This window comes from Oncorhynchus clarkii, chromosome 26 (genome assembly GCF_045791955.1).
Source record: "Oncorhynchus clarkii lewisi isolate Uvic-CL-2024 chromosome 26, UVic_Ocla_1.0, whole genome shotgun sequence".
NCBI lineage: Eukaryota > Metazoa > Chordata > Actinopteri > Salmoniformes > Salmonidae > Oncorhynchus > Oncorhynchus clarkii.
The window spans coordinates 16,406,116-16,511,221 of NC_092172.1; the positions used below are offsets into that span (position 1 = coordinate 16,406,116).

Genomic DNA, 105,106 nt, shown 5'->3' on the forward strand with positions numbered 1-105,106 from the left:
AGTATCATCTGAGACACAAGCAGGATAGAACTGTTGGCTAGACCTTGTGAGCCACAATCAGCGGTACTTATGAAGTACAACCTGGTAATATGGGAGAGCAGACAATCATAAGACATGTCAAACACCATAGAGCAGGTTTGGGCTTATATGTCTGATCGTGTCTGTGCAAGCCATCCATTAGAAGGCAATGTTTTGACACCAATTCTTATAAAGAGGGATCTATGAAGATGAACGGCTGGCCTGTTGAAGACATCCATCAACATTTGTAACACATGTCTGTGCATGTTTAGAAAAGAGAGACAGAGGAAGAGAGCGAGCGAGAGGAGGGGGTGGGGTTGAAGATGGAGAGAAGTTGTTCTTGAACTATAGATAGTATCACACACACATGGATTGCCAGTCAACAACATCCTCTATTGCAGTTTCATTTAAATTGTGGTTCACTTCCATATTCCTTATTTCAGGCAGTCTCAATTGCATCATCTTGGCAGAGCTCTACTTTAAGCTGTGATTCTTAACCACCGGCTGCATGCCTGCTTTCCAAGGGCCCCTTATCTTATCAGCTTCTCTCTTCTCCAGGGTGGTGTCTGTTCCCTCAATACCAACCTATTAACCATCAAAAGGGAGTCTTATCTATGCAAATGCAGCAAGCCCTGGAGGAACAAACCCTGCTAGCACAGCACATGTGACACCACACCAACACCTGAGTACAGTCACAGCGGTGATTCATTCACAGCCATGGGGTCATCTGTCGACAGTGTTTCACAAGCTCCTTGTTAAATATTAGCCCTGCATATCCAGGAAGCCCACCGGCGGATCCCAGCATAATGGCAAACTGTAAAATGGTTCATAGCCTTACATCAGAGCCTGTTCTCGTTGCCTTATCGGGCACATGAGTCTCCTGGCAGATTGCATCCAGGAAATGTGGCCATAAGAAAATGTGTGTGTATGTGTGTGTACCCAGTTGGGAATGTATTTGACAAGCTACAATATTGAACCAACACTCATTTCAGTGTAGAATGTGTTGTTATTCCTTCCTATGTGTAGGTGAACAAGTTAAACTGAGTTAATAGTATGCATTTCAATAGATATTACATGTCATAATGAAGCCATAAAAGTGTTATCTGACAGCATGGGAACACAAGTGCGCGTGTGAAAACGTAACATCTGAAATTCTCGTGCCTCTCCGCTGGCAAATTATACCAAGACTAATCATTGAATCTGTGTGCATCTTTGCAAAGGATCACTGCATGTGGTGAGGGGAGAAGACAGTGCTCAACACGGCTGAACTGTTTACCCCAAAACAGACATCGCAGGTTTCTGTCCCCACCCCTCTATCCACACACGGCCTTCAAACTCTTTTATGACTGGGTGTGGCCTCAGAGCAATAGGAGTGGGGGTGGAATAAGGGAGGACAGAAACCTCACAGCAAGGATTTTAGTGGGGAGGGCAATCCCATAATTCAGGGACAATTGATGGAACCAAACAGATATGCCTAATATAATTGTAATTGTATCAACAAAAATCTATTGGTATTTGAGCAGTGGACATCATTATCCTGTTAGATTCTATTTAGCCCTAATTTGTAATAAATATGTATTTGTTCACAGATCATTGTTTTTAACAATGACATCTTACAAGTTTAAAATATAAACTTTAACAGGACACTTTTTTAAATGACACGTTTCTCATTCAGTGTTAATTACATAGGTCTTACCCCAGATATGGATTTGCGTTCTACAGTACCATTTGTCACTACAGAAGCATCCAGGGATAGCTGCCTGCTGCCTGGTGTGGCAGGGCTTTGAACTGGAGCCTTCTGGAGCCTCTGCTCCAGGGGAGGCCTGGGGTGCTGCTGGTTGAGGAGGATGGGGAGATGTTGGGGGGAGAGGTGAACCGGCTGCCCTGCCCTCCGACCTCTCCTAATCAGACGACCCTGGGGGGCCAGGTGCAGATCGTCACTGGCTTTCTGCTCTGAAGGTGCACTGATTGGCTTTATTAGAAGATAGGAGAGGGGTAAGCAAGGAGCTGAGGACCATTCTCTCTGGTGGAAAAAGCCCACATCATTTCAATCAAACTATTTAGAGAAATTGGTATTACCCAAGGTGGCTCTGGGTTAATTCGATTAATATGGTCACTTACACTTCATTTGAAATCAATTTATCTTGCATAAAGTCAAATGTTTTTCTGAAAATGAAATACCAGAACGATTCCTCAACACCTGAAGGTTAAATTATTATAACAAAACAGTATATCATAGTGTGTGGCCATTTTGGTGTTGACATTGGCCAAAATTTAACATGCGTTGGAGTTTGTTTGGGAACTATAGACATTCAAGTGCATCACGCAAACAAACCAAATGTGTTAGCAGATGCCATCTTGTGGTCACTTAGAAACAGTGCTTTGTGAACATACTAAGGAGCATTGAGCGAGCTGTGTATATCGACTACTACAGTATGAACATGCCATAGTAGAGCCAGAGCTCAGTCAATGACTTACACATCATTGCAAAATGTTTTCTCTCTATGGTCTAACTGCATATGACCTTAAAACGTAAAACACTGTACACAGCCCCCACCTCAAATTAACTTTCCATGACCAATCATTGTGCTATATTGAACAATGATAAATTGAAGACAATTGAAAACAATGAAGTGTGAGGATGTCATTTTTTAAAGTTGGAAAATATATTTATCTGTGTATATAAATTAACTTTCAATAGTAATTGACCGCAAAAAAAGTGCCTTGACAAAAGGCCAAATTGTGACAAAGGGCCAAACTTGAATTACTGCATACTCCACCAGTGAATTCAGCAGGCAGACTGAATTACAGACAGTGGATAACAGGGTACACCTGGGCGTCTTACAAGGAGGGGCAATTTCAGTCCTTGTGCATTCTTACCCTCTGTTTGTATGTATGTATGTCAGTTCAGTCTGCCCATCCATCCGTTCTCTCTCTCTCTCTCTCTCTCTCTGCAGACACTTAGCCGGTTTCGCTAGTCTCCAGGCAACAGCTGAGGTTTTGATGTCTAAATGTTTGTGCACTAAATGTCTCTTTAATTCAATTCTGTAATGCAGTGTTTGAAGATACGGATCAATGCCTGCTGCCTTTGATGGTCATCCTGGTACTCAGAGGCATGTCATTGTACCAATCCTGCACTACAGAGAACAACAAGGACCCCATCACATGATGCAGCCAACGTGGCCATGCAGATCCTTTCATTGTTGTCTCATCATAGAGGACTATGTGCTATTTCTGAATCACATCACATGAAGGATAAGTGTGCAACCATGTGGAGAACATTTTCTTCTTTGAGTACAACTCCTAAGGTACTGGAAGACCATTATACAGTAAGCATGAATCCTACCAACCCTACCCTGCACAGCCTGCATTAAGAGAAGAATAGACCAGGCACTATCTTTATTCACAGATCTTATCTCTTCATAATTACATAATTACTAGGCTGCCCTGGGGCGGCAGGGTAGCCTAGTGGTTAGAGTGTTGGACTAGTAACCAAAAGGTTGCAAGTTTAAATCCCCGGGCTGACAAGGTACAAATCTGTCATTCTGCCCCTGAACAGGCAGTTAACCCACTGTTCCTAGGCTGTCATTGAAAATAAGAATTTGTTCTTAACTGACTTGCCTAGTAAAATAAAATTGTTTTCTGCCAGATCAATACAAATAGCAAGGGAGAGAGTGGATGAGTTAATCAATTGTCTGTTTTGTAGTAACCTGACACAATGTAAATAGAATGAAGAACAGCTACAGCTATAGAGTTGTCTTTGAATTTGATTACCCCCCACAAAGGATAGGAACTTCTTGAAGAGGTAACGGGTAATCATTAAATAAGACACCTACATCCTGGTCAAAACATTGTTCATTGAAATAGTGTTTTTCTTTCACAGCATCGCATGTAAAACAGATAGATTAATCTAAACCGAGGAAAGATTATGGCATAACCGATTTCTAAAATGTGATTAAAACCAGATGGGAGTGCAGATTGTATGAGGCAGAGGGTTTTTACAGTATCACACAAAAGTATGTTTCATGTCCTACCATTTAAAAAAATAATATAACTTTAGTGTTGCACATCTCTTTAGCAACAAACAGGAATGATGTGTCTCTAAACGAGATATGTATTGCTGCATATTTGCCAATCCCTTGACCTGATTTAATTACAGAAAACCCCAAAACTCTTACCACACATAAATCAATATTTTCAATCTATAAGGAAAACACTGATTGCACACAGGGAAAATGGCGTAAGCAATCTTCAGCAAGAAATGTAACAAACCATCTATACAAAAGGAGTACAAGGTAAAGCCTTTACAACCATATACTACATAGAAAAAAGGAACTTCAATGAAGGACCAATTCAGTCTTTCAGATCATAATCCTTGGTGCCAATCAATAGATGCCAACATAAAGTGCCAACCCTGTAATAACTATGAACCACTTATCAATCGTATTACTCACTTCTTGCCTCACCTTTTGTGTGTGTGTGTCTGTGTGTGTTTTCTCAGCATCGTACACTACGGAGGCAAGAGAGTATCATGTCTGTTAGTCATGCGTAGAGGCTTATTTGATATAATGAATGGAGGGAGGGATGTAGAAGATGCGATGGGAGGGTAATTACTTTAATGGCTGCAAAAGCTTCTGTTCAAAACACCTTTGCGCACGATGGCTGATTATGGATGGTCATTTCAGCTTTCTGATGAAAACGCAGAGCTCTTAGTCCCTGGGCTTGACTGATAATAGCATGACCAGAAATGTGTCAGAACAATGAAGTACTGAAATACATTGTCACATCCTCCCCTGAAGGTCCAAGCCTTCAGTTCTGGGCTTCAATTCATGGAAATAGCGGTACTTGTTAAACGCACCACAAAAAGCAAGATGAAGACAACAGACTTAACAGAGGTTATACAGTATGATGTATAGAAAGATAGCAACTCAGTTCACAAGAGATATGACCAAGAGTAAAAACAGAAATATCAAGAAAACAAAGAACTGAGCTATGAGTATTTTCGACTTTATTCGAAGACTCAAACAAGATAACTCACTCATTTCTCCTCTCACTCATTTCTGTGCTCAATTAAGTCAGTTGACATGACACACTAAAAGCATCTTAACTAATCTTAAGTGTCTGTAAATTGAAATAAATTAATTCCAACTCCTAAAAAGAAGCAATTAAATAAAAGAAACATGCTATATAGTTCAAATCAGGCACAAAGAAATTCCACTGAAACTTCTATTGTAACCTTGTCATGCATTATGTGCTGTGCTTCACTGTACAGTAGTGTTGTTACTCAAAGGAAAAATGTGACCTTCCTATTTGCAGCTAAGCACTTAGCAAAACCATTCAGTCTGTGTGTGGTTAGCAAATTCATTCATGAATTGCATGTAGAGTACCTCTACTTCTTGGGAATACTGTAAGCTAAGTTCTCGTTGTAAAGCAGCCACTTTAACCAACATCCACAGTCCAATACAGTATTATTTGTCTATGAAATGGTACAATGCCAGGTGTAACAAAAGTTGAGTAAAATCAATCTATGTTAAAACCACCAAATCCTGATGGTATTTTAATGTAAACATGATTTATTGAACCTTTATTTAACTAGGCAAGTCAGTTAAGAACAAATTCTTATTAACACTGGCCAATCCTGGACGCCGCTGGGCCAATTGTGCGCCGCCCTACGGGACTCCCAATCACGGCTGGTTGTGATACAGCCTGGATTCAAACCAGGGTGTCTGTAGTGACGACTCTAGCCCTGAGATGCAGTGCCTTAGACCGCTGTGCCATTCAGCGGTCAGCATTTTACTGTGCTCTTCTATATTTCACTTGATGATATGGCACGGTAACAATACAGAGCATACAGGTTTCCATGGGAAGGAATACCACACGTTTGTTACAGCACATGGCCCATAATCAAACCCGCACTCAGACCACAACATAGAAAGAAATTATTACGACCTTCAAATTAAAGAACACAACGGAATCAATTTTGGTCAAACTCCCACACTATATTCTCAGCACTACTAGCTAGTTCTGTTGAATATAGTGTTTTATCGTTTGAATTCATACTCCGCTCTTGACATTTAAAAAAAAGAAACTGTACTGTAGTTGTAGTAAACACTGCACTGGAATATTACTTTGCAAACCTTTTTTTATGAATAGATTATAAACAAATAGTCAAAATTAGCCATACATCATGCTTTGCATAAGTAGAAAATATTTTAAAGAATCTAACAGCTTCAAATCATGTATCTAAAATACTTTCTTTGGTAAATGATGAGCCAAAATGCCACTACAGGTAGACTATATTTAAAGTACAATGACCAGTATTAAAATATATAAAAGTAGACAAAGCAAACAAAGGTAAACATATGCAGCGTGGCAGTATAGAAATGAATAGTGTGCGCTGTATGTGGTCCCACTGCTTTAAGCACAACAACCAAAAACCTTCTGAGTCAATTCAAAACTTCTGATTTCTTTCAAACGATGGAAGTCAATACTTTGATAAGCACAAACTCAGCTGTCATACATTCAGTACATCAATATTCTGATCCTTGAATACAAGTAGACTTCAAACGGTGTCGGCCCGGAATGACATGGGCAAGAACAATTCAACATGGCAATGACTCAACAATACGACGGCATAATCAATAACTCATTAAGTTAACCTTCAATAATACTGAAATATATCTGTCTTTTCATATCCAAACACTTTACAACATACTGTGCTGTACTTGTGTTTTAGTGAGCCTTCAGCAGGACAAAGCTAACACAGGTGTGCTCTCCCTATTAGCTGCATCGTGTTTGCCCTGAAATATACATCTAAACAGGGCATTTGCTTGATTGATACATCGATATAACTGAATGAACAGTGAAGTACCAGTCGTTATTCCACATTTCTGTATTTGGTGAAGAGGTTGTAGAGTACCCTCAGAGTAGACTTCAGGTCACAGTTCACAATATCTGCCAAAAGATCAGAAAAACCAAAAGGCAGACTTTAGTCTGAGAAACATTTACAAGAAAAACATCTAAATGACCCAGATTTAGAGCTGCGATGTACACGCTGTATGACACCTTCTTCAAACATCTCCTGTAATTGGAACCAGCTCCTGTTGCTAGCTACTGCATACGTAAGACACACCACCTATAAGATCTACATTAGCCCATTACATCCAGTGAGGCAAAACTGGCCTCATTCATCTATGCTATGAGGAAAGATGCATTATAAAAACAGATGTTGCCTGAGCCCCATGCCTCAATGAAGCTGTTATGATTGCAGTGAGCTTTAAGTAGGCCTATTGCTATAATTTGGCATGCAACCACCTTTAAATCAAAGCTAAAGGGGAACACTTAATGTTACAGCCCAATGCAGTCATCATGGGCCACTCACTGGTGCTTGACCGTACCATTAAAACTATTACAGGCCTCAGTTCAATTAACACAACGGTCACATGGTTATACCCAGGGGATAAAAGTAATCCCACATCAAATAGGGTGGCAGGTAGCCTAGCGGTTAAAAGCGTTGGGGCAGTAACTGAAAGGTTGCTGGTTCGAATCCCTAAGCTGATTAGGTGAAAAATCTTTTGATTTGCAATTGAGCAAAGCAGTGCCTGTAATTTGCTTTGGATAAGAGTGTCTGCTGAATGACTAAAATGGAAATATATGCACTCTCTCTCTGTTGTTATGATTAGAAGGCATGCTCTGACTATATATAGTGTTGAGTGAATACTGCTCCAAGGGAAAAACCTTGACACATTTTGTTTTTGTTTAATCCCGAAAGACAAAATGTTGAAATTCTGCTGTCACATAACTTTCTTTCAGAAACAATGTACGTGTACAAAATGAAGGCACTCACCCTCTGCCCGTGGCTTGGGTTTCTCCAGGCCTCCATCTTGCATCAGCTCAAAGGAGAAAGCCACATTGTGCACCTATATGGGAAAAGAGATCCAGCATCAGCCATGCCAGTCCAGTAAGCAGCTCACTGTAAACTATTTGTAAGAGATGAAAATGTCCGATTTACAATGTAGCCCACCTTTTGGTCAAAATGCTCTGGCGTTAGGAAGAAGTTGAAGAGAGGAACAAAGTAGCCCTCAAGCAGTCCCATCAGCAACACCAGGTACACACCATCAGCAAACTGCATGACAGGTAGAACAACATACTAATAATGACCATGTTCATCATCAAATCATAAGCAGGTATATTAATTAAATGGGAAACAAACCTGTGTGTCCAATTCAGACACCTCCAGGTTCAACTTGTTCAAGTGCTTGTTCACAAAGGTGATCAGAGTCTGCAAAAAGGGCAGGTATTCAGTCAATTTAAATGTTACACAAACAACGAATAACTTCTATTTTTCGAAATTAGGATGGAGACTTGCCTTTTTCACCACATTCAGCTTGTCTGGTGCATGGTCAAACAAAGTGTCAAACGCATCTCGTTCTGAAATTGAATAGAGGTTAAATGATTACAATAACAGAATGTTCATTTTAGTAATAAAACAGTAGTAATGTAATGGCAAACTAACTAAAATGAATGCATGGTAATATGACCCGTTTTATTTTATTAGAACAAAGTGAAAATGCTTACCATGTCTTCCTGATAGAGCCCTGCAAGAGAAGAGAACAAAGTATTTCAGCACTGGTATCGTACTGTGTAATCACAGCACTGTAGAAAGACATTAGACGAAACAGACAAGTTCAAATGAGAAGAAAAAATAAACTAGGACTTTGTTTAAACTGGAAAAAAGATGAACTGAATGCAGATGGTCTAATCAAGATGGCCAGGCAGAAAGACAAAGAGATTTGCGTTGTGGTTCTATCCCAGGAGCGGTCCGATCAAACGCTGTGTGGTGGGCCTTCCTGGTGGACATGTGCCCGGGAGGCAGTGGCTTGTCTTCACGGTCCAATCTTCCCCAGCAGAGACCTGCTTCAGCAGCTGCTGCCCCTCGCAGGACAACAGCCCAGGGCCCCCTCCCTCTTATCTCCAGACCTGATTTGCACCCGTTGGACCACTATTAATCAGCTGCAGCGCCATAAAGTAGTGGTGTGGCTGGCAGGAGCAGAACCCCCGAACCCCCCCACACACACACTAAATGTTCCCATCAGCATGGGGCTCCAACTGTCCATATCGGCCCCCCAAGGGGTTCCGCATTGTCTTTCTGCTTTAACGCGAGGCCAAGAGAGGCCGTTCCATTCCCCTAATCAGTCCCTCAATTGTTCCAACATCTTCAATGCCCAGTGGACTTATTTGCTGACTGATTTGTGAACAGATATTTACAGACATGTGATTTGCCCTATAATCACCTTGTTTTGAATGACCTTTCCAAGGCAGAGTACATGATTGCGTTCGGTTTTCGTCCCTCATACTTATACCTCCATTAATTAACATAATCTTCACGGCCAAGTTTCTAAGGCCTTCTTTCCTTAAACATTGGCATTCATTTTTCTTGCCTGCCTCTATAAACAAGTTTCAGACATTTTTTCTTCATACCCTGGAGGGTCTGATAAAGGCCTTGTGGAAGACAGGACATGTTGGGTAGTTTCATCCAGACATCTGTACATAGTTAGTTAAAAGGGATGACAGTGAAGACATACTCCGTGTTCCCTGTGATCTCTTCCTGAACCTGGCGAGACTGCAGGATCCCCTCCCGTTTCTGTGGGGAAAAACAGACAATTATGACATTTGACAGAAATGTTAGTTTTTTCAGGATTTCCCTTTTCATAGTACAAAATGTATCAGGAAAGGACTATACCTGTACAACCACAACTTGAATGGACACATGATCAGGTAGGCGGATGGGGGCGCGGCAGTGCTGAGACAGCGCCACCAATAAATGGAGAATGGCCACGATGCTTTTAGCATGGACAGCTAGGGGAGAACATAGGAAGGGAAAGAGGGAAGGAATGAGAGGAATGTTTTAGTACATCCACCGGCATTGTCATTTAACAGATTATGCACACACTGGTGCACTGGAGCAGGCTTAAGATAAGAAGAAATGCCATTTATTTTCACAATTATCAAGATAGGTTAAACAAAGGTCAAAAACAAAACAATGAATTCAGTGTCCTGTACAAACTGAACTTGTGTCTTTGGGGAAGAAGTAATGTGACTGTTAGAAAACTGTTACGACCAATTCCAATCTTGTTGTCTGTAATGTCAAAGCGATTCAAGTGACTGATACAACGAGCTGCAATTGACAACTTCTTGAAAGATAGAATTCCAAAATAAATGTGAAATATGATAATTTACCACAAAAAAATATTACATTTACTATTTAGAGAACCTGTATGGGAGGATATGAGTGAAAAACAAAGGGACTAGCTGTCCTTTGATCACAGTCAAAAACAATCCTATTGATTTCCTCAAGGGCTTTTAGATAATCTACAAAGGATAAAAAGAACATTTAACTGTAATTTAAGAGAATTAGAGGGTTACAATTCACCAAAGAATAATAAACCAATGTGAAAAGAAACATGGCTTCAGCATACCCTTAAAAAAATCTAATTGAAAAAGGAAACAAGACTGAGTACCGTGACCTCCCACCACTTGAGACAGGGATTACTTCTATGGTCATAATGTCAGAGGGACAGCACGGTGCAGATTAGTCCAATGTGAACATTCTCTGTGCCTCTCTGTCACCCAACAAAATGACCAAACAAGCACGGTAAAAAATAACATTATCTTATTACATCACCTTTACGCACACCAATGGCATAATAATAATTGTGATCAACACATTCCAAAAAAACATGAACAAATTCATAGAATAGCAGGAATTCAAATGAAACAGCGCTCTGTGAAACATGTCACCTACAGTCAATGGTCCATTTGATGTTTCTGATTGAGACCTTCAGAGTGTCGTTGATCTTCTCCAGAACTGTCTGCAACTTCTGCTTCTGGGCTATCTCAGACTGGGTCACCTCAGCCACATTCAGCCGCTCACCCTCCAGCTTCTCTGTAACACAAAAAGAAATAAACATGTTTTATTGTCAAATACAACGAGAGCACAGGGAGGACCATCAAATCCAATTGGAATCCGACAAATTCCAGAGAATAATGTGCTGCATTGCAAGCATAGAAGGAGGGATTTGTACCAAATAGTTTCTGCAGAACCTGCCCATCGTAGAGGTCTTCAGCCAGGTCTTTGACAATGATTCTCTCCCCCACCAGCACATCATTGATCCAGTCTATGAGTACCTGCATACAAAACATTATATGGAATTTAACAGGCACATACAAACTGTACATTCACAAGGCCCATAATATCGCTTTTCAATGCTTTGATTGTGACATACGGCAGTCATTTTATATCTCACACCTTCATCAGTTCTTGCAGTTTGGGGTCATTTCTGGAGTTAGGGTCAACCATGGTGCGGACCTCATTCTCCTCTAGAACCACACACACGTTTAGAATATAGACAATGAGAGAGAGAGTACAAGAGAGTGAGAAAGTGAGAGAGTATGTGTGTGTGTGTGTGTGTGTGTGTGTGTGTGTGTGTGTGTGTGTGTGTGTGTGTGTGTGTGTGTGTGCGCGTGTGTGTGTGTGTGTATGTGTGTGCATGCGATACACTACAGGAGTGGAGATGGAGGCCTTACCCAGCATGGTGTCCTCTGGGTCCAGCTCAAAGGGGATGGGGCTGAGCGGCAGGTTGATGGCATTCATCCCCTCCTCCTGGAGCTCAGACACTGCAGAAGCAGAGAAGTGGAGACCTTTAGTGGCCTGACTCAATGTGTGACAGGCTAATTATTATACAACTGTCCTGACACCTCCATTGAGTTAATAGTCGTGAAAAAATATGTCCACCCAATTTAGGGCTCTTTTCTTCAGGTTAAGCTCTGCTCTTCATGCCAGGTTGTTAGTATTATGGCACATTGATCTTACCAGAAAGAGTTGGCTCACAACGCATGTCTCTAATTATAACCTAGTCTTTGGTCACGTTCGGGTTAGCCAGGAGAGAGAGAGCTCAGTCTAGCTTTGATTAATAAGATGAAGTGCCTCATTGTAGCCAGTGATAATACTACATGGGAGACTCCCAGAACGAGCCAATCACAATATTACAGTAAATTGGAGGAGATGTGAGAGAGTGATTGTCTATTCACTAAGCAGTCAAGGTCAGTTGCTCTGATAGCTCAGACCATGCCCTCTTTGAAAAAACCCTTTCTCTCTGAGACACATCGCCCCACACAGGACAAGGCCATCCTCTCCATCCAGTTGCTAGGCGTTCATAGATCTAGGCTCGGTCTCACGCTGCTGTCCTGAGCATCCGCCGCCTTCCCTGATCATTTCACTTACCTCGCCTGGCATCGTGCAAATTGGCACATGTGGGGAATTCACACAGGTGATGTGACAACCTGACCACTGTCTGGCCATGGTGCCAGCCCTGCTAGTTCCTGTCCGGACCAGTTGATATTTCAGTAAGATCACTATAGCACTGATGCAGAGCTGCATAACATAACGTGATAAAGGCCTGCAGAACAAACTACGCTAGGTTTTTTTTCAGTTTCCTCCCAAACAGAGAAAGTGCCCCCTGGAGATGTCAACATCCTGTTAGTAATCAACACCAAGATCTCCCTCTGCTGTTCAACCTAACCCACAGAGACAGAGATCACCTTCCTCCTTCCTCGCACTAAAAGAGCTGCATCCATTTGGTTCTTCAACAGATTGTTGAACCAACGCAAAAGCATCATCTGGATAATGTAAACCTCTCTGTCTGTCTCTTTCTCTCTGATCTGAAAGGACTGCTCCTCAGTTCACAGGCAGAGACACAACATGGTTTACAATAACGCTCTTATGATTGAAATACTGTATGTTTCTGGCATGGCATCGAAGAGGCCCTCCATGGAACAGACCCCTACAGGACCAGGTTGGACGGTATTTGTTCAGGATTTTGGTGAATGGGGCCCAGCTGCAGACTCACTTTTACATGCCCCTCAGGAGTATATATAAGGCATGTCTGTATCAAAAGGTACGCTTCAAATGTAATGAATGAAAATGGGTCAAAGTGTCTTCCAAGAAACAATATAAACAATAATAGTGCTTCAGACATTTAATCATACTTGATGCTTGCTCATTGGGGCGGCAGGGTAGCCTAGTGGTTAGAGCTGGACTAGTAACCGAAAGGTTGCAAGTTCGAATCCCCGACCTGACAAGGTACAAATCTGCCCCTGAACAGGCAGTTAACCCACTGTTCCTAGGCCGTCATTGAAAATAAGAATTTGTTCTTAACTGACTTGCCTAGTAAAATAAAGGTAAAATAAATAAAAATTACCAAAAAGAATAAACGAAAACTCAAGTGCTTGTCTAATTAATACTTAATAATTGAAGGTACGATTTAAATCAAATGTGAAACTATGAAAGCCTTAGCGGTCTGTGGTTGTGCTGGAGAGAGAATGGGATTTTTTCCTCATTCCTTGATGAACACATCTGTAATAGAATATCAGCAGTCTCTTATCCTTACATGGCAGTAGCTCAGCCATGGGTACTGTAAACACAGACACACTGCCTTCTCCCGCTATGGATTGGACAGACACAACGTAATACAACTCAAACAGATGCTGTCCCCCCTCACCAAAAACAAAATCATCCAAATTGTTATCACAGTTATTTGATGAAAGATGCAGACATCAAACATGAAGAGGGTATTTCAGTCACCATTCCCGTTGACGTATAACCAAATGACGTCATGGAAATAGACACACCTAGCAATTACCAGCGGGCCTATACTATTACCGCATTCAAAACAACTGGGAACTCGGATATCTCCGATTTCACTCTTCAGTGCTTTCAAGACAACTGCGAACTCCGGAAAAAACGAGCTCCAACTGAGAATGTTTTTTTTAACGGTCATCCAACTCGAATTCAAAGTCGGGAACTCGTGCATCTTTCTAGAGCCCCGACTTTCCGACATGAAGATCACAGACGTCATGATTTTTTTCTCCGAGTTCCCATTTATCTTGAAAGCAGCATATAGCAAAGTTTCTTAGCTTGTTTTCAAGCAAAAACTGTCATTAATCCATTCAACAAATTGTTTAATTCTAAGAAAAAAAACGTTGGAATGTGGCTATTTATAGCATAATGTAGCCTACTGTTCAACAGGAATCGTATTTTAGTTCTAATCCTTTTTTAGCTTTCGTTATGTCAATTGTTTTATATAGATGCCTTAATAATAATCAAAATATAGCCCAATGCACGAACCTTCTTTTGCCTTTTTTCTTCTGGCCAAAGTTCCCCCAAGTTTTCCGAGGAAAGAGTCATCTTTTTTTCTTGAAGGTGGTGATTTTGGAGTCGGGGATTTGGGAGAAGAAGGTGATTTCTGTGGCGAAGAAGCCATTTCCAGTTTATTACTGGGTATTCAAGCTATTGAGACTGTTGTAGCCTATCATATAAATACAACTTTCTGCTTGTCAAAGTTTACGGAATAGCCAACGACGGAACCGGAATTCCAAGTATTTGCGCAGCCATCTGACGTCTCACTGTTATTTGATTCCCGTACCCGTCCCTGTCCCACCCACTTTTCCTGGGATATGGGAAAAATAAGGTAGCCAATGTCCAGCTATTGGGAATAAGTATAGTAAAGCAAGAGCCGATAATGTAAAATAATCAGAGGGGTTTCGATTCTAGTCATAGGAAAATTAAGTCCAGCGAAATTATCAAACATATTTTTCCTTTGTTTTTCTGCTACCCAGATGTATTTACTTCCAGCAATATAATTATCCATCAGTTTTCTTTTACTTATGCTAAACATGCGTTTTCATGGGGCTAGAACAAGGCCAATATAGAAAATAACACCAATGATATACAGCACACTTGTTCTGCAGTCCTAACAAGGAGTGTAACAAACTTGTTCAAGGATCCCCCCCTCCCATCCTTAGTAAGACAAGGTAGCTGACTCAATCAGTGTTGAGCCAGATCAATACATGATTGCTTATTTAACACAGACAGGATCACTCAAATGACTTCCTTGCATTGTTGCCTCATTCTGCTAATGTTCTGGTGAACTTGGTCTAGCTAGCACAGCTGACCAGGCAAGTGGTGAGAGCTGTTAGCAAATCAATGACATTCAAGCCTCTACTTGACAACACAGGCCTATTGCTGACACATTATTTACCTCCTACATTTTGGGATGTAATCAAATATGCAGATGATAATAAATACATTTTTGTGTGTTGTTTTTACAATAATAGTAACATACTCTTGCTGTCTAGTTTTAGGAAAAATGTTGGGTTAACAAAAGGCCTATTCACAGTGCAGCCCTTTTGCCATCTCTTTTTATACAATTATGTGAACAACGCCATGTAAACAAAATGCACAATGGCTCTGGACTTGCCCTGGGCTGTCATTAGAGGAGACAGTACTGTTGGACTATCTGTGGCATGGCCCTGGTGCAGACAGTGAGGAGCCCCTCTGGTCAGGACGTCTGGGGCCACTTCACCCAAGAGCTCTACCATTGAGTTTGACCCATCTGACCAAGCTTACAAATGCATTTCTCACTAGACTGACGTTCTGTTATTTGACAAGAGATGGACAGCTATGCTCATAGCAGCTTGTTTTAAGGCAGGCTTTAAGAATGACATAATCAAATTGACTGATATTAGCACCCAACTGATATGACTAAGAGCATGCTTACCAACTTATAGGTTTGTCTTCTGCCATCAGGAGTCATACAGCCAAAGGAATAGAGTCCTACATACAGTATTTCACCTGAAACATGGTTTATAATTAACACATGTAGATATTACTCTTCTGAGATACATTTACTGTAACAATGTGGGGTTTTTGCCGATGGGAACATTTGTCTTGTTCCATTTAAGGGAATGATTTGGAAAGTGCTAAGATAATGAAATTGTGCTTTTTTAAATGTATCCTCTCCGCAGCTTTCTATTTTCATTGCCGCTTACAGCTTCTGTAATTTCACTGCAATTTCAGCCTCAGATTGCTATTCTTTTTTTAAATGCTAATCATTGTTATTATATAACCTGTATGAATGATAAGGGCATTTACATGAAAATATGAAATGCTCCCAGAGTCAATTCACAGTCACATTGCAGTCCACGGGGATGAGCAGAGCGGACAGGCAGATACAACAATGAACAGTGACCTCTGCAGTGGATTCAATTTTACACCAGCATTCTACCAATGCCACTTGCTCTGCCATACTCAGTTCTGTGAAAGACAGTGAGGGGTAAGAGCAGGGCCACTTCACATATGTTTTGTGTGACTGAAACCTCATATCGGTCTTTGCTCTACTGTTAGAGATACATTTCTGAAATCTCATTCAACATGTCCCTGCAGCTTCTGTTGTGTTGATCACATGCAGAGGTGTCGAATGTAACTTGAGACTAGACACAATTAATGAGAAAGATCTGTGATAGGGCTTGTGTGATTATTTGTCAGTGCATGTGTTCCCCCATGGCCGTGTCAGCACTTAGATTTTCCCATGTGCTGGAGGATCCTGCTGTGGGGTGAGGCATGAGGAGCATGTTAGAGAGGAGTGGAAGCGCTGAGCCCACAGCCCTCCTCCTTACACCTCCACATCCCCTCGACCTCAGCATCCGGCCTCCTCTGTGCCTCCTAAACTCCCAACTGTGGTCATCTCCACAGACACAAAGAATAACAAAGAACACAACTCTAAAATGCTCCCTTTCCTCTCACTGGAGTCCCCCCTCTCTATCCACCATCCAGGGCCATGCACCCTGTCACCCTACACCACGGACTACTGTCTCATCTGAGACGTTAGGTCATGAGTGCGGCTCGCAGGTGGATTCCCAGAATACGCTGATCATAACGTACTGAATTAACAACATGCATCTTGACTGATGCACTGCTGTTATTTCAGAACAGGGCCCAGGTTAAGGACTGTCAAGTTCACAGGCAGAGGGATCCTCAGATGCAGCAGTGACACACACAAACACATGTGCACACGTCAAAACAGACTTGAGTTATCACTGTGATAGTTGACTTGCCCTTCATAACTGGTCTCAGCTAACCCCATCTCCTACCAATTCCATCCCCAGGCATTAAATGCTGTGTCCATGACACACAAGTAATCCAATGCCAAAGAGATCTGCACGGTGCAGTTTGGTTGGGCTAAATGCTTTTAAATGGCATCTCTGTTTTCTTTAATTGCGTAAGCAAGGAGTGTGTGCCGAGTCTAAATGACTTTGCATGATTTTTTCTCAGCTGGTAATTTAATTTAATATCACTAGCCAGTTAATAAGCAGATAACCCTTATGTACTATGTAGCGTCTGGTACCTCCACTTGCCTAGGCATGTTCCATGTTAAATAACTGACGTCAAGAGGTGAGGTTATACAAAATCTATATAATAAATTAATAGAAGCGGTTATCACAACTGATAGCTAGCTATTCAGCAGGTTCCTAAAATAGAACCTGAAGTCTTTAATTTCCTTCAACTGATAGATTTTTTTAGAATCTGTGTCAGTAATGGTCACATGTTGGATCTGACAGGTTGGCACTCGGTCACATTGTTTGTCAGACTGAGATGTGACCGAAGGTTGTGGTATTCAGAGCACCTTAACCTTTCCATTAGGAAGATATGCAGTCTGTCCTGGCCTGTTTGTCACCAAGCTGCCTTATCTTGCAATAGAGAGGTGAGCCATATAATGGGAGCCAAACACTGGGGATCAAACAGACCCTCCCTTGAGCAATACGATTATTCAGGAAAGATTTCATCCTGTTGTAAATTACATTAAGCATGGAGCAGCCAGTGTGGTCTGATAGGAGAGATATCAAATCAGCCGCCGTGCATATTGGGAGATCAACATAAACCTGCCGGAAGCTGATGGATTAACTGGTTCAGTGAGCTGAACAAGTGAGAAAGTTGGAAAGAAAGTGTTTCTGATTCTATTGGTATGCTGTAGGCCTTGGTTCTTTTAAACATGTTTATGCTGGCCAATGCCTGAACCCACATATTAGACAATTACATAGAGGCATTTTTGGGTCATTTCCTTGATCCCTTGATATGAGCCTCTTTCTAAACAACAGTGCTCTCTAGTGGTTACCTGTTCCAATGACATGTTAGAGGACATGAAATATAATCATTACACTGTTATGAGCTGTGGAAGATGGTAGTTGCCAACCCGTTAATGACTCATAAAAGTGATCCGTTAATAACTTAGAGAACCTCATTTGACTCATTTAGTTTATTTTCCCAGATTTGAGATCACAACAGTTACCGTGAGAACTTGAGTCCAGAGGAGCTGCATAGCAATGGGTGATGACAGAGCAGGAAGGAAGGGGCAAGAGGTACAACAGGAAAAGGAAAAGGTGGAGACAAGAGAGGAAGACCCTCACAGGACAGAGAGGCAGACATACAGTATAGTGGCAGAGGAGAGACAGTGGGTGAAAGTGAGAGACACAGGCAAACATACCTACATGCACATGCAGGCACTATATATTCATGTCTCATCACTCCTTCTCCTGGGACAGTGACATAGATCAGGGATCAGATTGAGGGTGAAGGTGTGAGTCAGAGTAGAAAGTGGAGCCATAAAACACCGTTATTGAAAACAATGATTCGGCCAGTGGGTGGCATCAGAGGCTCAACGTTAATCTAATCCGGGTCAGATAGGAAAAACAGTTCTCAGTCCCTTAACCAGCTGCATATTACTATAAGGCAGTGATTTACAAAGTACGGCTGCTGAATAGAAAATATGTCAAGGCGGTCAACTCTAATTGACTGTCAATAGAGTGTGCCACTTCAGATGAGTGCATTTTCCCTTTGCAAGTAATTGTTCTGTAATTTTCTTGCATAAAACAGTTTTATGCACATTTACCCTTGACTTGATAGCTCCAATGGAAGGACAAATGGTTGGCATTTCTCATTTGACAATCTCGAATCAATGCTTTGGGTTGAATGCTCTGAAGGAAGCAGATTAATCAAATAAAATATCTACTTCAATACAACACCAAAGAGACACATACCTGTGTCTCATGATTTATCTCACTGAAATACATTGCTTTTACCAACCTTCATTATTATGTAGTCAAGAAAGTTGCTTTTAAACACTTGGCCTTCTGTAGACCTTTAAATGTTTTTAGTGATCACATTTCCTCAGCTTCTCCTTGATCTCGGCTGTACTGGACAAGGAAGTGAGGGACAATCTGCTGACCCCAGTAGCTTTAATTGCATTGTCCTTTCACACTGTGTGATGCAAATTTTCTGAACAAAATGTCCAGGCCCATCCAGCCCCGGTCTAGCAGATGTGCCAGGTTTGGTTTGGAACACCTCCCTCAAATGTTTGTATGAGAGGCTCTGAGAACATTTTTACAAGCAGCATCATCAGGGCTTGCAAAAGTGTTTGGCTGAGTTTTTTGTGTGGTTTCCATGGTGATGGGTTGAAGGGACAAGTGGATGATACTATAAAAAAAGAGTGCTTCAATAGTCTGTACCTCTGCTGTGATTACATTAGATCAAGCTTTCCCTTTAAAAGCAAAGCTAATGAAAGGTATTGGATCCTGATGGTAATACAGCCTGAGAGACATGCTTTGGCAGCTAGTGTAATACATTGATTATATGATGTTTCCCATGAAATAATTGTAATTCCAAAGTAGATGCTTTAAAAAAAAAAGGTATTCTAGGGGTGTGGGGTGGCATGTAGCGTAGAGGTTAGAGCGTTGGTCCAGTAAGTGAAAGTCTCTGGTTCGTATACCCTAGCCAACAAGGTGAAAAGTCTGTCGATTTTTCCTCTTGAGCAAGGGACTTAACCCTAATTTGCTCCAGGGGTGTCGTACTGCTATGACTAACCCTGTAACACAACACATTTCACTGCACCTATACTGTGAACTGTATGTGACAACAAAACATCTTAACCAGGTATGATGAGAGATGATTTCATGGCTGTTGAATAAGACACAAGGCACTGATGGTGTACATTTCCTCAGCTGTGAGAACCATGAACCATATCTGGCAGGACTACAGTGGATTGGCTGGGGGGAGTGTTGTATGGTTTGACATGTTCCCTGTGACCTCATCACCAAAGAATCCTTTCTGGCTCTCACGGATCCAGAAAGAGTTCCAGGAACCCATCCAGGAACATGTACGTCTGGCCTGGGGCCTTATCAGCACTGAGACAGGGACAGAGGAACTTAACCCATATATTTTAATTTAGGAGACTAGACATGGTAAGTAGACTAAATATAGGAGACATGCTCTTTAAGAGGAGTTCATGTTTAGGGTTTACTTTGAATACTGAGCCTGTATACTATGTGATGCTGAATGGCTTGATTTAAACGTGTTACCCCTATTTGTATGTCCCATATCAAACCATGGGGAGAACAATATTATGAAAAAATGACAGTAAACTGGATCAAGATGACAAATAACTCCATTCATTTATTTACATTTGTTGCTTTAGGTCATACATAAAGCAACACAGAATCTCCATGAGAAAAGCAGGCTGCATTAGAAGTCCCATAATACATTATTCAATGCATTAATGTAAGACAACATGAGTTGTGAACCTGTTGGGATATGAATTCCCTTTGTTTGTGTGGGTCAAGAGAAAGTTCTCCTGGGTGACAGCTTCTGGAAGAGAGAAAGAAAGATGGCAAAATATGGGAGAAAGAGTGGCATGACAGAAAGCCGCCAACGCGAGCACACTTGCGTGTTTGTGAAGCTCAGCCTTTCGATAGTAGGATCATAATAGTTTGTAGATTAGACATTTTTGTGAGAAGAACCGTTTTCAGGAACTGCCATTGTCTCACAAACACTGCTCTAGTTCAGCCTCCGTTAAGTACATTGGCGAATGGTTGGTATCGCCGGGTGCAGACGAAACAGAAAAATACAATGCTTAAATACTGCTGTCTGTAGCTCAAACACAGGGGTTAGAAGCATTTTTTATTTGTGTGTGGAAGTGCTGACAGTAACTTGGACTAATCTGACCAGACATTCACTCCAAAACATTATTCACATAACCATGTGACCATGCAGGTGATCACCTTCAGAATGGCATGTCTCCTAACCAATCAGGAGGCTCATCATCAGAAAGTTGAAAACAGACTTCAAGCGAACACGAGAAGAAATTAAAGGAAGGAAATATAGGTTAGAATACAGAGAGAAATCAGAGGAAGGATCAAATCCAGTTAAAATGTATTGAAACTTTGTAATTGTTAGATAGTCAAAGAAAAGGCATTGAGAAAACATGAGATTGTGCTACTCAGCAACACACAGTAGCACTGTACAGTGTACTGCATGAATTATGTAACTTCTGGTTCAGGAAAGCACATACACACCACAGCATTCAAACATAGCCTGAGTTATCATGTCAGATTCTGTCCTCCTGAACAATTCCTTTCAGCAATATTCGTAACATTATGAAAAACATATTTAAGTGAAATAGACTTGTACAAAATAACAAAAATGAAGAAAAACTTCTATTACAAACATACATCAACTCTTTAGAAGATTGTCCCATATTCCACCTCATCATACAGTAAATTGAATTTGGCCTTGCATCTGTTTCACCAACAGGTGGCAGCAATGAGTAAGCATTAAACAGTCCATGAACTGGAGTCGTAAACCAAAGCCCATGGCCATGAAAGCTCTTCCCCTTTTTAAGTACAACGGACAATGCACAAAAATACTGGAGGCACTGGGCCATAAAATAAAGCAATACAAGTTATCATAATGTGTAGCGAAAGTACACTACGGTCATGGTATCATAGGAGATCTTACAATAACTATTAAATGTAAACTTGTGTCAAACAATATTGAAATTGAAAAAAAGATGATAAAACCTTGTCGAGCACAGATCCACGTTGGCCCCCGACCCAGACCCCGACCCTGACCTGTGAGTTCAGCAGGGTTTAGTAAACGTGCAGCGTCAGCACTAGTCATTATCCAAGCCCTGGATAACCATTAGGCAGCCATAAACCCCCACACCATTCATCAGGCACCGGCCACAGGTAAAGGCAGCTCCCCAAGTTAAAGTGCTTCAAGTCAGTCTTTTCATTTAGATTACTTCTTCCGCGCAAAAACTCTGTCATAACCTGAGTTAATCCATGTAAAAACTGGCTCAATTTCGACAGCCAGTTGTTGAAAGAATCAACTCTAGAGCAATATAGATTGGATGATTTCAGCAGTCATATCAACCACATACCGGAAATGATTTAGACCACCATGAAACCATGTACAGCACATTACCACTCATCATAAAGAAAAATATAATGTTCATGAAAAACTACCACACGTATCACAAACCAAGATACTGCGTGGGAAATGTTATTTGTTCTTTGGTTGGTGTAGGACTAGATCTAATGCACTGACAGCTACATATTCTGTGAGAAAATATTAGCAAGGTGCATGGTAAAATGGTAGCTTGCCGTCATATGACTTGGCACAAATGCAAGATACACTAGTTAATGTTCAGCCAAGCTTCAGACCCTATTGCACGAGGGTTAGGGATAGGGTTAGGATTAGGATTCCCTCCCTGGTGGGCCTCTACATGAGCCTGTGGCCCAGGTGTTCCTCCAGCCACAGCAGTAGGGGCTGGATGGACTGGGAGACAGGCCCGGTTTCAGAGTACATCTGCAGCAGCACCTCCTGGAGCATGAACAGCAGGGGCACTCCCAGGCTCAGCAGCTCATACAGGAAGACATAGTCCTGCACATTGGCCCTAAAGTGGAGGCCCACAGCCTGGGCCGTACCATGCACCCAGCGAGACAGGAGGCGGGAGGAGTCACACACAGCCCGGGTCACACTCAGGGGCCAGCTCAGGCTCTTCCTCAGGCGGGAGCTGAAGGTACCTGGTGACTGGCCCTGCAGGCCTTCTGTTGGGTCACCGTTGGGGGTCTGTGTCTCTGATCCCTCCTGAACCCCGGCTCCATTCTGACCCTGAGGGAGAGACCCATTGAGTCACAAAGATGTCCCACAAATTAACATCAAAATGACAATGGCAAGTGGATGATTGAATGATCCAGAACAATTACCAGATGTGAATTGAATGTCCTCCGATGGTTCATTCCATTTTTACGTTGTGTGAAGTGCAGCTTGCAGTACAACTTGCCTAATTGAACATGATCAAAAGAGGATTTAGAAAAATGGGCACATAAACAGTTAATTATCTCTACCTGGCACAGCCAGAAGAGGACTGGCCACACCTCAGAGCCTGGTTCCTCTCTAGGTTTCTTCCTAGGCTCCTGCCTTTCTAGGGAGTTTTTCCTAGCCACCATGCCGCTACATCTGCATTGCTTGCTCTTTGGGGTTTTAGGTTTGGTATCTGAATATGACTTTGTCACTACTGCTGATTTGATTGATTGATTGGCTGATTTATTGATTGACAGTAAGCGAACATCTAAACCTTAGTGTTGGGAAACGCATACCCTGCTCAGAGTCGAAGGCATGGCCTCCCTGGCGTAGGGCGGCGCCACAGGTGTCACAGCGAAAGCATTCCCTGTGGAAATAAAGTCCCTCAGCACTGATCCTCTCCACCACATACACGCGCTTCTGACAGGAGTGACACTTGTCACCAGACCCGGGGAACTCCCTCCGCAAGGAACCCTGGGAAACAGAACAGACAGACAGTGCTACAATCATTGTCAGCACAGCAAATGAAGATAATGAGGGAGTGATGCACTTGTGTCACATTCCACAACTTTGACCATAAAAGGCCTTATGGCTGAGTTTGGCCTTTGATTCACAAAGCATAATAAGTCATAGAGTCCTGCAAAGAATAATCATCCCAATCCTTATTTTACACAATATCTCTTCATCTGACTCAGAGCCAGGGCCTGGGACATAGTCTATGTTCTTCACCTAGATAAGGGCTGTTGTTCAAGGCTGGTACAGCCTGAGTGGCTGCATGCTCAGTCAGACATGCTTACTGGAGACAGAGGCGGAGAGGCTGGGGGTGAACAGGGGGAGGAGGCTTTAGGCCTGTGGTCAGTCTCATAGAGGGTGACCAGCGTCTCAGCCCTGGCTGCTATGGCCAGAGACTCCTTCCCCACCTTCCGCTGACACGCAGAAAAGAGGAAACGACTGGAGGAAGGAAAGATGGATAGATGGAAAGATGATTTGACTACTTTGTTCTCTGACTAAGGCCGCTGTTGGGGAAAATAGTCAAGTTCTTTCATCAAAATAAGAGTCTCAGCTCAAAAATATGGCCACGGAAGAGGAGGGAAGCGGTGAGGATTTTCAGGAATGTTTTCTCATTATGGTTAACTAGTGAGCCTGTCTGGATGCTTCAGATTGTACTCTAGACTGACTGCAAGGCGCTGACTCAAACTGATCAGAAATCTGGGAACAGGGAGGGGCAGTCTAACTCACAAAGTGCAACACCACAAAAATATATTCAACCTTAGCATAAGAGGCCCCAGAGTAGCTAAAAAACACCCCACATGCAAGACTTTTGTGTCTACATGTGTCCTTTGTAATGTAGAGGGTAGTACAAGTTACTTTAGCAGGCATGTGGCGCTGGGGGCAAAATGCCTGTTTGACATTATTAAAAACAGCTTTGGTTGGAGCATTGCAGTACGTTGTTGTTGGGATACATATGTGGAGCCACTGATGTGACACTGAAACAGCAACATGGCTGTGATGTTAATAACTACAACTGTAAGTTACAGGCAAATTAGATTAGAAGTTAAATATCTACTTCTAAAATATGTATAATTATCCAGATTACATCATGTTTAAAATCAAACAGACAGCACTTCATTTTGGGTTTCTCTAAGAGGCAGCAGGCTCTGCATATAGAAATGATGTGGCCATAAATAGTGCTATGGTTTGGAGTCACACAAGAGGAACTCACCACATGTGACTCATTCAAGGGATCTCTTTGCATTTCTTTCATACAAAGCTGCATATCTAGTGCCCCAGATTGACTGGTCTTTGGTTTTCCATGAAGAATGAAGGAATTAGAGGCAACAGAGAAGAAAACTTAGTCGAACAGTTCAGTGACAGATAAGGGATAGATGAGTGCATCAAAATAACAGTATAATGTTTGCTCTGACATTAGGGGATATGGGTTTCGTCATGACAGACAGATGGTGAGAAATGGATGTGCTTGTTTTCACCTTGAGTTGGAGTAGAATGGATGAGTATGAAGACACGGTTTGAGGGAGTGAGAAGGTAGGAAAGGGTGATTTCTAGACAAAGGAGGGAAGTGAATTTAGGACTGGGAGCAGGGGGGATGGGAGGAGAGGGAATGGTCTGTTCAGCAGATCCAGGCTAGGGTGGGAATGGGAAACAGAGGAATGGAAAGTCAAAGAGGGAGAGGATTGTTAAAAGAGAGACTTTGAAAATCAGATAGGTTAAATGATAGTTGGCATTCTAAGTTTGATGGGCTACAGTACCTGGTATTCCATGGCACTCTACCATCCTATTGACCAAGCCCCAACCTGATTAGTTTCAATTCAAGAACACTACATTCCATTTTGACGTCAACTCAGTTATAGTGCTATATATTAAAGATGTGCAATATCTCTGCATGATGAATATTGAATGACCACAAAGGTTTTAGCATGACACACAACGATAGGGACACAGTAAGCATTTCACTGTAAGCGCATGTGACAAATACAATTTGATTTGATTGGATTTGACATGCTGAAACACAGACATGGATGTGGTTATTTGTACTTGATGTTGAAGTTGACAGGAAGAGGAGGAAGAGGAGGATGGAGAATAGGTATGGAGGGGGCGGGGTGTAGAAAGGGTGATTTCTGGACAAAGAGATGAAGAGATTTTAGGACGTGGAGCAGGGAGGGTGTGAGGTGAGGGACTCTGTCCAGCAGATCCAGACTAGTGTGGGAATGGGAAAGTCAAAGAGAGGAAAAGATATTATGAGCATCAGATGGAGGTTAAATTAGAGTTTGCATGCTTAGTGGGTTGGGCCTCAAGCCTAAAACGCCTGGTGTTCCATCACACTGCATTCCATTGAAATGGAAACTCAAGAGTGATATAGATAAAACATGTATTTCTTCATGATAAATGTTAAATGATCACAAAGGTTGTAGCATGACACACAGTGATAGGGACACATACAAGACAGTGAGACAGACATGGATGTGGTTATTTTTTACCTGAGGTTGGGGCAGACAGGATGAGGATGAGGAATAGGGATGAGGAGGTGAGAAGGCAGAAATTGTGATATCTGGGTAAAGGTATAATGAGGTGACCTCTGTACTGGGGTTAGGGAGGATGGGATGAGGGAATGGCCTGTTTGTCAGAATCAGGCCAGGTGAGGAATGGGACAGGGGAGATTTGCAAATGAAGAGAGGGAGAGGATTGTTAAAGGAGAGCTTTGAGTGTTAGTAATTTGATAGAAGTTACAATGAGAACTGGCGTGCACAGGGGGATAGGCTTTAAGCAAAGGTATTCCGTGGCACTATCAAATCATAGTATTAACTAAACCCCAACCTGCTGAGCCTCAACACAACAGCTTATCCTGGTTCCCACTGAGATGGAAACTCATTTAAAGAAGGTGAGCAGTATCTTTTTTGATGATAAAATACCATGGAAATACCTTTTCCTGTAATGGAAATTGCAGTATGATGACTACTCTAGCACTAAACACCTTGCTTGATAACTATCCTGTGAGTAGTAAAGCTGCAGCCTCTTCCAGTGAGGCACAGAGAACCCTGTGCTACCTTTCAACAGGGCTGAGCACACCGAGTAAGTGAATTACCAGTGTTGTTCATACATATCACAGACAGAGCTGAGAGAGGAGGCTACCTAGTTTTCAGCCTGAGCTCTCTTCTGCAGGTCTGTCTCAGTGGAAATATAAAATCACCTAATGGAACAAGAAGAAACTATTTATTGGAATGATTCCTGCTTGAACAACGAATTGCCTGATGTGTTTTCACAGGGCGTTACATTGTTTTAAAAAAGCCTTGTTGAAACCCTTGGCGTAAACAGTAATTTATTGACTGACAGTGAAGGTGATTTAAATTTCAGATGTAGGATCTTAATTTGATCACTATTTTGTTGCTGACAATTTTCCTGCACAGCAGGAAATGCAAACTTGAGGCGTATTCAAGGTTTAAAAAGATTTCTAAGGTTTGTAATTTCCACTTTAAAATGTCTGACTTTCTTTGCCCTAACGGAAAATGATAAATGTTGAATGATCACAAATGTTTTAGCATAACATACAGGGATACCTACAAAAACAACACCTACAAAAAATGTCCATTAATTATAAGTCACATAATAATTCAAATTTCCCGTTGCTGCAGGATTATTTTCCTGTTTTAACGAATTGGCTCAAATTAAGATCCGACATCTGTATAACAGAACACTGTGTCCTACAATAACCTAAAATCACCTGCGCTAGCTGTGTTCTGTTGCTACAGGCTCTGAGCAGCTAATGAAAACATTGCCATAAAAGTCATGCTTCTGGAGATGATGGATGTTGAATTTCAACATAGGGAGGGTTTATTGAACTCTGTGCAGCAGCAGTGATGCCAAACAAGACCGAGCGTGCAACACAACAAACACACTGAGGGACGGGAGAAGTTGTGGTCAGAGTTCAGGGGTCAGATAGTCACCTGGGACGTAGAGGCCACATCCTCCGAGAACAGTACTCTCAAGTGGACAGCTTTCTCCTTGATACTTTTATTGTGAAACGCTCTAGCATTCTGGGTCTGAGCTTTCTTCTGCAGGACACATACCATGAGACACAGAGACAAAGAACAGGCATCAGCAGGAGAAAGCTGCACCCGCAACATAGTACCACATACTCCCTGTCTGATGAATGTGTCTGAATAGTAATTATTAACACCCAAATCAGAGTTATAATGTACGGACAAATAAAAGTATGAAATGTATGCACTCACTATTGCAAATTGCTCTGGATAAGAGCGTCTGCCGAATGACTAAAATGTCAAAGGTAATGATCAAGCAAGATAAGTGGACTTTGGTCCTACTTTCCCACTGAAGGAGCTAGATGGCACATTGTTTACTGGGCGGTGGAGAACAATAGTGTTGCTGTGTGGAGTAGAGTGGCAGTTTTTACAACACTAATTTGACACACCAGCAGAGATTACTCCACTCTTATACATGTGCTCCTGGAACAACAGACTGAGATCCAGACCGAGACAGACAGACACACAGGACTGGCACAGAACGAGGCCACAAGGGCAGCCCACTGGCTAAACTTGCCAGTCAGCAGCCTCTGTACCTCTTTGTCTCTGCCAGGGCTATGGGTCTGCTCTTGCTATTGTGGTCAGTGTGGATGATTCGGTGTTGACTTCACCAGCTGACTATGTTCCATACAATGCTAAATGTATAATCAGGATGATTATCTCAACATTCATATCCAGCCTTTTCCTAAAAATAATATCTTATATGATCACACAGTAGGAGGCAATAACAATAGAAAAAGACAGAGCAGACAAAGAGAAATGGACAGATGGAGAGGAGAGGATAATATGTCACATTGGTGATCTTTTCCTCCACCTCCTGAAGGCGTTGGAGCATTCTAGACATGGCTAGGACCGCTGAGTGGCAGGAGGAAGAGTAGCCAGGGTACTCTATGCTCTCTGGCTTTTTAGGAAGCGTCTGGGGTTGTGTCTGAGTACGTGTCTGATCAGCCTGTCTGACCTTCCTGAGGGTGTGTTTTGGGCTGGGTGGGGGTTGGAGCTTGGGTTGGAGCTGGAACTGGGGTTGGGGCTGGTGCTGAGACTGAAGCTGGGCTTGGAGCTGGGGCGAGAGCATGGGTTTGGGAGGAGGCTGGGGTGGTAGCCGAACGATGCACTTAGCTGCATATTTGGCACAGGTTGCAGACTGAAACTGGAAACACACAGCACATGTGAGCTGCAGTTCTATGGCTCTCTGTCAACTCAGGGTGAGCTTGATGAAAAAACAATTGCAGCAAACAGGCCCCAGTAGTTTATCAGCTGGAGAGAATAGAAGGGAGATTTATGCCCCATGCTTTCCTTTATCATGTGAATCTACTTCACTGGGGGTATTTTTCATTTCCAACCCACAGGGAGCATTTAACACTCTCACTCTAGGTAGGTGATGACTGGTTTGTGAGTGAGTGTATACCAAAACTGAGTGACAGTGTGTGTTCTGCAGAGTGAATTAGCGTGGCTATGTGTGTGTATTACAGTATGTTGACCAGGCCTGCTCCAGTCCTCTACCTGTGTCTTGGGGGAGGGTTGGGTGGGGTCTGCTGCCTGAGGTTGGTGAAGCGTGGGGTCTCAGTCATGTCTATGGAGCGTGGCCGAGGGGCCCTCCCAGAATCACAATCACACTGAGACTGATGGGGTTTGTCAGCCAGAAACAAAGCCAAGGAAAAAGGTTAGTAGAAAGACAGAAAAGGAAGAAAAGAGGGAAAGTTAATTGCAAGATAAGTATCTCACCAAACAGTTAAGAACATATTCTTATTTACTATGACGGCCTACACCGGCCAAACCCGGACGACGCTGGGCCAATTGTGCACCACCCAATGGGACTCCCATTCAAGGCCGGTTGTGATACAGCCTGGAATCAAACCAGGGTGTCTGTAGTGACGCCTCTAGCACTAAGCGCCTTAGAACTCTGCGCCACTCGGGAGCCCCAAGACTTTATAACCAACTCTTAATCAGAAAACGAACAGTACACAACCAAGCCTGGCTCTTTCCCTTGGAACACAAATGATCACCTCTGTCCTATAGCACACTGTGGTATGAGGCATCTGAGAACAAACATACCAGGTACTATACCATACTATAGTACTGTATAAGCTATGGAGGACACTGTCCAACACTGACAGTGTCCTGAGGATGGGGAATGGGGGACATATCTTGGTGGTTCTGACCTGTCTCCGGAGGGTGAAGCTGGGGTTGCTCTCCTCAAACTTGGACAGGAGCTGGCTGGCCATGGAGCGGACCTTGTTCTCCTTAACCCCCCTCTCCTCACCCACACAGGATGCACTCTGACTGGAGAAGTTGGTTGCCTGTCATGAGAAATAGTGACTTGAGTTATCAGGGCCAAAATAAATGGTATTTTGCTGTATTTGACTCGTGCACTTAGAATGTCCTTACGAAATTGTAGTTTGATGGTAATAACTACCTCTTCCAAATAACTGCAGACTTTTCGTCTCCTTTTGTACGTTGGGTCCGTATCTTCTAGCTTCTTCTCATCCTGAAAGAAAACAACCAAGCCATAGTATATGACTAAATATTTCAGACTTCACTCAAAGGTAAAAATATTCAACATGAAAGTGAACTATTAAAATAGAGCCCATCTCAAAAGTCCACTTATTCAAATGAAATTACTTTTGAAATGATAACACAGGGAGGCTGAGAGGCTCTCAAGTTGCAGTCGTTATCAATGAAGACAGGCACCTGGAGAGAGGAGTGTGATTACCTTCGGTACCCTTTTTCTTGGTACCAGAACTTTGGTCATACTTCTGACTGCCTTGGAAGGATAGTCTTCACTGTTTTCGTCGGCCCCTCTAGAATCTGCAATGAAACACGAGTACATTAAAAGGTATGATATTTTCCACAGAGCTCAGCCATGAATGTCAAATAAAAGCAATGGCCAATGTGTTTTTACATTACGTCTAAAAGAAACCTAATATTACTGTGTCGGAAAGAACCGGATGGGGCAAGACCATCTGCTTTAATGAGAAATGCCACCTAATAAACAAAGGTCTTTTTCGTGGAAACCAATACTGAAAACACTTCACTACAGATCATAAGAATGTATACAATTATTGCTAAATAGCACATCATCATTCCGTGGGCAACCAGCTTTGCTGTGGATAGAGGCATATCATGTGACCTCTTCGAGACCATAAAGCTAGTACAACTGATGTCCCTGTGGCAATAATATGCTCTCTTCACCTTAGGCATCTCAGACCAGAAAATATCTGGAGTAAGGTGTAGTGTTTTCTCTCCAGGCATCCTAGACCCATACAATATCTGTAAGGTAGCCTGTACTGTGCTGGGCAGATGTGCATTCCTCTCATGCCAGACAACATGACTGATAGGGTTGTGCAACGCAGACCTCCTTTAAAAGGAAGCCAGATGAAATCTCATACCCTCTTTTACACCAGCTCTCTAGAAAGACATAGAGCAGGGGTCAGCCCAGAAAAAAGGTTAAAGAAGAGACAGCTTGATATGTAAAAAAAAATGGCCCTGGTGAAAACAATACATTGAGAGGCTGGGCTTTTAATACAGTGGACACAGTGGAAGGGCCAGTGACAGTGACGAGATGTTCAAGCATCAAGTTTCAGGTTTTTTATTAGTAGTATGATCAGGATACACACGGCATGCACTGTTCAACGAAATGCTTACTGCAGGTTCCTTCTGGACAATGCAACAACAATAAGAAAGAATAAAACATGACAATACGAACATCAAGTAAATGGCTCAGTAGAATAGGATAAGTATAATACAGGAAGGCACAATTTATAGTTCAATATTTACACACGTTATGGGGAAGGGGGGATTGGTGGGCTAGAATTTAAATTGTGCAGTATTTAGCAATAATAGCAAGAATCTGGTGGCAGCCGTTGTGATGTGGTGTAGCATGAATGTGTGTGAGTGGATGTATCTACGGGGGTGCCAGTGCAGAGCAGTAGGACTACATGCCTCTCCACCCTGTCTGCTCCTCAAGTGTTCAGAGCCAAACGCTTCTGCTGCATTTAAAAATAACTCTGACATGGGAAGGAGACTTTAAAAAAAGGCCTAATGATATAAAGGGCTGCTACTTCAATCAGACTACATAAAAAACTATGGGATATTGTGTGTGTGTGTGTGTGTGCAGGATTGAGATCTGAAGTCTGGGGCTTCAGGACACACGTGTCTGCGGGGGGATGGGGTGAGGGGTGTGAGGCGTACCTGAGATGGGCAGGGGGGTGCCGCGGAACAGCTCGTAGAACTTGGAGAGGTAGGTGACCATTCCGGTCTTGTCTGGTTCCTGACCAGCAGCCATCTCCTTTCCAGTGGCGAAGGGCCGGATGCCAAACTCCCGCTCAGCCAGGTCACATGCCAGCTGGAGGTTGTTAGCCGAATCCTCCTCATTCAGCGAATCAAACTCTCTGAGGGAAACCGATTGAAATGATATCACGCGATGTTGTTGTAATGTTGTGTGGGTAACTAGGTGAAGGCTTCATAAGACTAAGCTGGCGTCAACATAGAAGTTATGAAACAGTTCTAGTCGAGCAGTGTAGCCCTCACTTCACCACAAAGATGACGTCAGAAATAACAAACTGCCCTAGATACTGAGTGTAACATGTAATACATAGTTATGCTTTCCAAACTCCCTTTCACATACTATAGGGTTTCTCTAAAAGCGGTTGTGTCTGTGTGATCTTTTTCGTCACACCTATCAGTAACAGAGAGAGTGAGAGAACAGCCATCAGGAAAAAGGCTCTTCGATGAAGGCCAAATTTCATTTGCACCCACCACTTACATTTACTCTCACACAAAGACGGGCTGTGAGGGAGGGACAGGGGCTTGTGTGTAGAGAGTACACCAGGATATACATTGACATACTTAGATGCCTGGTATACTTTACATTAGACACTCACAGAAGGAGACAATATTACAGCGTGGGTGTAAGATGTTTTGCTATTACTGGTGTCTTGATGTAAATGTTAGCCTAATCAGGAAATTCCCCATTACACAATAGAGACATTTTATGAGGAGCCAGTCTATCGACTTACAATGACGAAGTGCTACATGCCAGGGTGTGACAAGAAGAAGTCTCACACATGGTTTATGAGGAGAAAAGAGTGAGTGCTGAGCTCATTTACAGTTACTGTAAAGTACATGAGGCCAGTCTTACTGTGGTAGTTTACAGGCTAGTTGTGTGTTGCAGTACGTACATGAGGTGGGATCTGAACCGGTGGATGAGGGCACAGAGAGCCAGGCCGCTCTGCCACGAGGTGGTCAGGTCTGTCACGTTCACGTTCCTGTAGCCCTCGGTCTGTTTCTGACACCACGTCAGCAGCCTGCCCGGCCTGATCTCCGACTCTACACACACAGACAGGAAAAAGGTGTCCAGTAGGGAGAAAATGGCATGAAAGAGGGAGGCACTACCTAAGCTGGTCCAATAAGAAGAACATAGATTTTTGTTTTCCATTGCCCTATTTTCCATTTGTGTGACTGTCCTCGTCTATCAGTGTATCAGTGTTTTGTCACTTGTCATGTGTTGTGTTTTTGTGGACACCAGGAAGAGTAGCTGATGCTTCTGCGAAAGCTAATGGGGATCCAAATAAATAAAATACTAAACACAACCCAGCTAACATCCACCCACCCACTCACCTGGCAACACAACCACAGAGCTAACAGGAAGTGAGATCATAGATGTGGGACAGTGACAGCAGGTGAAGTTAATGAGAGGTAAGACTGATAAGAGGTAAGTTAGAATAGGGGCTGAAGTATGCATATGACTCTGTCAGGACATGTTGAACCTGTCTGTCATTGTGTAATAGGACCAATGGTTGTGTAACATGATGTTTAGCGCATTATGTAGAGGCCAGGGTGTGCTTAAAGAGATACAGTATACATGGAGACAAAAATTATGGAGACAAAAATCCCATCAGTTTATAATGAGGTCAGTTCTCCTTGAATAACTGCTAGAAACTTTCCAGTATTAATGTTTAACATGAGCCATGGGGCCAAAAATATCTTGAAACGTAACCAGCTAGACTTTGTTAGGTCTGGTATCTGAGAACATCCTGAAGATATCATTGATGCGTTTAACTACTAGTGTACCAAGTCATGTTTTTCCTTTTCACAATACACAGAACCACAGCTTCGGCCTCCAAAAAAATTATCAATGTAGGGGGGTGGGGGTTGTACCCTATATGACCCTGTCCACAGTCAAGTGGCTCCCACTTGCTCTGCTCTCACCATGGATCATTGAAGAACAAACCTCAGAAGGGGAATTATTTCCTAATCAGAGATTCATGCGGGCCCGTCCTAAGTCTGACATTCCTGTTAGTGAGAGAAAAGGTCTGCCTCACCTTAAAGACTGCTGTGGGCCTCTGTCTCAGAACACCCCCAGAGCACAGGGAATGGTTAGAGAACGCAATAGAACTAGAATGGAATGGCTTATCTTCTCCTAACTTTGGGAAAATAGCCACTGAATGGATGAGTGCTGCAGATATTTTAGCCCCTGAAACCGAAGGGACTCATCCGTCATCCTTTTCAAATGAGTTACTTGAACCAGTTGAATAGACATCACAGCATGTTCTGTAGGTTGGAGTCATGCACTGGATCAGAGGTACAGTTGAAGTCGGAAGTTTACATACACTTAGGTTGGTGTCATTAAAACTCGTTTTTCAACCACTCCACATATTTCTTGTTAACAACTTGTAGTTTTGGCAAGTCGGTTAGGACATCTACTTTGTGCATCACACAAGTAATTTTTCCAACAATTGTTTACAAAATTCAAAAGGCACTCGCACATCTGAGCAATCTAATTTGCAGGTGCATGGCAACAATTGAACAAGGTGAAGGAAAAAGGAAACCGCACACTGCTCTTGATCACCAATATTTAATAAGCTTACGTATCGGCCACACGGCCTTCGTCAGAGCTTTAACAATTGTTTACAGACAGATTATTTCACTTAGAATTCACTGTATCACAATTCCAGTGGGTCAGAAGTTTACACTAAGCTGACTGTGCCTTTAAACAGCTTGGAAAATTCCAGAAAATGATGTCATGGTTTAAGCTTCTGATAGGCCAATTGACATACTTGGAGTCAATTGGAGGTGTACCTGTGGATGTATTTCAAGGCCTACCTTCAAACTCAGTGCCTCTTTGCTTGACATCATGGGAAAATCAAAAGAAATCAGCCAAGACCTCAGAAAATATATTGTAGACCTCCACAAGTCTGGTTCATCCTTGGGAGCAATTTCCAAATGCCTGAAAGTACCACGTTCATCTGTACAAACAATAGTACGCAAGTATAAACACCATGGGACCACGCAGCCGTCAAACCACTCAGGAAGGGTTCTGTCTCCTAGAGATGAACGTACTTTGGTGCGAAAAGTGCAAATCAATCCCAGAACAGCAGCAAATGAAGATGCTGGAGGAAACAGGTACAAAAGTTTCTATACCCACAGTACAATTAGTTCTATATCGACATAACCTGAAAGGCCGCTCAGCAAGGAAGAAGCCACTGCTCCAAAACCACCATAAAAAAGCCAGACTACGGTTTGCAACTGCACATGGGGAAAAATATTGTACTTTAAGGAGAAAAGTTCTCTGGTCTGATGAAACAAAAATACAAATGTTTGGCCACTATCGTTATGTTTGGAGGAAAAAGGGGGAAGCTTGCAAGCCAAAGAACACCATCCCAACCGTGAAGCATGGTGGTGGCAGCATCATGTTGTGGGGGTGCTTTGCTGCAGGAGGGACTGGTGCACTTCACAAAAATTATGGCATCATGAGGAGGAAAATTATGTGGATATATTGAAGCAACATCTCAAGACATCAGTCAGGAAGTTAAAGCTTGGTCGCAAATGGGTCTTCCAAATGGACAATGACCCCAAGCATACTTCCAAAGTTGTGGAAAAATGGCTTAAGGACAACAAAGTCAAGGTATTGGAGTGGCCATCACAAAGCCCTGACGGGCCGCCCCCAGGTGGTGAGGGTAGGCAACAACATCTCCACCCCGCTGATCCTCAACACTGGGGCCCCACAAGGGTGCGTTCTGAGCCCTCTCCTGTACTCCCTGTTCACCCACGACTGCGTGGCCACGCACGCCTCCAACTCAATCATCAAGTTTGCGGACGACACAACAGTGGTAGGCTTGATTACCAACAACGACGAGACGGCCTACAGGGAGGAGGTGAGGGCCCTCGGAGTGTGGTGTCAGGAAAACAACCTCACACTCAACGTCAACAAAACTAAGGAGATTATTGTGGACTTCAGGAAACAGCAGAGGGAACACCCTTCTATCCACATCGATGGAACAGTAGTGGAGAGGGTAGCAAGTTTTAAGTTCCTCGGCATACACATCACAGACAAACTGAATTGGTCCACTCACACAGACAGCATCGTGAAGAAGGCGCAGCAGCGCCTCTTCAACCTCAGGAGGCTGAAGAAATTTGGTTTGTCACCAAAAGCACTCACAAACTTCTACAGATGCACAATCGAGAGCATCCTGGCGGGCTGTATCACCGCCTGGTACGGCAACTGCTCCGCCCACAACCGTAAGGCTCTCCAGAGGGTAGTGAGGTCTGCACAACGCATCACCGGGGGCAAACTACCTGCCCTCCAGGACACCTACACCACCCGATGTTACAGGAAGGCCATAAAGATCATCAAGGACATCAACCACCCGAGCCACTGCCTGTTCACCCCGCTATCATCCAGAAGGCGAGGTCAGTACAGGTGCATCAAAGCTGGGACCGAGAGACTGAAAAACAGCTTCTATCTCAAGGCCATCAGACTGTTAAACAGCCACCACTAACATTGAGTGGCTGCTGCCAACACACTGACACTGACACGGACTCAACTCCAGCCACTTTAATAATGGGAATTGATGGGAAATGATGTAAATACATCACTAGCCACTTTAAACAATGCTACCTTATATAATGTTACTTACCCTACATTATTCATCTCATATACATACGTATATACTGTACTCTATATCATCGACTGCATCCTTATGTAATACATGTATCACTAGCCACTTTAACTATGCCAATTTGTTTACATACTCACCTCATGTATATACTGTACTCGATACCATCTACTGTATCCTGCCTATGCTGCTCTGTACCATCACTCATTCATATATCCTTATGTACATATTCTTTATCCCCTTACACTGTGTATAAGACAGTAGTTTTGGAATTGTTAGTTAGATTACTTGTTGGTTATTACTGCATTGTCGGAACTAGAAGCACAAGCATTTTGCTACACTCGCATTAACATCTGCTAACCATGTGTATGTGACAAATAAAATTTGATTTGATTTGATTTGACCTCAATCCCATAGAAAATTTGTGGGCAGAACTGAAAAAGCCTGTGCGAGCAAGGATACTACAAACCTGACTCAGTTATACCAGCTCTGTCAGGAGGAATGGGCCAAAATTCACCAAACTTATTGTGGGAAGCTTGTGGAAGGCTACCCAAAACGTTTGACCCAAGTTAAACACTTTAAAGGCAACGCTACCAAATACTAGTTGGGTGTATGTAAACTTTTGACCCACTGGGAATGTTATGAAAGAAATAAAAGCTGAAATAAATCACTCTCTCTACTATTATTCTGATATTTCACATTCTTAAAATTAGGTGGTGATCCTAAGTGACCTAAGACAGGGAATTTTTACTCAGATTAAATCTCAAGAATTGTGAAAAACTGAATTTAAATGTATTTGGCTAAGGTATTTGGCTAAGGTACTTGGCTATGTATTTGGCTAAGGTAAACTTCCGACTTCAACTGTAAGTCCATACTAAACACACTGTACTAAAGCCTCCCAACTCCAGTCTCTCTGGCCTCTCCTGTATTGTGTGTGGCTCACCTCGTCTGGCCAGGTTCACAGGGCGACGTATTGTACCATTACGTTCCAGAGAGCACGACTTCACTGGCAGCTCTCCATTGATGTACAGGTGACGCACCTGGAAGAAATAACAAAGAGACACAGCTGAGATTTAGGCAGAAGAAGCGATAAGAGCTAAGAAGACAAGCACAGTCCATCCTTCTTGTGTTAATGTTAAGGGTGAATCTGTTATTGGTGACAGGAAAAAGTGAATACTGCAGTAAACAATGTGATCCTTGAGAATGTCTTTCGTACCTGGTTTTGCCTGACACAGGTGGAGATGAGGTTGGGATACCGAGTCCCAGGGTCAATGGTGTACTGCTCAAAGTTTTTGGCAATGTTTTCAGTGGTTGTCTGCGGCAGAATTCTGTAAAGACTCTCCCTGGAGAAATGCATATATTTAGTGTGTGTGTGTGTGTGTGTGTGTGTGTGTGTGTGTGTGTGTGTGTGTGTACAGTATGTGTGCTGACCACTGACCTCTCAGCTAGCACCTCCAGAGGGGTCATGCCCTCAGCCCACCTTTTCACCATCCAGGCTGAGTCAAAAGCAGCCAGGAAGCCTCTCGCACACCCTGTACCCATGGGCCAGAACGGCTGCACACACAGACACATAACAGTACATTTAGCTGAACATGCACATGTAGTTTTTATCATCTAATCATTTTAAAGCATGATTAAACACTGTTGTCACAGCCTTCTCACCTCTAACAAGCTGTCCCCAACCAGTGCCACCAGTAGCTGGCGTCCGAAGCATTCTCTGACTAGCGCTGCGTTCTCCGAAGCATACATGCTGGTGAAGTCAAACATGGCCACGTCCGGCTGGCCACAGGCATTTATGGCAAAGTCCAGCGTGGGAAGCTGGTAGTTGGTGCCAAAGTCAGCAGCTTCACGGGCATAACCCAGCAGAGCTTCCTGGTTCACATTCGTACTGCTCAGCAGCATCTCTGTGTCTATGTAGTCCTACGAGACAAAGTCAGGGGAATTGTGTTTATGAGAGACCATGACCAAAAGGTCAAAGAGGTTAAATAAGATGCAACATACCCCAGGTGTAACAACAGTTATTCACCTTGCATATTAGAGGACCATTAAAGATGGATGCTCTTTAAATTGTACTGTGACGCCAGTCTCAAAGTCCCACATTGTCTTTATGAATGAATTCATGGGATGACTCATGCAGAACCCTGGCAATTGAAGTGAGAGTGAGCGCTGAGAGGGAGTCATAAGCCAGTGAAATATGTGCTCCTTTAGGGATGTTTATAACACTTAGCTTTCATGGATGTCATTGTGGTGCCCGCCCGGCTCATAGGCTGTTCAGCTGGCAGACCACCAAGGATGAGATTCCTCCGACCCGGCATCCTCCTCTATTAACTCCTCACCTCTCCTTCTCTCTCCGCCTCTCTCTCTGTCTTTCTCTTCCTCTCTCTCACACACACATCTGAATACAACACCCTCAGACAGCAAGAAAAATCGTCCCGCGTCTGAATCTAGTTGATGATCCCTGATCTAAACAATGTTTGCTCACATGAATGATGACCCCCTTGTCCAGTAGGCTCTGCTTCTTTGCTGTCATGACAAAGTAGTGTGTGTTGTCCTTGTAGTACACAATGTTCTCCAGGTCAATACCTGCAACAAATGACAGACACAGACAGGAAGGTTAAAACACCCCATGATAATGACAGGGTTGAAGATTGCTGTTGTTCGAAAATGTGTGGATTTAAGTGCATTCTGAGGGAAGTCTGCTCCTCTGGCTGACTCATTGGCTGTGGGGGATCTCAGGCCCACCTGTCTCCTCTTTGAGGTCCAGGAAGAACTTCTGGTTAAAGATGAAGGCCACACCGCTGATCTCCTCCACCTTGGCCTCGGCCGTGGTGTTCCTGTTGACAAAGTTGGCCGTGATGGCGATAGCCAGCTTACCACGGAACTCCTTCCTCTTGAACCCTGAGAGCGAGAGAAAGAGGGGGAGAGAGAAAGAGGGAAAGAGAGAGAGAGAGAGAAAGAGAGACAGGGATGGGATGTTACTATTCTCTGGCCAGGCCTGCAGAGGCATACTAATCCAGCGGAAATCTAGCACTGAGCTGCAATCACAGGCCAGTTATTTTAGGATCAGAGAGTCTTGTTACCGAGGTGATACTGTTTATACCAGGTGAGCGAAAGCCTCTGCGGGAGAGTTGGGTCAGTACTAAAATGTTCTGATCTAATAAATGTGTTTTCCAGGTTGAATAACTTTCACAACTTCAGGTGGAGTAGAGTGCAGCCACTCCTTACATGAACTGGACGACTGTAAGAGAAGGTGCAGTCTTGTTTTTTTCACGTGAGATTTTACAATATATACTGTATTATTATTGGCTGCAATTGCGTACACTTCTGCTATTTAGGATATCAACCACAATAGAACAGAATCAGTTCCTCTTCAGATAGAAACATTGGGGAATTGCTTATTGCATTAAAGAGTTTATTGCCATACTCTCACTGATGCTGAAAAGTTTTTTTTGTTAATGGAGACATTTTAGAGGCTCATTTAACATGAACTTTCTGTGCCCATTCCAAGGCAAAACATAACTGCAGACAAGCCTTAAAATATACTGAAGCATGGGCTCAGACTTTTAATGCCAGACTGCTATTCACTTGGGTTCCTGTTGCTGCTATTCTCACAGTTATGGTTTCATAAAAAGCTGTCTGACTTTTTAAATGACATGCAAAACCTTGCCTTTGTGAAAGAGAATATGGTGATATCATTTTTAAACGTCTCTTTGTGGTGTCAAAGCTCCACCAAAGCTCCTTAAAGCCTGGAAAAGCCAACCAACCACAGCCAATACCCGAGATACTGTATGTCACTGCAGGCTGTATCTCCCACAGGTCACATGTTAGTATGCTTGTAACTGTCCTGGGGAAGAGGGGGGTTCTGCACCAAAGCCCTTCAGTGAAAGAAGATACATCCTCATTACCTGTGACTCAGGAAAGAAAGGAGGATGAATGTTCTAATGTGTTCGGCCGCTCTTCCTCCTACAAAATAATGTATGAGCTTCTGAGAGATGCTTTTCTAGGAGGAGGTAGCATTTTAATATGAGCCAGAAATGTTCCATTACGGTCACTGCTAATTCACCCCCCCCCCCCCATCACTCTTTCCTATGCAGCTGTGTTCCTCTCAGACGATTAGCTGGGTACAGAACAGATTGCGGTATATTTAACCCTCCTCTCAGGCAGGGCTTGCATGGCAGTTCAAAAGTAGAAGGACTTCTAAAAAGAAAGTTTTCCCCAGGCTTTTCGGCATCCGACGATGACCTAAACGCCTCATTGTTTGGAGACAGAAAATGCCCTTTTTAGGAATAAGCATCTGATGTGGATTGGTGAGGTGATGACAGGCATCTGTGAGGGAGAGTCCAACATGCATCAACTGTTGAACAGCATCCAGATGACGACACACACAGGGCCCAAGATCTTTTTTATTAAGGTACAGAGAGATGGTGATTTCATGTGTAACTTTGCCCTTTGAAGGAGAGATTAATGACATCACAAAGGGTATCGTTTTACAGAGTTCCATTGTATGGCTTCCTAACTTTCGTGGATAAGACTATGCCTTTTTAAATTGATGCTTTTTGTAGCCAAAAGCCGCAGCCAACAACAATTGTATGTTTCTTAGTTACAGTTGTTAGGCTGTTATCCAGACAAAATAATGATATGAGAAAGGTGTCCTGGATATTATTTGAAACAAGCCACTGTCAACAAAGCTACATAAACATACTTTTCAATATAGAAATTGTGTTTTAGAAGGCGCTTCAGATAATATCCAACTGCATTTTAACTTGGAGCTAAATTTAGCTTTGGAGCAAGTAGTGTTTAGTAAACATATTGAGCATCTCAGAGAGAGCCAGTCCACGGATGTAATCACATGATATCATATACAGTACCATATCACCATATCCTATGTCTGGGGTCAGATCATTAATGGTATGTAGATATACTCTGCATGGATACAACCCGTCACCCTCCCATCCCTCCAGAGATCTCACCTTCCAGGGTATTTCTCCTCCCATCAGCCCCCACCACCACGTCAAAGTCAATATTAGCCACAGGGTGATCGGCAGGCCTGATCTCAGCTCTCCAGCCAGGCCCTGAAACACAGACAGAGGAGAGGAGGGAGAGCGGGAAGGGAGGAGAGGAGGGAGAGAAGGTCAGTACAGTTCACAGGGACACACACCTCAAACAAACACACTTATCAGTATACAAGCGGGTAGAGTTCAACCCAGATAGAGAGAATGAGAGGACGTGGGCTAGAGAAACAGACATAACATTTACTTGGTTGCTCTTTCGGCCTGTTATTTCTGGGGAACAATATTTCTGATGCCTATCAACACCAGTGGGGAAAAGGGTTTGCTAATCCTGACAGCTCTCAACCAAGAGGGTGACACAGAGGCCACACACATTGTGTCATTTAGCTCAGCAGACTATACCGTGCTGTAATTATATAAGATGTTGATTAATGTCAGTCTCACTTGTACTGTGTAATTGATACCAGAGCGCTAGCTAGCTACAGTATATAATTAAATATGGTACAGCGTTTTAGCACGTAGTGGATCAAATGTGGTGAATAATGTCAGCCACAGAGGCAGTGTGAGACCCCAGCAGCGTTGGGTTGGCTGTCGATCCGCTGTGTAATATTACCATGTCAAAAATGCATTCCATCATGTCAAGGACACCAAGCACCCTGTGACAGCAAAAGTAGGGGGACCATTCTGTATCCAAATTTAGTAAAGACTCTTGTTTATATTCGTTGGTTGACGTCGCTGTCGAGGAGGCCACATGGGATAGCTAATGACCTCCAGCCCAGGAGTCCAATCAACAAAGCTCTGTAGGAGAGAGGGGGGTCAAGTGTAGAGGTATTTCAGATAGCCAGCCTTTCAGCTCGGCCTCACATCACCACACACCATTCACATCTTGAAGCAGCTAGTACTGTTAAAAGAACTTGGTCGACGGGGCACGGTTGTAATTACACTGGCTAATCAGCTCTTAATTCACTTCCACAGCCGTAATTTGGCTCTGCTGCTCCTTAAACAAAGCCACTAGGTCTGCTCTGCTCACTGATATTACTGTGTGCTCTGCTCAGCAGCAGCCATAAAATAACATTAGCATCTGGGGAGGTTGCTAACCATTAGCAGCTGAATAGGAATGGTGAAGCAATGATTATGACTTTTAAACATTTGATTTCCATGGCAATGCAATATCAAATAAAGGGTGATCAGTGCACTGCTGTAACAGTGCTGCTGTTTACTGCTGGTTGCCAAGGAGATTCACTGTTGAATGGGGGAGGCAGAACTACTCTAACAGGTACTAGTTATGGACTGCAGTAACTCCCTGTAGCTCAAGGTACAGTGATGTAAAGCAGCAGAATGCTATGGTGTGGGAGAGAATATACTGTGTTGGGATCCACTGTGCAGCCACGTACAGATGTAGGATCTTAATTTGATCAACCTGTTGCAGGAGAACTTTCCTGCAATGCATGAAATGTTAAACTTGTATCAACTTGTAGAGGTTTTTCAAAAGGATTCTAAAGTTTGTAATTTCCATTTCGAAATTTCAGACTGAATTTTCCCTTAAGAAAAATGTATCAACCTTCATTAATTATAATCCACATAATAATTCCCATTTCCTGTTGCTGCAGGATTAGTTTCCTGCTGTGGCAAACTGGATCAAATTAAAATCCTACATCTGTAAAAGTCTTACTGACTGTTGCAAAGCTCATGTTAAGGTGCACTGTTGATGTTCTCCAAATGCATTGCATAAAGCCCTTCAACCCCAACTAGCCTGTCTGATATTGAAAGTCTGGTCCCAAATGCTGTAACCTAGCCCTTGCCTGAACCCTGAACTATATCCAAAAGACCTGGAAGGGTGAGCAGAAAGGAGCAGGGATGATGGGTTGATGGGTACTAGGCCAATGTTGATGGATTTCAATGGACATGTAGCTACTGGAAGTGACGGCCTGTAAGTGGACTGTCACTCACCGTCATTCTCCTGGTTCTCTGGAGGTTCCAGCAGCTTGACAAACTCCACATTGACGTGGAACTCCACAGCTGCGAGCAGGGCGATCTTCAGCAGCATGAGCTGGAGCTGACGAATACCTGGCAAACAAAGACAAGAATCAGGGGGTCTAAGAACCATGCAAGAAACTCAGCTGGATTTTCTGGCTTATCTAATACAGTACCTAGTACATGCACACTGCACAGGCATCCATGCATTTACACATTATACACACACTTCACAGCTGTAGAAATATTTGCTTTTAACAGCAGCAGTAGGCAGCTCTATTTTGTATCTCTGTAGCTAAGAGCAGGTGGAAGGTTCACCTTCCATGGCTCACAACCTTGACATTATGCAACGGAAGGTATTGGCAGCATCAAGGCTACCAGACAAAAAATAGCTTTGGAGGGGAATAGGATACAATAGCATAATCATAAGCTAAGAACATGAATCCAACAATATCGATAAACAAAATATTACGTTGCAAAAGTAAGTACATGTCGGGCTATGGGAATTGGCTGTTATTAATAACAACTGTTATGGCTGTACGGGCGGAAAGGTTTCCTGGTGAGATGTTTACTCCACATGTAAAGGTGCTTACTGATGTGGTCTATGGCTCCAGCACAGAATTTGCCATAGAACTTCTTAGCCCCGAGGCCCTTGAGGTCGTGGATGGTGTAGGGCCACAGGTGCAGCACGTTGTTCCTGGAGAAGGTGTCCCTCTTCTCAATCACCACCACCTTGGCCCCCAGCAGAGCCAGCTCGATTGCCGTCCGCAAGCCACATGGGCCTCCCCCGATGATAAGGCACTGCAGGGACAGAGGGACACCATTATCATTATGAGTGCAAATAAATAGGACTCAAAATTGTATTTCAGTCACATTTCTGTTACACAAAATGTATTACATGTCACGATGTCGGTTCCTCTCCTTGTTAGGGCAGCGCTCGGCGCTCGGTGTCGCCGGTCTTCTAGCCATCATCGATCCACTTTTCATTTTCCTTTTGTTTTGTCTTGTCTTCCCACACACCTGGTCTCAATTCCCTCATTACATGTTGTGTATTTAACCCTTTGTTCCCCCCATGTCTTTGTGCGTAATTGTTTATTGTAAGTGCATGTGCACGTTTTCTCTGGTGCGCGACGGGTTTTGTACCCATTTGTTTGTTGTTATCACCATAATAAATAATACTTACTGAAAATAGAATCATTGTTTAAACATGTAGACATACTCCATAGCAGATGAAATATGAGGGGATGAGTTGATGAGTGTTTACTGTATATTGCCAAGTAAACAGACAGAGTGTCTAGGGTGGATGTTTATGGTCACAGTATGTTGTGTGTTACTCTGACCCAGGGCTGGGAGAGTATGTGTCATTACCTCAACAGTAGATCCTTATTACAGCCTAGTCATATCAAAGACATGATTCATGCATCTGCCTCACTCAAATATGCATGAAGTCAGTTATTTTGGGTTAAAGGATCCTTCTGAGAATGTGTGGTGAGAACATGACTTCATCCAGCCTTCTAGAAAGGATGAGAAGGGACTTTTTTGGGGTGTTAGTTCTTCTGAGGAATCATCTCACTGTCCAACCACTCCTGAGTCAGACAGTAGCCCCTGCTGTGCCCAACGAGTTGGGCTGCTTCCTGTTTCCTTAACCTTATAACCAATCAGAGCCTCTCTCGACCAGGCTCAGCTAACTCAGCCCACTGTGAGCTTTTCATTTCAGATACCTTATTTCCTCCCCAGCCCAGTCAACCCACACACCTGACCTCTAAATCCCCAGCAGTATATTTGAACAGCGGGACTCACTTCCTGTCACCCTGTGTGTCTGCCTGAAGGGCCACAGGAACTCCCATGTGTCACTCCGATCAGTATTGTGACACGGTCGTGTTTCAGCCCCAGCCTCGGGGGCCTTATCATGTTTGTATACTGTAGCTCTGTGCTGAATGGGGTATACTCTCTCTCTCTTTTTCTCTAGCTCTCTATCCTTCTCTCTCTCTCGTTCTCCCACTCACTCTCCTTCACTTTCTCTCCCCCCTCTATTCCCGCCCCCTTCTCTCTCTCCCGCTCTGTCACAGGGTGCTGTTTACAGAGCTAAACGTGGCAGCTGCCCAGATCACACCATAAATGGTACCGCTGCTCCCGGCAATAAAAATATGATTGGGCTTTAGTCATTCTGTTTTCTCATTCTGCGTGTGTGAGTCTGCTGCAGGGTGTCATCAGGAGGCGAAGGAGAACATAACATCAGCAGCCTAGGGGTAAGAGTATGAGGTATTCAATACTCATCAGGTATACTAGTCAAACCCAGGTGTCTGGACAGGCCTGGCCCAGTTATTTTCATCACGAGGGGGGATTAAAGTGAATGGGCTCTTTAACCATTGTCAGGAGAATAAGACAGTCACCGAGACGTGCCAGGTGTGTTAAGCATCACCGCCACAGAGGAAAAAGAAAAAAACATGTGGAACAATGCCTTATTCACAAACACAGAACAACATCAGCTCAGTTTATTCAGATGTGCCTAACCACACAATCCCACAATGTGGGGAATTATCAAACCTGATATGAGCTAGATAATCACTATCAAAGCACTACTTTTGTTTTAGTCTGTCTCTATGGTGCTATGAGAGATGAGCGGTTTGTTTTTCCTGTTTCTATGCGATGCTGTGTTATCGCAGATGGGAGGGCTTCCTGAGGGCCCACTGCAGTTCTGCTGAGTCAGACCACAGCTACTTCCTGTCTGTCCCCCACCTGTGACCTCACCCCCTCACCAGGAGTGTGACCTCACCCCACCTCACCTTTCACTTCTCTCCCGTTCATTACTTACTGCACCTGGAGCCCTATTAGCTGTCAATCAAATCAAAATCAAATTAAAGTTTATTGGCCATGTACACAGTTTATCATACTCAGATCATGCAGAATGTAGACTGGAGGCCAACTCAAACATGCTTATCAAAATGGAAAGTGGACATAATGTCAGGCAGTTGGTAATTATTTTCTCCTAGAATCCTGATCAATCTATAGAGCTCAAGACTATAGGATACTGCTGAACCAAGCATTATCCTCCATAACTGCAGTGTTTTTGAATGAGTACAAATGACTTGTTACACTCTACGGAGAATAGTATGTCCTCTAAGGTCATAGGCATTAGCTGACTGGTGGTCTCCAGTGTGTTCATGCTGCCAGCCAGGTTAGATTGACAGGAACACCACCCAACACTGGGCTGAGTGGAGCTCCTTAACACACATGCTTATTCTGGCTTCACCGGAATAAAACAAACTGACTGTGTGTGTGTGTGAGTGAGCGAGCGGAGCCTGTGCACCTGCAGACATGATGTGATGCCTCACTAGCTTGGCTCAGCGCACGGTGGTGGCTCACGCTGTTTTGGGACAAAACGTCAGACTCAAGGTACTCAATCAACTGAGAGAGACCACCGGGAGAGCCACAACATGAACTGGCAACCCTCGCAGACAGCCATCTGGGACATCATGGGAATTAGAAGAGGAGAAAAGGTGCAATACTCCTGTCTGAGCATGAAATAGGCCTGAGAAACAGGCAATGAGGGCACAGTGTGTCTCTGAACTTTCAAATCATACCGTAGAAGGTTCCATACCGTGATTTATTTGCTCAGTGGAAGCACACTTTTCCACAGCATCAAACCATATAATTAAGGGATGTCAAGAGAGGATGCCAAGCATGGAAATGTTGATGACACACTGTTCAATGATGGGCCATCTAGGGTGAGATTTACGAGCATGGCATAGACAACATGTTATCAAGGAGAGCTAATCTACAATGAGGGGGGAAATACAGTAGGAAATCAAAAAAGCAGTTGTTCCGTCTTTAATGCTAACCCGCATTCAGTGGGTTGTGAAGTAAAGAGTTTGTGTCTTCACTGTAGTTTAGTCTAAAGGGCAGGAGACTGGGGAACTGAACAGTGTAATAAACAACAATACAATGAAAACGTTTCCATGTGCTTCATACATGAGGTATGTGCCAACATTATACAGGCATAAAAGTTCACAGAAGAAAAAGGAAATGAAATGTAGCACTTATGATTGAAGGCATTTCATGAATGCCCAAACCATTACGAACATATTACATAGCTCAAGGAGAATTACGTTTGCACAACGGAGACTACAAACTATCAGGCTATTTGCCATTTCATTTAATTAGGCTATTACTGCAATAATAGTATATGTCATAATGTGGAGTTAGATTGCCTAATAATTAGAGGGCTTACTTTGTAATTGTGATGTAGAAATTCAGAGAACACACAAACCAGATCCTTAATAGAAAACAGTGTCTGTATTTTGCTGAGGTATACTGGCGCTGAAGTGCAGGTCAGGAGCTCACCTTCAGGACATAGCCGGTCCAAATAGTTTCCATAGAATCTGGCACTGGACAGCGGCACCGCCCTGGAAAACTAACCGTCTCTCTCACTGGGCCTCTTCCCACTTCAGCTCACTTCTCCAGACCTCTCGGATGAGACGAGCACAAAGCAACTCTGACACTATTAAAATAAGCTTGTCAGATCTCGGGCTCAAGAAGCCACTTCAATAGGCCTAAAGCACTTACATTTAACAGCATAATCAGTGAAAGAGACTAAGCCCAGTAACATGTGTCCTATGACCATTCTGTTCAGTGTCTCTGCTTCGTATTTAAAAAACATTCATATGGGCCTTCATTGTGTTCCTCATTAAAAACGTATATAGAAGAAACCAACAGTACGTGTGTGTCATTAGCATTATAGCCAGCTGTATGCAGTAACAAACTGGGGATGACTTCATATCCTATACAGATTGTAGCTCCAGCAGGCATTTGGAGGCTGGGTGAGGAATGCTATCACGTTATTATTCTCTGTGAACCACCACCAAACCCTAACTCAACGGTTACGTCATCCACTCCTTGTGAAGAAAGTCAAGTAATTTATCAAGTTGTGGCAGATGGGCTGCAATTAATCACAACAGGAGAGCCATATACTGTACCACTATCTGTGGGAGACGTCCGTCAATCATTTTATGCCTTAAATCTCCTATTCTGTAAAGAGACTTCAAACAAAAGAAGTGAGGGTAAGTTGAATTCTGACCGACGTTTTTTACAAGGTCGTTTCTCCTTCACAAAATACACTTCCATCCACACAGCCAGAGTAATGAAATACTTATGTGAGTCTCTCCTACTGTACTAACAGTATGGTTAATTACCCAGAACTCAGAGACTGTACTGTACATCTGTTTCATTACTTTGATCAATAAGGCCATTCTACGCTGTCCTGTGGCTTGTCAGACTGAGGAATCCTAGCTGAAACTATTTGGCATGGGACTAAAGACAATCAGACACTTTAAATGAAAGGTTCAATAGAACTGGGATAGCACCTAATCATGGCATACTCTCAGATCAAGGGGGTATATGGTGTTCCAACCTGGTTTATAGTTGGTATCAGAGAGAACTAGTAAAACCTGGCTTATTTTGGATAACTTAAAACACACTTTAATAATATCTGGGCAGGGTTCCAACCCTTCAGGAGGGCCCATTAAAAAACACCACCCTCTCAGTAGAACTAAGAAAAATAATCACACTTGCTGAGTGATGCTGTCTGTGGCTGTGTGTTATGAAAGCATTTTGGTGACTGATTGAGGGTGCTGTGTAGCTTTGTAATGCACCATTCTGCCAAGCTGAAAGGGGCAAGGCTCTGTAGAGCTGTGGATGAGGAGGGATGAGGATAGTGCTGAAGAGAGTTACCGTAAAGGCGTTGGTATGCTTCCCAGCCGAAACAGTTCGGAAGAGTTTGTGCATATATTATGATGACATTTTGTGGCATTTGTACGTTTTGGACTTCAGTGAGGGTTTTTTCATCTGTTCGGGCACAGTTAGAGAAATACTGCATCTGCACCCAAACATCTAAGTTAGATGTAAAATTGCGTGTATAAGATCTCCTCTGAAAAAATGTAAAAATTAATGGCAGATTTGTTGAGTTATCTTAGATTAATTCTGACTATATTGAGGAAGTATATACTAGCTATGGGGTCTAAACCACACTGCACACTGCCCTAAGCCATCTGGACAAGAGGAATACCTATGTGAGAATGCTGTTCATCGACTACAGCTCAGCATTTAACACCATAGTACCCTCCAAACTCGTCATCAAGCTCGAGAACCTGGGTCTCGACCCCGCCCTGTGCAACTGGCTACTGGACTTCCTGACGGGCCGCCCCCAGGTGGTGAGGGTAGGTAACAACATCTCCACCCCGCTGATCCTCAACACTGGGGCCCCACAAGGGTGCGTTCTGAGCCCTCTCCTGTACTCCCTGTTCACCCACGACTGCGTGGCCATGCACGCCTCCAACTCAATCATCAAGTTTGCGGACGACACTACAGTGGTAGGCTTGATTACTAACAACAACCAGACAGCCTACAGGGAGGAGGTGAGGGCCCTCGGAGTGTGGTGTCAGGAAAACAACCTCACACTCAACGTCAACAAAACAAAGGAGATGATTGTGGACTTCAGGAAACAGCAGAGGGAGCACCCCCCTATCCACATCGACGGGACAGTAGTGGAGAGGGTAGTAAGTTTTAAGTTCCTCGGCATACACATCACGGACAAACTGAATTGGTCCACCCACACAGACAGCGTTGTGAAGAAGGCGCAGCAGCGCCTCTTCAACCTCAGGAGGCTGAAGAAATTTGGCTTGTCACCAAAAGCACTCACAAACTTCTACAGATGCCCAATCGAGAGCATCCTGTCAGGCTGTATCACCGCCTGGTACGGCAACTGCTCCACCCACAACCGTAAGGCTCTCCAGAGGGTAGTGAGGTCTGCACAACGCATCACCAGGGGCAAACTACCTGCCCTCCAGGACACCTACACCACACGATGTCACAGGAAGGCCATAAAGATCATCAAGGACAACAACCACCCGAGCCACTGCCTGTTCACCCCGCTATCATCCAGAAGGCGAGGTCAGTACAGGGGCATCAAAGCAGGGACCGAGAGACTGAAAAACAGCTTCTATCTCAAGGCCATCAGACTGTTAAACAGCCACCACTAACATTGAGTGGCTGCTGCCAACATACTGACTCAACTCCAGCCACTTTAATAATGGGAATTGATGGAAATGTATGTAAAAATGTATCACTAGCCACTTTAAACAATGCCACTTAATATAATGTTTACATACCCTACATTACTCATCTCATATGTATATACTGTACTCTATACCATCTACTGCATCTTGCCTATGCCGTTCTGTACCATCACTCATTCATATATCTTTATGTACTTATTCTTTATCCCTTTACACTGTGTATAAGGTAGTAGTTGTGGAATTGTTAGGTTAGATTACTCGTTGGTTATTACTGCATTGTCAGAACTAGAAGCACAAGCATTTCGCTACACTCGCATTAACATCTGCTAACCATGTGAATGTGACAAATAAAATTTGATTTGATTTGAAAATGTACACTTGAAGTCGGAAGTTTACATACACTTAGGTTGGAGTCATTAAAACTCGTTTTTTAACCACTCCACAAATTTCTTGTTAACAAACTACAGTCTTTGTGCATGACACAAGTCATTTTTCCAGCAATTGTTTACAGACAGATTAATTCACTTAAAATTCACTGTATCACAATTCCAGTGGGTCAGAAGTTTACATACACTATGTTGACTGTGCCATTAAACTTTGAAAAATACCATAAAATTATGTCATGGTTTAAGAAGCTTCTGATAGGGTAATTGACATAATTTGAGTCAATTGGAGGTGTACCTGTGGGTGTATTTCAAGGCCTGGTTCATCCTTGGGAGCAGTTGCCAAACGCCCGAAGGTACTACGTTCATCTGTACAAACAATAGTTCGCAAGTATAAACACCATGGGACCACGCAGCCATCATACCGCTCAGGAAGGAGACGCATTCATTCTCCAAGAGATGAATGTACTTTGATGCGAAAAGTACAAATCAATCGCAGAACAACAGCAAAGGAACTTGTGAAGATGCTGGAGGAAACAGGTACAAAAGTATCTATATCCACAGTAAAACAAGTCCTATATCGACATAACCTGAAAGGCCGCTCAGCAAGGAAGAAGCCACTGCTCCAAAACCTCCATAAAAAAAGCCAGACAACAGTTTGCAACTGCACATGGGGACAAAGATCGTACTTTTTGGAGAAATGTCCTCTGGTCTGATGAAGATGAAACAAAAATAGAACTGTTTGGCCAGGAAAAAGGGGGAGGCTTGCAAGCTGAAGAACACCATCCCAACCGTGAAGCACGGGGGTGGCAGCATCATGTTGTGGGGGTGCTTTGCTGCAGGAGGGACTGGTGCACCTCACAAAATAGATGGCATCATGAGGAGGAAAATTATGTGTATATATTGAAGCAACATCTCAAGACATCAGTCAGGAAGTTAAAGCTTGGTCGCAAATGGGTCTTCCAAATGGACAATGAGCCCAAGCATACTTCCAAAGTTGTGGAAAAATGGCTTAAGGACAACAAAGTCAAGGTATTGGAGTGGCCATCACAAAGCCCTGACCTCAATCCCATAGAAAATTTGTGGGCAGAACTGAAAAAGCGTGTGCGAGCAAGGAGGCCTTACAAACCTGACTCAGAAACACCAGCTCTGTCAGGAGGAATGGGCCAAAATTCACCCAACTTATTGTGGGAAGCTTGTGGAAGCTACCCAAAACGTTTGACCAAAGCTAAACCATTTTAAGGCAATGCTACCAAATTGAGTGTATGTAAACTTCTGACACACTGGGAATGTGATGAAAAAAATTACAGCTGAAATAAATCATTCTCTCTACTATTATTCTGACATTTCACATTCTTAAAAAAAGTGGTGATCCTAACTGACCTAAGACAGGGAATTTTTATTAGGATTAAATGTCAGGAATTGTGAAAATCTGAGTTTAAATTTATTTGGTTAAGGTGTATGTAAACTTCCAACTTCAACTGTACAAACAGTACCATTGCAGCTTTTTTCTAGTTTTTTTTCTAGGTCTTTTAAGGGACTATGTGAGCACACTTGTTCGGTTCGCCTAGGTGAGTTTGGCTAGGCGCCAACCGAACTGAAGCATGCTGCTGCTTTAAGTGTCTGTGTGTGTTTGATTGTGTGTGTGTGTGTGTGCGTGCGTGAGTGCGTACGTGCATACATGTGCATTTGTGAACATACGTGTGTAAATACTGAGATAAAATTTGAGTTGTGTCTGATCAGAAGAACACACCTTCTCAGCTGTTTATATGCGCCAGCTGCAGTAAAGGATAGTAGCTGATTTAATGTGTCCTGACAGGTACAGTTTAAAGTGATGACCATGACGTTGCCTAAGTCACTACTCTCCCTATAACAGAGCACTTCTCTACTAAGAATGGACAAACTGCCGATTGTCTAAAACCGATTATAGCCGGGAAAAAGTCAGAGAATCAGTCACACCTGTCACTATTGTGACTTGAATCCTGATTAATCATAAGTCCAATGGGTCAGACCAGTCATACAACTCACAGCTACACAAAGAGAAGTGAAATGCATAACATTCATAAATATTACTTCCACATGAATATATTGGGATCTTATTTCAAACTACTGTAGAGTGTGCACTGTGCAGTCAAGACCATTTTCACACTGATGGTCTTGTAGTTCTTTGTCTCTTTTATCTCCAAAGACTTTCATGCAACAGAGCTCCGTCTACAGTGTGCACATAACACCAGAGGAAAAACAACACCTCTGTATGATGCAAAGCAAGTGTCTTTCGAATGTCATGGTGAGTGACTGTTAGCTTACCTTGGTGCCCACACAGGCTTGGCCCTTCTTATACTCCTTGTGGCAGGTTCTCTTGTCCAGCTTGGTCCAGAGGGCTTTGGCCCTCCAGGAGGTGAGCCTGGTCTTCAGACTACAGTAGAACGTCTCATGGTCCTGAGGGTCTAGATCCAGCAGCCTGCACAGGAGGTTGAAGGACTGCAGGGTGCCCTTACAGGTGGAGGCCTGGATGAAGTTCTCAAACAGCTTCCCTGCCTGGTCCTTCTCCTCCTCTGTCTCCCCCATCTTTCCCAGGAGGACTGCAGGGTGCTTGGCTGGTGCTGGCTTGCCTTTCCTCCTCTCTCGCTCTCCCCCAGGAGTCTCAGTGGCTACACCCACAGCCTGGCCCCCATGGTCATGCCCAATCTGAGGAGGTACAGAGAAAACATATTGAGTCGGATGTCATCGCACAGCCTTTAGAAGTGTAGAATCCTTAACAGATGGTTTTATGGAACATTGGGAGAAAAAAAATAAACAGTCAAGTTTTGGACAGGAAAAGTTACAATCCTCCCTAACCATTCTTAGTTTTATTATGTAAGTTTAAAAGGTTGATGTTTCGGCCTTCAATGGCCTTCTTCAGAATAATCACAAAGGGAATAGACAAGTTCATATAGTGCATGGGGAAGACAATTAGGGAAACAGTCAATTAACCAGCCTGCAACAATCACTGATTTTCTACAGAACTGGTTTCATTGTATGTGTGTATTTTACTTCAAATCACTGACTTATATTTCCAGTGTAAGAATAGATGTGTTTGAGCTCTCACAGAAAGCATTTTAATTTTCTGACAAACTAATACAGCATGCCATACTAACTGATTGTTTCTAGATAGATCCTGGGATAATGATTGTCTTCCTTTCTGGTCAACAATGGACTGTGGAAGAGTGCACATTTCCAAAAGTCAATGCCAAAGTTCAAAATCTCAAAATAGAAACGTGTTTCAAAACATACAGTGTTCCCATTTCTAGGAACTAAATGAAATACAGGAGGTCATACAGTAACACAGAGAATATCAACACAATAATGAATCATGGTTTCCATCAACAAAGTACAGTGCATTTCAATCTAATGACCAAATCTATGGATAAAAATACCAGACAGCTCAGTGAGGTCAGACAGTTCGGCCCATGCCTGTTCGCACATCACTGACTTGGCACTAGTGGACACAGACATACTGCTAAGCAGGGAGAAAAAAGTGCTTGTCTTGCGGCTGGAAACTGGACAGAGGTTCATTTCTTTCATCCGCAGAAGGGGGACACCTACCCCTGGATATACTACCTCGAGTTGTAGACTAGTCTCATAGGTCTACATTACATAGTAAATGTACATCTGGGACACTCAAATTAGTATGAGTGATATGCACTAATTAGCAACTTTGCAACTACTTACTACTTTTTAGGTACTTTGCAATTACTTAGCATTTTAGCTAACCCTAACCCTAACCTAACTCCTTACCTTAACCACTAAAAAAACGAATGTTAGCATTAGCCACCTAGCTAATGTTAGCCAAAACAAATGCGTATTTGTAACATATTAGAGGTTTTGCAAATGCGTAACATGTTGTACGTTTTGCAATTTCATAACATATTGCACAAAATGCAATACGTAACTTATCATACAAATTGTCATTCTTAACATATCATACAACTCCCACAAATGAATACATACCATATGAAACGTAACACATACTAAATGTAATGTCTCGAATTTAACTTACAGAATAATAAGAAATGCTCTGAGACCATGTTGAGAGTTGTGTTTGTTTGTTTTTTCTCTCCCCTATAGGATTTCAAAGCCATTGAATTCCCTATGATAATATTGATGTCTCGACAGGTCTGAAGGATAAAAGTGAAACAGAATATTAGTTTGAGGACAACCTCTCTGTATCATTGAGTGGCCAGGATGGTACTCAGGCCACACCTTAACCGAGAGAGACTGAAAACTCTTCATTAATTATGAATGAGGCTTACATATGCTTACTTTTACTTGTAGCATTACCCTCACACACCATATATTGAAAAATGAAACTGACACTAGAAAAATAACCCAATCCCCCCTTTCAAAAACCACTAATCAAACATTTGAAAAGCATGCCAGGGAATCCACACCAGAGCACAACATAAAAGCATAACATGGAAACCTCTCCTAAAAATATGGGAACTTTTTGGGTGGGGACCATGGCTTCGGTGAGGTTTGGGAATAGCAGTCCTTTGCTATTCCAATCATCCATGGAGAGGGTTGGGCTGTGCTGGACTTGGCCAGGGGAGAGGTGAGCCCAGCCCAGCAGGTCCTGCTGCAGTGCCGTACCCCACTCTCCACCCCCACCCCAACTAACACCACAGGGTCTGGGGGAGGTACACTATATATACAAACGTGTGTGGACACCGCTTCAAATGAGTGGATTCGGCTATTTCAGCCACACCCGTTGCTGACAGGTGTATAAAATTGAGCACACCGCCATGTAATCTCCATAGACAAACATTGGCAGTAGAATGACCTGTACTGAAGAGCTGAGTGACATTCAACCTGGCACCGTCATAGGATGCCACCTTTCCAACAAGTCAGTTTGTCAACTTTCTGCCCTGCTGGAGCTGCCCCGGTAAACTGTGAGTGGTGTTATTTTGAAGTGGAAATGTCTATGGGCAACAACAACTCAGCCGCGAAGTGGTAGGTCACACAAGCTCACAGAATGGGACCGCCAAGTGTTAAAGCGCGTAGCTTGACTAGTTCCAAACTGCCTCTGGAAGCAAAGTCAGCACAAGAATTGTAGGTCGGGAGCTTCATGAAATGGGTTTCCATGTCTGAGCAGCCACACACAAGCCTAAGATCACCATGCACAATGCCAAGCGTCGGCTGGAGTGGTGAATAGCTCACCACTCTGGAGCAGTGTAATCACATTATCTAGAGTGATGAATCACGCTTCACCATCTGGCAGTCCGACGGAAGAATCTAGGTTTGGGGGATGCCAGGAGAACTCTACCTGCCCGAATGCATAGTGCTAACTGTAAGTTTGGTGGAGGAGGAATAATGGTCTGGGGCTGTTTTTTATGGTTCCGGCTAGACCCCTTAGTTCCAGTGAAGGGAAATCTTAACGCTACATCATACAATAACATTCTAGACAATTCTGTGCTTCCAACTTTGTGGCAACAGTTTGGGGAAGGACCTTTCTTGTTTCAGCATGACAATGCCCCCGTGCACAAAGCGAGGTCCATACAGAAATGTCGAGATCGGTGTGGAAGAGCTTGACTGGCCTGCACAACGTTCTGACCTAAACACTATCGAACACCATTGGGATGACTTGGAACGCCGACTGCGAGCCAGGCCTAATCGCCCAATATCAGTGCCCAACCTCACTAATGCTCTTGTGGCTGAATGGAAGCAAGTCCCCACAGCAATGTTCCAACATCTAGTGGAAAGCCTTCCCAGAAGAGTGGAGGCTGTTATAGCAGTAAAGGGTCAAGTAGTGTAACTGCTGTGCTGACTACTGGAGTTGGTCCGAGAGACACCACCTCTCGTCTCCCACTGTGCAGCAGCTGTTGAGAGATCGATATGCCATCTGTCCATTAAGAAAAGTGTTATTATGTCACTGACACATTTTTATTTGATCTTTATTTAACTAGGCAAGTCAGTTAAGAACAAATTCTTATTTTCAATGACGGCCTAGGAACGGTGGGTTAACTGCCTGTTCAGGGGCAGAACAACAGATTTGAACCAAGTCTTGGTTCTCAGACAGCTTTCAGTGAAGCATTTTGGGAAACAACTCTAAATAGGCATACTTAAAGGAAAAATCTTTAGGTATTAGTCCACTGTTGATACAGTCTCAAAATGTTTTGCATGTCAGCAGTTGAGTTTTCAAGATATAGGATTTTCAAGAAGCAAAGTGTCACTCGTGATGATGCATTCTGGGACTGTATTACCGTGGGCTAATTCAAAAAAAGAACAAAATACAATTTGAAAGGATTTTCCCTGGAACATGAGCACTATTCGTGGTCACTGGAAACATGCCAGTTCTCATACAAACAAAATCATTCTATCTTACAGAATCTGTTTTGCCCTAACTAGCTGTATATTTTGCATCCTGTTCGCTGTTGTTGTTTCTTTGCCTTACAGTCATTCATCCTGGATAATGGGATGCCAGCTCGTATTGAGGACAATGTGGGAGGGGTGTCAACTTCTCTCCCCAGGCTGATACACACACACCATAATGACCCCCGGCTCCTGTCCTAGTGTCAGACACAAAACCCTACAGGCCTCGCTCTGGAGACAGCCAAGCCCCAGACTGCATTCCAGCGCTGCATGCCTCACATAGCACTGAACTGCTCTATCAACAAGGAAGGCAACGCCTACCGAGCTCTGTCAATGGTTCAACCACAGATATTCAATGGCGTGCTCATGACTCTGGGCCCATTCTGTAGGCTGTTATCAGTGTGTTTTGGTGATGTAATGTTCACGAGTGCTGAGAGAGGGCTGTGAGGGGCTCAGCATAGCATACAGGTGCTTTAATTAGCTTGGGGCAGGGTAATTTGTTTATGCAAAGGATGTATTATTTGCTGCTGTGGGGTAAGGGTGTTCCCCTTACCATGCAAGTTGTGGTACAACACAACATCTCCATTCACACCATTGTTGAAATAACACCAATGGTGAGAAAATCCTGAATGGCCCACTTTGTTCTCTGGTTATATTGGACAAGTTAGATGTGACAACATGATGGTATTTGCAACTGTTTTTTCTGTATAGATTTCATAACAAAAAACATAAGGACTTCTGTTGAACTACAGTAAACACCCGCTTTGTCTACCACCCACAAGTAGTTGTACTCCCAAAGCAACATTTCAGGAAGCAATTTTAATATGCGGCTATCACAATATCAGACCATTTCCAACGAAGACATACAGTAACTACAACTTGTGCTTGGAAAGTTTAAATACAACCAGGGCAGATGTGCTCCAAGCTTCACAAATTGTTTTAATAAAAGCTACAGTATGAAGACCCGGTGGAGAGGTCTTTCTGTGTTGGTTAATGAAAGCTAGCACACACTGCCCTCACAGCGCCTTTGGAAAGGTTTCAGACCCCTTGACTTTTTCCACATTTTGTTACGTTACAGCCTTATTCTGAAATTGACTAAATTAATGCTTTTCCCTCATCAATCTACACACAATACCGCATAATGACAAAGCGAAAACAGTTTTTTAGAAATGTTTGTAAATTTATAAAAAATAGATAACAGATACGTTATTTACATAAGTATTCAGACCATTTGCTCTGAGACTCTAAATTGAGCTAAGGTGCATTCTGTTTCCATTGATCATTCTTGAGATGTTTCTACAACTTGATTGGAGTCCACCTGTGGTAAATTCAATTAATTTGACATGATTTGGAAAGCCACACACCTGTCTATATAAGGTCCCACAGTTGACAGTGCATGTCAGAGCAAAAACCAAGCCATGAGGTCAAAGGAATTGTCCGTATAGCTCCGAGACAGGATTGTGTCAGGGCACAGATCTGGGGAAGAGTACCAAATAATGTATGCAGCATTGAAGGTCCCCAAGAACACAGTGTCCTCCATCCTTCTTAAATGGAAAATGTTTGGAAGTACCAAGACTCTTCCTAGAGCTGGCCACCTGGCCAAACTGAGTAATCGGGGGAGAAGGGCCTTGGTCAGGTGAGGTGATCAAGAACCTGATGGTCAATGACACAGCTCTAGAGTTCCTCTGTGGAGATGGTAGAATCTTCCAGCAGGACAACCATCTCAGCATCACTCCACCAATCAGGCCTGTATGGTAGAGTGGCCAGGCGGAAGCCGCTTCTCAGTAAAAGGCACATGACAGCCCGCTTGGAGTTTGCCAAAAGGCACCTAAACACTCTCAGACCATGAGAAACAAGATTCTCTGGTCTGATGAAACCAAGATTGAACTCTTTGGCCTGAATGCCAAGCATCACATCTGAAGGAATCCTAGCACCATCCCTACGGTGATGCATGGTGGTGGCAGAATCATGCTGTGGGGATGTTTTTCAGTGGCAGTGACTGGTAGACTAGTCAGGATCGAGGCAAAGATGAACAATCCAAAGTACAGAGAGATCCTTGATGAAAACCTGCTCCAGAGCGCTCAGGACCTCAGACTGGGGTGAAGGTTCACCTTCCAACAGGACAACGACCCTAAGCACACAGCCAAGACAACACAGGAGTGGCTTCGGGACAAGTCAAGTCTCTGAATGTCCTTGAGTGGCCCAGCCAGAGCACGGACTTGAACCCGATCTAACATCTCTGGAGAGACCTGAAAATAGCTGTGCAGCAACACTCCCCATCCAACCTGACAGAGCTTGAGAGTATCTGCAGAGATGAATGGGAGAAACTCCCCAAATAAAGGTGTGCCAAGCTTGTAGCGTCATACCCAAGAAGACTCAATGCTGTAATCACTGCCAAAGGTGCTTCAACAAAGTACTGAGTAAAGTGTCTGAATACTTAAGTAAACATGATATTTAAGTTTTTTATTTGAAATAAATTAGCAAACCTTTCAACCTGTTTTTGCTTTGTCATTATGGGGTATTGTGTGTAGATCGATGAGGGAAATCAATAATTTAACACATTTTAGAATAAGTCTGTAACGTAACAAAATGTGGAAAAAGTCAAGTGGTCTGAATACTTTTCCAAAGGCATTGTATGGTCAGCTAGAAGAGCTGATGCTACATTGTCCCAGATGGAATCCCATGACCTCACCCATGATCTCCATCTGACAGCATGGAAAGGCAATCAGCAGGCAGACAGCACCAACCCACAGAGCACCCGTAAAAAACACACATTTTAAAAAAAAGAGAGAGAGAGAGAGAGAGAGAGAGAGAGAGAGAGAGAGAGAGACAGAGACAGAGACAGAGACCGAGACCGAGACAAAGAGCAGACCGCGGCTGGGATCAATGGCCATTCCAAGCTGTTTTTATGAGAGCCTGAACGTTCAATTTCACCATACTGTACAATCATACCTGTTTTTTAAATCATATCTGCCCATCTATGACTTGGCTAATGACTAATCCATTTGCAAACACTGGCTATTCATTTTATGCCTGTTATATCAAACAAACCATCCCATCACTGATGCTTTCACAGTACACCACAGGCGTCTCAGTTACCTGTTATTGTATTAGATAATAGTTCTCATAACTTTGTTATTCAAAGACACTTGACTCATGACTCTGACAGAGTATACTCTACAGAGAAACTGAGGCAGAGCTATAGTATATAGTATATAGTATATCTCCTGAAGGTTATTCTGAGCTCAGGTAATCCAGTGCATTTTTCATAGGGATGAGTGTAGATGCTATCAGTTTCCAGAGGAGGAATTCCAGAGATGTGAAGTATGTACCTGTTACAGCTGGCCTGCCAAGGCAGAACAGCTAAAAGGGGGCTAGCCAGAGACACACACTCCCTCAAACACACACCTGTACACGCATTATACTGTAAATAATCGGCACATTTTCTTTGAGAACAAAACAATTATTTAACCACTAGCTGTTTAACCAATGTTCTGTAATGTTTCATTTATTCAATTTGAGTTATAACCGACACTCTCATTAGCATGGTTGCTCATGCGTTTCATTTCCATACCACATGAGCCATCAGCTGTGACATAAATTCCCCCTCAGTTACACATGCAGCTCCATGCAATGAGACTGGTAGTGGAGCACCTTTAATGAGAAGGAACCCGCCACCTTAACACCTCACATACCTTTATAACAACACCAGTGTCAGGATGTATTAAGACTTGGTCTAATAACAACCAACCAGGCAATACACGGTCTAAGGCAGGAAATACTGGCCAATAACTTAATAAGTGTGTCCATTACTACATCAGCCAAGGTCATAGAAACTGGGCGATATAGTACATACTGCTAGACAAGTAAAACACAAAACAATGACGTGATGTCCATCGTTATTGCTTCACACAGCCTTTAGCTATCAAAAAAACAATGGGAAGCTGACGACTCAAAGGAAAACAATGGGAGGGCTAGGAATGACACGTAATGCAGTTAATTACCGAGAGAACTGAAGGAAACCAGGAAGTAAGCCCTCAACCCCTGATAAGCAGACATTACGCCTCAGAGCTGGACGACAATCTAAGAAAACCATATGTTCCAGCATCCCGCCAACAACTTTGCCCCTCTCCAGCACTCATAACTCGCTTGTACTATCTCAACTCTGAAAAACCTGGCTGCTTCTTCAGGCAGCGGTGCCAATACAAAGGAGAGCGTCTTGGACACGGTTAAAAACACTGCGTTATCTGGCCGGTCCCAGTGAATGTCATTCATCTAGAGAGGAGAAAATAATGAATTTACACAGAAGCAGGCGCTGGAGAGGTGAAGCAGCTGTCTGCCGTCTGGAGGCCTGTCTGACCCACGCAGTGTGTGCTAACCACATGTCCTCTTGGACTTGGAGAAAGATTTATCTGGACAAACTTCAGACACACCAAGCACACAAATAATGTCTGTCCAGCTATTTGAAGTTTGACATACAGTATGTAATCCACTTGGCACACAATAGTTTGACCTTATCCAGTGCCACATTCCTTTCTTCATTTCACACAAATAAATGAGCAAATAGCTGACAAATGCAGTGAACTCTCGCCATGTAAAAAGATTGCACATAAAGAATGCTCTGATGTTCTTAAATCAACATTGGAAAATCTTGGAAACACTGATGACATATTCAATGCAATTATTACATACAGTTACCATACAGTAACATGAGATCCTCACAATGTGACTGAGATCAAGATTCTTACGGTGAAAAGTGACTGCACACTGAAGGCAGATTTTTTGGTAACTGACATTCCCCCAGACAGTCTGACAGACAGTCAGTCAGCAGAGGCAATTGGATCCAGAGATCCTGTTCCATGTCTCAGAATGGCACCGAGGGGTTTATAGGACAGTGTATGACCACAGGGAAGGAATAGAGGAGCCGGTAAGGCAGCTTTCAGGGAAGTCATGCTCAGAATAGACAGGTGTCATGTTCCAGAGGAAAACAGCACATGTCCTGGAGGATAGCCTGACATCTGTATAAGGCCACTCTACAAACATAAATACACTGTGTTGCTGACCACAAAGAGAACAGCTCCATCAGACCTGAAGGATCTGTGCCACTCTTCAGAAAAAATGACTGCTGGACTCTGTCCATGACATTTGGTGACCATTTATTGTGATCATAGACACAATGATGGAGTGCTTAGGGGTTGTTGCTCTGCAAACACAATTCTACTTTAATCCTTACAGTAATTTCAGGGTAAAGAAAGTCATGACATGCCTCCAGCCAGTGGTGTAAACTACTTCAGTAGTTTTTAGGTGTATCTGTACTTTACTTTACTATTCACATTTTTGACAACTTTTACTTTTACTTCACTACATTCCTAAAGAAAACAATGTACTTTTTACTCCATACATTTTATCTGACACCCAAAGGTTCTCATTGCATTTTCAATGCTAAGCAAGACAGGAAATTGGTCCAATTCATGCATTTATCAAGAGAACATCCCCGGTCATGTCTATTGCCTCTGATCTGGCAGACTCACTAAACACACATGCTTTCTTTGTAAATTGTGTCTGAGTGTTGGAGTATGCCCCTGTCTAAAAAACAAGAAAATAGTGCAGTCTGGTTTGCTTTATGTAAGGAATTTAAAATGATTTATGCTTTTACTTTTGCTACTTAAGTATATTTGAGCAATTACATTTACTTTTGATACTTAAGTATATTTAAAACTAAATACTTGTAGACTTTTACTCAAGTAGTATTTTACTGGGTGACTTTCACTTTAACTTGAGTCATTTTCTATTAAGGTGTTTACTTTTGTGACAAAGCTCTGGTGTGTTATTGGGTCATCGGATATGTGAGTGTGTCTGTTTTCCTGTCCAGATCAAAGGGATGGAGAGCTGCCACTGTGAAATGGCCTTTGCTGGAGGTTAAAGCACAAGGCCTGACTCAATCTGTCACACCCTGATCTGTTTCACCTGTTCCTGTTATTGTCTCCACCCCCTCCAGGTGTCGCTTATTTTCCCCAGTGTATTTATCCCTGTATTTCCTGTCTCTCTGTGCCAGTTTGTCTTGTATGTTTCCAAGTCATCCAGCGGTTTTCCCGTTCTCCTGCTTTTTGCATTCTCCCTTCTCTAGTCCTCCCAGTTTTGACTTTGTACCTACCTGACCACAAGCCTGTCTGCCACTTTGTACCTCCTGGACTCTGTTCTGGTTTTGAACTTTTTGCCTGTCCACGACCATTCTCTTGCCTCCCCTTTTGGATTAATAAACATTGTAAGATTCCAACCATCTGCCTCCTGTGTCTGCATTTGGGTCTCGCCTTGTGCCTTTCACACAAACTCCTTTTAAGTTCCCTTAATGACCGATGTCTGAGCTTGTACAAGCCAGGGGGAACTTGTTAATGTAGTCTAGGTGGAGATTTATATCCTGCTGATGACTGAGGTGGTGGTTTAAGCTGGTAGAGTGGGATCCTACTGAAAGGATCAACCAATTTAAACCATGCATAAATCCTGCAAGTGATTTGGTTTCTGAGCCTCAACCTCCCACGTCCTTTTTCTGTGCTGGAGCTGTTGCCTGGAATCATGTGCTCACTTCCACAGTGTGGCTCTAGGAAGGAAGTAATGCAAAGAGGAAGAAGACAGTTCACACAGTTCTGCTCTGGGATATTGTGAATAAGCCTACAGACAGACCAGTCAGGCTGGAATACGCTGCTCATTTGGAATGCTGTCTGCTGACTGACAGAGACAAAAGTATTGTTGACTTCAGCTTATTTGTCTTCTTTACTGTAGTGTGTCCTGAGAGAGTGACATAGCTCTGAATCCAAAGGCTTGGTTCATTTAAAACGAGTTATACTAGTTAAACCAGTTATACAATTACATTCACCTATTTTCTTCAATCTAATACATGTGTTTATTCATTCACAACTAGGATCTTGCTGGGCCCAGCGCAGGCAGTGGGCTCCCCTGGTCTTCTGGTGCCAGTGATGTGGGAAAGGAGACAGAGACAGCTCAGAGGTGAGTACAGTGGAGGTAGGAAGAAAACAGAGTCACACAGTTGTACGATCTTAATTTGAGCCAGTTTGTTACAGTAGGGAAAGTATCCTGTAGCAACAGGAAATGTGAATTATTATGTGGATGGGGGCTGGTGTGGCTAATGGTGTGGCTAAAATGCCAGGGCTGAATTTTTGTCCCAGTCCGCCCCTGAAGCCTCGACACAACCACTAATTACAAACTTAGAAGATGAAACTGGCTGCTGGCAGCATTTGCATCCAAGTCAATTTTGACTAAATTACAAGAACAACAGGTTCATGCTGAGTTTGGGAAACTCCCTTAAGGGGGCAAATTCAGATATTTTGGCAACACACTAACTCTTGAGTTTTAACAAAATGTGGGTATTTTCATGCAGACACATTAAAACGTATTAAATCAGCGTGGATTTGATCTTTACCCACCCACCCCCTCCATTAGACTAACTGTGACATCTAGAGAGAGACCATCAACCTTCAGCATCTTTACATCTCTACATTCACTCCTGATATACAGTGGGGCAAAAAAGTATTTAGTTAGCCACCAATTGTGGAAGTTCTCCCACTTAAAAAGATGAGAGAGGCCTGTAATTTTCATCATAGGTACACTTCAACTATGACAGACAAAATGAGAAAAAAAATCCAGAAAATCACATTGTAGGATTTTTAATGAATTTATTTGCAAATTCTGGTGGAAAATAAGTATTTGGTCACCTACAAACAAGCAAGATTATTGGCTCTCACAGACCTGTAACTTCTTCTTTAAGAGGCTCCTCTCTGTCCTCCACTCGTTACCTGTATTAATGGCACCTGTTTGAACTTGTTATCAGTATAAAAGACACCTGTCCACAACCTCAAACAGTCACACTCCAAACTCCACTATGGCCAAGACCAAAGAGCTGTCAAAGGACACCAGAAACAAAATTGTAGACCTGCACCAGGCTAGGAAGACTGAATCTGCAATAGGTAAGCAGCTTGGTTTGAAGAAATCAACTGTGGGAGCAATTATTAGGAAATGGAAGACATACAAACCACTGATAATCTCCCTCGATCTGGGGCTCCACGCAAGATCTCACCCCGTGGGGTCAAAATGATCACAAGAACGGTGAGCAAAAATCCCAGAACCACACGGGTGGACCTAGTGAATGATCTGCAGAGAGCTGGGACCAAAGTAACAAAGCCTACCATCAGTAACACACTACGCCGCCAGGGACTCAAATCCTGCAGTGCCAGTACATGTCCAGGCCCGTCTGAAGTTTGCTAGAGAGCATTTGGATGATCCAGAAGAAGATTGGGAGAATGTCATATGGTCAGATGAAACCAAAATATAACTTTTTGGTAAAAACTCAACTCGTCGTGTTTGGAGGACAAAGAATGCTGAGTTGCATCCAAAGAACACCATACCTACTGTGAAGCATGGGGGTGGAAACATCATGCTTTGGGGCTGTTTTTCTGCAAAGGGACCAGGACGACTGATCCGAGTATAGGAAAGAATGAATGGGGCCATGTATCGTGAGATTTTGAGTGAAAACCTCCTTCCATCAGCAAGGGCATTGAAGATGAAATGTGGCTGGGTCTTTCAGCATGACAATGATCCCAAACACACCGCCCGGGCAACGAAGGAGTGGCTTCGTAAGAAGCATTTCAAGGTCCTGGAGTGGCCTAGCCAGTCACCAGATCTCAACCCCATAGAAAATCTTTGGAGGGAGTTGAAAGTCTGTGTTGCCCAGCAACAGCCCCAAAACATCACTGCTCTAGAAGAGATCTGCATGGAAGAATGGGCCAAAATACCAGCAACAGTGTGTGAAAACCTTGTGAAGACTTACAGAAAACGTTTGACCTCTGTCATTGCCAACAAAGGGTATATAACAAAGTATTGAGATAAACTTTTGTTATTGACCAAATACTTATTTTCCACCATCATTTGCAAATAAATTCATTAAAAATCCTACAATGTGATTTTCTGGATTTTTTTCTCATTTTGTCTGTCATAGTTGAAGTGTACCTATGATGAAAATTACAGGCCTCTCTCATCTTTTTAAGTGGGAGAACTTGCACAATTGGTGGCTGACTAAATACTTTTTTGCCAAACTGTAAAACCTTGTGATCTTTCTAGAAATCTGCTTTTGGGGAGAGCAAGTCAAACCTGCTGATGTATTGTTATTCCAGATAGCATAGGTATGGTGATGAAACAGGAGAAGAAAAATGAAGGAAGTGCACCGCTACAGATAAACTTTTGATTTGTTAATGTCTGTTGTATACACTGCGCAAAAACATTGGCACTGAAGTAATCACATTTGTTTATGTTTTATAGTCTTGGGAAAAGGTTCCATATCGAACCAAAAATAGTTATATCGCTTGCTTCTTATATGGAACACCTAAAAGTTATGTACAGTAGACCAAATTTTAAAAAAATTCTAAGAGTATACTCCCATGGCTAACAGCAAGTGTATAAATCTTACTGAACAATATTATTTGTACTGTTCCTTAACTTCAGTTGCTTTATAGCACAAAAAATACTAACAAGATTGAACATTCCTGAGGAAAATCCAGCAAGAAAGGAGAAAAATTTTGTTTTTTGTTTGAGCATGCAATATTTATCGAATCTAGGGAGAACAGAGTACTTAAATCACACATGGACAACCAATACTTGAGACAGATTCAGAGATAGACATGTAGTGTATTGAGATGTTGACACATACTTTATCAGTAAGGTAGTGAATCACAGAGTAATAAAGCAAGACTTTAAGTCTCACAGCACTGTGAGGAAGAGCGTGCCATGTTTTCAACCGGCACAGGATGCACAGGAAATTATTGCTCATTCAAGAGGGGGTGGAAAATTACATGACTGTGTGATTGCTGCTGCCTTCTCAAAATGTCCTTACAGAATCACAGCTGCTCTCTCATGGCCAGATACTCACAGTGGCCTGTTTTCGAGAGTGACTTTGAGACAAACGTGTCAGACAGATACCCCCACATACTGTAGGTACACTTTCAAGAGTACCAAAATGAAAATGGACAATTCAATTCAGATTTCAGTCATCCAAAAATGTGTGCTTATAATAGATTATATACTGTATCTAAATACCTTACAGATGACCATGTGTGCTGTAACTAACGTGGCTCACCTGGGACAGTATTAGTACAGTATTATTTAAAGTCAGAAGTTCAAACTCAAAATCAAACTCGTTAGTGAGTAAGCTTAGAACTTCCCATAATTCTTATGAAAGGGGAACATGAATTCATCTGACAGAAACAGCAGCGCTAAAGCAGACAGACAGTGTCACAATACCTCTCCCACTCCCCAACGACACGCAAAGGGCCGTAAAGTTGTGGAACTCTGTATTTCACTACTAACAGCTGCAGGAGGAGAAAATTCACACTGGCTTGTGCAGACAGTAATATCTGTTGATATAAATACAACATAATTGCGCCTTTACAATACTATACTATGATTAAGAAAACAATCAAATAATAATATAGTTTTCCTGAGGTAAAAGGGTGATGAACCCTCAAAGAATGACTGTTTAATCATTGTCTTTCTCTTAATGTAACTCAATGTAAAGAAAATACCATGCCATGGTGGAAGCCTATACCATTGTAAAACTCAGCCAGATACATCAAGAATAAAAGCCTAGCCTGCCAGAGAACCCGAGGGGGGTCGAAACTGAACATATTTAAAAGAGATGTTAATACACACCTTTAGCTTTGCTTTTCCTTAGGGTGCTTTTTTAGTCTTTCAGTTTGTATTGTTATTCTTCTGTTTTTTATCCTTTTATGTTTGTTGTGTAGTGAATATTTCTGTATTTATTTTCATTGTTTTTTATTTGTGTTTTTTCCTGTGAAGCATATTGTGTGGCATTCATGTCTGAAATGTGTCACATAAATAAATCTTGATTTCAATTGATAAATGAATCCAAAATTGTGACCAATTCTAATTTGGCGTAAACATACAGTAGTCTCGCCTGAGTCAAGTGATGACTGAAGACTAAACGATTATCTCTGAGTATTCAGGCTGGAACATTTCTCACAACCTCGCTCATATATGGGAGAAGTTGTGACAAAAGTTCCAGCCTGGATACTCAGAGATAATCGTTTAGTCTTCAATCATCACTTGTCTCAGGTGACAATTACGCTACTCAAACTAGTAGTACAGTGTTAGTAATTTACTGTTTCTCTCTTAATGTAACACAATGTAACTTTAACGAAAATACCATGCCATGGTAGTAGCTTATACCATTGTAAAACTCTAGCCAGAAACATCAAGTATAAAGGCTTTTAAACCTGGATTATGGTGGAGACACATACATCATTATTATAATGGTTGAACACACAGAGCTATCTTATCAGAGTATGGAGACAAACCAGATGTTTTATTATCCAGTTCAGACATACAGGCTCATACTGTAGGTACAGGGATCTGGATCTAATCCTATCAGAATGTATATATTTGAATACTAAAGCAAAGAACATGTACAAATCCCACAGTAGAGAAACGAAATTCATTCCTAAAATAAGATTCGATTTTACAACCTTGAATGAATTATGTCACAGTGTTCAGACTCAGCTGTCATGTTGCTCAATTGCCTAGACATCTGCCCAGCGGTCACTGATTTGTGAAACATGCGTAATTGGAAGTGTGATTTACCTTAGTTTACAGAGGAGAAAAAATAAATAAACTGGTCCAGTCTTCGCAGTTGATTGAAGAGGGATATTCAAAACCGCAATGACCGGTCAGAGAAAATGTATCTAATCGAATTTGCGCTGGCTATATGTGTCGGTGTGTCTCTTCCAGTCACTCATTCTGAACTACTACTGGGCTAAATTATTGTCTCACTCGGTTTCACCACCACTGTACCTCCCGTCTATTGCACGAGGGAGGTGCAGGATATTACAAGACCCAATGGTAACTGCTGATACACTGCGCTCGAAATTTAAATTATAAAGGCTTCATTACAACTGTAAACACAAATACTTTTCATGTAGCCACAGTGCAAAAAATGACAGCATAGATAGTAGTATACTCTGATTATTTTATGGAGAATAAAGCTGGATTTAAGTTTAATGGGTATTTAGCTAATTAAGCAACAAATAAATTAACCAAATGGAATATCGGCATATAGCCTAAATCATTATGTATATCATTGTAATAATTAAAATACATTTTGAGGCACAAGTTGGACTCAGCAAGTGATTGAGGCACGTGCACAGGCTCTAGCACAAACATATCTTCAGCTGTTCAGTGTCCAGAATAATGTTTCAAGAACAAACAAACAAAACAAAGAACTTGCGTCAAATTACGCTAAATTAATTGATCCATAATAGGCTACATTTGGCATTTACGCAGTGAGTAAACATGGACTGCTTTAAAGTATTGACTGTTTTTTCCATTACATAAAACGACACGTTCGGATGATGGCGTTGACATGGTCAGTTATTCACCGTGACACCTCTCCGCTCCAATGTCTTCACAAGGCTCTCCATACCAAGAAGTGAACTCTCTAAAAAACCTGGTCTCAGACTAGACGTAACATAGTAAAGCTAAATCCGGGGCACTCACATTAGTATAATATGTTATGTTTGGTATGGTTACATAAGATGGTTACTTAGTCGAGTGGTTTCTCGTGGTGGTGGGTGGGTGTTTACCCATACGTCTAGCAATTATAGTTTCATAGCCATAAACCTATAAACTAGGCTACTCCACAGTGGTTTAGACTAGGCTACTGAAAATATATTCCATGCAAATGAGGCCATCTAGTGGTAAATGGGCGAAAACATGCGCCAGAGCCACATCCACGTTTACGCACAGTCACAGCAGACTATATTACTGTGTAGCCTAACTATCACAACTTTAATACATTGAAACTAGGTCTACTAATTGTGAAATATAATAACAAGTGAATTATAAACTTCTAATTGAAGAGTAACAATAAAGAGTCGTCGCCAACATTACACAGATCTCATTACACAGATGTCCCAACGTTAACCCGGGCTCTAGGCAAGTCTGATCATTGCTCAAAGACAAGCAGTCAGCCCATTGCGGTGTGCCACCATCCCTCCTTCATTGGCGGCATCCTCCCCCAGCCTGCTGCGGTTGGCCCAGAATAGGCTCGTCACTGACGTTACTATGAAAGGTAAGAGCATCGAAAACGTATCACCATGGCTTGCACCTGTCAATTAGGCTATAGCCTACAGTAGTCGCATAACTTGGGACAAAATAAACCACAACCTTCTCCAAATATAAATACATGCATAAGGCAATATTATAGTCTATCCTCCCCCTTCTCTTCGGACAGAGTGACCCAGCAGCAGCATCACCGCACACACCCAGTGCGCGGATGGGACGTCCAAAGAACCTAATTCATTCGGATGCCTTTTTGCGCAGCAGCAAGGATGTTGTATTTCTCTCTTCTAACTCTGAGCCTAACGTTTATCCATGGCATCCTCCTTCCTGGTTCTACCAGGCCCGTGGATTTGGACATCAACCAGATCCTTGAGGATAATTTGGCACAAGGACACACGACATTAAACGACATGTTTGAGGAGGTAGAGCAACTGATGGAGGACACGCATAATAAACTGGAGGATGCGGTGCACCAGGTCGGTTAATGGTTAGGTCTACTCAGATGTATATTTGCAGAGCGTTGATAAAAAAAATTAATGAGCCTATTATTTCCCATAGCACCCGTTTCATTTGTATGATTTTTAATGTTATGTAAAATGCAACAGATAATAGCGCAGTACACGCTTATTATATCATGTTAGTTGATCTGAAACTTTTCTGTTAAATTAAAGTAACCACAAGTTTAACTTGAGACTTAAACATTTATCAGACTAATAAAAACAGTTGCCAATGTGGGGTGAGATAAGTCTAAGTCAATCTTAACATGCACATTGTGTAAAAAAAAAACAGTGGTGACCCCAATGCAGTATTGATCTTTTGCATCAAACCTCTTTAGATGGACAATGAGAGTGCAAAGTCCAGCTTGCATCCCAATAACCTTCCCTCAAATTACCACAACGAAAGCACTTCTGAGAGTGTGGTTGAAACTCAATCCATCCACACCATAGAGACATTACATAAGGTACAGTAGTAGTCACAAGCAAATGTATTTTTGTACTGTATTTCATTCAAAACTACAATGCTGAAATGCTATTATGAATTGTAATACTGTATGGTAGTAGTATTCTGGCATCCCACATTTGTTATGAAGACAAAGCAAAATTGCAGAAATCCTACAGAAGTGACCCTAACTGGAAATGTGTCTCTCTTTCTTTAGGAGACAGACAACAGAACAGAAGAGACCCACATCACCAGAACAGTTGTCCAGTCCAGTGGCAAGGAAAATCATATTATTCATGTGAGTCAACAACAATCTTTGGAATTTCCCTTCATCATGATTTACAACAGATTAAAAAAAAAAAAAAAAAAAAACATATATTATCCACAATAACTTGACCACTATAACTCTAACTGGTGTTTTGTGTTTAATAAAGACAGTGGGCATAAGATGAATACCATTCCATCCTTAATGCAAGTCACAATTCATGAAAGATTTAACAAGTCATGGGATGTGTTTCCTCTTTCTGTGCTGTTCTGCATGCAGCCACAGCTGCTGTCATGTTTGGGAATCTCATTTCTCTTTCCCCCTCCATTTCTCTTTACGCCTCTCCAGTCTCAACTGTGCTGTCTCATTCTCTATAAACCAGGTTAAAGCTAGTCTTATCCAGGCAGCGTGACATGCAGGATGGTGGCTGATTATAAGCTCTCTTCAGAGCTGCATCTGTCTGTACATTAATTATATATGGCAGCCACATCTCAGCCCTGATGGGGCTGCTGATCAGGCAAGATAATAGCAAAATAATAACAGATCAATCAAGCCAGATGTGTGCGTGAGTGCCTGTCTTTGACCAGTATACAGTAGGTCTTTGAAGACAGACACTAGATTACTGCTATAACCGGCCTCTGACCAGGACACAGTGCAAGAAGCGCTCAATCCATCTTATCAGCAAAAGTCTGAAGGGTTTTTAGTTATTTGTTTTGGGGGTTTTAGTCACAATATTTAGCTGCATAGTTTTGAACAATAACTGTTAAATGTCTATCATTTGATTCGGGGCTTTTGGTAAACATTGCGTGTAGTCATTTTCATAACATCCTGCACATTAAACATTTTCTTTATTGCAGTCACAGGTTTTAATATTTAGTTAAAATAATAGACAGTCTCAGAGCATGCCATTCCTACCAGTCTTTTCCTTAAGATATGTGGTAGAGGGACAAGTGAGAGGGAATTGGGACAAATTTTGGGACAGTTTCAACAGCAGGCCCATTTTATTCAGGTCACTTTAGGCACAGATACACTACTGTTCAAAAGTTTAGAAATGTCCTCGTTTTTGAAAGGTTTGCAAATGTTTTCCATTAAAATAACATAAAAATTGATCAGAAATACAGTGTAGACATTGTTAATGTTGTAAAGGACTATTGTAACTGGAAATGGCAGATTTTTTATGGAATATCTACATAGGCGTACAGAGTTCCATTATCAGCAACCATCACTCCTGTGTTCCAATGGCACGTTGTGTTAGCTAATCCAAGTTTATCATTTTAAAAGGCTAATTGATCATTAGAAAAACCCTTTGCAATTATGTTAGCACAGCTGAAAACTGTTGTTCTGATTAAAGAATCAATAAAACTGGCCTTCTTCAGAATAGTTGAGTATCTGGAGCATCAGTATTTGTGGGTTTGATTACAGGCTCAAAATGGCTAGAAACCAGTCTCAACGTCAACAGTGAAGAGGCGAGTCCGGGATGCTGGCCTTCTAGGCAGAGTTGCAAAGAAAAAGCCATATCTCAGAATTGGCCAATAAAATGAAAAGAGGAACTCTGCCTAGAAGGCCAGCATCCTGGAGTTGCCTCTTCACTGTTGACGTTGAGACTGGTGTTTTGCGGGTACTATTTCATGAAGCTACCAGTTGAGGACTTGTGAGGCATCTGTTTCTCAGAATAGACACTCTAATGTACTTGTCCTCTTGCTCAGTTGTGCACCGGGGCCTCCCAGTCCTCTTTCTATTCTGGTTAGAGACAGTTAGAGACAATAATCTGTGAAGGGAGTAGTACACAGCGTTGTATGAGATCTTCAGTTTCTTGGCAATTTCTCGCATGGAATAGCCTTCATTTCTCAGAACAAGAATAGACTGATGAGTTTCAGGAGAAAGTTGTTTGTTTCTAGCCATTTTGAGCCTGTAATCAAACCCACAAATGCTTATGCTCCAGATACTCAACTATTCTGAAGAAGGACAGTTTTATTGCTTCTTTAATCAGAACAACAGTTTTCAGCTATGCTAACAATTGCAAAATGGTTTTCTAATGATCAATTAGCCTTTTGAAATTATAAACTTTGATTAGCTAACACAACGTGCCATTGGAACATAGGAGTGATGGTTGTTTATAATGGGCCTCCGTAAACCTATGTAATTATTCCATTAAAAATCAGCCATTTCCAGCTACAATAGTCATTTACATCATTAACAATGTCTATACTGTATTTCTGATCAATTTGATGTTATTTTATTGGACGAAAAATTAGCTTTTCTTTCAAAAACAAGTACATTTCTAAGTTACCCCAAACTTTTGAACGGTAGTGTAAATATTGGAAGAGACCGTGCAACAACGTATCACATCCTCAAAAATGTACTTTGAAGTTATTTTAAAGTAAAATTTGTAAATAAGTTTGCAATAGTACATGGCTACAACCTCTGAATTTCTCTTCAAGACCACCATGTTTGATTTAGCCAATTTTTCCAGAACAATCTGTTTTCTAGTGCAAAACTCTGGATTGTGGGCGGCTTTGGTACCATATAGAGACCATCTGCATGTTTATCTGTGAAGGAGGGTGTGTCTTGAGTGTCCCCTCTTCACAGTAGTGTATCATTGATGAGGACTATGAAAAGGGGAAATATTGCCGGTATGAGACGCACCGATCCAAGTGTCTAACCTGCAAAGCCCTCGACGTGGTAGGTCCATTTCATGGTTATTAACAGTGTCACACACATTTTACACACCCTGACACTGAACCCATCTAGAATGTATTCGTGCAGACCTACCTTTCCCAGGGGACTTTGACTCCTTCCTAGTTCCTATTACGTACAACTTCAGATCATCTCCAGGTTTTGTAACAGTGCTTTAGTGCGCACGTGCACACACACAGCAATCACAGAGCAGCAGATTGCTTAAACAATATGATGCAGCTGCTTCTGCATTGTTACTGCATTGCAGTGTTGCCACAAGTGTAACTGGAGTGTTTCATGACGGAGAGCTTCTCTCCTCTTGGCTGTGCATCAAAGCATGTGTCTGATTGAATAAGAGCTCCACCTCTCTCCCCCTCTCTCAGAGGACAAAGAGAGGAGCAGGATGAGAGGTAATGAGAGCCTACTCTACAGACACAAACAATGTAATTGAATTTAAGACCAATGTTTTTGGCAGGGCAGAGTAGAAAACAATCCACATAATACTGTAGATACTGGCTTGCATTCAAAGTCAAAGGTACGCTGAGAATAGTTAAGGGTCTTCCAAGTTGATAACGCCTGTGTTAATGTCCTGCACAGAAAAACAGTCATATGTCAAGCAGCACACTATTAACTATTAATTAGATACCACTATTAGTTCAGCTTGCACAAGTAGCAGGAATTTGCTGCACCTAGAGAGCTTAGGAGAGTTACAAGAGACTGGTCATGCCATTCCATGACCATGGGCCTGATATTATGCCATGCATGTCATCTGACAGTTTGTCACTGTGTGTGTGTTCCAGCCCTGCAAAAAGGATGAGGAGTGCTGTACAGGACAGCTGTGTGTGTGGGGCCAGTGCAGCCAGAACACCACTAAGGGGGAAGCTGGCAGCATCTGCCAATACCAGAGCAACTGCAGCCCAGACCTCTGATGTGCTTTCCATAAAGGTGCAGGCCACAAGGTCACACACGGAACATAATTCCTCTGCTAAATTATACACCATGAGTCATTCTACATGAAATTAACATCATCTGTGGGGAGCGAAATGGGCTCCTTTCATGTGGCTATGACTCAGCCAGATAAAAACCTACAGGGATTGCTTTGACATCCAAAAAAGGGAGGCTTCAAATTGCGATACCACAAAGCCTCTGTTCTCAATGTAATTGTCCCTAGCCAATTATGATAGTCATGAAGTCAAGTGAAGCAAGGCGCATTGAAGTTTCAGATAGTTAAGTGATCATGTGAAGGCCCATAACCTGCTTTCCCTTCCAAGCACTGTCCATATACTGTAGTCCTATATTAAAGTTTCTGTAGTAATGTCACTTACCTTTGTCACTACCCATCTCTCTCCCCTTACCTTGTGGTCAGCTCTGCTGTTCCCTGTGTGCACGGCCAAGCCAATAGAGCGTGAGCGCTGTCATGGCTCCTCCAATCACCTTATGGAGCTGCTGTCCTGGGACATAGAGGGCCAGGGACCAAGGGAACATTGCCCCTGTGCTGGGGACCTCCAGTGCGAACATCTCGGGTAAGAATCTATATGCTGCAAACCTGCAACATTTACATTCAATTGAAATGAAGGCATAAGTCATTACATAAAAAATAAACACGTGGTAGACAAAAGCCATAGCGATCACTCAAAATGCTGTTGACCCAGTATGATGCTACAAATGGATTAATTACAAATGTCCTAATCTCTTTGACAGCCGAGGCTCCCTGTGTCTGAAAAGACAGAACTCGCGTGAAGAGGACCTGACAGACGCACTTTATTCAGAAATTGACTATATTGTCTAGGAGTAACCATGCAGCTCAACCTTTTCAGGCCTGTAGACAATCAGAAGGGTCTCCAGTGATTTCAGCCTAGAAAATGAATTTGCGCACCGTCTCACAAGGCTTACATGTAAGATTCTTCCATCTATAAGCTTGTCATTGTTTATTCAAGCCATTGCAGTTCTCGATCTGCTCGAAGTTAACCAAAGCTCTAGATGTTGCGTAGTGCATAACACCATGTATGTATTAGATAGAATTTACATTGAGTATTTCCCCGATTCCTAGACGTTCATGCTGTTCAAAGGTACTGTGTATGATGACTACACTCCAATTCTGCAATAAGAGTTTGTGTTAACAAATATGTACTTAAAACATACCCCATCCTGCGCTCTCTGATGTCTCACTTATGTGCCTACCTTAAGGATGCACCATTGAGGCCCTTTGCTCAAACACAATGCACTGTAGCTTGCTTAGTCCTGGTTTTTGTTTTAAATAGTGGTTTAAACAAGGACAGATGACATTTCTGAATATATGGAGCACTTTGACAGGTCAGCTCATCATGCCCACAACTTGGTAATGGAAACTATAACCCAGACACATGCAGCTTGCACAACTTTTGCTCATAAGAAAATAAAAGGCTTTGAAAATGTCTATTCTTGAGCTGTAAATATTCTTATATGTATACCATGTTAAATCCATATAAATGCAGAATTGGTAAAGTGGGGATTCAAAATATTTAATTTACAATAACAGAATACTGCAGTTATGAAAAAAACATTTTAATTTCAATTCTAAAATCTATGTTCACACAAGATTTAAAACTCAAAACAAAGAAACAAATTATTTTATTGGCATTTCTACTGTGAACAGCTTGTGGCAGGCAGCATTAGAAGCCCAGAGGAGCTCTGCTGGGCCCTGCAGCGTGGATACCCAGTCAGCTGGTCCAGTAAGGTCTATGCCCTCTGGTCTCAGTCTGAGAAGCAGCATCAGGTATATATTGCCACAACCACCACCCAACCATCTCCCAAAACCACTGAGGGCTCCCGCCCCTCAAGCAATCAGCATGCACGTGGCCTCGACAGACACGCACACTTTCACATCGTGCAGAAATAAACAGGTTTCTAAATTAACATAAGGTTAAATACAGACAAAATGTTTTTAATGTGTGCCAGAGGTCGCTCACAATAACATCAAAATAATTTACATTGAACAAAATGATGAGCTCCTTAACATAGTCTACATGGTGGTCTAGTTGCCATTTCCTTGGTAATTGGAGGACTAACACGTATCAGTGAATCAGGAGGAAGTGAGGCTAAGCTCCTATAAAGCGTAGGGGGTGGAGCAGCAGTAAGAGGAGTTTCCACAGTGATGTACACTGTGGCATTCTGGGAAAACAGCAGAAACCCTCCACGTCAGCAAATAAAAAATTACCACTTTATAGAATCAGAAGACAGGTCATTAAATGTTGAGTGTGAACTACGTATCGATTTGCCAAAGATGATTAAAAAACTGCAGTTTGGATTAAAGAAGACAAAGAAACTGGAAGAAGACAAAGTGAGTTTGTTGTCGTAGATACTCTTGGCTTTATACTCACAGTCTCTAAAGTGGGTGGGTGGGACGAGCATCACTCTAGCATGGTGAAATATCAGATGTGGAGAATTTGAACCAGGTACATGTTCACAGATGGGTCGGGTAGGCTCTATCGCTAGTCTGTCTAACAGAGGGAGAGCGAGAAACCCAAGTGCAAGAGGGAGGTGAGGAGAAATAAAGTGTTGCGGAGAAGGAGAGGAAACTGACAGACTTGTCTTTTCCTCTGGCCTACACAGCTCTACTCTGATCGTGCACCCATGTCTGAAACATTTTCGTTAAATTGATTTGTCTGTATAGTATTTTTTTATTGAATAGCTTCTGCACTTCCCTTTAAACTTCACAGTACAATAAACTATAGTGCACAATATGATTTCTGAGCCACTCTCTTTCCCCTAGAGCCCAGATGGGAGGACGAGAGATGGTGTGTGAGCCGCACTGATCTGGTGACGTCGTCGAGTCAATGTGGGGCCCCACGCCAGACAGGGTCCCTTGGCCGGGCGAAGCTACACTGCGGCAGGCAGGCAGGCCAACCATCTAACTGGGACGGGCCTCAGAAGGGCCTCAGTCCTGCCCCGGGTCCTTGACCGGGCCCCCATCCAGGTAGATCTTAAGGGCCTTCTCCTTACGAGGTGAGTAACTGACCCGGTGGCCAGTCTTCAGCAGCCGGCTGCTCTCCTTCTTCATCAGCTCATTGCGTTCGTCTTCAGACTGTTCCATAGGCTCCTCTGTGCTGTCCCTGAAACCCCAGAGCACAAGCTGAGATTTTCTGGAGAATATACCTATATTAAACAAAATATCTGCAATTTTCCTGAACATCCCATTGTCATGTCACAACACCTACTCATTTGAAATGGCAAAGGGCCCTGTTCCAGTATGGAAGAGTATGATGGGTTTACCTGTAGAAGACCACAGCACCATCATCACAGATGTACAGAGGCCACACATTCAGAGTGGACACTTTAGGGTTCCAGTCCAGATCCTGATGGATCTCCAATACCGAGATATCACAAGGAAATGTTCCTCGCCCCTGCAGGAGACAATCAGGACGCCAGTCAGTAAATTGGGAAACATTTCAAGAAATTAAGTGGAGTGAAACAGCGCAAGAGTAAAAGTAAATCCTAACAGCATCAAAAACAGTTTACCTACCTTGGCAAACTCCAGGTTTTCAAGAGGAACACCACTTATTTCACTGAGCTGGAGAGAGAGAATTGATGTCACAAATTGCCTTTTAATATCCATTTAGCATGCCCTATAATTTACCTTGCAACTTATGTATCTCAAAAGTCTAGAGGCTGATGTTATATACTGTGATGTGAAAAGTTCGTGCATCTCACTACTCCCATGTGGTGCATCAGACCCAGTGATGTTGCTGGGAGCAGCACTTAGTGGGTAAGACAATCCCACAGTGCTGCCTTGCAAGCCAGCGTGTCTGTGGCCTCAGACATGTGCATCAGTGTACAAGGCCTGGCACCACATTCAGGACGTGAATACACACACACACCTTTTCCTTGAGTTCCTCCACACTGCTGCTCTCCAGAACCACTTCCTGGAAGGGCTCCAGCTTCATCTGGGCGGGGGTCCAGCGGCGGGTCAGCACAGCCAGCTGGGACATGGACTTCATCTTCTCTGGTCCTGGAAAGGGGCAGGAGGGGAGGGTTGGGGATGGCTGAGCGAGCACACACCCACTGTCTCGGTCTGCCTCTCTCTCTCTCACAAGTGATACTCTTTTTACCCCCTTTTTTTCTCCCCAATTTCGTGGTGTCCAATTGTTGTAGTAGCTACTATCTTGTCTCATCGCTACAACTCCCGTACGGGCTCGGAAGAGACGAAGGTTGAAAGTCATGCGTCCTCCGATACACAACCCAACCTAGCCGCACTGCTTCTTAACACAGCGCGCATCCAACCCGGAAGCCAGCCGCACCAATGTGTCGGAGGAAACACCGTGCACCTGGCAACCTTGGTTAGCGCGCGCGCCCGGCCCGCCACAGGAGTCGCTGGTGCGCGATGAGACAAGGACATCCCTACCGACCAAGCCCTCCCTAACCCGGACGACGCTAGGCCAATTGTGCACACAAGAGATACTCATTCAGATGAGACAATTCAGTTCTACAGGGCTTTTCCTTTTACAGAAGTAATTGTTAAAGCGTCCTCTAAAGCCATTTCTACGTGACCTAATATAGGCGTTTGATATAAAGCAGTAATATATTTTAGAATAAGTTTGTCTCTTTTCAGGCTATGATGACCATGAGGCGATTTACAAATGGTTCTGAAGAGAGTAGTCGAAACAATAGCAAACCAGTATTACCATCTAAAACCTCCAAAAAGACCTCCCAGTTACTGGAGATGTTGATGTCCTCCTCGTAAACGTGGTAGTCCAGAAACACTGTCCCTGGGTTCTTCCACGTCTTCTTCCTGAGACGGAACCTGACCCCACATACACACACAATTAGGATTCAACAACACTTCTTATCAATAAGAATCAGCTGTGAGTCAGTGCTTTAAAAAAGGTCACTCACAGTACCCATCCATAAGAGAACAAAGGCACCCATAATACTTTGAAGTGAGAGGACCTGCAGCAGGTAACCTAGCGGTTAAGAGTGTTTGGCCAGGAGCAATTAGGGTTAACAGCGTCTTCTAAATGACTAAAGACTGACATTCTAATTGTATCACCATGAAGACACTTGTGGTACCTTTTACAGTCAACAAATGTTTTCAGAAGAAAATACGTAGGTAAAGGATTCAAGTGTATAATATTTGATGTATGGTTGGATGTGTGCCCATACATTCGTGTGCATTGGATTGTGTATATAGATCATCTTAGATATGCAGATTAGATGTTTTTAAGTGTGTAAGGTGGAACCCACTTGTCGATGTTGAGGTCCAGCTTGCATTGGTCTTTCAGCTGAGGCATTAGCTCCTCTTTGGACTGTTTCACAGTCATGCCCTTAGCAAACACTGTGTCTACGAGGAACTTACAGGGCTGGGGAGGAGAGACACACACACACACACTTAAGCATGAAACACAATGACATATACAACTGTCACATAATACACCCTGGTGACAAATCCATCAGTGACACACCTACAGACTGCTGTTATGTGCGGAAATTGCACAACACCGAATAACTTCACTTGTGTGTGTGTAAAGAAACATCAGCACATCCCGGTCCTTACCTCTGCATCATTCACTAGTAGCTGGTACACTTTCACCCGATACTCGCCCTTCTTCAGTGCTCTGCCTAATCGAATGGTTATCTGTAAGAAGACCAAGAGGAGCGTCATGGATAAGATTGTTTGTAAAAAAACAACACCATTATCTTTTGAAAAAAGTCATGTTTTGAAAGGGGCAGATAGTGAGACGCTACGGACCTTGTTGTCGTCAGAGAAGGAGGAGAGGGTCTCGTTGAGCCGTACACTCTCAAACTCCTGGTTGTTGGCATAGACGCGGAACACCTTGAACTGGGTAGAGGTGACCCCCACGAAAGGCTCCAGGTTCTGTTTGAACGCTGACAGAGTTATCCTCTTATCCACGTGGACCAGTACACCTGACAGGCAAACAGCACCAAAACATACGTTTCAATTAGTTGGAACAAACTAATCATATAACAGTATATTAAATACTACATGTGGATTTTGTTCTAACAGCATCTAAACCAGTGTTTCTTAACCCTCGAGGTGTTGCTCTGTCAGATAACTGACATGAGTGCTTATCTTAAATTAACCCATTCACATCCATGTACTATATTTAGTACGATATCAAAAATGTGCCAGAAATTCTGGTTTGTGTAAATGCATGAAATTTGGTGTCAACACAGTTAGCACAAGTGTCTAAGACAGGCCATAATGACATTTTAGTATTGTTATTCTCTATCATACTTTAAAATGACTTCAGCATATGCATTTTGAAATACATTTCAGAATTAAATTGTTTAAAAGCATATAGTATTGTTATCTGACTTGTTCTAAGCCCAAATATATGATTAAACTACTTGTTGTTTGTGAACTACAGCCGTTTCTGTATCGTAGTATACAGAATACAGTCAGTATATGCAATACAAGCTGTCTTAATGGAGATTGGAGAGAGTCATTTTACAGCGTTCTCCCTCTCAGATCTTAAACATCTTCAAATCTTATTATACAGTATAAGCAAATCCAATGGAGAATGAGGCCTGCTACAGCATTCTCCCCCTTTCTCACAAGCACACGTGTACACACATACCACAGACATGCACACCCGGATGTCTCATGAATTAAATTCATAGTATGAACAACCCACACTTATTCCACAGAAAAAGGGTAAAAAAAAAAAACAATTCTACAGTTCCCAGAAACTAAACATTCAATCAAAAAAAGTTAGGACAGACTAAACAAGATTAGAATCAAAGACCTGCATTTGTAAATAGATTTAGAAGACATACATTTCTGGCCTCCTTCCCCAGAGCCGTCCTCCTGTGCATATGGTTCTGCTCTGAAGTAGAGGTAATAGGATTCCGCCTTGCTCTTCCCATTCTCATCATACTCGCTGTCCGTGCCACTGTCCTCCTCGGCTGTGTCCCACGTCTCCTTCTTGCCCTCATTGGCCTTGGAGCGGCGGCTGCTGGTGATGCTGTGTGAGTCCAGGCCATTGGCCAGCTGGATGGGGCCGCCGTCGGCGTTGCACAGCGTGTCACTGCTGTGGCTGGAGCTCAGGATGTCACTGTCCACTGAGCTTGTGCTGCGATCGTTATTCACCTCAGAGTCCGAGCGCTCCTCCCCAGGGAACTGGGTTTCCGGGTCGGAGTAGGCCCCCCCGCCGCTGGCCACCCGGATCCGGTTCTCCAGCTCTCGGTTGTTGACTGCAACGACAGCAGATACGGAGGAGGAGTCTGGTTCCTGAGAAGGTGAGGGGGACTCGATTTGTTCGAAGTCGCTGGGGTCTGAGCTCTTCTGGCTGTCACTGGTGCTGGAGCCCTGCTGCGGCTGGAGGGACAGGATCTTCAGCTTTTCTGTGCTCTCCTCCAAGATGGTCTCTACAGAATTCCTGTTGCCCTTTGACCCCTCAGAGCACTCCTCAGGGTCGCCGCCCACTTTTTGGCAAATAGTTCTGTTGGTGCCGGGGGATTGCACAGGCAGCGAGACAAACAGGCGGATTGTGTTCCCATGGCGATCCAGCAGTTTCCACAAGAGGGAATCAGTGAAAGTGACCTGGTGATCTGGGGATTCAGAGCTTTCCACGAAAACCTAAGAGAAACCAGATAATGGACAAATTAGGTTTGTGTTACATCTGCAATCAAAGTACTGCTGAAAAATCATGTTTACAGATAAACAACATTAACACAGCAGACAAGCTGGAAAGGACAATAATAAAAGTAGTGTATGACCTTGTTGCTCCTGAAGAAACCCTCTGCTTTCAATGTCTTGTTGGGCACGTAGAGAAGCCGAAGGTCATTATAGCAGCGCTCCAGGACGACACGCATGGTTTCAGCTGAGAGCTCTGTGGCCTTTTAACAAACAATACACACACCGTGGAGAGATACTTCACCACAGATCCCAAAACAAATACAGGCAGATTTCATGGTCTTACAAGTATGGACTGTATAAGGCTGGATTAGATAGAAAGGAAGAATTAAAGAGGAGTGTCTGAACTAACTTACCTGTGCAATGAGCTGCTTGAACTCAGTGATTGACTGGTTTAGGTAGGCCCTGATGCTGACGGGAGGGGCAACAGTGTCAGTCTTCAGATCCACCACGTGAACCTTCACCATCACCTCTACAGAGACACACACCAACCAGTCACACACATACACACAACTGATTTTCGAAAAGGCTAAAAGAGTTGCTAGTTAAAGTATTATATTTAAAGTATTGAATGTGTTTTTTACTGACCTCCGGGTTTGTATGGCTGGAAGACTTGCTCTGGTCTGCGCGTCTCCAGCAGCAGGTCAAACATGTAGGAGGACTTGACCCCGCCCAGCAGCAGCCCCATGGGGGTGTCCTCCTCATCCTCGTACGAGCGCTCCAGGTACTCATGGAACTCATCGTACTTGACCAGGCGACAGCAGTCCAGCGGGACCACCCCATCCAGTTCCATGATCTAGGGGGCAGAATGGGTGGCCAAAGACACACACAAAGACGTCCAATTGCTAATAGACACATAAGATAATGTTTTGAAGCTTCTCTTGGTCATTGGAACCCCCCTTTTATTCTTAGAACTATGTCTATCCTAGGACCTCTCTCTATTCTGACACCGACCGCTGGCTGGTATGAACTGCAGCTGCTGAGTGAGATTAGCTTTCAATGCTTTCCTCCGCATTTAGCTTCCACTCTGTCGTACCTTGTAGGCCATCTCTGTTGCCTCTCTGAGCGTCTTGTCCTTGTGCACTTCCAGCTTGTTCTCCATCATAGCCATCATCTTCACCGGATGCATGCAGAACAGCTTGATCTGACAGAGAAATAGAGCAATTAACAACAATACAACCGCTGTGAAAAACAACAGAACATTCAGTCAAATGACCGACACCGTTGCCCATGGGAAAGTCCACAGGAGGAGGATGTACCTTGCAGGTATTGCGCTCGATCTCCCTCTGTCTTTTCTCCTGCTCCTCAGACTCCTTCTCCCTCTGGACCAGATGCTTTATGTGCTCAGGGAAGTCATCACAATCCAGATACTCTGCAGTGGTAACAACACGGCCCATCAGTCAAGAGATCACCATAACTAACTGGGGGTCCAAGTCATTGAGAGAGACTAGGAAGGTTTAACCTTCTAGGATGGTTATACCCACATATTTACCTTTATACAGATGAATAGTCATTTTAGACATTTAAAAGCAAACTTGATTATGGAACTAGACTTGGTTCAATATGTTTCCCTTACTTGCATTCCTTGAGGGGTCTTTCAACCTATAAATCAGCATATACGCATTCGTAGAGCTGTTGGAACAGAAAAACATCTTATTAAATGCAAATGGAGAAAAGGAAAATGAGTAGCCAAATAGAGTTCCATCTTCCTTTCCAAACACATGAAAGAACAGTGCATTACGTAAAAGCCCAGTTATCAACAGGGCTTTGTCCTAGCCTGAATAACCACCCTCTTGTTTTTCTCCCAGGGAGACTTCAATAAAATGTAGGGCTCTGAGTAAACAAGCACCAGTTCATCCCCATTAAAGCTTCCTCTGGTATTGAACATTGCGGTGTGGGAAGTGAACAGATGCTGGTAATGTTCTGGCCATGTAGGCATGCATTAGTAGGTACATAGAATGATATTGTGAGATGGGAGAGCCAGGCATGGGAGTGAGATGTGTTCAGGGACATATTGATTTCAGATCAATTCAGAGAGTGACTGAGAGACAGGAGCTCCACTGACCTGGCAAAGGCACTGGAGTAGTAGCCTCTGCTCCCCGAGGACCCTCCATACGTTTTCCTGATGTCTTCCTGGGTGATCTATAGAAGGACACACACACACACATCAACACACTGGACTACCACCGGTGTGTTTCTGACAACTGTCAGTTACAATGACAGGCGTCGATTTCTTAAGTCTATTTAGAGCATAGGTCGAGGAGTTATGTTGATGCAACCTGTGTTGAGTTGTTTTGTCTAGTATTACATGCATAGTAAACATAAGTTATTTGAAGACTGAGAATAACCTTGCTGACGTGCTGGTCGTTGAAACTGTACCACTGGCCATCGCTGAAGGACTTAATGCAGGCATAGTAGTGGCCACCTGCAGCGCTGCCCGAATGCACCATGACCGAGAACAGCTCAAAGGTCAATGAACTCTGGAGAAGAGACAGGGGCAGGAGAAACAATTGGCTAACAATTAAATCCAATGACAGCAGATTGCACTACATGCAAACAGACCAGGATGGGCTATAAAGACACAGGGAGTACGGGTGCTAGAGTGTAAGGGCGGTTTATGTGGTATTACATAGTGTTGAGGCTGGGTACCTTTGGCTTCAGGACCCTCTCAGTACTGCTGGCGCTGTCCAGGCAGATGCCCTCATCCACACCGTCGTCCGCCGAGAAGTCGTTGCTCATCTGGTCGCTGTGGCAACTGCCTTCATTCTCTGCCCCGCTGTCAGTGCAGCTCTCCGTTTGAGGAGATTTCTATGAGAGCAGGCATTGATCAAAAACAAAGAGCAGGATGGAAAGACAGAGAAAGCAGACAGAGTTCAGGTATCAGTTACACTCATGAATTAATGATGACTTCATGGAAATTACTAATACATGAAACATAATCGAAAATCTAATTTGAGTGGACCTGAAAGGCTGGCTCTATTCCACCGCACCCCATGCCTCATTATTCTATCTAGAGTATAACACATAGGAGGCCACACTGTGCTGGTGTGTCTCACCTCGTCCTCCACGTCGATGAAGGGACCCATGTCCAGCTCCTCAGGGAAGGACATGCGGTCGTTGAGTTTGATGCGGTGCATAGTGGTGTAGTCAAAGTCAAAACGCTTCAGCTGCAGAGTCAGCAGGTAGGGAAAGTGCAGAAATCTCAGCCCCTGTGGAGGGAGGGCAAAGGGCCAGAACACTGATGGGTCAGAACACAAATTGCCTGGGCAGACCAGTGACCACCTTCACTCAACACCCCCATCAGTTCTCCCATGACCCAAAGGAAGGTGTGGTCTTAACATCAACAAGATCACTAGTCTGTATACTCACCTTTCGGGCATCACATTTTTTCTTGCAGCGCTCACAGAAGTACTGGTTGGCCCCGTCCAGCGTCTCTGGCTGGACGAAGGCCTGCAGAGCCTCCTCCTGTTTCAGTGAGTCACAAAGGCACTGTATCAGTAACAACTCTGACCACATTTATATCAAATTACACTGTCTTAGGAAAATGCAGGAGCATACAGCACGGTCTGGACTTCAGTGTCTGCGCGGTGAATACATAAATGACCATCATAGCTTTGATCTCTTCACACACTTGGATTAATACTGCTATAGTCATGAAGAAGGGCAGAGACATAAGAGATGGAGGCAGAGAGACACGCACCACGCTGCCATAAGCCTGGCTGGCCCCAAATGGTCTGATGACCAGAGGGATGTCCAGGTAGGTGTCGATCCTCCAGCTCTCATAGCCACACTCCAGACAGCGCACATAGTCCTTCAGCTTCCCCTGGTACAGCTGGTTAATCAGGTCAGCCTGAGGGGGGACACAACACGAGGGAGTCAGGCCCAAGCAGTCACAACACTCACACACATGTATCTCTCAGAATTGTGAAATACGCACTTCACTGCTCACACTGAACCTACTACTCACAACTCTATGCCAGCTTCATAATAATGTAAACTCCCTAAACTCTAACACCCCCCAAAGACAATGACTTGGCTCCTCTCAAAGAGTCAACACATTTCACTTAATATGTGATTACAACAGCAGGCTCATTAACTGGGTAAGACCCTACTTAACAGGTAGAGAACAATTAGTCCAAGTGTTGGATGTTAATGGGAAAACTGTCTAATGCAAGAGGAGATTAGCTGTGGAGTCCCGCAGAGGAGTGTCCTTGGTCCACTGCACATTAATATGAAAATCAGCCTGCTCGTAAATTGTTTTTGTACACGGATGACTCTGCTCAATTGGTGTCCCAAAAGAACAAAGTCTCAGTAGAAGAGATCCTTAGAGCGGAGTTATTCAATATTACTAAATGGCTTATTTGGTTCCAGAGTAATGCTTGCAGGGTCCCCTGGTTTCAGTGTCAAAGTGGGCAACTCAGAGGTTAGACCAAAAACATCACCTTGGGTGTTAATTTGATAGGTACCTGACCTGTAAGATTATGTTTAACAAAAATAAACCCAAAAATATAATTCCTAGCTCAGACCTCTAAATGGCTTGATATTTACACCCTGAAGAGTCTGGCAGGTAAGCTAGTTCAGTGTCACTGATTAGCCTACCCAATTTTACCTACCTCATCCCCATACTGTTTATATTTATTTACTTTTCTGCTCTTTTGCACACCAATATCTCTACCTGTACATGACCATCTGATCATTTATCACTCCAGTGTTAATCTGCAAAATTGTAATTATTCGCCTACCTCCTCATGCCTTTTGCACACAATGTATATAGACTATTTTTTTCTGTGTTATTGACTTGTTAATTGTTTACTCCATGTGTAACTCTGTGTTGTCTGTTCACACTGCTATGCTTTATCTTGGCCAGGTCGCAGTTGCAAATGAGAACTTGTCCTCAACTAGCCTACCTGGTTAAATAAAGGTGAAATAAAAATAAAATGTGTGCTCACCGGCCACAAACATCTAAACAACAATTTAAGATTTAAAAACTTTTGATTCTAAAAAATAAGCCACAGACCAGCTAAAACAAGCTTGTAAGAATTGTATTTTAACTCCCCCGGCCCGTGAACTTATCTGGAGGTCCAGCAGTTTAAGCAGCTAGGGTGGCTATCTGTGTAAAAATAAAATGTTAATTGAACTAGTCCGGTAAGGTCCACAGAATTACCACTGTCTCAGCCCTCACATACCTATCCAATTGTTTATTTAGAGATGTCCACCAGCATAATACCTGCGCCAGAGACCTTAACCATTTTAAATTTTAGAGTATATCTGGTAAGAACCCTTTCTTATATTCCGGTGCTGTGGAGTAAAACAAACTACCATAGCAACTTACAACCATACCAACAATAACCTAATTTAAATAAAATGTAAAAGCTAGCTGATTGAAAAGTAGAAAACATTTTCATGTCTGTATATATCTGGAATATGTAACTAATCTACCCTGAGTGTGCAAAACATTATGAACATCTGCTCTTTCCCTGACCAGGTGGAAGCTATGATCCCTTATTGACGTCATCTGTTAAATCCACTCAAATCAGTGTAGATGAAGGGGAGGAGACAGGTAAGAGAGGGATTTTTATATCTTGAGACATGGATTGTGTGTGACATTCAGAGGGTGAATAGGCAAGAGAAACGTAAATGCCTTTGAATGGGGGTACGGTAGTAGGTGCCAGGCACACCGATTTGTGGCAAGAACTGCAAAGCAGTTTCACACTCAACAGTTTATCATGTGTAATAAGAATGGTCCACCACCCAAAGGACATCCAGCCAACTTCACAACTGTGGGAAGCATTGGCATCAACATGGGCCAGCATCACTGTGGAACGATTTTGACACCTTAGAAACCAAGCCTCGACAAGTTGAGGCTGTTCGGAGGGTGAAAGGGGGTGCAACTTAATATTAGGAAGGCATTAATGTTTTGTACACTCTGTATGTCAACAACCCAAAGAAATAGGGACCACAGCAGAAATAAATCTGAATTTATTGTGCAATCCCGTTCACGTTTTTTGTATGCATGTAATGTGTACATGTATTTTTTTAAATGACAAATAAAATCAAACAAACAGTTGAAGAAGACAATAATAGAAGTTCAAATAAGTACCGTAAGTGGAGAAAACTGCTGCTGGGGACACAAATATAGCAAAAATCAAAATGGGACTTTGATTAACCACTGATAATGCAGAGCATTCTTTACAAATACAGCTAAACACAGGAGCTCACGTGTAGGAGCCTAGTGCTTCTATTCACAGTGAATTAAGTGTTTACGGTTCATACCAAACTCCTGAGATCAGAAAACGCTAACCCTCAGCCTTACTGGCTCTCTCACCTTCCCACAGAAGGCCCTTTGTTCTGGGCCTGGGGGAGGCCCTCATTGGCTCCCTGGATTAGTGTTGTCAGACAAGTGGCAGGGTTCAATTTTCTTTCATACCTGCTCTGTCTGCTTCCATTTCTGCTCCAAGGCATCAAACATGACCCTACACAGCTCCTGGACGTCATGCTGCTGCCAGGCTGAAAACACAGATACGCAGACACCACAGAAGAGACACACGGACCAGTTAAGACACAGTGAACTGTGTGACAAAACAAACAAAGTACCCTTCCCCCACACTTCCAGTTCCTTTATCAAAACATCAGAAGCAGTTGAGCCTGGGCCACTCCTGGTTACAGGGAGGCTGCCTAGATGTAGCAGTGTGACAGCCCACCTTCGCTGCTGTCCCACCCGAAGCTGCGGGTCACGTCGGTGGTCTCGATGGCCCTCTTCTTACTGGTCTGCAGCAGCAAAAACAGCCTCTGTAGCTGGTAAGGGATGCTGGTAACCGGGTCTTCCTCCGACTCCTCAAACTCCCAGCTGGAGGGAACAGTGAAGTAGAAAATAGTTTTAGGACAAAGCTCTTCATTAAATACAGTTGTTTAGTAGAACAATACAAAGAGCTTCACGAGAACAGGTACTTACTTGTACAGTGCATTTCTGAACTCCGGGGTCATAAACAGAGTTTGTAGAAGGCTGTTCAAATAGCAGGTCATGGCCTGGTTAACCAAACCCACATATCCTGCAGAGGGGGAGAGACATGAAATCAAAATCAAATGTAATTTGTCACATGCGCCGAATACAGTGAAAAGCTTACTTACAAGCCTTTAACCAACAATGCAGTTAAGAAAAAATAAGTGTTAAGTTAAAAAAAAAAATCAAAGTAACAAATAATTAAAGAGCAGCAGTAAAATAATAATAGCGAGGCTATATACAGGGGGTAACGGTACAGAGTCAATGTGCGGGGGCACCGGTTAGTTGAGGTAGTATGAACATGTAGGTAAGTTAAAGTAACTACGCATAGATAATAAACCGAGAGTAGCAGCAGCGTAAAGGGGGAGGGGTAATGCAAACAGTCCGGGTAGCCATTTGATTTGCTGTTCAGGAGTCTCACGGCTTGTGGGTAGAAGCTGTTTTGGAAATAGACTTGGCGCGCTGGTACCGCTTGCCGTGCGGTAGCAGAGAGAACAGTCTATGACTAGGGTGGCTGGAGTCTGTTTTTTAGGGCCTTCCTCTGACACAGCCTGGTATAGAGGTCCTGGATGGCAGGAAGCTTGGCCCCAGTGATTTACTGGGCTGTACGCACTACTCTCTAGTGCCTTGCGGTCGGAGGCCAAGCAATTGCCATACCAGGCAGTGATGCAACCAGTCAGGATGCTCTCGATGGTGCAGCTGTAGAACCTTTTGAGGATCTGAAGACCCATGCCAAATCTTTTCAGTCTCCGGAGGGGGTACATTTACATCAGCTACAGAGAGCGTGATCACAGTCATCCGGAACAACTGATGCTCTCATGCATGCATGCATGCAGTGTTACTTTCCTTGAAGCGAGCATAGAAGTCATTTAGCTCGTCTGGTAGGCTTGTGTCACTGTGCTTCTCTTTGTAGTCAGTAATAGTTTGCAAGCCCTGCCACAGCCAACGAGTGTCGGAGCTGGTGTAGTACGATTCAATCTTAGTCCTGTTTGGATGCTTTGCCTGTTTGATGGTTCGTCGAAGGGCGTAGCGGGAGCTTCCAGGTTATAGTCTCGCTCCTTGAAAGCAGCAGCTCTACCCTTAAGCTCCATGCAGATGCTGCCTGTAATCCATGGCTTCTGGTTGGGGTATGTACGTAGTCACTGAGGGGATGACATCAATGCACTTACTGATGAAGCAAGTTGATGAAGCCAGCCAGACATGGTGTACTCAATGCCAGCGGAGGAATCCCGGAACATATTCCAGTCTGTGCTAGCAAAACAGTCCTGTAGCTTAGCATCTGCTTCATGAAGTGAGCTGTCAGGGGGGTGGGGTTACGTAACAGGAAGTGAGATCAAGAATATGCTGTTGACAGAAAGGGTGTACCTGTGTCAGACTTGTTGAGGATGGAGGAGTAGGAGTAGCTGGGGCTGCTGTAGTCACTGCTGCAGCCCACCGTGCAGTCTCTGGGCAGAGGGCCGATGAAGCGCTCCTGGGAGCTGTCATCCAGACCACTGCTGCCCGCTGTCCCCGACTCATCCTACACAAAGGAGAATTAAGCTTCAGCTCATAGCTACCACTAGTCTACCAAGAATGAGCTGCATGTCAATCCCTCCTCCAGGGGAATGCCCTAGGCATGCTGGTATTCATATTAACCATTAACTCTCATCTTCCCACTCACTCACCGATGCAATCTGAGGCTGTTCTCCGTCCTTGTCTGTGAGTTGGAGGAAGTTCCTCTTCCCGGGCTCAAACCCGAACTCAGTGAGGGACATCTCACTGCTGGGATCCAGCGAACCCTGGGAGAGATCAGAAAAAGAGAAAAAACACCCTTCAGTTTGGACAGGCAGGTCTGAACATGAGAAAACAGCAGACGCAAACAAAATAAAACTAGGATTTGAGATTGAAAAAATGTCAGTAGCTTCCCCACAATACAACCTAATCAACCTGTCAGAGGTTCCCATTGAATTCATAAGGAGAATCCTCACCATGATCATTCAAAAGATGAGCTTTTAGGACCGGTTTGTGGAACATGCTGTGGAGCATGCTATGAAGCAGCAGTGTTTTGTCATGTAATGTTGGCTGTAGAAGAGGGAGGGGGAGTAGCCAGCAGCGGAAAGAGAGCTTAATCCACTGACCTACTCTTGTGAGATAACTCCAGCTTCAGATTACTTCAGGGACAGGAAAGAAAGACTGGCGTACATAAAGCTATTTACACACTATGGGGAGGATCCAAACGACACTATTTCAAGCCGTTGGTCAGTGAGTGCAGCTCAGTTGAACAGCTGACGTACAGTAGACAGTATAGCCATGTGCTGAGGAGGAGCAAACAACGACGGACGTTTTGGAGGACTACACAAGCCCCCCCCACCACCAGGATCCAATAAAGGGACCTGGGATCATAAGGTTGTCGTAGGACACAGACTCACCATGTCCCCTGTCTTGCGCCATGCCAGGTCAAAGGTGCCGTTCACATAGCCCGCCTTGTGGGCCACATCCTCAAAGAGTTTGGGGAGGGTGGTGGAGGCTGGCAAGTTGAGGGTGAGCCTCTCGTTGACCGTCTTAGCATTGGTAGTGTCCTGGACTATGCACAGCACTCTGGGCTCCTCCGCCGCATTCTCTATCTGTAGGATACAGGAAACATACAAACACCCTGAGTGCAGAGCACACACCTCTCCATTCAGTGTTCTACTTCATGACAAAATATTAAAACAAAAATGTTATCACCAGGTTATTTGCATGCATTCAGGGAGCCGAGAGATTTGACTACAGTCAGTGGGTAGGGCATTCTCATACTCACACGTGAATGTCATCATAACAGGCGAACGAACACCAGACAAGAAACTAGAGCAGGCGGGTGGTGCAATGCAGGATTACTATTATATGACCTACGGTGTGGACCTCACGTTGCATTACATTCTTGGAAGATGCAGATTAAAATAGCCCAAACCTAGAGGGGGAGGAACATTACAGACACTGGAACAGAGCCATGCTTCCAAACTATCATAGTGCCAAAAATTCCTCCATAAGGAATGTCTCATCAATAAGGAAACTGAAAATATCTGGTTAAGTAACTCATCAAGGGACAGGATGACAGTACATTATTAAAATTGATCAAAAATCATAACATGCAATGATAGATCAAGATTTGAGCCTCATGCATACATGGAATCTATAGGGCTAGTCTGGTTTACCATCTGTGTGTCTAGAGAGCCTCACACCATCGCAACCTATAGACCTCATTGTTTCTATTCAGTCTGGCTTTGTCCATGTTATTTATGAAATGATGGGCTAGTTATTCAGCTAATCTAGTGAAGCCAACATTTCTTATGATTACAATGTCCACTACAGTGTATCATACTATTTTCCCCAAAGCAGGCCTTCCAGGAATGACACAAGAGAAACCTGTCTAAGACATAGTGGTGTTTGTGTGACTAAGTGTGCCCAAAACAACTTTCAGTGAGGCTCACGCAATAACATGTGCTTAAAAGGTCTATCGGCACCATTACATGGTCCGTGCTTATTGTGACCTTTATTTAACTGTCCACAATTATAGTCCATGAGTGTGGTGTGTTTGCATTTGACAAATGTTTCCCTAATCGAAGAATCTTTTGTATTTTCCTAAAGAATTCAAATGAGTTATCCCCCAAACAAAAATGCCTATGGTCTGTTTATTTAAACTACGTGTGTGTCATGTTGGGCTGGTGTTACCGCCATTTGGGTTAACAAAACTGGCCCTCACTCAATCAGCCAGCCCTCTATTCTAAAAGTTACTATTTTGTTTCGGTCTAGGCACAGTGACCAGCTGGTAGTAGGTTGGCCAAACATTCAGGAAAGCAAAAACCTGATGCTCCATGCAGTCGTCAGCAAACCCCACACAGTAAGCTGCACACAGTCACAGACTATCCACTCCGCTAGGAGGAACTACCTGAGAAAACCTCTTCTTCATCTCATTGAAAATACTCTGCCTGCAACTCCAAAACATACCCTAATGACACATGGGGAGGAGGGGTGTTAAACATAGATTAAAGCAATGCAAACAGCTGTTACCGAGAAGTGAAACAGTTATGCAACATGCCAGAGTTTCTCTATGTATCCACAAGCACACCGGCTCAGACTAACTGGGAATGGCACGCTTTCAATTAACTTCTAAACACCACCACTAATACTGTAGGTATTATTAAAATCAAACAGACAGAACAACTAACTATGTAAAGCTGGTGATCTTGGCAAAATATGTCCCGGCCGATGCTACAAACAAGCCGCAGATGTCAACACGAGTGAATTATAAGATTAGGGGTATTTTTATCACAGATAATGTTGCAAGGTGCTGACATGCAGCCGTAGGTGCTATAGAGCACAGACACAAATGCACTACACAGAACAGATACGAGAATCTAGGCTAAATGACAAACAGGGGAATTATTACTTAACTACAACCAGAGTTATTAGTCTGGATATCTGTTGTTAAATCATTATTGAGCCAGTCAGGTGACACCGAAAAACATTTTCCTGCCAATAGGGCAAATAACAGCAATCTAACACCCAGCATTAGTAGGCCTACAGCAATACTAACTTTATTGAAGAGCCTTCAGACGGTGAGAGCACAACCTGGTCTATAGTCACTGGCTGGCAGAAAACACGGAATTTCAGTAGAACTTCAGCCTGTAATTTTCAGTCTCATTTTCATGTCACTCCAGTCTGTAAGATCACATTTTTTCTTCAATCAAGAAGACAGTCTGGGAGGGGGAAAAGTGTCTCTTTACTTCCTGGTTTCACAGTAGCACCTGAAGGTTAATGACTCTTCTGGAAACAGATACTGAAACTTTTCTATGCATGTTGTTTCTAAGGAACTGTGAACATTGCATAAAGGGAAAGCAAGCGTGGGCTTGTTAACCTGCTTGGGGATTTGGTTTTCAAAATAACATTTAGGCCTAACATGAGTTGCCATGGGAGTTACATTGCATTAACATGCATTTGCACATCTGACAAACTGTAGACATACTTTCGGGGAAAGAAGATAAAATGTCCCTAGTATAGTTATGAAAGGTCTGAAACTAACATTTTTATAAAATCTCAAGGAAAAAAAACAAACATGACAATGAACGTAAATACTAGAGGTCGACCGATTATGATTTTTCAACGCCGATACCAATTATTGGAGGACCAAAAAAGCTGATACCGATTACTCGGCTGATTTCTTTTGGATTTTTTTTGTAATAAGGACAATTACAACAATACTAGATGAACACTCATTTTAACTTAATATAATACATCAAAATCAATTTAGCCTCAAGTAAATAATGAAACATGTCCAATTTGGTTTAAATAATTCAAAAACAAAGTGTTGGAGAAGAAAGTAAAAGTGCAATATGTGCTATGTTTGAAAACTAACGTTTCAGTTCCTTGCTCAGAACATGAGAACATATGAAAGCTGGTGGTTCCTTTTAACATGAGTCTTCAATATTCCCAGGTAAGAAGTTTTAGGTTGTAGTTATAGGAATTATAGGAATATTTCCCTCTATATCATTTGTATTTCATTAACCTTTGACTACTGGATGTTCTTATAGGCATTTTAGTTTGCCAGTGTAACAGTATAGCTTCCGTCCCTCTAGTTAGCACGCGTTAACTAGCTAGCCATTTTACTTCAGTTACACCAGCCTCATCTCGTGAGTTGATTGGCTTGAAGTCATAAACAGCGCAATGCTTGACGCACAACAAAGAGCTGCTGTCAAAACGCATGTAAGTGCTGTTTGAATGAATGCTTACGCGCCTGCTTCTGCCTACCACCGCTCAGTCAGATACTTGAATGCTCAGTCAGATTATATGCAACGCAGGACACGCTAGATAATATCTAGTAATATCAACCATGTGTAGTTAACTAGTGATTATGATTTATTGTTTTTTATAAAGATAAGTTTAATGCTAGCTAGCAACTTACCTTGGATTACTGCATTTGCGTAACAGGCAGTCTCCTTGTGGAGTGCAACAAGAGAGAGGCAGGTCGTTATTGCATTGGACTAGTTAAGTGTACGGTTGCAAAATTGGATCCCCCGAGCTGACAAGGTGAAAATCTGTCGTTCTGCCAATGAACAAGGCAGTTAACCCACCGTTCCTAGGCAGTCATTGAAAATAAGAATGTGTTCTTAACTGACTTACCTAGTTAAATAAAGGTATACATTTATTTTTTTTATAAATCGGTGCCCAAAAATACTGATTTCCGATTGTTATGAAAACTTGAAATCGGCCCTAATTAATCGGCCATTCCGATTAAATCGGTCGACCTCTAGTAAATAGAATAGCCCTTACACAGTATTAACATCCTGTTACCTCCTAGGAAGGTCTGCTCACGCAACAGGCCTGCGCAAGGGCTAAGGCCACCACCAGCACAGAGGAAATTATATGAGTGTTTGAAGCTAGCCTACACAACTTACCGAGAATTAAATATTTGACTTGCAGACCTTGCTTTACTTGAGGAAACCGGAACAATTGTATAACAATACAACAGCAGGTGTGCCTATGCTCAATGCCAGATTTCGAGGACTAAGTCTAACCTCAGAGGCCGAAAACACTCTCCACCCCACTGACTCATCCCACTGCACACGACTTCTGTCAAGCGCTTTAACAGCAGCTAGCAGGTGGCTCTACAAAGTTTAAACCAACCAGTTCCCTCTGGACAACTTAACAGTAGGCAAGAGTGGATATGTTGTGATGCTACTGCTTCAAATAATGAATATTGCCTTCATTGGTTGGACAATAACAAGATCTTTAAACTGAGTTTTGGTGCTGTCAAAAAAGCTGTGTCACCTAACCTGTTCCAGTTCAAATTGAGACAGAAATGAAAGAATAGTTATCTTGCTTGGTTAATGGATAACAAAGACGATTCTCCATTATTTTACACAAGACATCCACTGAAATATGAGGCCTAGCCATGCTCAAATGCAGAGTGACAGGGGCCCAGGCAGCGATGTGTATAGGGTTGGAGATTGTCATCAGAGTTTGGCCATGGAGAGCAGTGAGCCCTGCATAGAGCTGAAATAATGGTTTCAGCTGTGTGATTAGGGGGATGGAGAGAGGACTGATCAAGGCTTCGCTGAGCACAGCAGCACAACGGTTTGGACCTTCAGCACTGGGAACACTTGATTATTGAGCGCGGCTGTCCAGAGCAGATTAAAACTAGTCAATTCCATTTTAAGGAGATGTGTTATCCTATTGAGGCCAACATTCCAGACTCAGCCCTAATACCAGCCTAAACAGAGGCGCAACACTCCTGGTCTTTATCCATTCTAGTACCATTTACAAAAGGTTGGAAAGCGATTAACACAATATGTCAAAAGATAATGTAATTATTTCTGATTGCAATGAAAGCAGGCAGTTCTCCGTCTACAGCCCTTGGCACTATATTTCAGCAAACTCGGGCAAGACTGTGGCCGGATTAGCTACAATAAATCTTCGTGTGGAAATTGTGGACACAAACAACCCTATGAAATGTTAATAAGGAGGTACTGACAGTGTCATAAAAACGTTTAGATTGTTAACAGTTAGACCTAATTATAGGGTATTGAGGCTATTGGGCCATTACTTACTAGCTAGTTAAGTTATACTTAACATCTAACATTAGCACAGCTAGCTAATAGCACATTTTGTGTGCACGATATATCAAATAGTTAACGTTAGGTATGAAACCAAAATGTAATGTGAGACTGATGCTTAGAAAAATAGATAGCCAGCTGGCTAGCTGTCGCTAGCTAACGTTACCTGGAACAAGGACTTTTTTGTTTACCCGATCTGAAACTAGCTAGTCATCGACAACGACACCGTCCAGCTGGCTAGTTTGCCTTTGCTTTGACAAGCTAGCCAACTACAATTTAACGTTAGCAGCAGCTCAAAGCAATGTCTAACGACATTATTAGCAAGCTAGCCAACTAAAAAAAAAACTTGCATTATTACTCTACAATTGTTTTATTTTCCATGTAGCTAGCTGGCTACCTATTGTCCACCATAGCTTCATAGTTAAACGTTCCTACGCCGTTTTGAGCGAAACAGTCGGGCTTAAAGCTACAGTAACGCTAGCTAGCTATGGTTAGCATGCTAGCAATCTTTTCTAACTAGCTAGCTGAAAGCTAACGTTAGTTAGCCAGCTCTGTCATTGCGGTTTTACGCGTCAGTAGATAATGCCACCAACTAATTTTCTGTACTAACTAAAAAGTTGATTGTATCATTGACTGTGATACGGATGATTACTAAGGGCCCGTTGTTGCCAGAAACCCGTTCTGTAACTGGCTATGATAATCTCACCTCTTTCGGTACGAGCTGGTTCTCTTCGCTGGGCACCATTTCCATTTGTGCGACAATTTATACAGGCATCTACCCGAGCTCGATGTCAACGGGAAAACTTTACGACGGTGAACAAAAACATAATTTGTGTTTTTTCCACCCGAGGGTCTGTAGAACTAAACTGAAACTAATAAAAACTTGTATGAAAATGATATAGGATAGTTTCTGTTACACCACCTAAGCACAAACACACAGCTATCAATGGGGAGGAAATGGACAGCCTTCAGTTTCCCGAGATTTCAGAGAAGGTATCATCGTCACATCCTTAAACATCTCTGATGTCACTGATAACCCAAGTACGTAGATCAAGTCTGTAGTGCATGTTAACAATTATAATATTGACAAAGTTCCAGTGAAACGCTGTGCTTTTCATCCCCAGGTTTTCTTGTCATGGTCTTTAATTTATAAGCATAATTTTTCTCCACACAGATATTATATATGGAATAATCGGGATATATTGTGTAAACATACTTATTTGTTTTTAGAATATTGGTTCCGAAATAATATCCTATTGGTGAGCCAACTTGTAAATGCAGAGTTAAAAAAAAAACTTACTTACAAGGATTTTTAAAAATAATTTTACAAGATCCCTGTAACATCTACATATTTTGCAATGTTTTAGATGCCATTCCCTTAGGTGTTGCTTTATTATTCAGGAACGTGTCAAGACCTGACCCTCAGAACCTACCTTCCATTAACCCTGTTGACTCATCAGTAGGAAAAATGTATTTCTCTTTTGGTCCATTCAACCACCGAGCGATACGAACCTTGTTTCAGCAGGATGTTGTATCTCTCTCTATACGTTATAGAACGGTTTGGAACGGTTTTATAGATCATATCTGTTGGAAAAAAGTGTGGATGTTAAAATTAACGAAGTTTCCTTTAAATTATTCATAAATATTATCCTGCCAACCACTATATGAAGAAGTTTAAGAAAAACATCAACTTAAATCGTACCTTTTGTAATGACCACCCAGAAACGGTGTTGCATCTTTTTTGGCATTGTATTCATGTAAGGAAACTGTGGCAAAACATCAGTAGATTATAATGACGATTTTACACTATTGTGGAGAGATGTACTGCTTGGATTCTTTACCTATGATAGAAATAAGTTGAAACAATTTTATGTAATTAATTTCATTATTCTTTTGGACAAATTTCATATTCACAAATGTAAATTTACAAACAAAACACTACATTTTCTTACCTTACAATTGTTTTTTTAAAACTATATTTTAAGACAATTAAATACTCTACTAACACAAAAAGCTGTTAGAATTGTAAGTGTACGTATGTATGCCCCTGAAGGTCCTTGTGTAATGTGATATTGTACCGCCTAGCCCAATTGTCCTTGATATATTATTTATATATACTTCTGTTCCCCCATGTACTTTCTGTATTGATTTGTTGTTAATAAAAATATATATATATATATATATGTATATATAAAAAGTATGTAGGGAATGTATGCAGTGGTTGTTCTAGCTTGTATGGCTCCCTGGGCCTGGGCCCCCTTCAGCCCCCACTGACTGATTTTACTGTAAAAAGTTAGAGTTGCGCTATTTGATAGATTCCCCCGCTCCTCCTACTTCAGGCTTCAAGTGGGGAGACCTGAGGTCTGCCTAGCTCACAAACTAGAATCAGGGAGCCCACTCCGACAAGGTTAATTGACCCACAGTCCCACACGGTGACATGTATCAATGACGTGACGTGCAAATGAGAGATAGAAAACTGATCACGCAAATATCACCATTCCAATATTGTTTTGTGCGGGTGCCCGGTGCCGCCTGTACAGTACCTAAATCCACCACTGCATGTATGTACAGGTAACTGCCAAAAATAAAGGAAGCACTTGAGTAAATGAGGGATACAAAGTATATTGAAAGCAGGTGCTTCCACACTGATGTGGTTCCTGAGTTAATTAAGCAATTAACACCCCATCATGCTTAGGGTAATGTATAAAAATGCTGGGCAGGCCATTATTTTGGCTGCCACATAGGATGACAATGCCCCATCCACCAGGCAAAAGTGGTCACTGAATGGTTTGATGGTGGTTTGATGAGCATGAAAACGATGGAAACCATATTCCAGGGTCGTCTCAATCATCAGATCTCAACCCAATTGAACACTTATGGGAGATTCTGGAGCAGCACCTGAGACAGCATTTTCCACCACCATCAACAAAACACCAAATTATGGAATTTCCTATGGAAGAGTGGTGTTGCTTCCCTTCAATAGACTTCCAGATACTTGTGGAATCTATTCCAAGATGCATTGAAGCTGTCCTGACTCGTGGTTGCCTAACACCCTATTAAGACACTTTATGTTAGGTGTTTCCTTTATTTTGGCAGTTACCTGTATGTATGTAGGCCTATGTATGGATGTATGTATGGGTGTAACTTATGTCTGGCTGTCTGTCTGTTATGGCCAATATCAGAGATTAGAATAGAATCTACTGTACCAATCATCAAGTGGCATATTTTGGTAGGCCTAGCAGTGTGCCCTATCTACTTGTTATTTTAAAATAACTATTAAACAATGAACACATTAACAATCATTATTGCAAGTGGGAGTACAGAAGGGAATTGGTCATTGTTTACCTAGAATTCCAACTTCTCTACAAATTCACAAACTCATAAATTAAAGCAAATTGGACATTTTGATTAGCAGTATAATACAGTGAAGGTGAAAGAGAGACTCACACTGGAACCATTTCCTATGTATTTTTTAATGACGAGCATAAATGATCATCAGGTTGTCAACAACCATCTGGTCTCCATGGTGGTACACAAGTTAGGGAATGGGGTATTCACAAATGTACTTTTTCTTGCCAAGGCAGACCTCATCATGCCACTTTGCCTGTGCAGCCAGTGAGAGCACGACACAGCTCTCCCTCTTTGTCCCTGTGGGCTGCTTCTTGGTCTTGTCCCAGTTGAAGTAGCTGATGGGCATGCTGTTGACGTCTACATACTGGCCCTCCTTCACAATGTCTGTCACACCGATCCAGAACTCCTTGGTACCTGGTGCACTCCTCTTGGCATAGTCCCTCAGGTCATTGTTTTCATTGAGGTCACGTGGAGTGGCAAGTGTTCCACCCCATGCGATGCAGTGTTCGTTGGCCTCATGGTAGTGCTTGGGTTCCTCGATGGTCAGGTAACACTTCCTGTGAGCTTTGATGCCACGAAGACAAACTGGAAGCAGAGGGAAGCAGTTTAGTACATTTATCTCCTTAAAACTTCCTCAGGCAATAACCCCACCTACCTTGCTCAAATATTACTGAAGAATTTGAAATATATACAAAATATATATTTACATGATATATTGGTGTATAATGTCTCACTGACATTTTCTAATCTATAGAATATCAATCAGACATAATGAAGACTAGTAGGACCAAGCAAAGGTTTTCATCTGTATCCATGTTTCCTAAACCAAGTTCCCAAAATAAGACATAAGCCCTTTCAGTGGGAGGAACTCAGACAGAGGCATACTATATGAGACTGTAACACTCTGTTCTTCCACCCTCCCTGTATAAAGAACCTGTCTCATCATAATACTTTTATATCCATCATCATACATTTCGCAATGTGCTCCAGAAATTCAACTGCATTATCTTCCACAGCACATGACTCAGTGCTCTGTCAACATCATTATTGCTGCTGCGAGGCATGAGGTTGAAGGTAAGAGTACTCCTGCCCTCTACTGGTGACTGAGCATATTAGTAAATATCTGGGGTCAGCGTGAATTACCATAATAAATACAAAATCATAATTTCTCTGCATTAATTCCACACTATTAGAAAAAAAGGTTCCAAAAGGGTTCTTCAACTGTATCCATAGGAGAACCCTTTTTGATTCCAGGTAGAACCTTTTTGGGTTCTACATGGAAATCAAAAAGATTCTACCTGGAACCAAAAAGCATTTTCTTAAGGGTTTTCCTGTGGGGACAGCCGAATAACCCTTTTATGTTCCAGATAGCACCATTTTTTTTCTCCAAGAGTGCATGTACCAAAGGTACATACAGTATACACCTGCCTAACCCATAAGAAACATACAGTAACTGCTAAATCTGCATGAGTAACAGCTACATTTCCTCATGAGAAGCATTCCCTCTTTGAAACCTTCCTGGCCATAAAGCAGCATTCAGTATGAGCGCACAGAGCAGCCAGCTCAGCATACCTGTCTGCAGAGCTGAGATCTCCTTCAGGGAGTTCACCTCCTGCCACAGCTTCTCCAGCTGCAACTTTACATCATCCTCATCTGTCGCTGCATCTCCATAGAAACACAGACAAGCAGGCAGGCATGTCAGAGAGAAAATGTACAGAAAAAACATAGTAGAGCCACTGAAGTTTAGTGTAGTGTGTGTGGTGAGAGTTACCTCTCTGTGGTGATGGCACTGCTTTCCTGGTACGAGATGGATGGCTATATCCCTGGTGGAGCAAGGTAAGAGAGATAACCAAAAAGATGGGGAGAACCAGACGCGCCATGTCTGCACTAAATTCCGACAAAAGAAAAGGGCACACCTTTTAACATTGACACAGGAGCCCAAAGCACTGCGGGCAGTTCACTATATACAGGCTCACTGTTTGCTCACTGTTTGCTCCTGCAGTGATTCACCTCTCATTGGCTGACACTATGTAACTTTGGGTTTTTTCAAACGTCAGGGGGATCTCAAATACCATGGGTGGGGTGACAACAATGATGCCCCTGTTTCTGCCCATTCATAAATATTTACTTGGGACAAGGTGCAATTCATTTACCGTTTTCCCCATCCATTTCACAAACAAGCCGTAAATTCATGGACTGCAACACTGCACAGATTGTTCCGCATGAGAATATCTGATAGCTTCTGTATCTGACCTCCCACCATTCCCCTGTGCATGGATACATTTGACCCACAGTAAATTAACCCGGAAAAAGAAATGTTGTTACTCCCTAGATGGCTAAGAGATGTATTTTATATGCCATGTCACCAACATTATTTGTATGACCAAATGCATAGATAGGTCTCCCAATGTATCAAAACATTATGAGGATGATGACATTTTGCTTGTCAACTCTAATTATATCTCATTCAAATGTGCTGAAAATACAGATTCAGTTGTGTAACCATGGAAAACAGGGAGCTTAATAGAGCTGAGGAAGTCCAGCTCCCTGCTGTGGTGCAGCAGAGGTTCTTTTTAGTCTGTGATGTTGTAGAGTAGACAGATCAGATGGAAGAGTGGTGCAGTGTTAAGAAAAACTCTGCTGTCTGATTGAGAGAGCCGGGATGCCCAAGCACTTAAAAATTAATGGAGATACCTTTCAAATTTGATTAGGTGTAATGATACAGTAAATATAATGTCTGTGTGAAACCATTTGCATGAATTAATTCCCAAAACCTGAAGAGCAACATTGAAAAGTAATCACAATGTCGTAACAACACTCTGGAACCCTGGTCTCATCCAGATAATAGTCTAGGGCTGTTGAGAGGTGCAATATGACCACATAGTTAAAGTGGTTTAGCTACACAATGATAAAAGGATGCAATCCATATTTCAAATAGATTACAGCATTGGAGCATAAAAACAGTAAAAGATATTCGGCCTGCCAGTAAATAGCAAAGGACCAACCTCATTTATATTGCATAATAAAGGTGTACATACCCCACTGCTATAAGTGGAAAAGGGATGATAAGAGAATATCAAGACTCAAAGTGAGTCTTAATCAGATAATAACCTAAGAAATCGGCAGAGCTACTTAAAGTAACCATGGTCAAAGTCTATTTACTGTTGTTAACAGGCAAGTAATTTACAGTGAGAAAGTTACCATTGATTTAAAGCTTAAATCATTTTTCATACTGTACATTCTTGGAGAAATACCCCAGCCTATAAGAGTGTGATATTATAGGGAGTCTTTCACAGGGTGGCTTGTGGAGAAAACCTGCAGATGACACAGGCCAAGAAAAACACACAGCTTTCCCAGAATGCTCTGCAGAAACATTTATTCATGTAAACAGAACTGGACTACATACAGTATAACATAACAAAAACACTAATACCAACAAATACAGTTAAACAATATCTTCATATAAGTCTGTAATCAGGCTCCAGCTACAGTACTAAACACGCCTACATAGTTTATCTTTTTTTACTTTTAAGGCAAGATGACTATCCATCATAATGACCTCCCATGGAAACACAAACATACACACTGCAAGTTACTCTACACTCGAGACCTAGACTAACAGGAAAACCCAAAGAGACATTCACATTTAGATGTACTGTTCTCCTTCATTAATATACTTGATTTCCAGCACCATTGCCAAGTCTATCATGAAAGGAAATAGGTGCAATGTTGTGATGTAGCTAATACAATTTTGAATAAAATGTTGTGACATTTAATGTGACTTAGCTAATTAAAGATCATATGAATGTTGTAAGTGGCAAATGAAAGATCAATGAAATGTGTGAAACTGTATTTGCTTCACCAGTGGGTGGTTCGTTTGGAGAAGCACAGCTGACTACTTTCCAATCACTTCTACAGCCATGTAATAACTGGGCCCTTTCTTTCCATACAGACAGTAGGGTACATACAAAAATGTATCATATTTTCTATTCACTTGCAAAGTTACAAGAATTGTATGCTGTTTTATACTGTGTCTGTACATTTATTTATGTGTCTGTACATTTACATTTATTTTTGCTTTGGGAATAATCCTGAAGGTAATATGTAGGCTTGCAGTTATATGAAACATAGCTGCCTTATCTAGATTTACTGTTTATAACAAGGCGATTGAATAGCTTTCATCTCCGTACCATCAATGGTAGTTTCATATTTTAATGAATAAATAGCTTTGTACGTTGGATG

The 105,106-nt window shown here is 42.7% G+C and overlaps 4 protein-coding genes and 1 long non-coding RNA gene across 19 annotated transcripts; 1 reads left to right on the forward strand and 4 right to left on the reverse strand.

The window, feature by feature from the left end:
* Nucleotides 1–4,612: 4,612 nt before the first annotated feature.
* Nucleotides 4,613–14,514, reverse strand: LOC139384954 (alpha-parvin). Its single transcript, XM_071129900.1, has 13 exons — nt 14,204–14,514; nt 11,605–11,694; nt 11,327–11,397; nt 11,103–11,205; nt 10,823–10,963; nt 9,761–9,876; nt 9,603–9,661; nt 8,596–8,615; nt 8,387–8,448; nt 8,231–8,299; nt 8,042–8,143; nt 7,865–7,937; nt 4,613–6,972 (listed from the first exon to the last, which is right to left on the reverse strand). Exons 1-13 carry the CDS (start codon nt 14,337–14,339, stop codon nt 6,896–6,898), a joined length of 1,119 nt encoding a protein of 372 aa, XP_070986001.1. The 5' UTR covers nt 14,340–14,514; the 3' UTR covers nt 4,613–6,895.
* A 5,822-nt stretch (nt 14,515–20,336) lies between these two features.
* On the reverse strand, nt 20,337–69,157 carry LOC139384955 (F-actin-monooxygenase mical2b-like). 8 transcript variants are annotated; one of them, XR_011628891.1, is made up of 26 exons: nt 68,955–69,157; nt 53,250–53,630; nt 44,080–44,287; nt 43,463–43,579; nt 41,474–41,575; nt 39,246–39,401; nt 38,986–39,086; nt 38,166–38,423; nt 37,942–38,057; nt 37,720–37,846; nt 37,447–37,543; nt 32,787–32,934; nt 31,798–31,997; nt 30,320–30,414; nt 30,023–30,094; nt 29,769–29,906; nt 29,110–29,228; nt 27,514–27,621; nt 25,042–25,113; nt 24,777–24,854; nt 23,851–24,004; nt 23,350–23,527; nt 22,957–23,033; nt 22,774–22,861; nt 20,968–21,028; nt 20,337–20,554 (listed from the first exon to the last, which is right to left on the reverse strand). XR_011628891.1 is itself a non-coding variant. In XM_071129904.1 (23 exons), the coding sequence occupies exons 2-22, from the start codon at nt 53,508–53,510 to the stop codon at nt 20,970–20,972; spliced, it is 2,871 nt and encodes a 956-aa protein (XP_070986005.1). In that variant the 5' UTR covers nt 53,511–53,630; nt 68,955–69,157; the 3' UTR covers nt 20,476–20,554; nt 20,968–20,969. The 8 variants fall into 8 exon arrangements, 6 of the variants coding, with proteins under 6 accessions (XP_070986003.1, XP_070986007.1, XP_070986005.1 ...); XR_011628892.1 differs by lacking the exon at nt 24,777–24,854; XM_071129904.1 differs by lacking the exons at nt 24,777–24,854; nt 25,042–25,113; nt 27,514–27,621 and having other exon boundaries at nt 20,476–20,554.
* A 5,953-nt stretch (nt 69,158–75,110) lies between these two features.
* Nucleotides 75,111–76,722, forward strand: LOC139384957 (uncharacterized). Its single transcript, XR_011628893.1, has 3 exons — nt 75,111–75,255; nt 75,677–75,833; nt 76,012–76,722. It is a non-coding gene; the product is annotated as an uncharacterized lncRNA (long non-coding RNA).
* Nucleotides 76,723–76,795: 73 nt separating this feature from the next.
* LOC139385236 (ubiquitin carboxyl-terminal hydrolase 47-like) lies at nt 76,796–98,514 on the reverse strand. 7 transcript variants are annotated; one of them, XM_071130373.1, is made up of 30 exons: nt 98,220–98,485; nt 93,850–93,909; nt 92,351–92,545; nt 91,607–91,720; nt 91,308–91,461; nt 89,895–89,991; nt 89,644–89,789; nt 89,370–89,449; nt 89,043–89,060; nt 86,643–86,792; nt 86,312–86,407; nt 85,999–86,151; nt 85,592–85,750; nt 85,291–85,422; nt 85,008–85,084; nt 84,519–84,574; nt 84,202–84,314; nt 83,979–84,086; nt 83,531–83,738; nt 83,299–83,414; nt 83,026–83,145; nt 82,084–82,885; nt 81,035–81,210; nt 80,840–80,920; nt 80,530–80,645; nt 79,971–80,089; nt 79,167–79,297; nt 78,812–78,859; nt 78,562–78,692; nt 76,796–78,401 (listed from the first exon to the last, which is right to left on the reverse strand). In XM_071130373.1, the coding sequence occupies exons 1-30, from the start codon at nt 98,262–98,264 to the stop codon at nt 78,227–78,229; spliced, it is 4,176 nt and encodes a 1,391-aa protein (XP_070986474.1). In that variant the 5' UTR covers nt 98,265–98,485; the 3' UTR covers nt 76,796–78,226. The 7 variants fall into 7 exon arrangements, with proteins under 7 accessions (XP_070986474.1, XP_070986473.1, XP_070986477.1 ...); XM_071130372.1 differs by having other exon boundaries at nt 89,043–89,063; XM_071130376.1 differs by lacking the exon at nt 93,850–93,909 and having other exon boundaries at nt 98,220–98,511.
* A 2,481-nt stretch (nt 98,515–100,995) lies between these two features.
* On the reverse strand, nt 100,996–102,782 carry LOC139385034 (tetranectin-like protein). 2 transcript variants are annotated; one of them, XM_071130071.1, is made up of 3 exons: nt 102,636–102,782; nt 102,437–102,523; nt 100,996–101,449 (listed from the first exon to the last, which is right to left on the reverse strand). In XM_071130071.1, the coding sequence occupies exons 1-3, from the start codon at nt 102,742–102,744 to the stop codon at nt 101,052–101,054; spliced, it is 594 nt and encodes a 197-aa protein (XP_070986172.1). In that variant the 5' UTR covers nt 102,745–102,782; the 3' UTR covers nt 100,996–101,051. The 2 variants fall into 2 exon arrangements, with proteins under 2 accessions (XP_070986172.1, XP_070986170.1); XM_071130069.1 differs by having other exon boundaries at nt 102,437–102,529.
* Nucleotides 102,783–105,106: the final 2,324 nt, after the last annotated feature.

Bases quoted from the DNA above. Each gene is read 5' to 3' on its own strand.
- LOC139385236 (XM_071130372.1), bottom strand. From the start codon at position 98,264: ATGGAAATGGTGCCCAGCGAAGAGAACCAGCTCGTACCGAAAGAG. The intron at 86,793-89,042 runs GTACTTATTTGA...GTCCCCCCTCAG, and splicing joins AGCAGTTTTCTCCACTTACG to GCTGACCTGATTAACCAGCT. The intron at 80,090-80,529 runs GTGGGTTCCACC...ATGTGGGGTCAG, and splicing joins CTGGACCTCAACATCGACAA to GTTCCGTCTCAGGAAGAAGA.
- LOC139385034 (XM_071130069.1), bottom strand. From the start codon at position 102,744: ATGGCGCGTCTGGTTCTCCCCATCTTTTTGGTTATCTCTCTTACCTTG. The intron at 102,530-102,635 runs GTAACTCTCACC...GTTTCTATGGAG, and splicing joins AGTGCCATCACCACAGAGAG to ATGCAGCGACAGATGAGGAT. The intron at 101,450-102,436 runs GTATGCTGAGCT...CTCTGCTTCCAG, and splicing joins GATCTCAGCTCTGCAGACAG to TTTGTCTTCGTGGCATCAAA.
- LOC139384955 (XM_071129901.1), bottom strand. From the start codon at position 53,510: ATGGGGGAGACAGAGGAGGAGAAGGACCAGGCAGGGAAGCTGTTTGAG. The intron at 39,402-41,473 runs GTGAGATCTCTG...TCTCGCTCTCAG, and splicing joins GAGGAGAAATACCCTGGAAG to GGTTCAAGAGGAAGGAGTTC. The intron at 39,087-39,245 runs GTGGGCCTGAGA...CATTTGTTGCAG, and splicing joins GGACCTCAAAGAGGAGACAG to GTATTGACCTGGAGAACATT.
- LOC139384954 (XM_071129900.1), bottom strand. From the start codon at position 14,339: ATGGCTTCTTCGCCACAGAAATCACCTTCTTCTCCCAAATCCCCGACT. The intron at 11,398-11,604 runs GTAAGGCCTCCA...GTGTGGTTCTAG, and splicing joins CCCAGAGGACACCATGCTGG to AGGAGAATGAGGTCCGCACC. The intron at 8,300-8,386 runs GCAAGTCTCCAT...CCCTTTTTGCAG, and splicing joins AGCTGAATGTGGTGAAAAAG to ACTCTGATCACCTTTGTGAA.